This window comes from Larimichthys crocea, chromosome XI (genome assembly GCF_000972845.2).
Source record: "Larimichthys crocea isolate SSNF chromosome XI, L_crocea_2.0, whole genome shotgun sequence".
In the NCBI taxonomy this organism is placed as follows: Eukaryota; Metazoa; Chordata; class Actinopteri; family Sciaenidae; genus Larimichthys; species Larimichthys crocea.
In genome coordinates this window covers 2,942,536-3,068,570 of record NC_040021.1, presented here as the reverse complement: position 1 = coordinate 3,068,570, position 126,035 = coordinate 2,942,536, and the positions used below count along the sequence as shown (strand labels likewise).

The following is a 126,035-nucleotide window of genomic DNA, read 5'->3' as shown; positions in this document are numbered from 1 at the left end:
TCATGTTCTGTGCAAATGATATCTTCACCATATGATCACTTGCTATTTAGGGTGATGGGTAGTTTTTAGAGACCATAGATCAAATCTGAATAATTATATTTGGCTCAAAGCATATGTGACAGCTCATAAAATGAGAGCAGCAGCCTGTTGCAATGATGTTTGACTAAAGATTGTAATTTAACATTGTGGAATTGGCAACCACAAAAAAGATGAGTGGACTCCAGTGTTTATGATTTATCATACAGAAAAAAGAGCTCTTCAATTTCGGTTGACTGAGAGTAGCCTAATATTGTTTATGAATATATCTGAGAAGCTGTTATTATGAATGTTGCTGTTCTTTTCTTTCTTTCTTTCTATTAAACATTTTCCCTCCTCAGCACGACCAAACTGTTTTGTCTGAGTGCTGTGTTGTTTTGTCTGGTGAGCCGGTTGGTTGTCCTCTGTCCAAAAGTGAAGAAAAAATCCCAACAGCCATTCTGTTCAGATTATTGTAGGGTTTCCTGTGGATATTCATGGTCCACTGAGCTGATGTTGGTGATATACTGAGTCAAATAATAACTCAAATGAAATTCATGTGCCAGAGATCAAAAGCTACAGTTCCATGGTAATAAAACACAGTAGAGTATGTAAGGAGTAAATTCTAACAGCAGACCCTATTACATCCATTCCATTAACAATACTTTAAACCTACTTACTCACACTACTTATATAATAACCATTATCATGTATATGTTTTCTATTCTTATTACAATTCCATCTTTGATTTAAAAAAAAAGTAATAAGCAGGTTAGGACCTTCTCACTCTGCTTTGTGTCCTTTTTGTTGCATTTTACAGAGATTCACACTTCTCCATCTTTCATTTTGTACATGAAATAAAAAAATGGGCAGATGGGCAGAACACTTTGAATTTAGTGGTAGACATTCTTATTTCATTCATTCATTTCAGTGTGTATTTTGTTTGTACTCTTCAGTTACAGTGGACACAGCAGACAAAACGTTAGCTTCATTGAAAAACAACCAGTACTTTCATTCTGATGAGTGTCAGTTGATGCTAATTTAATTAAATGCAAGATTATTTAATATGCATCATATTAACTGAAATGATCAAACCAAAACTTGACTTCACAAGACATGGCGTCAAGCTTTTTAAAGCTGCAATAATCAATATTTTCATACGAACAGTTGCTCTAATAACTTAATGTGTGATGATAAGCCTGCTGCTTTACTGTTTTCGTTCTGACAAAAGAAACTGAGCTAAAGGAGAGTGAATACTGGACTCTGTCACCACATTCACCACATCAAGATTTCAAACTCTGTAAGGTTTCACGTCAGTGTTGTGTTTGAAGCTTGTTCTGCTGCCCCCATGTGGCCAAAAAACACTAGAACTGACCAACATCTTGTCATGTTTTTGCAACAAAACAAACAAACAAAACACAACCACAAAACACAGAACGTGATATGCACGTTTCTTTATTTCATAAAGAGAAATGGTGTCTAGACAAAAAAGTAATTTATAGAACACTAGCAATTGAAATGAATGAAAATGGGGTTTGCACAATACCATATTTACAAAGTCATTTTAATTAATTAGGGTCATGTAGCATTTAAAAATTATAAAGGTAAGAACTCTTAGTAGAGAATAAGCAAATAACAGCTATTTCAAATTGACAATATTAACACAAAACAATCATCTAGAAAAAATGAAAGAAAAAAAAACAACAACTTGAACTACAAGCTTAAGAACTATTACATTAAAAAATGATGCACCAAAATCTACTTATACAATAATCCATATAATCTGTGTAAAAAGCATGTAGAAAAAACACCTGATGCAGTTTGCTGATACAGTCATTGACCAGTTATGAGAGGTATGAAGGATTTCACAGGTAGATAAGTGTGAGAAAGTCCGCACTGATGACTCAGGGATGGGGGCCAGGCCCCTGCATACACTCACTTCACTTGAATGTGAACTATGGCCTCTGCAAGTTCTAAGGCAAATATCGGAGGTGCACTTGTATCCATGTAATGCTGACCCATCCCAAAAGTTGGATTAAAGACAAGGTGAGAAAACTCATTCTTTGTCTCTTTACGCAACACCAAGAACCATCCAATTGAACCGAGCATCAATTTTACATGGCAAAAAATCGATCAAACATGACATGACACCTATTTGTAAACATTTTCCATTTGTATATTTTACTCGATGATCTCAGCCTGCGCTCACTTTCGACCAGGATACCAGATTTTTTTTTTTTTTTTTTTCAGTAAAGTTGAGGAATCTGTGAGAAAGGCATGTTTTTGTTCATATTCTTGTATAGAACAACCTTTGGAGTTGAAAAGCCAGTGTTTGTTTCAGAGAAGCAGCAACAAAAAAAAAAAGTTTTAACTAAACAAGACAAATCCACAGCAAAAAGGTACGAGCATTCAATTACAGAGTTACAGCACAAGGCTAAATTGTTCACTTAAATCGATCTGCTGTAATGGCCAGCCAAAAAAGTGTTGACCTGGAGGATTCCTCATATCAAAGTATCAAATTCTTCAGTTCATTTGAGGTGTTTTCTATGCATAGAAGTATTACTGTTACATCATTTTTAAAGCTGCACTAATCAATACTTTTATATGAACAACGTGTCTCTGTCAATGTGTTTGCAGTGATGAACCAGCAGGGAATTATTTGGGTTTTGGGTTCTGCAATCAGTGAAGGAGTTCGCTACTAGTTGGTGAACATGGTGAAGCATTTAGCACCTCGAGACAGATATTTTTCTCTTCAGAAGAGCTGAAAGAAGAGTTGGATTCATCAGGTGGACACAAACTCCACTCCAAAGGAATGCTAATGTTGCCAACTGTTTGCCGTTAAAGAATCTGTAGATGACAAAAGGTCTGTGTTATTCTGCTGCCCCCCAAGTGGCCAGAAAAATCAATTAATGCAGCTTTAAGTAATATTATAATTTTAAGGGATGTTTTTATTCAACTCTCAAACAAGTCAAGTTAAAAAAAAAGAGTGGTGTAGAGAGCAGATTCAAATGTTTGGCACCCTGAGACACAAAAAAAGGGTTCAGTTCACCAAAATGACAAGAACATATTTTCTCACATACCTCGACTGGTATCTAGCCACGCATATAGATTTGGCTTTATTTGGCAAAGTTTTGAGATTGTCTGAGATTTCTGCCACAACCTCAACAGAACAGAGATGAATGGAATTATGATTTCATTTCAGTTTTCATTGGAACTACTCAAAAAATACTGTTCACAGCAATGTGATTATTCAGAGCAACAAGAAGCTACTTCTGCAAAGAGATGTTGAATTCTGTCCTGTTTCACTGACATCAGCACCACAAGTCCAATTCCTCCATTGTATTAGAGTGTAGGCAGAAATTTCAAGCCTGGACAGTTTATAACCAATACAACCCAAACTATCTGCATGACTAGACCCCAAACAGTAAGTTGTTGATTCATTTTTTGTAATCTGAGTGAACTGAGTCCTTAAACAACAGCCGCCTGTTGTAGATGCTGACATGAGTTCATCTCAGCATTGAAGTGGTGGATGCATGTTACTGCACCACAACAGTCAGTGTTGGAACATGCAGCAAGACTCAAAGAGCTTAGAGGTCTGGACAAAAGCTTTTCTGACTGGAGAGAGTGCTTCAGGGGCCTCTGTTTGCTGTATCATCTCTTTATCTTACAGAAATTCAAAGGTTTGTTAAGTTGAATTATGGACATATCATATTATTAGGACATCTGAAGACACCCAGGGGCCTTTTGTTACAATAACTTTTCTGCAACACAAACGTCATGAAATCATTTTCTCCACACAGAAAAACAAAGTCAGAGTCGGTGCTCACCAATGCAACACCAGGCTTCCCCAATTTAACATCAAGCAAATGAAAACGTACATGGATAGAAAATGAGTTGCATAATGTTTGCAGAAAAGAAACTTCTGTAATGAAAATGTTTCCACTTTAGTTTGCTGGCTTAAACCTGCTAGGACGTCCATGTGGGGAAATACTGTTTTGCTTCAGTAAAAATGTGTACAAGTATGAAAAGAGCACAGATAAGAAAAAGGGCTGAACCACCACTGCTCCGCACTCAGGCTGTGCCACAATGTATGCACTGTGTGTGTACTGTATGAATACATGTGCGTGTGTGTGTGTTCATGTGTTTGTGTGTGTATGGGTCTATGTAGTCGACGGAGTAGGGACCAGCCTTTTAACAATTTAAAGACAGGTTCATAAAATACACTTAACTCTGTTCGGCCATGGAACAGAAACAGTCTCACACGTGAGATCATATTTCATAACTACATCTAAAATTTACATCAGACAAAGTCTGGGGGAGAACTTCAAAACATTTTATCCAAACTTTAAAGCCACAATCCAAACTAAATACTCACACTGATCTATAGGAATTATTTTTTTTGCTTCAAGATAATAATAATAATAATAATAATAGTAATGATAATAATAATAATAATAATAATAATAATAATAATAATAATAATAATAGTTTCAACTTGTCCTGCATAATATACACATTTGAAAAATGGTGGTGGTGCAGGTGTGTCTTGAGAGTTTACGCTCTAGTTTATATATAATATAAAATATATATATATATATATATATATATATATATGTATATATATATATATATATTTATATATTATATATATATAGAGAGAGAGAGAGAGAGAGAGAGAGAGGTTTACTATCCATATTCTTAGGTAAATCTGAATTTACTACCACTTTCTATAAAAAGTTGTACCCTCTGTGATTTTAAGTGAGTTAAAATTTTTGTAACATTATGCTGTGATATTACGAATGTCAGTGCGATTTTGATTTTCGTACTTTTTAAAGAGAATCCATGAGTTGAGATTTGACCATGAGAGCAGAACCAGCTTTTAATTGGTTCAGGACACAAACATTTTGTGTTCTCTTATGTCAGACTACCTTGAAATCTCAAGTACAGTGTCACCAAAAAGGGATAGCTCGGATTGTAGCAGTTGTTACATTTACAAAAGAGTGACAAACTCAAGTTGTATTTGAATTGCTGTCTGTATGCTGTAAAAGTATGCCGTGTGGTTCACATAAGTATAGCTAAGGACATGGTACTTTTAAGTGGCCTTTAAGTAGCGAGGAGGTTGCAGATTGCAGCCAACTGAATATCCCTCAGCTCTAAATTAGCAGAAAGTTGAAAAGATGAACAATGTTTTTAGACAGCAGCTTTCTACTAAAAGTTATCAACATTAAAGAAGAGTGTGAGAGGATATCACACTTGTTATTACCAGTTCTGATGACGTATGTTGGTTGGTTAAACTTCACAGAAGCTGTAGGTTTTTTTTGTTGCCTGTTAACAAACTCATGGTTTAGCTTTTTATTAAATGTCAGGGTTTGTATTTAGTAAGTCCTGTATTCTCATTTGTCATAGAGTAGGGATAGTAAACACATTTCTTTTTTTTTTGCTCAATGAGTGATTACACTGAGCCTCGCGCTGACATTAGTTGCAGCTCTGTATTTAGCTTGGATTGGGGCTTTAAAGGCTGTTGAATAAAGCTTGACATTCCAATTGAATTCAACCTTTGCACTAGAGTACAGGGTTGGGATAATTCAGCTTGTTTATACATAGAAATTGCAAAAAGATCATTTTCAAAGCAGACTGCTCCAGAGAGAATTAACAAGGCAAACAGAAGCTAGACAAACTAACTAGGCTTATAGCTATAGGCAGCATGCATGCACATCACAAAGTAGGATGTTCAAACAAATGCACAATTAGGGCAAATGCGTTACTATCTTATATGATTGTTACTTAATCAACACATACACTGTTTTCACGTCAAATGAAATCTGAATTAGCTTATTCAATTCCTAAAGAAATACAAATATAAGGTGTGAACAATCTTATACTAAAACATTAGCTTCCTTTTGTGTTTAGGTTTCTGATACATCTTCTTCATAGAGATATTTTGAATTGTATATTTTATATCATCATATTAAGATGTTTCCTTTTGAAGTGCCAATTTAAGTGCTCCCGTCTCAGACTTTGAAGGCGTCTGAAACAAAGATAGATCCTCATTGAAGTGCTAAATGGCTCTGAGCGCTTGGGGCCGGAAACAAAGTGCCTGATTTAAGTCAATATCTTTTCTTTTTTTTTCTTTTTGTCAAAAGGTGTTTTGTTTCATTCAGGATCAGTTTGAGAAAAAAAAAAAAAAACTGTCACATAGATGTTGGCCACGCTCTTTGTTCTCTCTCTGAACATCAAACGGCAGCACTGAAGAAACCCAAAAGCATGTCTGCAAGAATGTACACAAATAGCATCTTTAAATACTGATAAGAAGTAAAATTTCCTCCAAACAACACAAGGCAGAACTCTTTTTTTTCACATTTAAAGAGGAGTCAAAGGTGGAGAGGAGCTGGCCTGAGCCGCGTCTTGAATGTTTAACTTTTATACATGCACGGGGCTCAAAATTCTGTGTGTGTGTGTGTGTGTGTGTGTTGACGCATTTGTCTGCATGTACTGTATGTGTGTGTCTACATGTGTATCGCTGATTTCCTGAGTATAAGAACACCCGCCGGCGATGGGGAGTATTCGTTAGGCAGGACAGGAAACAGCAAAGCAAAAGATTTTTCCCTTACCAAAAAGGTGCTTGATATAACCCCGGTGAAAAAGAAACATCTAAGCCTCTACCTGTACAAAAATCACTGTTACAGTCATCATGCTCCATACTATATACATGTCTGCCAAACGAGCACTTGAAAGTCACCATTACAACATCCAAATACAATGGTATTGCTGATGAGTGGGAAATAAAAATAGCCATTTAACCGCCTGCAAAGACTTTTTTTCCTTTCAGTTCAGTGCTGAGGAAGGCAAAGGAGGAATGTTTTCGGTTTACAGCCTGTACAAAGTTCTCCTGTACAGAAATACAAATGCAACGCTTGAAGACATTTTTGCATATGAACATTTTACAGTCTAACTGCATCGTAACTTCCTCATGTACAGAAGCCGTATTCTCATTTTTCATGAATTAGGTTGAACATTCAGAGGATTTTTTTTCTTTTTCCTGAGTTTGAATTGCTGTGACGAAAAGGGCCACTGAGATATATAGCGAGAAGAAGAACCACAGACAGAGAGAGACAGAGAGAAAGAAAGAAAGAAAGAAAGAAAGAAAGAAAGAAAGAAAGAGAAAGACAGACGAGAGGTAGAGAAGATTGACAGGGACAGAGTGGGAAAAAGAGAAGAGCAAAATGTGAGAGAGAAAGGCAGGAACAGAGATACTGTTGGTACAAAGAGAGAGAAAGAGAGCTGCTGTTTTAGGTCCGATGAGGTTCAACTTTTTGAGTTGTGATGAGTGACACATGAAGAACAGAGTCTCCACTGAGGAGGTTGCTGCCGGGGCAAGTATAGCACCATTGTAAGGGGTTTGGTGAGAAGTTCCCACTCTGTCATGGTAAGAGGAGAATACCTGGAGAACAGTATTGCTGCTGTTAAGACAACTTTAGTGTCAACCGTTCCAAAACAAGAAAAAAAAAAACAGCACAAAAAGACATAAATACAAACAAAGCTTGTTTTTCAGTGAACACTGGCGGAGGCTGACCATCTCAACAACCCCGAGAGAGGGTTCGTCAGAAGAGTAAAATTAAATAATAAAAAAAAAAAACATCAAAAACAACAACACAGAGAACCACCACTACTTAGTACAGTCCTTCCTTGGCTGCTCGTCGGTTGTACATTTCTCAGTCATTTCCTGGCAAAAATCCACTGTTACCGCCTGGTTGGATTTTTCCACGGACAGCCCTGACTTTGTGTACAAGCTGGCGTCTTGGCCGTCCATATCTCTGTCCGCCCCGTTCCTGGCAGCCGAGTCGGGCTCGCTCTCTGAGGGGCCTGGTGACCCATGGAAGCTGGGCTCCGGCGTGGCCGAGCCCGAGTGGGTGGTGAGGTCGATGCTGGTGGTGTTGGTGGTGGCGGGGCTGGGAGTAGGTTTGGGCTGGTGGGCGGCGTTGTTGCTGGCAGTGGAGTTGGCGGGCCGCAGCACAGGGCAGTAGTGGTGTAAAGACTGGACCTGCTCTGGGCTCAGCTGGACGTCTCTGCACACCTCCTGTGACAGGCAGGAGAAGTTCTCCCACAGCTCACCCATACACGCCTTCAGCTGGTTCCTCTCCGTCAGCAACTTCTCCTTCTCACACACCTGCACACACACACACAGATATAACTTATAAAGTAAGACAGCAGGAAAGACTCCTGTGTTTCCTCAAATCTATCACAATTGTTTCTCTTAGTAGTATGTCAAAAGAAAACGCTTGTATTATATGAATATTAGGAGAATATAAGACGATGCAGCTAAAAGAGCAGCAGGAGAGGCTCAAACAGTGAAAGACAAACAGAACACAAGAAAGAAATCATCATGTGTGTCTGTTTCATGTATTAATGTGAGGAAGGTTACATCCGATCTGTGTGGATCCATCATGGATGGATTATAGAGCCAATGAGGAGGCAGCTGATCAGTCATGTGACTAAAGAGCAAAGCACTTTTCTGTGAAAATCAGCACATGAAAATATATTGATAGCATGTGTCTACTGAACTGTGATATTCAGATTGTTATTCAGTTCATTAACAAAACACTAGTCCTTACATGAAATGAAGTCTTGTTTTGGCACTATGTAAGTGTTGTGATCATCTCCTTACAGCTATGAAGACTTTAGACTTGGTCTGGATGTCATTGTTTGTTAGTGCTTTAGAAATGACTATAGTATTGACAACACTTATTCTCCAATATTTATTCTTATTCTACATACATGCTCTGCTCTCTATTAAAGTAAATCTACCCATCATATCCTCTCCTAATGAACCCACACATGCATGACATCTGCATCATATCAATGCCCATTTTTCATTTAGTTCCTCTCAAAAGAAAAGGGTTTGCTGCCTGTCAGGTGAAGTAAACATATTGAGGAAGTTCCCAGTGTCTAAACAAATGACTAATGTGATTGGTTCACACACAAACACTGTCATTTGTTTCTTTCACTCATTCACTGTATAATAAACATCTCTCATATCTGAGCCAGCTCTGATTCATCGTAACTTCAAACCCTCACAGACAGTCTGTATTTTAATATCTACAGTAGGCATATCATTGCATGCATGTTAATCCATGTTACTAACTAAACTTCTTCCCCCGAGTTTCTGTGCTCTGTCGTCCAGCAGGTTCTCATGGATTGTGGCTGCTGCTGTGGTCCTGCACGACGTCCACTACATGTATTATTACTGTCATTATTGCTACCATATCTGTTACTGTAATCATTTTATCATCCATTGTCATTTTATCATTCATTGTCATTTTATCATTTATTGTAATTCATTGTCATTTTATCATTTATTGTAATTCATTGTCATTTTATCATTCATTGTAATTGTACAATATGTCTCTGTTGATTTGTCCTGTACACGTGACATCCATTGCACGTCTGTCCATCCTGGGAGAGGGATCCCTCCTCTGTGGCTCTTCCTGAGGTTTCTTCCACATTTTTTCCCTGTTAAAAGGGTTTTTGTGGGCAAGTTTTTCCTCACTCGAACCGAGGGTCTAAGGACAGAGGGTGTCACTCCCTGTACAGATTGTAAAGCCCTCTGAGGAAAAATGTGCTTTGTGACTTTGGGCTATACAAATAAAATCTGATTTGATTTGATTTGATTACATTGTGGTGTTTTTCATCCTTTAGTATCAAGCTACAGACACTGAGAATGAATCATACATTTAGTAGTAATTTTCTCATGTATTCATTCTGACATCCAGTGTTTGGATTCTTCAGACACTCTGGGATCTGAATTTAAAGTTTAAAGTTTATTACTTCCTAATTTTGACAGTTCTTCAAGTGTAAATAGAAGCAGAGCTAAAACAGGTTCTGAAATGTTCCACATATGGAAAGTTCATGGTTATATGTTTAGATTCATGGCATGAAAGAGGACAATGCTATCAGTCAGAGCCAAAACAAATCTGATTTGAAACAAAGATGCAAATAAATTCAATATTATGATTGTAGTGTTCACACGATAGAATATTGCTCAGTCAGTGGTTAGATTTGGACTTTTCTGTAATGTAAAAATGTGACTGTGTGATTATTTGTGATTATCAGGCTGCTGTAAGTTAAAACTAAAGGACATAAATGTATGAAATGTATTGCAGTTACTACTAAACGCCAGCAGAGGTAGACAAAGCCCATGTTCTTATATATACATTTATATATCAAAACAACAGTCATGTGCTATGAACAGTTTTCTTGCTGTAAACATGCCTCCAATTCAAACCAGCCATTAAAAGAACACTTCCATTGTTAGTGATCTAAAGTGAATATGAGACTGTAACTTTAGAAGACTTGATTTGATTTCCAGAACAAGGTTTTAGGATTTCGTCCCCCAGCACATCCATTAGAGGTTCACGACTCCACACACCCAAAGGCAGTGCCTTTCTAAACAAGAGTTTCATCATCACCAGCAGCAGCTTTGCTCAGCTGGTCACTGAGCTCACTGTTATCCCTGATCACAAGGTGTCTTGTGAAGACAGGAGAGTCTCATGGACAGCTGGAATCATTTGACTCACCAGTTTTCTGATCTCACACTCCAGGTTCAGGATGCAGTCGAGCTTCCTCTTGCGGCAGCGTTGCGCTGCGATGCGGTTCTTACTCCGCCGCCTCACATCATGGATAAACTCGAGCTGTTCCGAGGTCAGTTTGTGCATTTTCACCAACATTTGGAAGTCGTTCCGTGGAAGATTTGTGATCTGATCTACGGGGAAAGGCAGCTTCACCTGGGAGAGGAAGAAAAAGAGCAGACAGATGTAATTACTGAGCATTAACTGAGATGGGTGGAGGTTGTAGTTCATTTAAAAAAAAAAAATTAAGTCTGCCACTGGAATAATTATAGACTTTTGACAGTGTTTAATCCATGAACACATTTGTCAAGACAAGGCCCTGCACACACACACGCAGCTGAATGATGAAGATGTGAGATGTAACAGGTGCCACAAAGCCAACAGGGAGTGAAGGAGGTGTCAATCAAACTCTGAACACGCCCACACAGACCTGAGAAAAGCTCCAATCAACTGAAAGAAGTGACATCATCTGCGGGTTACGTTATACAAATCCACAGGAGGTTTTTCATGGTGGGTTTTCCAAAAGGGATTCTGACTTAATATCTTTTAACTTTTTTTTGTCTCCAGATGACCTGGCATGGAAAAAATAATTCATCAACCCATGAAGACTGCTGTAACTCCCTTCTCTCCAGTATAAACAAAAGCCACTCTCTTGCCTCTGACTAGTCCAGAATGCAGCAGCTCAAACAAACAAACAAAAAAATCAAAATAACTTTATTAATCCAACCAACAGTAATCATTCCACTGGTTTCCCGTTTGCTTTAGATTTGATTTCAAGATTTTACATATAACCTTTAAAGCATGTCTGGTTCTGGCTCCAGGTTACGTAACAGACACGTTGACCCCTTATGAAACAGTCTACAGCCCGTCTGGCTGTTCCAAAGTCAAGGCTTAAATCTAAAGGTAAGCATGCTTTTGTGTTTAGGACCCCTCGACTTTGGAATGACCTGCCTGAGAAGATCAGGCCTGCAGAATCAGTGACATCACTTAAAACTCATTTTTATGTGATCTTGTCTTCTTTATATTGTCATGTTTCTTCATGGCTACTGCTCTCACAGTCCATATCTTTCATTGTCTTCCCTGACCATATTCATTCATTTATTTTCAATGACCGCTTATCTGAGTCATCCAAGTTGTGGTAGGTTCACTTGCAGTCCGTGGCCCTTTGCTGCATGTAATTTCAAAGACTTCATGCCTCTCTCTCTACTAAACTTCATTAAAAGCATAATAAAGCCCAGGATCACCATATTCTTAAATCTTAAATCTTCTCTTGTCTTTGTTTGGCCTCAGTGTCTGAGTCTTTGTTGTTATTTTATTCTTGTCTGTCAAAGCACTTTGTAAAGACAGTTTTTTAAGGTGCTATATGAATAAAGTTATGATAACATATAATTATCTTAAATTTCTTCTTTGCTTAAAATACACAGGATCTAATTTCTGCAGAATGTGTTGTGTAACTGGCAGTGTGGAGGCGGCTTTGAAGCAGCTCATGAATACATTTTCCTGACTTCTTTTGGGGAGAACCATGACCTCAGTATTTCTACAATCCTTTGTGAGAGCTCTGAATGCATTCAGCGTTCCTCCTCCTCCTCTCTTCTTAGCTTTAATCGATACTGCTGTCTGCACCGACAGCATAACAGCTCAAGTTTCACCCACGAGTATCTCCCAAAGGACGTATGGAGTACCTGGATTTCCACCGTCTGTGGCGATCAGAGAGAAAAGAATAAAGATCTGCTGCTGACAGTTGATTTCCTTTTTTATGTGTCTGGAGGTGGGACGTGACACTGCCTTCAACTTCTCTGTGTTGTGTTTTTCCTTTTGGGTTTAATATTAAGTTGCTCTTTAATCATCTTAGACTTGCTTGTTACAACAGTTACTGTTGATTAAACTAATTGATTAGAATTATTAAACACTTTAGTTTATTTCAGTCCCTTTTGCATGAACAAAAAAACATATTCAGATTGTCTGATCTCTCTGATTCACTGCAGGGATTAATGGCAGACTGAGGCTAAATTCACAAGGTACGCAGAGCACAGTTTACCAGGTCAGTACCTACTTGTTCCTACATTTGACCACAAGATGGCAATAGAGCACTGCTCCACACACCTCTCAGAGTTGATGAGCCTTCAGCTCATATTCAACATGTAGCACGTTCTCAAGCGGAGGGGAAAAGGTGATGCTAGAGAAAGAGTCCTTCTCCATCTGTCCCTTAGCACCTGGAAAGGTGCCAGCATGACAGACTGAGGGGGGCGGGGGGGGGGGGGGGGGGGGGCGGGTAGTGACATGTCAACCTGATCCAAATCAGTGTCAGGTGATTTCTGGGGGCATGAGTCTTCACAGGCTGCAGAACAAAAGAATGAGTGGAATAAATGCAGCAGTGATTTGGCAGTGGAAACCTAAAATGAGAAAGCTGCGTTGTGTCGTTTCCCTGATATGAGAACATATCAAGGTTTTGTGTGTTTATTTTCTCCTTTTTCTCAGTTTGGAGAGCAACAATAAGTCAGCCTTCTCTCCCTCAGGTGATGGCAAACCTTATGATAAGCACATCATAGGCAGATCCACCCCAGCGGAATCTCTGTGCACCAGGGAGCTGTAGCTTTAGGCAGCGGGTGAAGCAGTGCAGGCATAACAAAGAGCCAGAGGAAGACAGCCGGAGAGCTTGGCAGAGATGAGAGGAGCTGCAGCTCTTTCTCCTTTCTCGTTCCCCTTTTCCCTCCCCGTGGCTGCCTCTGCAGAGCGCAGGAAGAACAAAGTCAAACAAAGGAGGAAGAGAGGAGAAAGAGGAGCAAAGGGATGCGACTCCACGCTGCCACTGTACCTGGCTGCTCGAGACGGGGGCCAGATGCTCCCCGGAGACCCTTAACAGCTCAGACGACTGCAGGCACAGGCTGCAGCAGAGGCGGCTCGCCTCTGTTTCTCCACCAGACGGTACACAGCAGTGGCTGAGGCGTCACCTGGTTTAAGCGGCGCACTCGGGGGGATAAAGCAAGGTGCCTACTCATGACAGAATTGAAATTACTCCTCACTGAAGAGCAAATCTAGATGTCAATCTATCCCTGGGAGAGAAAATGGCTTGAGTTTCCTCATTAGAAGTGCAGCCCTTTGAGCCGCCAGGAGCCCTGTTTCTCATCTCAGCTCGACATCTGCATGCAGACACATGAATAAATAATGCCCCGAGCTTTCAAGGCCACACAAGGCTCTCCCTACTTTGCCAGGGCATGACAACTAAAAGCTATAAAACATCAGCAGGAGCTGCCACCTTCATCTAAAGCTTAAATGTTTGTGATTAGATAGCTTGTGGACCATTGTGCGCAGAAGTGTGAGCTTTCGCACCACAGGATCCGATGGGCTCTTTGGCCAAACCAGGTTAGAAAAAGAAGGGGAAGGAGACGGTGCGACCTTGTGATGGTCCCCCCCTCCCCTCCCCCCATCCAGCAGTCACTGGTACGCAGGGGAACGGCTAAATTTAGCGGCTCCACCACAAGAACCAGTTCAGCAGCAAGGCTGGGATGACAGAGTACACTGCAACGGTGTTCATAAATTCACACCCAACTGTTCTGGATTTACATTTCTTTCTCAATTTTCTTCATTCCTCCTGAAAAGTAGGGCTCATCTGTTATCACGACCGGTGCTGTGCTGGGCCTCAGCCCCTGACACTGTGCACTGTTAAAAAATCTAAATCAATTCAGAGTCCCAATCCTATTTATGTGACAAATTCGGACAAAGAGCAGAAATCATCATGCTGGTGTATTACAGCTTGATATTTATTTGCATAAACTGTGTATAAAAATCAGTCAAATCTTCTGACTGCTCATGTTTTTCTTTTTCTTGGTCATGTCATGTAGTCATGTATATGTCAGTATCATAGTCTGATGTGAAGATTCATACTCTAGTAAACCTATCTCTGAGAGTTCTGGGATATGTTGACCCCAGCTTGTTATGCAATGTTGAACTGTTCCTTTAAATCAAAGCTTAAAAATACTGCTCCACCACTATGAGTCAACATTTAGGGAAATCACTTATTAAAGACAGTAAAACAGCTCTGTTTAAAGAGAAGAAAAGCACACCAACATGTCTAAGGCTCACTAACTAACATGCTGAATTACGGCTGACTGTTGAACCCGCAGACAAACCCAAATGTAAAAACAGGTATTTGCAGTTTTAGGAGGCGCTGACATGCTAAAAGTGTTCCTTGCTGAGCAGTGACTGTGACTGCATGCAGCTTCCCGGAGTCTCGCTGTCACCGTGAGGTCACCAGGCTTGGTCTGTATCTGGTAACCCACAATATAGCTGGAGGCACTGCACGAAAAGTACTGAGCACTGTTATTCCTTGAGCCACACCTTTATGCTAAGCTAGGCTAACCACATCCTGCCTCTATCAGACACACAGACATGAGACTGATATCAACCTTTTCATCTCACTCTCAGAGAGAAATCAGATATTGTACTTCCCAGGGGTAGCACTCTGGTAGCTCACCTGGTAGTGCGCACTACCCAACCGAGTCCTTACCGCAGTGGCCCAGGTTTGATTCAAACTTCACTACTGAACAAAGGCCAAACATGCTTTAAAATTCTGGTTCAATTCTTGCTGCGTGATTTATTACAACAGGCGATGTGAGGACTGGTTCAGTAGGATATTTTTGCAGTGCGTGTGAGGCTGGGGCAGCTGGCAGCTTGTAGCAGGTGGAGACCTGAGTTGAGTTGAGTAGTGAGGTGGGACGGCTCGATGGATGACCCTGACTCGGAGGGGTCACTGTGCTCTGCGCTCACCTGCAGTCTCCTGACCCACTCCGAAGCATTAACATTCACCTCGTTCCCACAAAAACACTTTCTCTATTGGCAGCGCTTCCGCACAAAGGCCCGGAGGCCATCAACGGGCTGTTTGTGTTAAAAGCTGAAGCAATTTTCTGAAAAATGATTGCTGCCTGACACCTCTGGTCCAGGTCTGTGTAATGCTTGTCCCTTATCTAATCCAAACTAAAACTGAGATCTTATCTTATAAGGTGAGAGTTAGAATTCTGTATGTTTGTGTTTCTCTGTAATTAACCCCGCTATCTCACATGCTTGAAAATGGGATTATAAAGCAGCGGCACACATGCATGTCCCGAGTCAGATCTTAATGGTGATAATATTGAGAGGTTCAGCAGTAACTGTTCTGTCCCGAGGGTTAAAGTAATAATCTGCAACATTCCCACACAGATAAATTACTGTTTTGTTGCTCTGTTGCTGAATGATGTAGCCTTATCGCGAAAAATATCAATCTGTCTAGAAAAAGCTTTATTTATGTAAGAAGTCATGTAGATATTTCCATGGAAGAATCCTCTGATGCTCCTTGCTTTACTGGAAGCAGCAACTGTAGTTTATTTGTGATAAACAGAAGAAGAAATGGTTAATTAACTAGGAAGAATGTGTCAAACTTCATCAACAGAAAATACCCAAAGAAAACAACACCAACAAACAAAACTTGCAGTAGTGGACACAGTGTTTGATTGCCAAGTTATTTCTGGGAATATGCGCGCAAAAACACCGCAGTGCTGGCCGCCAAGCTGCACCGACGTAGCCAAAATCAACACAACAAGAATCTCACAGATTACCACTGCAAGGTAGCTGGATGCTAAATGTCTCAGTGCTTCCTCAGGACTCAGGACTATACCACAGGATGTAAGGCCCTGCAGAGGAATAGAGTCATTTCTGTGCTCCAGCTGACCCTGAGGAGCCACGTCGTATTGCGCTGTTTGCAGTAGCCCAGCTGTAGCAACATCCTGGGGATCTCCACTCCATCCTGATCACACACAACACAATATCCTCGTCTCTGACAATGAGAGGGCACAAACATATCTCTGCTGTTTGGTCTTTATATTTGTCCCGATCCATTCAGAGCTCCAGAGCGATAAGAGCAGCATATACTAACCATATACTAGAGGCACTGTATCTCATTACCTTGTTACTACATATTTTTGTACATGCATCAAGGTAGGTAAATATGGATTTAAAAGTAAAAGCTTGGGTAAACAGCACTCGTCTTGCTCAATTTGAACACATTTCCCTCTACATACTCTGAAAGCTACGAAATAATACTCCCCGTGTCACTCTAAGTACATATTTTATACATAACACCTTTGTTAAATATAGATTTTTGGCGAGATGGGCAGCAATGGCCCTAATTTGAAACTTGACTAGATCTCCTTCTATGTATCACACAGTGTGCAAACAAGAGCCTTGAGTTCTTTCATTGTTTGTCTTTAACAGCTAAATCTATTCCATTCAGCTATCATCACATTTTTGATGTCGAGCTGTGTTTGGAGTTTTTTATCTGATATCTTATGTATATTACTGTTATCACTTTGGATATGACTAAAACAAGTAAACATCTCCACAGCTAACATTATGAATGACAAATCAAGACTCAGACCACAGCCACATCATATCTAGAGTAGAGCAAAGGTTCTCTGGTATTGTGCAAAGGTAGCAGAACTGATATTAAGGCCTGTGCGCTTCCTGTAACACGTTCATTCTTTTTCATGTTTCGCCCTGATCAAAAAACAAACAAACAATGTGCTGATGTATCAGGACTACTTCCTCATTCCTCCCACTCGCTCTGAGATCAATAATTGCAACGTTTGTGGCCAGACGCTACGCTAGAATGAGCTCAACACCTACACTGCAGCCAGGAGCTGGAGCTCCTCTGAGAGCTGCAGAGAGGAGGCAGCCCAGTGCTGTGCATAGATACATGCACGATACGTACACAAGATGCTGTAGTAAGATTTCAGCACTCAAATTCTCCTTCAGAGCTGCACAGTCCAGCTGGGATTCTGACAGACTACACAATATTAGCTTTGACCTGTGTGATCTCATCTCACTGACTTCAGACCTGTCATGGTTCTGCATGGAAGCCACTGGAAAAGTAACGTTTGCCAAAAAGCAGACACTGAGGAGCTATGTGTCAAGAATGTCAGTTACGCAACACTATTATCTAAAGTTTTTTAAGTTAGGTAACATTAGCCACACAGGTCATGAGGTCACAGTGTACTGAATGTAGAAATGTGTTCTGTCGCTGCTGGAGTCAACTTTAATTTGACAATTAACAAGAAATTATGGTAAATGCTTAAACACAATGTAACAGTACCACAAGTACAGAAATGTCATAAAGTTCTGGATCCCCCACAAATCCTGTCACATCTCATATCCAGACTCAATAACTCCAACTACACCACTTGCACTAAAGCCATCATTTCCAGCTCTTCTTTTTTTATTTTGTAGGAATATTGGCAGTCTAAATTTTTAAATCTTTTCCCTTTCAAACTATTGATTTTCTTGCAAGTGCAATAATTAGAGTTCTTTCCATCATTAATGTTGTCTAGGAGGTAAATCAGACTTCCACTGTGAAGACCAATTTACTCTGAGACAGATCTAAACTGCACTGAAAGAACACATGAAAATCCCCCCAAAGAGCCACACTTGGGTTCATCTGCATGTGAAAAATATATGATTTTTAAGGGTTGTTTAGTCTCTCTCCTAAGGTCTACTGTCTGCTACATGAAGCTGCTGATAGTTCTCTACACAGATGTGGCTCATGTGAACGCAACAAGCCATAACCACAGAGCAGGAGCTGCCCAGAGACCTCAAGTGACTCTGAATACCTTGAATGACTAGGCTTTGGTCAGACTGGGCTGCACTTTAACAACTTCCTTCCTCATCGGGATTCATTGTGTTCAGTCCACAGTTCTGGGCTGCAGCTATTTTTACCAAAGCTGCTTTCCCCCCTCTGCCATTTGCTCTGCAAACACAGTGAGGCCAGCCTCTGTTTGTTAGTACGGCCGAATTATAGAGATGGCTGGTAGGAAAAAAGAGTGGCCCAGGAAGCATGAGGTAACATTTCTTTACCACATAAAGGCCAACAGGGAGTAACCTAACACTGAGCTTCATTTTGCGAGTACCTCTCCGTGACCTCCACTAGTGCAATAAAGTGTAGAGCAGGCATATCTAGGAAACATTCATTCATGAAGAGTCTTATCAACAGCCTGTGATAGTGAGTGGAAAGCTGGCAGATGGCCCTGTGTAAGAGATTTGACAGAGGATATTGTGTGGAGTAATGGAGCGCCTACAATGGCTGACACATACATATATAAACACAGTCATACCCACACAAAGAAATGACAAAGGGAACTGAAATGTCTCCTAGTCATTTTTGGGCTGCTCTCCCAGTTGATAGCTCAGCACTGTAAATCAATCCCACATAATTTACAGCAGCACATTCAGCAGGTCCTTCAAAGGCCCATAAATCTAACGCGATGGGTGTTGTGCGCTACGCTACCAAGGTAATAATTACACATTACTGCTGAGCCTCTTTATCTTGCAGCTCTGTTTGTGCTGCGGAGCTGAATTCTTTTCACACACACACAAAAAAAAGCACAGTCCTGTCATGTAGCTCCAACCCTTTCAACACGCCGACTTGCTCTGTGAATCCCATCACCATGGCAACGCACCACTTTCTCTATCTCTCCTCTTCCCTGCTCCCTCTGTGCACTTAGAGCAGCCCTCTCCACCGAGCTCATCAAAAATAATTCTGCCTACACCTCAAGCAAACATCGCTGAAGCCTCCTGGAGCCAAGAGGTCGTAAGTTCAAGCTCTACAGCAGCCAAAGACATGACAGTGTTAGTGTCATGTGAAAACCTCATAACTGATTTATTTAGTGTAAAAGCATTGCAAACCCCAACCAGGGAGAGCTGCTTTTCCAAGATCCTGACGTTTTTTTGAGGATTTTGAAGATACAAGGTTCTGAGCTGTCAGAACAGCTTGCGTCAGTGAAAGGCCTGAGATGCAGATGGAATTTCTAATCATCAGCATGAGCAAACTGCAGCGCTACAAGGAAGCAAAGCTGTTCTTTGTGAATTGATTTTATTGTCTTTCACTTTCCCTCAGGTGGGGGAATCTGCTCATTGTGATGCTTATCACACCTGCACTGTGCTCCATCTGTGAATTGGAGGGTCCCTCACTGATCTTTACTATAAACAACAACAGTCGTCTAGTCTGCAGCTTGGAGGACGTCTGCCCAGGTGGATTAGGGGAGGATGATTAGAGGATTGGCTATTCATCCTTGTCAGCACTGTCGAGCTGCATTATAGTCCCGCCATGAGACCGAGCTGATCCTCCCGCCCACACGCATTCGCTGGCTCGCTGCAGCCGCCGCTCAATTAAAACTTTATGGCCACAGCGCATTGCTGTTGTAATATATTGGTTGTAATCCCTTTGTGACCCATTGCACACCTTCACCGCGGCTGAGCATCACAGCTAATTGTCGATAGATCAGAAATGTCAGAAGTCGGCTAGGCTACACCGAGTATTAGCATATATGCATATTTACAGGGGGGGCTATGGATGTCGGTGTTTCTGCTGGGATGAAATGGGCTAGTTAGGATAGTTGCCAGGAAGATAGAGCCAGAGGGAATCACTTGAGGGGGCAGTTCTACCTAGAGAGAATCCTGACCCTTCAATCGCCTGCAGTGCTTCTCTCACACACACTACTCTCAGCTATGAGGACTCATCACAGTTAGAACAGCATCGCAACCTCCCACATTTGGACTGTCGTAGTGCATTTGGGCTCACATATTCAGACTCATTACACTGATTTCCAGCAGTGCATAAAGCAGATTAATAATATCAAAGCACATCTGTGCCCCTTGGTGGTGCTGTAAATCTTGTACTGAACACTCCGGCTTCAATTACATGATGATTTAATGACTGCTAATGCAGACCTGGAGAGCAGGCCACTGCGATATAATTAGCCATGGTGGAATTGAGTGTGATGGCTACATTGTGTGTTACATGGGAAGGACAATGTTTTACACTCACCTCTGGCCCTTGCTCCTGTACATGGCAGGACTCGCTGTCTCCCTCTGAGAAGGAGCCCGACTCGTCACTGGAGTTGGTGCCATACGACTGCTCACATTTGATCTTGGGCCGCACCTGGTTAAAAAGGGCATCCCCTCCCACACTTGCATCCTGCTGGTCCACATTGAGGCAGCGTGCCACGTTGGAGCATGGCGAGGAGGAGAACTCAAACTGGGGCAGGCTGCAAGGAGAGCCTCCGCTGCCGTCCTCAGGATAAGAGTATGAGGAGCAGGAGCTGGAAGTTCTGGTACGTGTCTCACAAGGCGGCGAGCGTGGGCACACTTTGATTGGCACTGGGCAGCTGGTGTTAGGTCGTGGGCGGCACAGAATTGGGGGCTCAGAGGAAGTGGTGCTGGGAGAAAAGGTCTGGGAGGTGGGGAGGGACTGGCTGGCTCCAGCCCATACATCCTTTGGCATGTGCTCAGTGAGCTCCACATCCAAAGAGTTCCCACCCGGGTAGGAATGCGCTGGGGTTCCCAGGCGGTTGCAGGCCCCTGAGGAAAATATGACACTACGGCGGTCTAGCTCAAATTCCTGTTTGCAGACCCCATCGCAGGAAGTGGACTTGAGGGACAACCCTGCAGGGAAAACGTCCATGTCCTTTGGGGATGTAACAGACAGACCTAGCTCCCCAGTGAAAGGCCTGAAGTCTTTTTTATGATCTCCCTGAGAGTTTCCTTTGTCCTGGGGGCAGACAAGTCTGTTGGCGTATAGCTGCTGTGATGTGTTGGGCAGACTGGGGTGGTCCACCCCTTTCTTGAAGAAGGCTCGGAGGCAGGAAGGGGACTTGGTTCTCTTGGTTCTTTCCACAGACAAGGGGTTATCCATCTCCATGGCTGTCACACTGTCCTTATCCCTGACGTCCTGCTCGTCCCCTGACAGGCACAATGAGATGGCCTCTTCCTCTGCCTGTGGTTCAACTTTGATCTGGGCCAAAGGCAGCCTGCCCTGACCCGGCACGGCCCCACTAACGCTGCTCTCCCTTAATGTGCTTGGAAAACCTGAGGTACTGGTGTCTGAGGAGGTGTCATTATTGTGCTTGTTGCAAGCCAACTGGTATTTCCTGTACTTGGGGCATCTTGGTAGGTCTGATGCATGCCGATCAAAGTCCAGCCGGCCATCCATGAAGTTACTGGGCACAGCCATTGCTAACCGATCATCGTCAGGGTGGCGAAAGGAGGTGATGGCATCAGCACATCGCCGCGCCCTGGGGGAGGTGGGCCTTTCCACCTCTGACTGCATGCTCTCGTCCTCTGAGTTGTTCACCTCCGCCGCCACCTTGTTGCAGAGCAGCAAGCCGTCCTCCTCGCTGCGCAGCTGAGCTTCCAGGAAGCGAAAACATGAGTCCTCCAGGTTGTGCATGCGCAGGAATTCGGCACAGCGGATGACCTCCTGGATGTTTTCTCTGCTGAGTAACAGCTTAGCAGTGTAGGCAAACTGCAACAATGGGGCAAATCCCCTGGCAGTGACCTGCGAAAAAACAGGGAAATTGCCAGCATTATCATCAGCACAGCCATTGTTCAGAACACTTGGAGTGTGGTGAGACAACCCGACAGCTCCAACGACCATAAACAAACACTGTAAAGTACCAGTTAATCTTTTTTATCGGGTCAGCACTGAACATTCTACACAGTAAATAAGAACTGGTGCTCTGGGGATGTTGGCAGGTTGTGTGTCCAGCCTCATGTTCATAATAACAACCTGTGGGACATTCCAGCAGTCTACCACTGTCTGCTCTGTGGTCATATCGTTGCTTTTCGCCTTCACCCACTGCTGTCACTGTTTTGCATTTGTAAAACCTTATTTACTTGAGGTAAGATGAAGAAGTGCTGCTTCATAGTGATTCAGTTAGACGTATTCATTTTTGGCAGCAGGAATCTATTGAGCAAATGTTGCATCAAGTGCTGTAGGGATATAATGGCGGTCATAGGCCCGGTGTCGAGTATTAGCCTCTCTCTACTGAGATTTGATATCAGTTCCAAGAGCTTTGACACTGATACCAAGCTAACTCTTTAAACAGAAGTCTAAACACAATGATCTGTGATTTAAATCAGGAACTATTTGATCAAGGCATAAGAAAACAAGATCACAAATCTGACCATTTGACGTCAGCTTTTGGCACTTGACAGTAAACTCTGGGTGGTGTGAACAAAATATTTAGATTGATACTCAGCCCCTGTTATACCCAAGACCTTTAGTTAACCATTTGGGGTCCAAGCAATTACCTATGATTCCAAAAGCAATTGATTGAACCCCAGAAGGTTAAAAAACTGCTTTGCTAACCCTTTTTGCCTTTGTAACATTCACAACTTGAGTGTGTCTAGTATCTGTACTGTTAGTTCTCCGATGGGCACAGCCGCACAGCCTCACTTTCTGTGTCAGTGCCCTGCATCCCCAGGTCAAGTGCCTGTAAAGCCTAATGGTTTGTAAGACCACAGCTTATCCCCGTTGTGGCCATGTGGCGCAGGATGATAGAGGGAAGCCTTCCATTTAGACTTAATGCCAGATAATTAGGTAAACTCCTGAGCCTGCAGAAGTCCAGGCCGCCCTCTGCTGTTGTTGTCACTGAGCACACAAACCAGAGAAAGGAGCCAGAGCAGCCGGCTTTAATACGAGCCTTGTCTGCCGTTTGGGGATCAGCGTGAGGTTCACACTAGGTTGCGTTCATCACTTTACTCAGACTCTGGCACCCAATCCCTGTAGCTTTATTGTGGTTCATTCTCTGGTGACAAACAAATTACTTGCTTTGCTTGGGGAATGCAAGCAAACCCCACATGGAGAAAAGGTGTGCTCACAAATGCAATTACAGAGGGTTCACTTTGAATCTTGGATGGTATTGTTTGCTCTACAAAGCACCTTTTCAGAGGCTGAGTGATGTAAAGTCTTTCTTACAAGACTTAACAGAGACTCGCAGATGTAGGGGATGAGCAGCACAATGTGGTTTTAATGAGCCCACTGTTTACTGATTGTTTTGCTGTCTCTGTTGGGAGAAACGAGAAGATGAATTACCCTAGGTGGAACTGTATCCACTGTGTGAGCACTGCGGCAGCTTCCAGAGGTCCAGCGTTCTCTGCCAGACACCCTACTTGTAAAACAGGATTTTCCCTCCTAAGTAATCAAGCTTCCAAAACCACAGAATTTACTCTGTGGATTTTTCCGCCTGGAAAAACAACTAAGCAGTATGCATGAGGAAACATGTAATGCAAATATGTCAGTGAAAAAATTGCTTGAGGTCATCTGAGTCACTCTAAGAATGTCTGGCTTTGTGGATTTTCAGGAAGATAAATACATGTGCATTAAGCTGCTCTTTTTTTTATTTTTTAGAAGTTTAATCCAGTAGGGCCAATACTTTATTGACTTCTTCCTTATTCACTTTAGAAAAATTCTACATGAAATTAGAGATAATACATGCTCAGGGCTCCAAACTCAACAGCACAATGGAGGACATGTCTGTGCCAGTTTGAATGGAACATGACCCCCAAATACAGACAGGGATTATGTGATTAAAGAACAGATATGTGAATTAGAGATTTAAATTGTAAAGCACCCAACTTGACTTTCAGCTAAACTGAATGATCTACAAGATTATGTGTCAGAACAACCATACCAAACGGAATCTGGATTTGAAATGTGCTCTGATGATGCTATCTGCAAGTGCCTGGAGCGCACACTGACGTACTGCGATTGTTTACAGTGATCTTTTTACAGCGTGCATGTTACCGGCGCTTGTGCAGTCTCGCACTGAGCTCTTCTCTGACAATATAAATCGCAACACAAATGGTTTGTTGAATTATTTTAATTTTTCATATGAAGGTAATTCTTTAATTGTGTTATGCTGCAAGGAATAATATTCTGAAGGAGAAATTCAGAATTGTTTTACTTTTATGAGGATGGATATTTTAAACTTTCTGAATCTTTCAACTAAATTCCACATCTTTCTTCACTTCTTTATATATTGATTGGCCTAAAGTATTGAAATTTAAATATACTGAGTCTGGCCATCAGATTCCCTTAAAATATCCAGAGGAAATGAGCCCAGTGTCCTCAGTGGTAGCTGCAGCCCTGTGCTCATGACTTCAGGTCAGCTCAGTCAGAGAAATTGACCTGAAACAGGTTAGTATGGAGCCTTGCTTGGGATTGATATTGCCAATATCCAACCGTGTGTGTATTTTTCTGATCCTTTAAAGCCATTTTCATTTAGTTTGATTTGATTTTTAATGTGGCTGTCAAGATGAGCATTCTTGAACAGTACTCTGTCATTTGGTGTTTTGATGATAGCGGTGAGGAGAGGACGAGCATGAAGGCCACAGCACATAATCATGTTAATGTATCATGTCAGGATAAACCTTGAGATTTATCAGCGTGTTTTCAAGGGGGTCACATATACATGTTACAGCACATGAGTATGTAACTTATCAATTCCCCATCCACTTTTCGTGTTTCTGTTACAATGGTTCACAGGCCACTGCTATCAGTGAGTCTCTCTTAAAAAGCTAAAAATAAATCCTTCCTTTCTGAATCTATATTGTAACCGCAGCACTGTGAAGTGTGGCTGTCAAATCTTTCAATATTTCTTTCAGTGGAGATATTTCCCAGATGGATTCATAAGACAGTATTTGTGCTCATGTTACCTGCACTGCCAGTGCAGCAGTGACTACATTTGATCAACCGTGCTATAAAAAACACAATTAGATGTGTATGTTAATACACATCTGCTGAATTCCTTTGTTGCTGTGAAAGAATACAGACAGCCAAATGTTTATGATGTTTATGACACCCCAGCATCAGTCTTAACAGATGTGTGAAATACACATATGTTTGCATAGTTGTAACGCAATACCATGTGTGATGGAGCGACTACAAGCACTATATTCAAGGTATTTCTGCATGGTGCGCTCCACCTGGTTCTGGATGTTGAAGCTTCATCCTTCCTGTGTTAACCCAGTGCATCCACAGGCTGCAACCTCCCAGCATGCCTCTGGTCTAGAGCTAACAGACAGTGCAACAGCAACGGGCATATCAGTCATTGTTAAGAGGAAGCTGCTGACTCCATATCTGTGAGGGGGGATGGTGTGCGTGTGTGTATGTGTGTGTGTGTGTGTGTGTGTGTGTGTGTGTGTGTGTGTGTGTGTGTATGTGCCTATACCAGAGCCAGTGGGTGGGTGGGAGTGTGTATGAGTCTAAGTGTGACAGATTGGGGGGAGGGTAGAGGCTTTGACTGGACTATCCGCTCTTCTGATGAGCGCAGCACATCCACTACTGCTGCAGCACTGCTCAGAAACACACACACACACACACACACACACACACACACACATTTCTGTAGGCGATAATGAATCCACTGAATCTGAATATCTTCTTCGCTATACATTGTGTGATGACATCAGGGGCTGCTGACGGGTCTTTTATCTTCCAAATCATGCAGCTATTTCAACGATCATGATGACATTTTTATTTCTACATTAAAGGGGAACCCCAGAGATTTACTCTTACACGTCTGTAAAACTGAGACACTTCCGAGACATAGATTAGAAAAAGAATGCTCAAAATCTGTGCAGCACAGGCAGTGACATCCTGACTATTAGTCCTTAAATGAAGGGTCAACGATGGGACATTTCCTATAATGCAACCAATAGAACCTTTTCATTAGATCATTTGCCTCCAGTTTGTTTCAGTGCCTAAGCTGTGTGTAAAAAAAGGCAATTTAAAGTATACAAAGTAATTCATGCCTGAGCTTCACTGTGAACATGTATTTACTGTATGCTGTAAGGCCAAACATGCAGCTGTTTTTAATCCTTTGCCAAGATATAGAAATGATTTTTGTTGATTTTTCTAATTTCTTTTGAGCATTTATTAGAAACCAATAATAAAATAATTAAACAATAAGGTAAGGCGCCTTCACAGTGCATGCAAAGTCAATGAAAAGATGCAAGTGTATGCAAACGCATACAAATTTGCTCTAGGCGGAGGTGCAAACTCAGGTGAAGATGCGTGTGAGTCAAGTGAGAACATTTCAGCCTTCTGAGACTTCAGTTCTCATCATGAGGCTTTATGACATTCATAATATCATATTTTCATAATTTATGTGGAGACATTGATGAAAAGAATAAAGAGTGGTAAAAAGTGAGTCTCCTGGTGAGTCCTCAGATCTGGCAGAGTCAGAGCTGTCACACACACACACACACACACACACACACACACACACACACGCACACACGCAGTCAGTTTATGCAAATAACACAAGATGAAAAAAGCTTCACGGTCCGTCTGAACACACCTGCATCACGCCAAAATGTTTGTTTATTTCCATGCTTCATTACTGCAGGAACATAAAAACCAATAGAGGCATGTTTGTATTATTTAATAATGAGAAGAAGCTCTATATATCCAGTGCAAAATATCTTCGGGACCTGTAATTAACTTGGAATTGATGCTGTTTGCTGCTTGGACAACACTGGAGATTTTGATTCTGTATTTATGAGGTCAAACAGTTTTACTGCTGTGTTGAAATGAAGAACACGGACTGGAAATAATCGAGCCTGCATCTCTGTGAACATTCCTCAGCACTCATTGTCCTTTAATCAATGTGACTTCTGTATTTGAAGTGTGCTGTTGTACATGTACATGTGTAGAGCAAACAAAAAGAACAAAACACAAACCTCCTAGCAACCTGAGCAAGTGAACAGCCAAATAACTGACAAGATAGAGACACACACACACACATCGAGCCATGCCGACTGTAATGGTGAGGCAGTGGTAGCCTAAATGAGGCTGGGCAGCCGGCTGGCTGCATCCAGGGCTGCTGATAAACAGCAAAGCTGCTGGAGGAAAAGTGCTGAGCGTACCAGGGATCTATTTTCAGCTAGTATCAGCAGCTGCTGCCTGCGGGAGCGCATCTTTATGTGTGCCCTGCGCCATATGTGATTACTCCACTGTTACAACCAGCACAGCAGCCTAATGAAGGAAAGCGTTAAGGGAGCAACACAGGATGAAGGGAGGGAGTGCGGGAGGTGGGGGTAAATACTGAGGGAGGATGGACGGAGTGCAGAGGAAAATGAGAGAGGAAGGGAGACGGTCACAATGTAGGAAACAAACTGTTAAAGGAAGGAGAGGAGGCCAGGGAGGATACACAGAGTGTTTCCTGGTCATTAGCCCACTGCCATGATGTCTGAAGCATTTCAGCTGTTAGCAGCTCTAAGTGTGTGAGTTAAGACAAAGAGACAAATTCATCAACGTGACAGATTGGGGCCATTTTAGGCGAACACAGCCCTGCTCTGCGTCTGGACTGGATAGGCGATACCATTACAGGGCAGGAAATCACAGGCAGTGGCAAATCACAATTCGCATGACATTTTTAGGAAGCCTGCCAAATATCCTTTCATAAACAGGCTGGGCAATGCTACACCATCCTCCCCTCTCCTTCCTAAATCACTCTCACTCTTCTCTCTCGCCCAGTACTTCTCCCTTACATCGCCCTTTCGCCTCCGTAGAAGAGAAGGCTAATTCATGCAAATGTTCTCCAGTGGATTCCTGCATGTCATGCATGCTAATGAGGACATGGCATGGTATGACAATGGAGCGCTTCCCCATGCAGAGGAAAACACTCCATCTCCATTGGAGGGAGCAGTGGATGCTTTAACATCAGATCTGCTGAGTAACCTGACATTAACCTCTGCTGCTTGCAGACAAACAATAAGGAGCCTGAGTCACAGCGCTAATGGAAATGAAACAGCCGCTGCTACTGTACGCTGTCATGACGCCATTGTGGGTTAAGCTGTTATGCTGGAGGAGATGGCAGGAAATGTGCAGGGACAAAGGCCTGCTGCAGAGCAGAAAAGCTCTTGGGCCAATGGAAAATCTTCTCTAAAGGCAGCTAGAGCAGACACACAGTGACTTACGAACCAGACAGCTTCTATCGGTCCTACAAGCAGGAATACTGTACATCACACTGAGAAACAGGTGACATGCTGTGTCATTATCTGGATATAAATCTGGTAAAAACACAGTGGAAAAGAGATTCTGCACATTCACTTCATTCACAAACCCAATTTTTGCAACGATTTTCAAAACATACAATGGTATTTAAGATTCTCCGACTGGTTTCCTTGGTTACCTTCCAACCTTTCTTTCTGTCTGTCTGCTATACAAATGAACTGTCAGTGAGTCAAAATTCTAAATCACGGACACTTCTGTTGTTGCTCAAAGTTTTATTACTGACTTGTTTGAAGGGACTGCACTGTGTTACCAAGCAACAACACAACTTTTACAAACATGAAATCAGGCTTGTTGCTCGCTGTGATTACCCATTATTGAGATTTGGTGCCATGAATAAAAATAAATGAAACAGAACAGAACTGAATATATGACAGACATGTTTTCAGTGAAAACTGTGTATTGAGGCAGGAAAAATAACAACTGAACTGTTAACTAAAATGATGGGATATTCTGAGTCAGAGTTTAGTCATTAAAAAGATTCATAGAAAATATATAATAATAAAGTTTAAGAAATATCCCTAACTGCTCAACCTAACATTACAACCATATACATTGAATAAAAAAACGTTCCGAATATAATACAGCCTGTAAAAACTAGCCAATATGGGCTTGCTGCTGTATCAGTGAGGTTCTAGTATCAGGCTTAACAGCTAACAGTGAAAAGATGTACTAAGCACAGTGACTGAATCTTCACATGGATGCTGACAGAACAGGTAATGTAAGGAAAGTGTCGTCCTCACTGACAGCAGAAGCTCAGACCTTTCTGGTGTTGAACTGTGGGTAAGTAAACCTCCCCCTGAACGTGGATTAAATCAGATAGTGTATGTCCTAATCCTCTCCCAGTGCAGCTTACTGTACAAGCCAGACAGTGGGGAGGACATGACCCCACCTAAACAGCGAGCTAAGGATTCAACACTGTGTTTGTTTACTATAAAATCTGAAAACATTGAATTTATCCAAGTATATCAGTCAACATGTGCCAGGGCTGTGTCCAGCATTTCTTTGTTCACTATGCGTACACGACAGATTCTTCAACCCAGACTGATGAAAGTCTGTGTGTTCCTTTCATTAAGGGGGATGTTCACTGCTTAACCGTGCTGGGTTTGGAGGTTAAATACAAAGAGCATAAACACAGGGATCACACGGCAGGCTGCCGCCCGCCAGGCCGGCTGCCACCCGGCAGGCCGGCTGCTCAAGGTGCTCCTCCACCCAGCCTCTTACACTCAGACAAAGAGCCTGTATCTTCTCTGTCAGCTTATGACATGAGCTGCGTCCTTGTGTTGGCAGAGAAAGAGAGACCCCCTGCCGGACCAAGGGGGTTGGGTATTAGTGCCAGTACTCCCACCGTGGTGCATCACTCGTCTCCATACCGCTTACTCTCATCTTCTATCACCCAACCCCCATCTTTAAAGAAGGCAGGGCACTGTCCTGTCTCCTGGCTCCCACCATCTGTCTAATAGGCTGTATTTGTGTGATAGTGTCCTGGCCAGGCACTGATGCCCCCTCAGATTAGCCAGCACTGTGCAGGTTGAGTCCTGATCGGCTGTTTGACCATGAGGCGGTGGATGGATGTCACCATCAACCCTCCTGAACCATCACAAGCATTACTGTCTCTCTGGTCGAACTCAAAGCAGCGGGACCTTTTAGTTCACAAGTTCAAAACAGGTCTTTTGGATTCCAGCTGACCCAAACAGACTTAAGAACTCTTTCTGGACTCTCTGTCACTCTCTGTCAATTCATTCATTCACCTGTTTACAGCATAATTTAATCATACACAGTCCTTTATTCCCATTTGTAGTTCTTGTTCTCATATATATATATATATTTTTTTTTTTTTATTTCTACAGCCACTTTCTATTTTTTTTTATATAGTTTTCTATTTGTATATAACATTTTCTATGGTCACTTTCTATTTTTTTATATAGTTTTCTATTTGTATATAACATTTTCTATGGTCACTTTCTATTTTTTTATATAGTTTTCTATTTGTATATAACATTTTCTACAGTTACTTTCTATTTTTTATATCGTTTTTGTATAGATGTTTAACACGAGTTAACTTAACACTGTTATATATTTAACTTCAATGCAAATGTTTCATTATACGTTTCTTTTCCTCTGCACATTTTTAATGACTCTGTACATATTTAAATCCTGTGCAAAGGTTTACTTTCTCTGTCTGTCTGTCTGTCTGTCTGTCTGTCTGTCTGTCTGTCTGTCTGTCTGTCTGTCTGTCTGTCTGTCTGTCTGTCTATCTATGTGAGTGTTCCCTCATCTGCCACCTCTATGGTCAAACTTAAATGTAGGTCACTTGAAATACTGGGTTAAAGTCTGATTCTATGCTGACTCAACCATCCACCCAAAGGTTTTTGGATGGTGTAACAATGTCCTGCTACTTTCACCTTTGCTTCCATGCGAGTACGGTCATTATTCATGCAGCCACATGAGGTTGATAGTCGGGTAAATGTACACTTCACTCTCTATCTCACTCAGCCACATTTCTCCAAATGTTGATTCTGTTCTCATTTAAATGAATGAGCTTGAATAACACTGGATTTGGTCTGAATACAGTCTAACCTTATATGTTATGAGGACAAACTACGTTTTTGTTACTAATGCTACTTTTATGTCACTACTGATAACAAAGTCTCGAGTCTTTCATCCAACATTTTCAAATTCTGTGTGTGTGGTGTGAATTTTAAGGGCTGAAAGCAGCATTCTAGACTTGTCTTGTTAAATTAAATCACAGCAAATCGTTTACAGCACGGCAGGTGGATACACTTTCCTTTTAAAAAACAGGGTGCACATTTTGTGTGTGTGTGTGTGTGTGTGTTTTCTTTTGGAGATGAAAAATGTGCAGTGTTCCCTGGCTCATGAGCAAGGAAAGAACTGACAAACAGGAGGTGGTTTGAGGTCTGTGAAGCAGCACTCTGCTGAATCACAGCGCTGCCCTCTCAGTTTTTCCAGAATAAAAATCAAGAGAGGGCAAAAAAAACAACAACAAAAAAAAACGGTAAGACTGATGATCCACCGCCATCATTCAGCCTGTCAGAGCATTCCCACACTGGATGGTGGACGATGCAGTAGTCAATCACTGACTCTGTGAATGATTATTTGATTCAGTCAAATCAACGAAATTGAATCTGATCGATCTAATTACTTCAATAAATTACGTTTCTGCTGCAACATTCTAATGTACAGTAGTGACAATCATCTGATTCTACATTTCAGCCTCTTGTACTGAGCACACAGGCAACATGCTGCACTAGTAACTAGCTGTCAGCACTCTGCTGTGATCACGACAGTGAGGACTGAAGCACATCTTTGCACACAGTTCCACAATACGGAGGTCATTCAGTTGGTCACAACGATGACTGCTCCTCTCCAGTGGAGGGCTCTCTTTGAAATTCCTCTGCCTGGCTCGTATTTGTGGCACGCTGATTCTTATAAATCCCCCTTTGTTCTGACGCTCACAAGAAATATGATGTAGAGAAAACACTGTGTGTTTGTATGTGTGAAGCCTCCATCGTCCCAACTTGGACGTGGTGCTCTTCTGTTCCTTCCCCCTGCCGGCTGGCCCGGAGGATAGCATCGCCGAAGATAAAGCGGGATTGTTTTTGTTCCCATGATGTTATGGCCAACAAAGCCCCTTGATGAAACTGGCTGCCCCTCTGCAAGCCCACAATCACATTAGATATAGATGATGTCACTCACCCGCGCCAGCCCCAGCTACTCCAAGGGCAGCGAGGCCATGAGAGAGGAGTGATGAAGGTGGTGGGGGAGGTGGTCTTTTGTTTCACATTTCATCTCCACCAACCTCCCCCTCTTTTCCTCCTCGACTAGCAGCCTAACTTGCCCTTTGTTTCACATAGGTGGCAGTCTTCAGTAACTGCTGAAGGAATACTGTCCACGAGCAGAGGCAGACACAGAGGGTCAGTGAAGTGTTGCTAACCTAGTGCAGCTTAAGGCTGCTACTCCGAGCTGACACATATCAGCGGGGGCTGAGCAGACCCGGAGAGCAGGGATGTGTCAGCATGCTGCAGTCACTGACCGTAAAAGCAAAGGGTGACAGGGGACCTTAAAAAACTGGCCACATCAGTGATCTGACATTCCTCCATGATGCGGCTGTGACTTGTCTAGACAGTCACAGAGAGAGATGTACTACCTGGAAAATTCCACCTTAAATAGAAAAACATGGTAACAAAAAAAGAGCCATTAGCTCAGTAACTTATGTTTCTATGTTGTTACCTTTGAACCTGAGTATTTCCTTTTTATGCCACTGTAAACCTCTACTCCACTATACACCACATTTATATCACAGCTGTATTTACTATTTACGAAGGGGAAGGAATAAATAATTGTGTTTGAGCTTGAACTTGTATGTAGGTTTAGAATTCATTTCATTTTTATTATTCTCTTTTCTTTTTTTTGCATAATCTTTTTCTTTGACATGTTCAAGATAAAATATGAGATTTTAAATCCATAATATATACATTGGAGGTGGTACAGGGGTGCAGTGGTTCGCCCTGATGCCTCACAGCAAGAAGGTTCCTGCTTCAAACTGTGTTGAGTTTGCATGTTCTTGCTGTGTCCGCTTGCACCGGCCTAGGTTCACTGGTGACTCTAAATTGTCCGTAGGTGTAAGTGTGAGTGTGAATGGTGGTTTGTCTCTATGTGTATGTATCCTGTGATAAACTGGTGACTTGTCCAGGGTGTACCCCGCCTCTCACCCTAAGTCAGCTGGGATATTCTCCAGCCCCACCATGACCCTGATAAGGATGAGCGGTTACAGGTAATGGATGGAATATATAGATATATGAAATAGTAAACACAAGTTAAATTGATCTCATCTTCACTGGCTACAACATTTAAATTCCTTTTACATGTGAATGAATCCGTAATAATAATCCAAAGTATATATACACTGTATAACTCTCTCTATATGACACATTCTGCATAATACTTTTAGTTAAAGCACATTCTTCTGATAACACTAACAGTACTTTTGTGTACTTTTAATATTTTGAATAAGTATTTTTACATTGTGGTACATGAGTACAGCTTCTCCCACTGAAAACAGCTGGTCTGATCATATATTAATCATCTAAGTCACTTTGGATCTTGTCAAAGTGCATTATTCACTATTTCCTGGCTATGACACTGACATCGATTAGATTATATTAGAATGAAAATAACTATTTTGAAATGCAAGAATCTGAATTTTTGCATTTCTCCCCAGCACATCACATTAGCGTGTACTGTAGCTCATCTCATGTGTCCATGTGACAGAATAAAGCCAAAATATTGATGTTGTTTTGCCATTTAGATAAAAAGATGAATGTAGATGGACAAAGGGAGGAAGGCTCGGTGAAAACCTCATTGGGAGTAACTCTCTCTCTCTGGCGCATTAAAGAGACAGTCAGCGAAAGATGTTGCCTTCCACACTCCATCTCACACCTGAAACACACAGCAGCTCATCCATTATTCATGTGTGCAGTGAGTGAATGAAAGGGATGCTGCTTTGAGCATCCAGGCAGCCGTTCCCTGCAGTCATCCTTTGAGTTAAGGAGGAAAAAAAAGCATGATGCTCATTTTACATTAGACGACAGTCTGACTCTCACTTCTTTTTCAATGAGTACTACGACAAAGTCATTTGACAGCCGTTACTTTATTAATGCGTGCTGGCCCCAGTGAGGGGCTGCAACTGCACAGCACATGTGAGATATGCCCCAGTTTTCACAGCAGCACATGTATGTGTATGTAGGCATTATGTGTGAGTGTGGGTGTGTAACATCAATACGTCAGAGGGTTACTTTCATCATGTGTTCAGTGGAGACGCTCTGACGGGGATCAGTCGAAAGTGACAGTGTGAGAGCTGAGGTGAGTAATTGAGCAGAGTGTTGCTAAACCTGATGAGCGCTACAAGCCCAAGGTGGCGTTAATCTCGCCACGAAATGCTACGGCGACATCTGACAGGTGCTAATTGGCAATCACAGCCCTATAGGCTCAATAATGCACTTTCTCACACCTTTCACTGAGACTTTATCCTCCGGCGAACAACAGATCAAATTAAAACACTGTTTTGCTACCACCCACTCTCATGGCGGAGGGAAAAAAAGCCACTGCGTGGAGAAAAGAAAAGAAAAATCAAAAAGACAGCTGTGAACTTAAAGCTGAGAGGTGATAATATATTGAAAAGGGAGCAGATGGAGTTATGGTGAGAGTTTTAGGAATGATGTGGTGCCAGTGGGAAACCTACAGGGTCCTCTAGGCCCCCAGAGCGGGCCTAAATGAAATTATATATATCTATTACTTCAATATTCTTCAAACATAATATGTATATATGTGAACATTATGCACATTCCTGCACAAACTGTACAGCTCTTTATATAATTAATGTCATACACAGCCTATTTTTTCATGTGTTTCATGTGTTATTGGTAATTTATGCTTCTTGCAGGACTTGCTTTCATCTTTATTGATATTTTTTATTTTCGTGTTAAGCACCAATATAATACAGCAAAATCCTTGCATTTGAAACAATGACTACAGAATTAGCAACAAACTCAATTCTGATTGAGTCGCAAAAAATATCTATAAAAATAAATGCTTGTAAATCAGTAGAAATCTTCCCAACACCCCTGAAATTCTCTCAAACACAAAATGCCCCGATGAGCTCACCATTTCAAGTTATTATTGGCTCTAATACAACAAATCCACACTGCACTCTATAGAGACATTCAACTAAACGGTCATGTTTGACTGCTGTGTGTGTTCAGGCAGCACATGAAGCTCATTTTCACACTAATCTGACTCTTCAAGTGTATTAAAGTGTTTTTCTAGTAAAGCATGAGTGCATGGGTTTTCCCTGGGCAACCACAGTGTAATATCACAGCACAACATGCAGCTTTGTTGTCTGTATTAATGATATAAGCGGTCCATCACAGTCACCCAACTAATAACAAATGCTCATGATGCCTCACTTTTTGTGACACCAGGGTAGATCAATATTCTCATGAGGTGCAGCATGTGCTGTCAGTCACTAGGATTTGATTTGGCCTGTGGGTCCATGTAATGCTGATGATGCAAGATGACAGTCACCAAAAACCGTCTGGTGGATGAGTTTCCTGTCAGTCCACATAACTTCATGTTTATCCTTCTTGAACACAAACCAGACCAGAACTAAAAGTGATTTGGTCCGGACCAAATAATCTGAACCACAGCTGAGACAGAGCCCTTAGAGATTTGAAAGATTCTTCCATGAAAATAAATATGACAATCATCGGTGGTTACTGAAACACTGCTCTGACGACGCAGCTTCATTAGAATTCATCTCGCCTCCTGTAAACTGCAGCTGCTGGGGACACCAGGTATCATCAGACTGAGGGTGTGATGATTCATGTGATCGCACTTCGTCTGACAGATGTTAATGTTACTTTGCAAGTTGGACCTGGATTATGCAACCAGAACCACTGGTCAGTCCTGCTACAGTAGATATCAGATAATGCTTTACTGCTGGACAAAGGTTGCATTCTAAGCTTTTTGCTTTAGGTGGAGGGTGAAGGTCAGTGTGTGTGTGTGTGTGTGTGTGTGTGTGTGTGTGTGTGGTTATGAATGCTAGGGGAAGGTGCAAAGAGCCTGGTTACTCTTGCTTTTGTACTAGTGTCAGTGGGGAGTTTCAGTGTTGCATTGTCTGAAAGTCTATAGCACTTCCACCCCTGCAAGAGAAAATTGTCATGGAAACAGTGTGTTTGATGGACGTACCTCTTCCGGAAGGCTAACGACCAAGCCATTCTCCGCCTGGCCCACCAGTGCCTGGAGGAAATACTCGCTACAGGCGGCCAGCACGGCCCGGTGCCCACGGAACTCCTTGCCCTCCACCAGGACAGTCACATCGCACAGGATATCCTGCTTCCGCTGGTCGTTGAGGCAGAGGAGGATATTGGTACAATGAACCGTCGACTCATACACATACATGGGGGCTTCAGGCTTCTCATCCACGGACATTCCGCTCACGCCCTGGAAATAGAAGCAACAACAGAGGGGGGTCAACTTACAGCCGAACCCAGCGGGCGCATACCGCAGGGCTGACATCAGCCCCTGGCGGTCTGCTGCAGCCAGCCTCATGATTCAACACATACTGACTGACTGCTGCTCCCTTCACATGATCACCACCACTTTAACATTTAAAAGCCACCAAAATGTTGTTGTGCATGGCCCTGTTAAGTGTGGAGCCACACAAAAACATCCATACACAAATCACAAAAGAGAGCAGTGCACACATTTCCACGTACACACTGCACATTCACATCACATGCACAAAAAAACCTCCAGGTAATTACATGAACAAAACATGTAGAGCAGCCTTTATTCAAAAGCTGATTACATTTAAATTAACGGTAGACATGAGAGTCCAGAGTAGAGCGTGCTGCACTTTTCTGCTTTAGAGGTCCACATGTGTTTGTAATCTAAGAAGGACTCACTGTAAAGGTATGCCGAGCTGCTTGGACGCACTCCGCAAGAGAACATCAGCTGCAGACGGCTGAGAATATAAGTGCAGCAGCAGCTTCACAGGAAAACAACTTAAAGGACAGCGGAGAGGGCGAATGAGCCACGACAATGGAAACACTTAAAGATGATTAATACAGGTGTGTGTCTGCAGCTTCGAGAGTGACTTTGCATATAGCTCAAAATTTCAAACTATTCCTTTAAAGGTATTAAATAGATGAGACGGGACTACAAGATAGGTGAGGATGCAGGAGCTAGCTGAAGATTCAAGCTTTTATTGTGTTTTCATTTTGCATGTAATCAAATGACCACACAGACGACCTGGAGGCAGAGTGGGCATCTGTCCCTATAACCCCAGACCATCAGGTTGCATCAGGACAGCCGACTGCTGAGCCCAGTTCATGATCCAATCCACAGACTTGCAGGAATACTGGTGTCTGAGCATCTACCCCACTGCTTTTGCATTATGTGGTGTATCACAATAAATAATTTTCAAAAAGGTGTCCTGACCTACTCTGGTTTGTTTTTATTGCCTAGCTGGAGTCACGGTAAGTCAGCGTAACTCCACACTTCCATCAAAACACAAACCCCACGGAGGGAACATTAACAGCACGGGCTCCTGATTTTCCTGCCAAACGTTCCGTCCTGCTCACCCTGTGATGACAGACGCACAGCTATCTTCCCTCAGAGAAGCCACCAGACACATACACACACGCACTTTTACTTTTACATAACTTAACATAACTTTCCATAACATAACTGACTGAAATTAAATCTGCTATTCTCTGTCATCTGCTGACACAACAACACAATCATTTATGCAATCTGGCAGATGTTTGTTACGTGTGCCGCCCTCGGTGTCTGGTGGAGGTCTTGGCTGAATATGAGTTAAAGGACCCTCAATAAGAGTAGTGAATAGTAATTGTGAACTTGAGTTAATGTGTTCTATTTCATTGAAGAGAATTACAATTTCTGTCAGAATCAGTGCTTTGACATGAGGTGACTTTGTCCTTTTGCCCTAGTTTTACACACTGCTACAAATTAGATTTCATCAGACAAGTTCCCTTCAGTTTTTTTTAGTTGGCAAGCAAGCTATGAGACAAAAGTTGACGTCTAGTAAATATGATTACATTCAGCAAAGCCCTCATTCTGAATGGTTCTAATAAATGCTTCTTGTGAATAGGAGAGAAAATAAAATAGTGGGTGCTGAACTTGACATTGGACTGACAGCCCACGGGTCATAGGGGCTTCTCGGGACACACACATACAAAAGCAGGCGTGCATCTCAGACCCTCTTCTTGCCGTCACGTCGGCGCCCATGTTAACAGGTTAGAGGAGACACGCAGCGAGCGAGTGTGAGCAAGCGTGGCTCAGGGGCGGCTGCAGTGGCACATCATCAGCAGATTGGATACCACCTAGTTTTCATGAGTGACACGTGCGGTTCTCGCCAAAGATATACGGTGAAAATGATCTGTTACATCCACATTATAACAGCAACATTACACTTTCACCATGGTTTCAGTGTCTGTATTTGTAGAATACGTGACAGACATGAACAAAATACAATTCATTTTAATTAGGCACACCTCTCAAACACTTTTCTGTCTAAATATAAATGTAACTCAAATACAAACTCAGTGTAAGGCTGGCAGCATTTCAGCGAGGTATACATGATATCTGGATATATGGAACCTGATGTCTTTTTTAATCCATGTTTGAATAAAGAGAAAACACATTTTGCACTTGGTGAAATCTTTGCACTGACTGGATGGCACTTTTAATTTCGTTGTACAGGTGACAATGACAATAAAGATATTCTTCTTCTTCTATTTCACCATAACTTCCTGGTGTTAGCATATATAACCAGGTTAAGCAAAGGAAGCTCTCACTGACTCATGATCTTGTGTCTGAAAAACGCTTAGCAAGAGGAGAAGTGCCACTGAAAATGAGGAAGCACAGCTAACATCCTTCAAGTACATTGCATAAATACAGTTCTACGCAGTGGTGAGTGCCATCACTTGTATAACACAATAATTCCCCCCATCATCCAGGATTCTCAGAGCCAGCGGATCTGCTACCCCCCTCACACACACACACACTCCAGGAAAGTGTGTTTGTGTGGAATGGTATGAGTGTCGCTACTACTCCAAGTGTGAAAATGGAGACTGAGACGCGTCTTCACCTTGCAAATAGAACCAGCTCTCATCTTGTGAAAACAGGAGCCCTCACCGTGTAAATGGAAAGAGATGGCGTGGAAACGCAGTGAAGGAGAGCTCTCAACACTGCACACTGAGACTCTGATCTCTGACTGTGTTTACATGGGCAAATGCTTTTCCCCTCTGAAGGCAATCGATCCATTTGACAGTTCCCACAAAAACATATCGGAGTGCTGAATAAAATCATTGGATGAGGCGAGCAGCCGGACAGCATTGCAGCTTTCATCGCATTGCTGTTCTTTTGTCCTGAAGCAACAATTTCAAGAGTTACTGTACAGAATGGGAGTCTGAGATATAGAATATGAACTAGCTGGTAGAAGCATTTACATAAAAGCTTTTTTTAATCCATAAACCCCAATCCCAAATAGCAACTCGATATGTGCGAATGACGAGAAAGATACATTTCTGCTCACCTCTATCAGCAGATCCCTGCATATGAATGCAGATAACAATAAAAGGTGGTCCTTTCCCTGTCAAATTATGCATTCATGTCCAGAGACCAGTTTCTAAAGGTTGTGGCATCTCTTAATTGGTGAATTCATTCTACCTGAGACGTGCAGGAATCCTAGCCTCACATAACTGGTTTAAAGTTTGCAGTGAGAGTCTGGAAAACATCTGGACAACACCCACTGACAATCAACTAAGCACACTGTAGTAGTACAGTGTTCTGAACTGTCAACACTGTCTATATGGGCCAGGTAATGCAGATGAAATATGCAAATGACTCAGCGAATTCACTGACCCATTTTTGACCTCAAGTTTATGAAGAAACTGATTCAGGCAGTTGACAGCGGTTCGCACAATCAGCATCTTTGAAAAAAGAAGAAGCAAAGACTTATCACAGCCCAGTGAGTGGAGCTTTTTGCTCAGTCAGGTGCAAGAAGAGGTCGTGTTGATGTCTCGCCCTGTCAATCATTTACTATCAGCCCACTAGAAATGACGTCTCGCACCAGCAAATGCGTCCTGAGGCCAGAGCCCAGTGGGGGGAGTGAAAAATGTGGGCTGGCTTTGTGAGGCCTTCACTGAGCCATGAATCTATCTATGACTAGGACCCTGTCACAGGTAAACAACTGAACCTAGTGGCCTCATATTTAAAGAGTCAAATGGAGTCTTTAAATATCAGGCCACTCGTAGGTTCAGTTGTTTACCTGCGACAGAGTCCTCGACATAGATCGGACTGGAACAATCTACTGCTACAACAAATAGTCCAGTGTGGGTGCTGTTGTGGAACAACTCTGTCAGTCCAGACTCTCCTGTGGTTCTGGCTGGTCCAACTGTTGTATAGTTTGCTTATTTCCACCAAAACATTTCTCAGTTGGCTTCCTCTGGTCTTCCAAGAATAATGTTTCCAGATGCGGTTGCGAGGTTCACAACAATCCAAACATTTTATTTCTACCCTGGAATGCACATTTGCTTCACTTGGACTTCAGATGGTTTGTTGCAGTGGGAGGAAAATGCAAGGATGACACAAACACAAGGCACACACACATAAAAATACAGTGCAAGCATATTCACAAACGCACATACTCGTACAGACAGACACATACCCAGACACACACACACACCACAAAATAGCAGGTTGTGGCAGAATTCTGATTGGGAGTGCTGATGGATGCAAAAGATTTCCTTTTCATTTCTTTTCTTTTTTTTTTTTTTTTTTTTTTTTTTTTTTTTTTGGAGTTCCAGGGTCAGCTGTTGACGGCAGCTCTTTCTGCCACACTAATACAGATGCTGCCACCATTCTCCTGTGAGTTGCTAACATTACCCTGTAGATTAAAAGCACAGCGGGACGGTGATGAGTAGGCTCCAGCAGCGGTCAGAGCTGACTTCAGGGCATACCGCTGGCTGCTCTTGGAGCGAGCCTGCACATCTGAGGGGAGGCTGATGAAGACTAATGTGGCTAGAGACCCGTTAGCTCTGCACTACACATTACAGCAATTATGCTCCTGGAGCCACGGTGTGCTGCTTAAAGCGTACGTGCAGAGCAGCCCACACACTGCCACACTGCACTGAAGGTGAATAAGAAAGGAGCTGCAGGTAACATTCTGTACTGTACTAAACAATGCTTTCATTATGTTCACCTGCCTTCAGACCTGCTTGACCATTGTTCTTGGTCAGACTGATTGCTTACTAACACGAGGTTTCATCACTATACAGCCACACGGCTGATGTACTCAGTCACACTACAGAAAAGTTCTCTCTCTCTGGAGTCAGACAGACACGCTCAGATCTATTCCATCTATTCAATCTACTGCTGACACAAAACTGTCACAAATCTTACTCTCTCTGTGAGAGATGAGACGATCAATACCAGTCTCACGTCTCCGTGTTAGGACGTGGTGAGCCTGGCTTAGTATAAAGATGGGAAGCAGGTAGAAACAGCTCGTCTGGCTCTGTCTAAAGTAAAAAAAAAGAAAAGAAAATGCACCTGCTAACACCTCTGAAGCTCACCGATGAACATGTCATGTCATTTGTTTTCATCTCTACACAAACAGTATAGCAACAATTTGTGGGGTTTTTTATGCTAAGCTAAGCTAACCACATCCTGACTCCAGCTCCCTATTAAACACACACACACACTTGAGAATGATATCAGTCTTCTCACCTCACTCTGACGAACAAGCACATAAACACATTTGCATTCTTGGTAAATGAAAGATGTAATCCTAAAAAAAAAAAAAACATGTGAAAAATGCCCAGCACAACTCCCCACAGCACAAACTGCTCTGCTTCTCCATAACTGTAATTCTAATGATATTAATCATGAATATAATTTTGTAAAATCTCAAACAGAAAATCCTAATCACATTAGAGAAGCCGGAACAAGCTAATTTGGCTCTTTTGCTTGATAAATGACTTTCATTATCTGGATTGTTGTTAATTAATTAATGTCACGTCAAGCTATGACGAGAACTTCTCCCTGCTGGAAGAGTTTAACAGGCTCAAGGAGACGGTTCAGTGTAACAGAAGCATACATGAAACAATTTCTCCTTTTCTTTGTCGATTATCAGCGGGTCACAGGTGGCTCTGATTATCACCATGGAAACACAGCTGTGATACTATTTTTATGCATCACTTCATAAGAAGAGAAAAGCTAAGGCTGGACTACCTCAAACGAAGAAAACACTAGTATTTGGGGGTGGGGAGGGGTCGGGGGGGATTTACGTATTAATCAGTGATCTGATGTTTGAGTCAGCTTTGGCTGACTGTACCAGTATGACGTTGTTTTAGGTTGTGGACTTTTAAGTGGGAGGGGTGGGAGGGTGGGGTGATAAAGTGTGACAGTGTGTCATAATGTGCTCTGTGATGTGTGTCCTCGCTGCAGAATGATGTGCAGGGCGTGTAGAAAAAAGAGGCGGTCTGGATCATGAAGGAATGACATACATGAAGGAGGGCGGACATTCAAATGCTTCTTGGATGCTCTTCAGCGCTTATCCAATGTACATCTACAGCACAGTGACAGGCCCAAAAAAAAAAAAAAAAGCAATGCACTAAAGGATGATGACAGTTTATTACAGCTTGAGCTTGACTGTTCATTCTTGACCTTGGGAGCAGCAGATGACAATCTTCACTCAAGGTTCACTTACTGACTTGTCAAAGGGCTTTCGACTTAAGTGTAAAGTCTTGTTCAGTTTTCATGGTTCAAATCTCACTTATCATCATCTACAGTTTCATCTTCATCTGCTGAAACGCTCCAGAGCAAGTGAATCAGTGGACCATGAGTGGAGAATGACTTGGGTTTTAGTTTCATAATTTGTAGCATCATTTCCATTAGCCACGATAACACTCAGTACTCCCCCCTGTCAATGCAGAGATCTTGGAATGCAGAGACATTTAAAAGAAGCCTGACGGGACAACAATCATATCATTGTTAAACATAATCTCTTAATATGCAGGAAAACTCAAACACACGACTGTGATGGATTATTACAACACTTCACTGTTCAGCTTTGGTTTAGTTGAACTCCTTTGGACTTAGCAGCAATAGCAATAGTAGCAATATCGCCATATTCTCGGATCTCAGGGATTAACCTGGCGTGCACATTAGTACCAACTGACACATAAATAGCAAAAATAACAACCGAGTTGTATAATACTATACTTTAACAGAAGGTAGAAACAGCTACATTCTCACATTTGAGTCAAAGACATTTCTATGTAAATGAACAGATTTCATTTTCATTAGATTTGTTCTCAATATATTACAAGGAACTTTAGCTTTTTGGTGATTCTGGTGGTCCCTGTGGACAAATGTACGGCAGTCTTCTCGCTGATGGTCTTGTTTGTTTATGTAGGGCACACAGAGGCATCAGTATTAAACTGAGGCTCTCCTTGTAGTACATTTAACATATCTGATCATGTTTTCCATCATTTCCTGACAGATTAGTGCCTGGAACAATGAATTAGCATAGCAGAATGAGGCCCACGGGCATATATATGAACACCTGCTGCAAGTGATGAGTTATTACAAATAACAAAGTTACACACAGGAGGTCTAAAGCGAGACCTACTTTGTAATTTAAAAATCTCATGAGTTATTGGGATGATTTTATCCAGTGGAAAATATACATGGCATGATTGGGACAAAATACAAATGCACCCTGTGGCTCCTTGTAATAAAACAAGGTTAGTCTCAACTGCTGCTGCCACAGTCTAATAACATTATCCACTGAGCCGGTACAGTTAGAGTGAGACTACCATGAACAGTGTGTCACTGTGCACAATTAGGGGGCAGGACTCCTGCCAGATGACTGTAATTACACTGAGGATGAACATGGTTTTAATTGGAATTATCAAATTAGTCCACGACAACAAATGCCCTTGGAGCTGTACAAGGCGGCAAATATCAACATGGAAGGTGATGATGATGATGGGTAGGTAAATGAAAGCCCTAATCTCGCCTACGTGAAGTTCAAATGAGAATTGCATAAAGGGAAGCTTCATGAAAGTGTCCGCACGCCACATAAATGCCACAAAATAATGTATGAATACACTTTGAATGTAACGTGCAGATTGTATTTTTGGAGAGGTTTCATTTCCTCAATTGAAACTATCTGCTTCCTCATACCTTCAGATTATTTTTTGTGGCAGTTTTGGTCAGTGTTGTAGTATATCTATCCATCAGTCTGCCTGACAGCTTGTACTGCCTTTGGTTAGGAAGAGCAAGACGTGTTCCCCAGAAGATGATTCTTAATAACTTTGGTGATTGCATTCTCTCTTTATCTTTTTATCTAAACAGAACTTCTCCTTTTACATCAGTGACAAGAACATCGTCATCTACTGACTTTTAGTAGAGATCTTCTACCCGATAGCTCAGGTATTAGAATAAAACTTAGATTGGGTTTGGTCATTTCAAAATGTTGATGGTGGTAAAATGTTAGGAAATGCCTTTCTTTTTCTTTCAGATAATTCCAGTCATCAGCACCTGTCAGTGTTGTGTGTTGCAAGTACAGCAGATAGGCAAGAGCAAAAGATTGCATCAAATAAACAGAGTCTTGCACTAGCTTATTAAGCTAATGATCAGCAATGATGAAATAAAGCAAATATATACCGTGGGTTTTGGGTCAGGCTTACGTCTCAAACTTGGCAGTACAGAATTGGGGTTGATTGGGTTGCAGTCTACAGGTCAAGCTCTAGAAACATGAGATCCTGCATTTCCCATAGTGCAACTAGCAGCATATTTTCTTGAAAGCTTCACTGCCTATCCGTTCTGTGTAGTCTCCAGGCTGAGGGAACCCTCTGACCTGCTGCAAAATGGATGAACTCCATTTAAATTCATGAGATTTCCAGTTTACAAGGTTGAAACAACATTTCAGTTCATACTTAAGCTGATACCAGAATCTTGAAACATGTGCATATCTAGACATATGGTACATCATACATTTAATGCACCGCATGCAGCCTCCTTTAATATTTATATAAAGGTGGTGCTAATCATACCCAGGATGGTGCTTCTCTACAGGACAAACTGCAGAGCTCATCAGAAATGTGTTGATTGTTCATTAGGAGCATCAGAATTGGACGTCAGGCACAGGGATTGATTAAACAGGGATTGCTCTATCTGGGCTATAATAGAAAATGTTAATGAGGATGGACTTTTCAAATGGCTCCTCTCCCCCATACCCTCTGTTTCCTTACTTCACTCTCATTGCTGAAGACTCTGCTCTAAATGTCAGTAGGTTAATTTACTTAAATCCATGACCGTGTTATCGATATCTGCTGACTTTTAGACCCAGACCCATCGGCTAGCAGGTCAGTTATTGTCCAGAATTGGTCACGCAAAAACTTGCTGCAACGTTTCCCTTTACCAGTGATGTCTCTCATATCTGTGTTGCATCTTCAGCGGGATTACACTGTAGTCTGTGTGTCGAAACAACTCTCCGACCTCTGTGGCTTATGACACCATTGCAAAACCCATTGAATACCATTAAATGTGCACTGTCATCAAGGCTGAGTTTGTTAGTTCCCGAAAAGACATTTTATTATTACTCAATGTGTTTTTCATCTGCAACAGACGGTGTTGCACACAGAAAGCATGCTCAATTCAGCAGAAATGCTTCCATCTTGCTGCCAGTATTCAGCCAAATAAATCACTTCTAAAGGCAAGGCCATTCTTAGTAAGTGGAAGGAAGGCTGACTCATCTCTGAACAGCAACAAGCAAATGGTAACTTAGGAAGTAACCGAGTAATGAATTCAAAATCTGAAGTGGCTTGAAACAGAAAAACTAAACCTGTGAATTTTCTTAAATCACACCTTGAAGAAGAGAGTGGTGAGTGTACATTGAAATACAGAATGTCTGTGGTATGTTGCATCAAAACAAACAACATAACACCATCTCTGAAGTAAATTCTTCTGCTTAAGATTGCAAGACAAGATTGAAGGCGAGCAGTTTTTTTTGGGGCTTTCCAGTCCAACCACACAGAAAGTTCACCAACATCCATGGCTAAAGCTCCTTATTCTCCACACTGCTGATAAGGTAAACAGCCTTTCAGAAGGTCACCGGGTTGCTGATATTGATCCTGAGATAATATATGCAAGACAACCACGTCTGACACAGACTGCTGATGCTAGCCAGGCTGCTGCTGATTACATACTGAGGAATGTGGAAGCATAATGAGAGTGTTTCTTTGCCATGTTTGATCACACTGACGTACATGTGTGTCATTTCTCATAGCTGTTCTCATGAAACACATGTGAAATCTATTAAATAAAAGAATAAGACAAGGTAACTTACAATCTGTGTATGCAAGATGTGACAGTTAAGGTTTTTACAATAGACGTTCAAGCAAGTTCAAGGTAAACCTACCGTGGAGGACACAGAGTCATCTCAGGCTACAGGCCATCTAGAAATGAATCAAGTGCTTTTCACTCCAGATTGAAATCAATACTGTCTCCCTGCACTTCGATCGGAGGGACTGAGCAATGACAGCACAACATCAATTCCTGAGCAAGAAAGCTTGATACCATATTCATGCACAAGGTTGAACTAGTCTCTACAAATGTTGTCCTTGATCTAATTTTAATGTCCGGCCTGTGGAAGGACCTTCTCTGGGGTCCTGTCATGTTGCACCACCATGTATAATGTGGTCAGGTGACTAGGGGTACCTCAGGTTAGGGTTGAGGCAGCCCCAGGGTGTCGCTGAGCTGCTGACCGTCCTGCAGTGCTCCTGCTGCTGACACTGATAAATGTGACTGGCTGTGAGAGAGAGAGAGAGCGTGCATCTGGCTGCGCGGCCCCCAGAATGCATTTGGAGTGCTGCGCAAACCCGCATCTATCTGCAATCGGCCTAATTAACACCAGACCTACTTCATCTCCCTGCGATGGGAAGGTCCAGGCAGTGACCTCAACCATGTGAATCAATACTCCAACCACTGCAGAGGTTTACCTTTTAAAAGAAACAATTAGCTGCATGGAAAGCATCAAAGACGGATTAAACACAAAGAACGTCATTATTATCTGTATTAAAATGCTTTGAGGCTTATGTCTTCAGGAGACATTAGACATCAGGAGAACAACTAAATTTAGCAGAATGTCTAAACAGATAGACAGGCAGGTTTCTAAGAATCAGTGTCACTCTGTTGTGTATGCTATCTATCACAACAACAACACTCAAGAAGATATTAATAGCTAGTGTCTTGCTGACTAATCGCTCTTGAAATACCTGTGCACATCGTAGAACAATGTCAGTTCACCCAGCTTTACTTAAACAAAGACACGCATGCTATCGAGCAATTTCTCTGCACCACCGAAATTCAATGAAATCAGTGTCACTCAAGCCACCTGTTGCATAGGATGAATTTTATACCTCAAGAATAATCTTTTCCATCTATTCAAAGTCACAGATATCTAAAAAAAACAAAAACAGAGCAGCCTTGAAAGCGTGAGCTGCTAGTGGACGTTGGCATTACCTCAAAAAGGCATCAACAGCGCAGATCCAGTCATCTTGTTATTCCAGTCTTTGCTCTGTCAACTTTCTAATGTCTCTCACTGTATGTTACCGACAGCATCTGAGCCTATCAGTGTCAGTGGGTGGTGAGTATGACTGAGCAAGTGAGGTATGTGTGTGTGTGAGTGAGTGAGTGAGTGAGTGTGTGTGTGTGTGTGTGTGTGTGTGTGTGTGTGTGTGTGTATGTGTTTGTGTGATGGCATGCCAGAGTATTTTTGGGCCCTGCCTGCTTAAATGCAGCTTGCATGAATCATGACTTCCCACATAGTAGGTCAGTGAGCAGGGTGAGTCATATTGCTGTCTTATATGGTAACACAGTGCACATGTGATAGAAACACTGGGGTTATCTATAGACTGGTCTCGCTGCTGCTGTGTCTCAGCTCTGTCTTGGTCTTTAGACGATGTTAGATCTCATTTGTCTTTTGTTTAATTTCATCTCTGATACGTCTGACAACAAATACTGTTTGTGAATTTGATTCAACTGACTCAACACGACTCAACCCCATTTTGGTTTACATTTGACAGCTTCAGACTCAGGTGTGAATTTCACAGCAGCCATACATTACTGTACACAACACACAAGAGAACAAACACAGTCTTTGAGAATCTGGAGAGAGACAAGTGACAAGGTACACCTGCACACACAATAATCTGTTTGTCTGAACCTCTTCCTGTGCAATTGGCTGAATCAACAAGGAAACAAGCTTGGTGTTCGCAGAAAACCTCCATCTGCAAGTACAGAAAGCCACCTCACGACGGAAGTGAAAGCACCCCAAAACCATCAGCACCCAGAGGGAGAGCGGCCTTTGAGGGATTAGATTAGGATACATGGAGTGTTTTCCTGCAGCAGCCAGAGAAGGAGCTAATTAAGGCTGGTGATTGGCAGGCTGAGGGGCTTCTAGCATGAGTGTGCCCAAGACTGGATTATGTGCTGCATTATTAATGGGGGCCCTGTGGAAGCGGATGGAGTAAGGGGGGGCCTTTATTTGAAACAATAAATTCATCGCTTGCATGAAGTGGAGAAGAATTCAACCGTCAATTTTGACAAAAAAAAAAAAAAAAAAAACTCAGAGCACTCATGGAAAAAAGGCAAGTGGAAAGTCTCCCCACAGGAAAGAATTGACACAGAGGCATCGCCCACGTCAAAACCTTCAAAAGCCACGTCTGTACGCGTGTAAGTGTGTGTGTGGGTGTGTGTGTGTGTGTGTGTGTGCAAAGCCAAAAGTGTGCGCGCACGTGTGATGATGTGTGAGTGGGCTGGGAGGTACAAGTCTGTTGACGAGGCAAAGAAAAGCACTTTTTCACACATCGCTCTCTCATGTGCGACATCTCAGGTTTTAAGAATACATACAAATGCTGCCCGTTGTTGTAGTAACATGCATAAATGTGCAAAACTGGAGCAATGGTGTACGTATCCAGCTGAGATCAAAGGGCCACGGAGCCGGGCTACGAGGGAGATGAAAGACAACATCTACTGGTGTGACTTATTGTAATATACCCTTAACGAGCACAATGGGACGTCCAGCATGGACACCAGGCCGCTGCTTTTTTCACATCCAGTTCTTCCCTGTTTATTTTCTGTTTGTCACGACTCGGCATGGAGCTCTAGCTGCCGTGAGACACCACACATGTGAGACCGGCGGGCCGCGTTCGTGGTTCTCTTCCAAACCATTCACAAACACGATTGTTTAATAGTGTGCTATGCAGTTCTTGAAAAAAAAAAAAAGGTGCTATCATACTGGATGCTTGACAATGACACCAGCAATTCCTCAAAATCTAACATGTGGGACATGTGGCACTCAGTGAATGAGGCTCTTGGAAGAGAAGCACCTTAGTTGCAACAACAGATATAATGCAGATATAACACACTGCACAAAAGCTACAGTCTCCAGTTAAGATATACATACACACATTAGAATTTAAATACATGACCAGTGACTAAAAGGGCTGAGCCAACTTCTTAGGCTTGAATTCATCAGTGTTGTTCAGCTGTTGTTCTAAATGGAAAGGCCATGCACAGTGTCTGCATGATGAAGCACAGAGCTATTTTTCCACTGTTCAGTCATTTTATTCATGTTAATCATGTAATCTCTTTAAAAATGTCATTTTTTTTGTTCTTGAGTTCTGGTTGTGCTCTGAGCTGACAAAACTTTGCACTCGATCTGAAATGGACCTGTGGAAAAAGTCACCCGAGACACAATCTTCCAAAGTGTGCTCCACCTGAAGACAACATGTGGCTGCAGCGTGATGCGGCAAAACTGAAAAAGCAGCTGTGGTAAAAAAAAAAAAAAAGACTGAAAGCGACTGAATGTGCTTGGATCCATTCAGGTACTGACACACAGACCAGAGACCTGAGGCTGACGGTACATATTACAGTGTTTTATGATTGCCAAAATTTCAGGCAAACTGGAGGCTGTTGTTTCATGGAAACATCTAATCATGAATAAAGTTAATTTGTCATCTCATGCATGAAACCTCCAAATGAATCTGTGCTTATGATCTCCACCTCGTGCCTCTGAGTGTTAACAGAGTGATCCATCACAGTCTAAAGAGGGTCTAACTACCTTGCTGACTCTCACCTCGTTGGCTTGCCTGCTCTAGGTAATCAGACAGGTCACATAAAAACCTCCGGCAGTGCACGGTCAGGTATCTGCTGAACAGGCGTCGCTGTCAGTTTACCCTATGCCAGGGTGAGAGGGGCATGAGGGAGGAGGAGAACACATTTACATGTTCCAACACTTGTAGCTGAGCTAGAAGCTCACTCACATTACCCAGCCAGAGAATGGCCATACCGGGTTAGATGACCCACTGGCAGCAGCAGCCACTCAGTGTGAGGGAGCTAATTTGGGAAGTGATGTGAGGGTGAAAATATAAATATACACACAAGCACAACACACACACGGGAACTCTGGCTTTGAGAAACTTGAACCATGCACCCCTCTCCTACAATTCATAGAAAAGAGCAGCTGAAGCATGATTCATGTGTGCAGGATCATCTTTTGTCAACTACAACAATATTGAAAAAGACCTCACTCATCTAGACCAAGTGTAGCCTAAACCTAATGACGTATGCGATGAAGCACAGGAAGCTCGGTCTCTGGCGTGTTTTTGTACACACACCACCAGCACCATCCACTCCATCCTCCTTCTCTACAGCCGAGGAATGTCACACATTTTGGACTGCAAATGAATGGAATACAGGTTTCACCCAACGACCCCTTCAGGAAAGAAATTAAGTACAAGATGAATGTATTTACAAGCATAGAGGGCTGACGCGTGATATGTTACACTTCAATTATTGAAATATGTCTGCAGAATTGAGTATTGATTGTATTACTGTTCAAAACTCTTGATTCTTTAATCTTTGATCAAATGTTTCCTCGTCTTTAGACAAAGTCTAAACATGTGCTGTGAGCTTGGAAGTTATGGAAGTTATAAAACACGTTTACAATCTTTATCATAAGATTATGAATCACATTAAAACTCTGTAACTCTGTACCTGTATCAGAAAAATGAAAGAATATGCAGCTCTAATAATGATGGAAACACAATATTGGTGAAAATATGCAATACTTTGCAGACTGAGCTCAAAAATTCACACTTGACCTTGATTTTTATTTCATCCCTCATCATATTTGTGCAACACAGCCTCAAAATTGCCAAAAGCTGGCAGCAGACTCATCTGCCGGAGTCCAGGCACTGACCGGTAATGTACTGAGATATATTGCAGTATCAGTGACCCTAGTGCATGCAACCGCTGTAGCTGCTTCTACATGTCTCTCTGTAATCTCTCTAATCTCAGTGGTTTCTGTAACCACTGTGCTCATTTTACAGCACAGACGTCTGAATCATGTGCAAGAGTTTGCAGGTTTCATACGGAGCATTCATTAGTCAGCTGATTTCAGGTGATTTGAATGCAGGTACATCTTGGCCTGACATGACTGAGAAGCACAAAGCAACATGACAAAAGGAGACCAGCATTGTGTCATACATGTCATGTAAACTGTAAGAATTGAATAGGTAATATAGATATATATCACATTATGCACTGTAAAGCATCAGCGTCACGTATCATAGGTCAGTCAGAGCTGTCAAAAGTACGTCAGCACAAACTCTGACTGCCTCAAATCAAGTGTGAGGGCACAGAATGAAAGGTTATGGTTTCAAGTGTGCGCAGAAGTGACACAGTGCGGTTAGTGGCTTTTGGGCAAAAGTCTTGATGACTCAACCTGAGAAGAGAAAGCTGTGCTTATTGATTGGACCTCTCTGCACGCCCAAGCATTGCACTCACAGTGGAAATATTCACAGTGAGTGAGGAGGAACTGTATCACCCGTCAACAGTGAGTCAAATGTTTGAGGCGTTTGGTTTTGATCACTTGGTTCCGACTGTGAATAAAACACGCCATAAACTGGGTCAATGCATTTCTAAATGTATTCAAGGTGTGTCAATCTGCAGTGATGCTGTCTGGCAAAATCAACATTTTCAGTCAGAGGCTGATGGAGAAAACAAAGCAGTCATAAAGAGTAATTATTGTGTTTGAATCTAACCGATGATTTATTACACATGGGTGGGCCAGCTGTGTCATGCAGCCATTAGAGCAATCTGTGAAACGCAGTGTCGCAATCTAATTATTAATGTCTGCTGTGCACTTTCACACGATGACAGCACACAGTCTGCATCGTGACATGTGCAAACACATATAGATCTGTACATCTGGTGCATAATATTTTAAGTATTTATTCATGTGTAAAAAAAAAACAGATCTAAATGAAACATCATGTGATGCTTGGTACTTGTTGGTATTTCAAAGAAATGGTTGAGGTTGAGGCTTTTTGAGAGTAAGGAAGAAAGATATGACATGTCACATGTTTGTGTAATAAATACATTGCTGGAGTGGCAGGATGTGGTTAGCCTAGCTTAGCATAAAGACTGGAAGCAGGGGGAAACAGCTAGCTTGGCTTTATCCAAAGTTCAAAATACCTGCTATCACCTCTAACATGCACTACTCAAACAACGCGTCTCATCTTCGACAAAATGTTTGTTAGATGGAGATACTCATGCGTTGCCTCTCTTTCAATCTTGTAATTAAACATTTCAAACTGATGTAATTTCAGAAGAACCATGTCCCCAGACAAAATTACATTTTTGGCGCGCAAGTAACAAGGATTGAACTCCCTACTTGGCTTGGTGCGACTCGGTTTGGAAATACCTTTAAGGATTTATTAAGAAAGTGCGTCATTAATAATTAGTTGGTTTGGGATGTTCTTTCTTACTGGATCCTAAATAAATACTCAAAATTGTGTGGACCCTGCTGTAAATTGTTGCCAGAAAAACTAAATTCAACAAAGTGCTTTACGCCATATCCATTTACACCCTGACAGCACGAACACCTTACACAAAGCCATTGTGTGCAGCTCCAAAGGTGCCACCACCGTTCAAATAACTCGGTTACAGTCTTGGCTCTTGAGAGATCAATATTTATCTCTGGGGGTATTGATTTCTTCTTGATTAAAACACTGAATTGTAACAAGTTCAAGGAGAAACAGAGCTGAGTGCAAAAGCAGACGGGTGTTTTTTTTGGATAAGTCACTCCACGCAGAAACCTGAGCTCACACCAACACTGACCTCAGTCCAGCACAGTACAGACACTGATGGTATATACTGTGGTGTGGATGACATTTTTCTGAGCGATGCATGATTGATTTTTCCATCACGGCTGGAAATGACTAATCCAATAATCAGTTGAAAGCACCGTATCTATAGGCGACACACTGTAAGTCAGAGCTGGACTATTTGTTTTCATGTATCGATCCTCTTCTGATTTATTTTTTCCCTCATTTAAAAAAAAAGCCTCAAATCAAGAGATCATTCAGAGCGATGACTTCAACGGAAACGCTCAATGCTGTCTCAAATATCTGATTTGAGATAAAAATAGTCATTCATCCACTGCAGTCTGACCTTTTCAATGACTATAGCTTGTGAATGCAGAGAAGCCTGTTCTGCCATTTGTTAGTGTCATTATGGCTGAGAGAGAGCAGCAAGGCTGACTGATGAATATCAGTGCTTCTAAAGATGAATACACAAATCCATATCAAAACAGGAGTATCTCCATATGACAGAGGCTGTTTAGTATTCACCTGCTAAAAGTCCTTTTCTCGTGGTAAATTTCCCTTTCAGGGCAAACATGAAAAGACTGAGGGAATTTTTTGAGGTCTGTTTTATTCACCAGTCAATCAAAGGGGAATTAATCTTACTCATATGCAAATGATTTATTTTAAGTGCAAGTGGTTCAGATTTGGAACATGGTTTCCCACCAGTCACTGTTGAAGCCAGGGTCAGAGGGTTGTTCTGTTTTTCCTTTAAAGCTGTGCTTATAAATATGTTTTCATTGTATCACTGGATCAAATGTCTCTGTGTAATGTAAAAAGACTTACCCTCAGAGATGAACCTACACATAATTGCACCTCCGCATGTCATATCGTTCAGACTGTAATTATGAGCAGTCGAGTGGGAAAAACCAGTCAGAGATTTCTAGAATATCCGAGAGTCTCCCAAATGACAACATGGCAAAATGACTGGCAGTCAGAGCCAAACAGCATTCAAACTTAACACCCAAGCGATCAATTTGGCTCATTTAAGGGGAGTAATGTGGCATGTCTGTTTTAGTTTTCAAATGAAATCATGTAAATCATGTATTTTAAACAATACATGAACACAAAACGGAATGATAGGGGCTTTACTGGTCTTTATCACCAAAGGCGTAGAATAGAAAATATACATTAATGAGGGGAAATTCTTTTTTTCAAGTTTTTTTTGCATTTTTCCCCGAAATACAACCACACACACACACACACATACACACACACACATACATAGGGCTCACAGACATGCAAATGTGGAGAGAGATGGTGGAGTGATGGGCAGCCACACAGAGCGGCTCCCTGAGAGCAGTTGGGGAGGGTTCGGTGACTTGCTCAAGGGCACCTTGGCAGGGCCCAGGAGGTGAAGTGGCACCTCTCCAGCTACCAGTCCACCTGGAGAGACTGAGTTGCCCACTGCTGTAATCATATACAGATGTGGGTAAACTAGTTTTTCCCTCGTGGATTGATACACGAGGTGAGTAAGCTCTCAGCCTCATTTCAAAGAGGTGGATGAAGTGAGTTTACTTGGGTTTACCCCCACCACACCCCTGATATATTTACATTTTCTGCACTTCACAGATCATTTACCTTGAATTTCTGGTTGATAAAATCAGGTTTCTGTTTGTTAATATTATTCAGTGTTTAGTACTTTAGATGCTAATGCAAGTTATTCTTTCTTAAATCTGGAGTTGGATTGATGCGATGCAATGAAGTAGTTACAGACGTACAAAATATTTTTATTTTTTATATATTTTGGTGTTTTTTTTAGCTGTTAGCTAGAAGTCATTTTATGTTACCTGACTTCATAGTCTTGTTTGTAGCTTCTTCTGACAAGGAACTATTTCAGTCAGACATAAAACTGACTCCAGCCCAACAGTTTTGATGATATTTGATTATTTGAATGATTTCATTTGTTTTATTATATGTCTATATTGTTGATTTTATTGGTTGTCTGTGCTGCTGTTGGCCTTTGGTTAACTCAATTACTAAAAAGAATCAGATTAATTGATAATAAAAATAATCATCTGCCAACAATTTAATACTGCTTCACACTTTTCAGTTGAACAGGTAGCAGATAGATCCAGAGTTCTGCTGCCCTGCACAGTGTCTCAAAGGTCATCCTCCACTGCTGCTCACTCAACCTAAAGTCAAGTGCAGAGCAAACATTACACTGACTGACGGAGGAGGCCAGCCATCCTCTCAGATCAGCCCTGTGGAGACCTCTGGGGAAAAAGAGAGAAAAAAAAAACGCAGACGCAAGCTGCAGCTATTTGCAGATGAGACACGGCGTTGGCTGAAATGACACGTTGGATGACGGTCTGCGGGAGGACTTTGGCTTTTCTAGTGGCACACAGTTCTTGGAAGTCATGATTGATGCACATCTCCGCTTGAGTGTCCGAAAGCATTTTAGCTCGTCTGTGGCCGTGCAGCTGCCACACAGTGGACGCGGCCTGCAAGAAGGCCACTCTTAAGCTCCAAACAGGGCTAAATGGCCTTTCTTTATCCTGCCGCTGTTTCCTGACTGAGGTCAACCATTCTGCACACCACAAATTACTCCCTGAAACGCTGGCAGACAGGGCCGCAGAGAAATTGCCATTTGTTTGTTTATGGTTCAGACTGCACCAAGTCCCCTGTCGTAAGAGGCTATTTTTAGCTGCCTAATCCTTCAATGGATTCATAATGGCCCAGACTGGCCAGATGACAAAAATAAGCATCATGTTATAGAGTATACTGGGTTTATGTCTGATCTGTTATTAGTTTTGCCCTTTAAATTTCCATTATGAAATCGTGCATCATGCAGTCATGGTTATGAAAAGTGATATATATGTATACTATATGATTCACATACTGTATATGTTAGCCTTATTATGGAACATGAGAGCATTTCTGGGACAGTTACCATGATGATTATGTATGATGAATCACAGCCTGCAGAGGTTCAGCAGGTTCTTCATGGTGACCATCTGATTCATTTCTTTCACAACTGCTGGACATGTCTCACACAGAGCCGGGACATTCTGCTCGGCTAAGCATTAACCATGCAGCTAATCTCTGAGGTGAGTGGGGACAGACATGACCACACACAGGCTGCATGAACTCCCCTCTCAGGCTTTTTTTTTAAAGTCAGGAACAAACTCTTCTAACTAGGATCCTGCAGATATTTACATAAAGAGGCTTGGCTGGGCCTCGACCTCTCGCCCTGTAATAGCTTTAAAGCATCACACTGGGACCTGGGCCCCGTTTCCCATCATTATCCATCATTCCATCTTGCTTGGCTGGCTGCACCGATGCACCGTGGGCCAAATGGGAACTCTAAAAAATCCACAACAAAAACACATGATGCACGTTGTTGTTTTGAACATTTACACACAGTGGATGACGAGTTTTCTCAGTGTATAAGTTCATCTGTACGACCACCACAGCCCCACAGCTAAATTATGCAGGCATTAATGCTATAGAAGAAAGCAGGACTTTAGATAATATAGTGATTTTTTGAGACGGCAACATTGTTGGATTGTAAACAAGCCAACAGTCAAAGTTTTTCTGCTTCTTTTCTACCATAAAATAACAGATTTAAAAACTTTTTCATGCTACACTGACTTCTACTGGCAAGAGGAGGTTTCAGGAGAAGGTTTCAGGCCATGTAGGGATGCAGACAGGGAGCAGAGCCAGGTGTCATGCCAGAACAGGAGCTTTAAATCTGGAATTGACTTTTAGTCTTGTGTTGGTGACCTTGCTTCTTGTTTGGTGGATAGGAAAAGGGCAACTTGCTATTTTTTGATCATGAGAAATATATATACACAGCTACAGCTATATACAGTGTATACAGCTGTCCATGTTACCTCAGTGGGGTTACATTCAGAAACTCGGGGGGCTAAATCACAGATATACTCATTTCTACACAACGTTCAGATGGTCTAAACCACTTTATTTGGAACACAAACTAAAAGTGAGTCACCTGTAATGCAGTAATGGGCACAAGAAAACTGTGTTCACACAAATACAGTGAGTCAAAGCTGAGGCAGAAATTCTGTTTTTAATGTTGATCTCAGCGGTTAACGTGCTGAGTCATAATGATTTGACATTTCTGAGTCTGTTTAATGTAACAGAAGAAGCAAAAAAGCTTCACACAAGCACCGTCACCTAAAGGGAAAACCAGGGGGTGTACGACTCTGACAATAACGGCTAAGTCTCTGCAGATGAACGGGCAGACCTGTGTACAGCACAGGAGGAGGCAAACAGAGGAAATAGAATGTTTGTGTGATGCAGAGCTGAACTCTCCACACTACGCTGAGATAAGAGCATGCACTCTGGGATGATGTGATAGCAGGTGATTTATTTTCCACCCGTTGATGAATGGGTGCTGTTCCGCATGTCAGAGGTAGGCATTCAACCCTAAGCAGCTGTTCTCTCTGTCCTCTGTCCACAGCGAAGTCCAAACTCATGTCCCACTTTCCATGTGCAGAGCCCAGCTCTGCTGCTCGATATGTTCTAATGTAAAGCCGGCCATCGACTCGGAGCATACGTGAGCTCAATAACTGTGTGGACACACACGGCTGCATAGACTGTGGACGTGATCTAGTTTACTTCTCATCCTAGCCGAGGCATTGATCAGGATCATCCATCAGGATCTGGTCTGAAATTCTAGGATCCAAGTCTCACCTCACTTCTTCTGACTTTGAAACATTTTATATGTTTAACACCTTAAATGAGGATAGTTCTGGTTACTAAAGCAAACGGGAAAATTCATCAATCATGCAATTATGTGTGACCACAGCTGACTTGGAACATCTTGTATTGGTTTTGGGGGTTTTGGTTTGTCTGTTTTCCTCAGCGCGGTGAGCAAAACATTTCCACATCTGGCTCCTGGCAGCAAACTGGCAAACTAGTCTGGAACTGTATCCAACTTAAGGAAAGGTGGACTAATTTACACATGGATGCTGCCATATTCTCTGCTGTTGAGTAGTGTTTAAGTCAAACAATTCACTGCCCCCTCACACATGAAATGTGTTGTTTTAAAAAACTGTATCCTGAATTTGGGTGTGACATAAGCTTTGGAGTAAAAAATGATTTAATGCAGAGGAGGACTTTAGACGTGAGAATTGGACTTGAGTTGTGAGACTTTGAGACTTAACTCAAGACTAAGATTTGTTTGGACTTGCCCTCAGAGACGACATACTTCACTTGGACTCAGTCCAGAAGTCTTAAAAACATTCTCTGCCAGATGGGTGTTGAAATCGTTGGTAATTATGTAACTACTTTTGAAAAAAATGATTGTAAATTGAAAAAAAAACCTTCACTTTTTATTGCATTATAACCGGATAACATCATTTAGTAAGAACAGGAAATTGTAAAAGTGGAGTTTTGTTCTTTGCTGCTTGGAAACACAAACAAGTTATAGATGAAGAAGTCTTGTAGATCTTCCCATTTCTCGTTTTTAGTTAGAGTAGTTAAAACAGGAGAGATTTGTGTTGAAAAAAAGATTCCACTGTACATCTAGATATCCTAGACATAGCTCTTTTTAAAAACTGTAAAAGTCTATATACTGAATGTTATCTTATTGCAATAATACCACAAAAGTTCCACAGCTATCCTGTAACTGTAACCATCACGCAGATGTCTTTAAACTGCACTCCATCAGTACTTGTTCTGACTTATAATGCATCGGTCATGGAGTCGAAGTGAAAGTGTGACACCTCTGCATTTTGTTTTGAGGCAGTATCTCAGGTGTCTCACTCCTTGCACACAAGCTTCAGCATGAGCAGTTTACTAGCGTGGCTCAGCAGCGCCTCTGGTCCTGGAACTTTTTTCAGCTTGCAAAAAAGTCCCAGTCCAGACTTCACCTGTCAGGGCAACAGCTCACAGTGAGTAATGGTCCATTCATCAAGCCCTCCTCCTGCTGACTGAAGGTTACTTGACGGAATAGCTGACGTCATCTGAGCTGAGTGCTGACTTGTGTTGAGCCTCCCTGACAGTTGTGTGGCCTCTTTGCTTGTGTTCTAGGAATTGACAATCACAGTCAAGCTGGGTAATGTAAACATGGCCCGACAAGATATTATTTGGTGGTATGTGCAACAAGCTGACTTATTCTGAACTCTTTCACATCCTGTGTGACTGTCCTAATGTTGCTTCTGACAGTAGCTCTGGCTCATCACAACAAACCCTGTTATGGCGGGGGGTGGGGGGGGGGGGGGGGGGGGGGGGGGGAGGAGCTGAGGCAGTGGAAAGGGCTTGTAAACAGCTCACAAAGCACCGGGGTTGCCGCAGGACATGCATCCCCTCCCATTCTTCACAGACATACACACACACACACACACACACACACACACAAATTGCACTGATGGAAGTGGAGGTGGTGGGGGCATTTGGACTCTGTTTCACTTCCCCATTCCCACAGATATAGAGCAGTGCAGGGCCACACACGTTTATGCAGCCGTGTGAAATGTCCATACTGTGTTGGGAGGATTGCTCAGTGTGAGTGAACTGGTCTGTTTGGCACTGAGGAGGCCTGTCAGACGTGTTTGAGTTTCACTTCCTCAACATTTCAAATCAATAACTGCATAAATCTCAAACTTATCAGGTAGTTTTTGTCTTACTGAGTCCAACACTGAGCTTAATTCTATAAATGATGTTTACTAATGTATTTAAGACTGGTAGGTATACTGCACTTTGTGAAGGTGCCCATTCATTACGTCTGCTATCTCCTTCCAGTGTTTTGACTTCCTGCTTCAGTGTTGATGTATCAGTTTGTGTGATATGTCATATCAGTAGAGCTTGGAGCTGTCCGTATTGGAATGCAGCGTGAGGAGGACAGTAAGGGTGTGGAGGTCAGGGTGGTGTAACTCTGTCTGCAGTCATTTTGAAGGAGACAGACGCAGATTTCCTCATCCTCTAAATACTGCTCCTCTGATGTAAGATCACGTTCAAGGTCAGAAATGAAACACCCCAACTCATAATAAAATGTTTCATCACATCAGATGTTTATGTTGCATTCAGTTTGCTTTGTTTTGTTTTCTCAGATGACGTTAAAGGTGTAACTAATGATGTCTGGAGAGAAAAAAGCCTCCAGGCAGCAGCAGTGTGCTGAACATGTTGGTAAGATGAGGGTTAACTCTAACCACACTCTTCCCCTAATTTTAACCAAGTGTTTTAGCTGCTTAACCCGAAACACCAGAGTTTATATTTCACAACCACAATTTAGTTGCCAGGCACACGCATCATAAAAAAACAGTCACATTTGAACAGAATCTCCAAAATACTTCAAATCTTGACAAGCATTATGTTATGGATGCACTTCACTTTATGATGGCAATATTTCCTTCAATATTATCACCTCTGCTGTATATTTGTAATATTCTGAGTCTGCCTTCCTACCTGATTTGATATGTTGATTTACATGAATTATGACCTAGTAACTGTAATCTTGCCTTATGACTTATCTCATTATAAACATGTTGGCTTATCATGGTTAATAACAATAACGTTGGACGCTCTCTGCTCTCGTGCAGGTTTGCTCAGTGGCATGACGTACTGGAATGGAGTCTATCATTAATGTTAGGAGTGCACCTGTGTTTCTCCTGCTATGACAAGTCAGAATGTCTGCCGTGAAAAAGGTCTGTTAAATAACAGGAGCGCCTTCATCTCTTCATCCCACCATTCTAACAGATTCTTTTCGTCCAACACGTTCAGGACTCACAAACTGTAGGTAGAAGCACACAGCTGAAATAAGATCAGTCAGACTAAAGGAGATAAGACGGAACCGAAGATTTACATTTTAAAGTTTCTCAGCCTCCTTTAAAGCTTTGAGTGGTGGTGATAGGGTTAATACTTTTTATAAATGCATGGCTTGTCATAAATCTACAAACAGGTGGGTGCTACACATTAGAGGTGAGTTTCCACCTTCACTGTAAGCACTTTGAGTATCTAAGATAAAAAGTACTATATGAATTGAAGTCATCATTGTTAGTATTAATAAATACAAATCTGTATTTCATGAATTTAATCTCCAAACGTTCAAATTAATAAGTCACATGATCCACATGTACAGTGATTTCTTGGAAAAGCCACAAAAAACTACTTTTACATTTGTAATCCGATTACATGATTTTATAAATACAAGCACTGACGGCTTGCATTAGCTCTATGTCTCTCACTCCTGCACACACACACACACACGCAGAAGAATGCTCTGAAGTCTGAAACTTTTTTTCACCCTGTGTCTCTGAGTCATAATATGAAGGAGGAAGCCAGGAATGAGTCAGAAAATGTTCCACAAGGCTAATAGTACATCTCAGTGCTGCATGAATTACTCTGAGGGGCTGTTTGTCTCTTGACACAATAAATAACTTCAGTGACTGAACTCGCTGTCTGGTGACACGTCTTCGTCCAATAAAAACTACTACGGATAAACACTGACCTCGCAATATACTGCAGTGAGAAAACGTCACCTGCTTTTCTCTGCCTGTGTCACCGCCTCTGACAGTGGAACTCATTTGTGCACAGACTTGAAATGCAAAGCTCATGCATTGTCTGTGGTAACGCAACACTGAAAAATCTGTAGAATATATATACGGCCCCTCTCTGCGGCTGCTCTTTGAAATTCTACTCCACGCCACAAATTAATTGGCTTTGCAGATGAAGGAGACGTGCATTGTTAAGTGCTAAGTGCGGAATTGAGAGGCTTAGCGGAGCAGCGTCACATCAAAGCTCCACCAATTACTGGTCGGGTATCCCCGCTCCATTGAAAAGGAGTGAGGTTCGCTGTGGGGTAGGGGGATGGAAGGTGAAGAGGAGGATCCTGGGTAGTTATCAATTCAAGCTCAGCCCGCCCCACTTGCACTCCACCTTACACATGAGAAAACATGACTCATTTACACCGTCACTAAGATTTTCAACTGCACTGCAGTGTAGAAGCTTCTTTTTGGACACAATATATGTGCGTCTAACTAAAGCACTTCATAAATATTGTGGTTACAGTTTCAAAGAGGTAAATATTAACTGCTGGATTGTGACAGAACACGGAAAGTGAAAAGTGAAAGTCAGATTTGGACCACACGACCGTCCTACGCATTTTCCCCTTTGCTACACCTGCACAGAACATGAGAGCTGGATGTAAATTGTTACGTTGGTTTATCCATAATCCTGGACGCCTAATTCAAAGTGACAGTTTACTGTCAAAACACCGGCTCGCCAGCAGATGACACATAATGAATTACCACATCACAGCTATCAAAACAAAACAGGGCTCAAGAGAATGTCCTCGAACTCTGTGCAATTCAGAAAAATGTGCTCATCAGTGCAAAACTGAAGTTCTTCAGAGACATAAGAGGCTTCGTCAGCAGATCACTCACTAAGTATTTTAATTGCAGTGGCGAGATTAAAACTGCCACTTCTCTTTCTCCTGAGATGAAAGAGTTTGAAGCATTGCCCAGAGGGCGTCAGCTCACACGTTCATCTACTGTATAGAGATGACTGGCAACTATATGATGGCAGTGGCCTTGCTCACACATGCCTCCCGTTTCGTTTCCTTACAGCGAGAAGGAGGATGATTCCTAACATTTCTAAGAATTGTGCTGCTGTGTAAACCACAAAGGAATTGTAGCTATTCATCAACTTTCTGGGCAGCTCCTGGAAGAGCCCCACCGTTTGAAGCAGAGCCAACTTGGTCAGGCTATTTACCCGTCAATGAGTGTGCAGTGAGCGCGGGGAGAAAAAAACTCCCCCCAAAAAACATGGAAAAGTAAAAGAGATGCATTACATCTGCCTCATATGGAATCAGGAATTTTATGGCAGCTATTTGAAAAGACAGATCTCTATATTCTTTAAATAATCCAAAGTAAAAACAGCAAATGCATGGCTCAAATGCTTTTAACACCAGATGTTTGAGTCTGCTGAGGTTTCCCTGTTCAGTATTTCCACAGACTCTTCATTAAGTTCATATTAAAAATGATCTTGATATAAAAGAGCATCTATTTGTTTTTCTACTCTTACATAAGGCTTTTTATCATTACAGATCAGCAGTATAAAGAATATTTCCATCAAGACTAAGCGTCTATAGACATGCTCTGTGCGGCTATACTGTGGCATAGCAGTGGTCTGAGCTATCAGATTGCTCTTGTGCCTAAAATGGAAATGTTGATATTCTAGTCGACAGATGTCTACATATGAATGCAGATATAAGCTTGTCAGACGTAAGCAATTGGTTCTCAGATGTCTCTTTTGCTCGCATAGACTGTTTACCTGCAATGCTACCAAAGCATGCTGAACCATGATTGTTCAATACTACTCTGACTAAAAATGGGAAAAACTTCTGTGCATACATGAACACCACACAGCACACAGTTTATGGAATCCATGACATGTGCAATACATTTGTGATGTGTTTCTAAGAACGGTGTCACTTTTTTCCTTCATGCTTTTTTCCTGTGCATATTTCATCTTGTAACCAAACTCTTTGCACACTTCCTGAAATGAATGAAATGAAAGCTCTTGTAAAATCATCAGGCCTCAATGAAACCCTAACTGTACACAAGGAAGACCACTCAATCACCCACATGAATCGAACTGAACCTCAGTGATTTATTTCACAATCCAATAAAAATGCTGGCCGCAAGAGCAGAGGAGTTGGGGAGGATGTCCATCAATGTCGCAAACCACTAAGGCATCGTCATATTTAACCGCTGATCGACCAGGTCTCCTTGTCCTCTGTAGGCCAGCAGGTAGAGTCACCCCCCCCCCCCCCCCCCCCCCCCCCCCCCGTCTGTGTGGGAGGCCCAACAATGCACAGAGGCGACCCATCAATGAGTTCCTTTCTCCCTGGGGAGCCACTGTTTACTCAGCACAGGGCACGCTGGAGAGCAGCACAATGGTGTTGCTGGGCCTCTGTGCCTAATATTGATGTCATACTACTCATCTCCACATTATCCCTGCTATTGATTAGTCTGATCTCAGCCTGGAGTGCTGGGGAGCAACAACAAACAGAGCTCTTTTTTCTCCTCTCTCTTTTCCACATCTCAGTCCACTGACTCCCACATACTCTGACCGATTCTCCACCCCGGGTCTCCTGCACCCTCCATTCATGGTTTATCGATCAGCACTGCATCGATGCGATACTGAAATCCCGAAGTGTGCAATCACACAGGATGAGTAGAACCTTTTCATCCCTTGTGGCTAAATTGGGTTTGCAGCAAAGCGATCATTAAGAAGACATGGTGTGGTGCTCATAAAGCAGCTGCTGTCACCACGCACTGAGATCTGTGAAAGCAGAATAAACCTCGATGAGAACACAGTGTTTATCTGTTTCTATATGACAGCATCTAAACTGACTCAACTGACGTCACTTATTACAGAGATGTTACTCCGTGCAGAAAGCTGGCGCATCATGCTAACAGCTAACAAGTTACTCACAGTGAACCCTCAGCTGCCAGGAGCTTTACAGTAAGTGGAAAAAGTGAATCACCCACTGTAACGCTTTCAAAAAAAAAAAGTGGAAATGTAGGTTGCACCCACTACCCTCATTGTTTCCACACAGGAAAATATACAGAGGTTTTAACATATTCATACAATCAGGCTATCACATCCCTGACTGCAGAAATCAACCTCCACTGAGGAGGGAAGTGGGCTGATGAGTAACTGAGTGAATGCATCTTTTGATACATTATGAGACTCTGAGGCAACACTAATTAATGTTAATGCTCCGGGTAACGCTGAAACCACCAGAGTCATTGATCAGATTGGTGCATGTGCCGCTTCACATGTGCATATTGAGTTTTGCTTAATGTAAAAAGGGTTCTGCAGGGTTAAGTACAGGCTACATCAACTGTAACTACCAGAGGATGAATACACATTGATTCATTTTAATGTGAAAAACAAACACATGCCAAATGAACTGTACTGTGCAACATGCTTGTGTACATGCAAGGTGCCAACTGCTCATCAGTTTGAGGATCTAACCATTTACACACATTCACACACTGATGGAGCAGCCTTCAGGAGCAGTTTGGGGTTCAGTATCTTGCCCAAGGACACTTCAAGATGCAGACTGGAGGAGCCGGGGATCAAACCTATGGTCACTCTTGAGCCACAGCCGCCCCATTTTAAGAGCTGCATGATGTCTAATGGTCTAAGGACAGAGGGTGTCACTCCCTGTACAGATTGTAAAGCCCTCTGAGGCAAATGTACTTTGTGACTTTGGGCTATACAAATAAGATTGATTTGATTTGATTTGATGTCCACACAGATGCACAAAGGTTCCGTGGTCCATGTAGCAGCTGCAGATGAGCTCTGCTGTTTTCTCCAGTTTGATTCGATGATGACAGTACTAGTGTAGTAATACATTAATAAACATTCAAATGCAGGATTTTTACATCTAAAGGAGCATTTTCACATTGCTTCATTGCTATTTCTACTCAAAGTCAGATACTAAATTCTCCTACCAACTGCTTGATTCTTTGAAGTTCCTGAAACACTGAGTTTTTGCTAAGCTTCTTTTAATAAAAAGTCATTTTTGGATTGAATAGTAGCCTCAGTGACTTGTTAGGAAAGTGATTTCTTGGCAGCCGTCGAGGACAACGGGAGCTCAGAGGAGAACAGAGTCCAGGTGGGAGCAGCAGTGACACCTTTCACTGTGTGACACTGGAACCTGTGCCCTGGCTCTTCCTGTCCTCTACTGGCCCTCTGCCTGCACTCTGTCACTTACTCGTGTTGCCTTTCAGCCTCTCCTTTGACATCAGCGCTGCTCACCGAGGCCGGGTCGCTGTCTAACTCCGGTTCAGCCTATCTTGGGTTTCACATGAAGCAAGGTGTAGTAGAAGGATAATTTGTCCTGTGATGTCTGATGGGTCACAGTATCTCCCGGAGCTATAAATACACCCCTCGTGTGTCCGCCTTCATACGTTGCGGAGGGAAGCCCGCGGAGGGCCGGCGGAGGATTACAACCGGTTTATTGATGACGGAAAAACAAATTAGAGCCACCTCGGAGCAGCCCGGGGAAACAACAAACCCCAAAGTGTGCCAATGGAGCTGTCACTTTGACGGCTCACTTGGAGAATTCCTTGAGTGGTTTTCTCTTTCAGAGCACGGCTTGGTTTAAGCTGCAATTGGAAGATTTCTGAGTGTAAAATGGCAGGATGTGATCACTGACATCAAGCAAATGTACTCCACACACACACAAGCACCTACACACACAGCGTTGCCAAATATACACCTGGTTAATTATTCACAGCCCTGAGGGTCTGCAGTCTAGCAGAGTAGCTGCCTGTGTAAGGACCTGTCTTTCCTGATTTTATCTCTCAAGATTTCGTTATTCTGGGCACAGAATCAATGTTAGGCGCGTCATCGTACATTTTTTTGGTTACTAGGAAGGGAGGGGAGGAAGGGGTCACAGAGCAGTTAAACCGACAAACCTGGCTGATGGAGCGGCTAGGTGAACGAGGCCTCTGAGCGCGAGGGAGAGGCCAGTCTGCAAGGCTCGCTGGAAACAGATGTCAAACAGGAACTTGTGTGTTTAACGTCTCTCTCCGCAACAAGCTTCCTGAAGACACGATCAGCCTCATCGGGGGCCGGGGCCAGCAAACTGCTGCCTCATACTTTACCTCGGTCAGCCTGTGACCTACTTTCTGCTGGGATGTGGAGAGTCAAAACAAAAAGTGCAAAAACAAAAGGCGCACTCAGTCGCTGGTGGATTTGGAAAGAAGGCTTTGTCGAATGTCTTGGGGGAGCGCTCCTCAAAAGTTCAAATGTCATGTGGTGCTCTCAAGCTAATAAAAACAGGAAGAAGCAGGAAAAAAGTTTGAGTTTGACATTAGCTTAGGATATCTGGGAACAGAAACCAGATCCAGAATGAAAGTGACTAGTGGAACAGCACACAAAATGATCTTTTTTAAGCAAACAGTTTGATTTGAACCAAGATCTCAGTCACTATTTCAAAGACTAGTATCTGTCTGTTTCATGTGTACCCACACCTTTCCCATCAACCCCTGGAACTGAGGCCCAACTCTGTCATCTTGTTCTGACTGATACCTTGCCTGTGCCTGACACGGGACCGAACGCCGAACGGAAGCGGAACGGAAGCGGAACGGTACTTTGCCCGGCGTCAACTCACACCGGACGCGGATCAGCCGCGGATCGGCAGCGGAGCGAGCCGGCCGTATTCACGCGAGATCACGAGATCACGCGAGAATCCTGGACATACCCGAGACCCCGCGATAAACAGTGTATAAAGAAAACAACAACAACAAACAGCTGACTTTGCTTCTCCGACGTGGAGGAGATTATAAAAAGCATCTGTTGTGTCATAAATGATTGTGTGTTGTTCCACTTCAACAATTAGTCTGTCGTTGAGACCCTTTGATCGATCTTTGATCACCTGGTGCCACCGGTCATGACGTAACGTTGATGTGAAGTTGTAAAAAGCTACATGAACTGAGTATTGTGTTTTATTTTGAAAGGGGGCGGAAGTTTATTACGTTGATTCAAGGCCCGGTTTCCTGTCTGGTGCGCAGTGCTCTGTTGAAATTTACGAGGTTCAGCCGCGGCTCGCGGAAGAAATAGAAATCCTGCGGAAAGCTCGCGCCGTGGCGCGGAGAGCCGCTTCTGGGACGCTGCTGATCCGCGTCTGATCCGCGCCCGGTGTGAGTGCTCTCATTGACTAGACTGGATTCTATTTGCTACGGTGACCGCGGCGGTGCCGTTCCGCTTCCGTTCCGCTTCCGTTCCGCGTCCGGTGTGAGTTAGCCTTGAGGCAGGTTCAGTTTCACAGCCAGCCTTAAAGCCACTTTCTCCGGGTCATGAAACATCTGGCTGAGAGACACACAACCTGGACACACCTGCTCACAACTTTACCAGCCATTTACTACCAAACTATTTTCACATTTTACTACACACCACAGGACGTGGTGCTGCTAACCCTAACCCTAACCCACGAGGGCTAGCAACACAAATAACTTTTCACTTTAACAGTGAATGAACCACCATGAATGAACAGAAAGAGAAAAGCGTTCCACCTGCACAAACAGAAAGTGCAAGGGGAAAGGCATACTGTTTGGCTGACAGGTGCAAAAAACACTATGATGATAAACCAAAACCAAACTCAAATATTACTGTACACTGTGCAGACGAGCTGCGATTCCTTGGGCTCAAAGCGAGATTTATTTCAGTGAAAATTAATGATCCCAAACCTGTTTGTTGTTGGTTCCCCCGTGTCATCATTTGTCTCAAACATTTTCCACCTCAGAAAATATTAATCTCTCCAAATATCACCATTATGACAGATGTTAGACAGCACTATAGTCCAACTACAGACAGTTCACACAGCAGTCACATTTACTCCTAATAAGAAAATTACTCGTTATCAGTATTGCTGAACAGAGCCGGGTCTGGAAGCAGAGGTCATTTATTCCATTTTTTGCTCATTTGGTGAAAAGGCATACTAATATTTTCTGCTTGGAGCTGAAATTGTCGTGTTTTTGAACTATTCATTTGACCTCCACTTATTATCTTCTACTATCTCTATTATCTGTCACGTTTTAGCTTGTAACTACCGGGTAATCATGGATGTATGTTTATTACATGCTACATGCTACCTGCTACCTGCCTGAATGTGACTACATGTCAGGCTGATAATGACTGAATGAATATTACAGGAAATAAAAACTCTTCTTAAATTTCATTCCAGCACAGTATTTTGATAGTATTGTATTCTTAAATGAATAATTAAGTTAATGTCATTTTCACAAATGATTTCATAGGTTCCTCTAAGTACCACTACAGTTTGAGAACCAGTGATCTACAAAAGACCAGAACAAATCATTTTAACTCAATTGGGTCGTAACTGCACGTTACCAAGGCACGATCAGTTTCTGGATTTGGGTCAAAAAAGTGATACATAGGCAATCATGGGATACATACTGTATATTAAATTAATGAGAAATTGGGCTGTTAATTATTATTTTAAATCCCACAGGTGCACTTGGATCCAGTTTTACCCCCAAATACCAATCCTATTTCTCTGAAAACGTTTGACATGTCCTGCTAATGAACGTACAAACAAATGTGTTGTCCTATCTGGAGGCAGACGAATACAGACGAGGCTCATGTAAGCGTACAGAGGCTGCCGCTATAATGTGTCAGCCGGTGACACGGATCAGTCCAGCAGCAAGATGAAGGTGATAAAGTGAGCAGGGACCCCACTGAACACATCCGTGCTGGCTGCTGCTGACGTGAGAACAGCTTGTTCATTGCTGTCTTCTGACTGAATCATTCAATATCCACAGTCAGGTGATCCTCCCGTAGACCACACACACACAAACCAACAGAGCACAAAAGCAGACAAAGGCCAGAACACACAGCCATTCATTTCTCTGCCTTCATTAAATATTACTTTTGCACTTTTTTTTATCTCTTAATGAGAATAAATGAGTCATTTAGCTGTCAAAGTTCCAGCATCTGCAGCGCTGCATTCAGATGAAGTCCGTTGACATTTCCCAGCAGTAGTAATTGACATGCAGAGAGTATCACTGACAAGACAGTGCTGGATTCCCACAGAGTCATGGATTATTGTTCTCTCATCAGATCAGTGGTCAGAGAGAAAGACTGAGACAGCTATTCATCATTACACCTTGTCTCGTGGTGCTTCCCTTTCACATGTCCACACAAGGAACACGCGTGCTGCTGCTTTCTGTGATGATGCACACTTCTCACTAGTTACCACAAATCAACTCTGCTAGAATAAATTGTATTCAGTGTGATAGTTAAAAATAAGACATCAGGCTGCTACACTCGTGTGTTGGATGTAAATCATGTCACTGCATATTCACACTGCAAGCATGAATGTAAATTTAAGATGTATTTATCTTTCAGTTAATGTGGTTTTCTTGGCTGTTTTTTTAATGTTCTATTTGCACGCCTGCTAGGGGCATGACACATGACATGCCAATAAGAATGAAAGAACTCCTTAACAACTGTGTGCTCTGTTCTTTTTGCTAAAAATATCTCATTCAATTCAGAACACTGGATATGTTATGGAAAAGAGTCTATGACCTAAAGTCCTGAATTCACACCTGAGTTACCTGCTGCTCCACCAGCTTCTAAATTCTGTGCCTTGAAATCTCAATGGAATTTAAATGTACTACAAGGATTTTGGATAACAGGTAAAAACAAACAAGACCATCAGAGAGAAGACTGGCTATTTCCATGACGTTATGTGGGTCAGATTTGGTCAGATTCCCCTTGAAACACACAAAACAAGGTGCTGGAAACACTACCACTTTTGTCCACAGGGGCCGCTAGAATCAACACAGAAGGAAGATGTTTTAAAAAATGTTTAAGTAACAAATAGAAAACAGCCTGCGTGGCATTTTATAAACACGGAAGATTGTGGGAAATGATGTTTGTTAAACGTTGCTAAAAATAGAAATATTGAAGAAAAATATGTATACTTTAAAATGTATTTATAACCCTTGTGTAGATAAATGCAATGAACTATACCGCATACTGTTGAGATAAGGTTATGTGAACATTAAATGTTAAATTGTTAAACACTCATAAATAACATAATTACTGTAAAACTCTAGATTCACTTCATCTCTGTCTCCAATAAAATATGACTTAATCATAAAATGACATAATAAGGCTCATGGCACATTCACACACGCAGGAAAATGCTGTATGATGAAGACGTTTTCATCATCATTATTATAGTATGTCTGTGTTCACAATAGCCATTCATCTTAAAACTCCTGCTTAGAATAGATATGTACTGTTGAAAAGGTCAACCAGCAGATTAACCTGTTTGAAGTGGGCCTGCAGGAAGGGTCAGGTCAGATTCACTCCACAGACTAATGAGTATTTATCACAGGAGCCAAAATGTGTGTGGTGCTTCCTGTACCCTGGCTGCACTCCACACACTGCCCAGCTTGACTCACATTCCCACTGACATTTGTTTTGCTCTCATCATGAGCTTATGACCTCAACATTTGCAGCTCCAGGGTGAGCAACAGGGTGACAGGGGTCAGGAGGGGGTTGGATTAGGTCGCTTTGGTGCATGAGTGAAGACGCCGGGGCCAATAAGAAGGCAAGAAGCTGAGTGTCTGTAAGTAAGGAGATGAGGGGAGGGGCGAGCAAACGAGCAGCATTAGGGTAGGTTAAAGAACAAAAACAGAGAGGAAAGTGGGAGGGAGAGGTGGGACAGACTGGCCGCGGTGGAAGTGGCTGACTCAGGCAGGGTTCACCGAGTTCAGCTAGTAAATAAGTGACTGACTCCACTGAGTGCATTCCAAGGCTCCACCTCACCCTCCCGCCCATCGTCTTCTCGGGGGGATTCCTGGGGTTTCTGGGGCTGCTCTCCGCTCCGTGTGTCAACATTTCCAGACCACGATGCCAGCACTGAAAGGAAAAGGGGGGGCTGCTGCGTGGCTCATTCGCTTTTAACGTGTTTGCTACAGATGAAGAGAGGAAGGTCCGCATACCGCCCGTCCCCACCCCCCATTCCCCCAACAAAAACATCCCGAGGGTCCCAGTCAATCGGCTCGTCGTGGTAAATGAGCCAGTTCCGCCATAAACCCCACACGCTGCTGGAAAAGACTGACTTTCACACTCACCATTCAGTCATGTAAAAACACAAAAAATTTTCTCACAGCCAAACATGGCTGTCACTTGTATATGCAGATTAATACACCCCTGAAGCAGTGCAGAATCTGGCCATGGCGCCATCTGCCTCGGCTTTTGCTAATCACCTCAGCCAGATGGGTTAGCAGATCTTTTAGGAAGCTTGTTTTCCTGCTCAATAAAAATGTTCCACATCGGGCTGGAAACAAAAATCACCACTGTGTTGTTTTTGAAAAGGAAAAGTGGTCACTCTAATTTTTGCCTTTGAGCAGTCCCAGGCGACAGGCTACGAGAATGCTGAGCGTTACAGGTTTAAGAACATATACCTGCCGACAAAATACCACAGGGAAATGTCTGTGAAGGGCAAAAAGGTAATATCGCTGTGAAAGGGTGAAAAAAAAATTCATATTCAGAGCGGTACATAGTCTGTTCAGTAGGTAGGGCTGAGTTAATGACCACATATGCACACAGCTTGACAATTCAATGAGCATTCTGAATCAGCGGCACTTTCTCAGTGAAATTTGAGTCTCAGCACATCTGCTCCATATGAAGTCTTTGGGTTTTTGCCACATCAGGAAAAAACAGCATGTGGATATTTAGCTCTGCGCTGCAAATCGTTTCATTACTCTGATTAAAGTCGAAATTGACGTTCTGCATTGCTACGGCCGGGATGAGCCAGTGAAGTGAATCTTTTTCATTGGATTCCTCCTCCATTAAAGCAGATGATGTGAGAGTCGGGATCTTCACTGTTGGCAGGTTTGCGGGTTTCAGCCTGTTTATATGAGATTTCAAACCTCGGCCGACAGCAGCTGGGTTGTTTTTACGTCTCTGTGCGGAGACGGGCTATAGGTCGAACATTCCTGAGCCAAGGCCTGAAATCCTGAGAACAGCGCCTGAAGTAAACTAGCTCCGAGACAATGGCAAGAGGTTGAAGGTGAGGAGAGTGGGGCCTTTGCAGCTACTAATATATTCCTGGGAGATTTCTAAAGTGCTCCGACGCCAATTGCCCCACATAATGGTTTCCATGGTGATGGGTCCTCGGATCCAGGGCTGCAGTACAGAAATGAACCGGCAGAACAATGACCCCAACTTCCACCACGTTACGGAACATTTTTCAGCGGGCTCCTTTTTCCGCTCTGTGTCAGAAGGTAAATAAACTACGATTTACAGAAAAGAAAATCCGCTTTTGTCCATGTTCCGTTTCCATCTCTGCTGTTCCCATGATCCATGACTACAGCCCCAAACTTCCTAAAGCTTGTTTTTTTCCAGGGGCATCCTTTCAGCCTATGCTCTTGACAACACAGTAGGAATTTACATGCATCAATAGCTTGGAAGAAAACAGCATCCTTAACAGAATACAGAACCACAAGCCTTTAGAAGGGTCATTTAGATTTCAGCAGGAGTAAAATAACTGAGGATTTACTGATTTGAAGCAGCACTCTACCGACTCTACAACCTATTTATGAAGCCTTTTCATTAACCTGCAATTTTAAATTAATTGAATGTAATTAATATGAAACTCAACGACCCACAGCGTAGTATAACAGAAAGAGAACAGAGGAAAGCATTCTTTGGAGAAAAGCTGGAGGTTGGTGGATGCCTAGCAAGTGTGTGATGTCATACTGAAGGAGGGAAACATGGGTAAGTTCTGAGCACCATACTGACATGTGCCATACAAAGGCATAGCTTTGGCACCCACATTTCATTCCTTCCTTGGTTGAAGGCTCTATATAGTGCTGACAGCTGGGGGTGGTATCTTACAGACCCCCCCCGGTCATGGGCGACAAAGGCGAGATGACACACAACATCACATACTGAGAGGACAATAAACTGAGTCAAGGCTCAAGAGTTTGGTTAAAATGACACATCAGTCAGGAGGAAAAGATGACACTGACACTAAGTGAGTAGGTCTGAAACCAATTTTACACATGAGGATTATTCATCGAAGTTAGTACGACTCAGCTTGTGGAAACGGTGACCACTGATGAATGGATAGCATCAGGGTTGGGCTGATGTAAACATTTTGTTCAATATTAGGCCAAAGACCAGACCAGTATGCAGGTTTTTCACAGTATCTAAATGTAAATGTTTTACAATAACAGCCACTGACCACTGGCTTTTAATTTGAAACTACTTGCAAGGTTACTTGGGAAACTACTGTAGCTGAAGAGCTAACCACTCCAGCACACACACACACACATAGAAAATAGTTGGCAGTCTCTGGCCTCTCGGAGAGCTGTAGTTGTGTGGGTGTGCTGAGTTGGGCAGGTAATTTACATACTCTGACTCTTCTGATGAAGCCGCCATACTAAACAACAAGGAAGCTGTTCACTTCCTGTTGCACAGTTCCAGAGTACAGAATAACTTTGTTTGCTATCAATGGCCCTATCAATTGCTTTTGCAACCGTGGGCAATGTTGTTGAAGCAGTTTTGATGCAGTTTAAACAGCCAAATGGTCTTAGTCAAGATTGGAATTGCGGTCCTTGGCACCTTTGGAATCTCTGTAGTTTACAGGTTTCTAAAGAGCCATTTTGAAACTGAAAGTTTGTTGGCTCTGGTGCTGCCTTCACCCCATTAATCTAAAAAATGGGCAAAGAGGTGGTGCGTGGGTGGAGCTAAAGCCTGGTTGCTGAAACAAGCCATCTGTGAAAGGATCAACCTGTCAATCAAAGCGGCCATGCTCTTGATTATGCATAACTTTAAGTCTTAATATAATTTGAACAGGTGATTTCTATAAAAATTCAGCCTTAACATGGGGTCTTATGGAGACTAATTTGTTCTAGAGCCAGCCTCAAGTGGCCGTTCAAGGACCTGCAGTTTTTGGCTTCACTTCACAGACATGGGGGGTTTCTGCTTGGTCTAAATGCGTGAATGGCTCATAACACACTAGCCAGCTGGTAGCATGCTAGCACTTGTCCCCTAACTGTTCGCTTGTTGGCTGATTAAATCTTGAACTCTGCTGACGACTGCCCCTAACTGTGATCATATTCGTTTTTTTGGACTCAGCTGACACAATGAACACTTTCACATTACGCACAAGTGCTACTGTACAGTACAAGATATGAATAATAACATAACTGTTCTGGTTTTGATGGGTTTTTTTTTTTTAATACATACATATTATCTTTGTATACATTGTCACATGTATGTCCCATCCCCCCATGTACATACATGTCAGCATAGAAGCGCAGAAACAAAAGTCTCACATGCACAGACGGAGGATATACAACCTCTGACAGCTCTAACTAGAGTGCGAAGACAAGCTATAATGGAATCTAAATAACACTTGTGCTGGCTCATTAAAGTTGCCCTGTGTGCTTGGTCATTAACTCTCCTCTTGTGTGACCTTCATCACTCAAGGTGGTGTTGAAGGGGTTGCCACTGCAGTGTACAGCCTTGTTTCCAACACGCTTAAGAACACCGTGCAAAGACAGACTGTGCTGATTTATGTCCAGTGAGAGTGTCAGTGCTTTTTATAGGCTATAAACACTATTAACCCGCTGAATGTCCTCTAAACACTTTAATTCCTCAACGGAAACCATCTGCCACGTAAAGCAGAATATCCTGCAAAATATTGCTAAAGGAAGTTCAGGAAATGAAAAGAATAAATAAGCAGCACTCATTAGGCATCACTACCACTGGTTTCCACCCATCAAGTCAACACTGAACCTGATAGTAGCATCCCATGTCTGTCCAACTCCAAAATTAGCTCAGATTCAATTATTGATGGCAGATAGACATGCTTTCTCTCTCTGTCTTTAGTTGCGCAACAAGGCTGAGAGTCTACATCCACACAAACACCTCTGTGGGACTGTAACATACATACTGTACATATCTGTATGCTAACATCACAATGCTAACGCAGTGATGTTTAGTTGATAATGTTTATCATCTTAGTTTGCATGTTAGCATGCTAACATTTATTAATTAGCAGTAAATAAAGCGCAGCTGAGGCTGACTGGATTGTTGAGTCATAAATCAAAAATTTGACCCGATCATGGTGCACAATAAAAAGTCAGTGGTTTACCGAAATGATTACAATTCATCCTGTGGGCACCATGAATGTCTTCACCATTCATGTCAATTCTTTCCAATAGTTGCTGAGATATTTCAGTCAGAAGCTGTGGACGGACCGACCGACACTGCTATGACTCGAGCCACGCGCTGCCAGCATGGCTAAACCAAAAGGGGGGAAAAAAAGTCAAAAGTAAATCGACACTGGCACCACAAAACCATCCTCAACCATCCATCAAATCCTTCTCTGTGCTGATGCTCAACCCTTTATGCTCACAGCTTTTTATTGGTTTTGTAGGTAAAGCAGCTGTCTAATTACAGTATGGTGCCGCAACAACAGTCATAGACAGAAAAACAATCAAAACCTATTTTTGTTTGACAAAAACTGGACTTTCAACTGCAAGAATGTGTTTTCACATTCTCTTCAGGCAAACAAGCAAAATATTTGCAAGATTTGTTGCATTTCTATTTTCCATGATTGTGATTTTTCCACTATTTTCCAACATTTTGTAAACTGAATTGTTAAGTTTATTTGAAAAATGATTAATAGTTCGATTAAAATAAATCATTAGTTGCAGCGATCGTTAGAAATCTTTCATTCTCTGAGATGAGACGTGATGCATTGATGTATTCTTGCAGGTATGAAGCTACAGCAGACCCCCCACCTCTGTGTAACATAATTACCTTTAGGCAACTACTCATACTTTATCACTGCAATGCTAAATACAAGACTGACATGCCAAATCCAGACCTCCCTGCAGGGCAATTAACTGGAAACATGCATCTGTGAGAGGAGCTCGTCCAGCCGTGTGAATACAGCATGAGGAAAACAACCAGTTCAAACAGCATTCAGGGGATGGAAAAACAATCCAGTCCGATCATGCATGTTAAAAGGTCAAATGTGGACTGAAACTTGCCTCTTTTCAGTGTTTTTTTATTCGCCTGTAGAGGGTTTGTCTACTAAAAAGTCCTGTCCTGTCCGAAGTGTGACAGTGGTCCTGGGACGAGCTGGCAGGCTCGACATCCCTCCCCCCACTGGCAAGACCTGCAGTGTATTAAAATAAATCTGTGCACACGTCCCACCCCGACATGCTCACTAGACATTACCTTATACAAGGCTAGCACCAGCACGCTTCTGCTGTCTGCTGGCCTGTGAGCAGATTTTAGCTGACCCGCTGCCCCTGGCCTTAACCCCACCCGCCTCATTTACCCCACAGCCCACGCCACCTTCAGCCCCCCACCTCTCCTGTGTTTCTGTGTACATGATCTCACATGACTCAACAAAACCCCAGGCCTGGAGTAGGGCTGTGCGGAGCTTTTTCCCAAGAGGGGAGGAGAAGATTGACTTTGTGGAAGGGACCTGGAGCGTTGCCCTCGACTTGGCTCAAATTGCCCCACTTGTCAGACCTGATGGATTTTGGCTAAAAATAAAAGCAAAAAGGGGCCCTTGACAGGCCAATGAATGAACTCAGTGGTGCTCCTCCTGCTAACCGAGCCGCCACATCGTGCAGCCGTCTCTGGGTCCCTGATGCCTGAAAGACAAGGATGGCGTGCACGGCCCTGAGAGCACTGTGTTTCACAAACAAAACATCCCTTTTTCCATGTGTGGCGGGGGAGATTCGGCAAAGGGGTAGAGCAAATGCAAGATGAGCCAAGTGAGTGGGAATTCCTGCACTGCACCCCCCTTCTCTCTCTCTGCAACCCCACCCCACACACATTCCCCCGCCACATTCATAGCAGCAAAAAATCAGAGCAAAACAGAGCAGCAGCAGCAGCCGACTGGAAAGGAGGATCATAACCCAACCCAAACAAATACAGCAACAGACGAGCCTTCTCTCAAGGAGATTAAGTCCTGTCTTGATCACTCACTAAACCTCTGAACTCAATAACATTGGCACTTTCCAAATGTCTGCTTTACTGCTGCATCATTTGGCAGCTTTTTATCTATCTTTCACCCTTTAACCCTTTGAACACAGTTTTTACTTTATATTTTTTGGCTCACAGTACAGCCAGCTAGACATGTCATATATTATTATTTAAAGAATTAGTTAAGCCACCTAAAATAGTAGAACTTACTTAAACAATTTGTTGGGATTTTCTGCTAGTACAGTATGTCCACAGCTTCTTTTTCTGGGATGGAATCTGCCCCATGAAAAGTAATAGTAGTAGCTACTGTTTGCTCTGCAACCTTGATGTACAGACCTGGTTTACTTCACTATGAAAAGTCTGAATTTGATGATGAGGTCTGGTGTATTTTTATAGAATCTGAAGTGGATTTAAGGAGGTTAATCACCAATTGACATCTAGATATTGTCATCACTACAAAGACCTTTTGACTGATTCCAGCAGCATGTGCATGATGTCTTTCTGTTGCGATTTAACTGAGCTATGACTCCAAGAAGAATGAGTTTTTTGAAACAGATTACAATGATGAGTTCTGACTATGCTTTCAAATAAATGCTGGTCAGATTGTCAAACAGCAATTGAAACCTGTTCTGTCACATCTTACAACCCAACAATGGATGGTAATTTGCAAAGTGTGAACAGATAAGTTTTTCTGGGTGTACAACCCAGCACTCCATGAATGAGACTGTGTTCACCGTCCAGCTGTCTATGATGGCTGGATTTTCACTTCACTTTCATTTTGCAGCCGTTCAGATCAAGTCACTTTAGCCTGAGAAGTGTCCTGATGACACTTTGTATGAACTAGTAATCCTATCCAGAATCTAAATCCCGCTCATGGGATGCTGTAGATTTGAAATGAACTGCTAATGCACGGACCAGAGTCCTTGGGTGCAGGGCTCCTTTAAATATTCCTTTACTGTTCGCCATATGTGAAGCTCGTACGAGGTCTGCACGGGTGTTCCAGACTGCCATCTGGATCCTATCAGAGACCACATACAGATGTAGTGAAAGCGCTTGGTAGCAGTGCGGGCCGCCCAGTCTAATGAATGGGAAGAGCACATTTTCAACCCCCTTTGCAACAGGTCAGTGGCAGGAATGGGCTTCACCTCACCTCACACACGCACGAAGCAGAAGGGAAGATCAATTGTCAGGGAGGTTCCGCCTCGCCCCGCCTCTCACGCTACCCGAGAGTGTCCCGAAATATCCCTCCACGGCGAAACAAAAGAACAACAATATGGCAAGAGGTGATACATGATACAGCAGGGTTAAAAATAGACCCAGTGCTGACGGATAGGGCAGTGTTTCATGACCTCTGCATAGTGCTCTTGGTTTACACCCTGACTAGCTGTGGCTGAGACTCAGCTCAGGATTTAAAAACAAACAACAAGGATAGGCTTCTTTTTTTTTTTTTTTGCACCACTTATAGATGCAGAAATAGGATTGTGCTCGCTTCTATTAGGATTTTATGCGGCCTGGAACTTGAGAACAGAGAGAATCAAACGTTCTCACGCATGTCAAAGCAAAGAACGTCCTGTTTAGGGGGATTCAAAGGGTCTCATGGTATGTGAAGCATAAATGATCTGCCTGAGAAGACAGAGAAGTCCACCTTTTCAGGGGGAGGATATTTCTTTTGTTTTGATGTCACTGCACATGGCATACTACATAGAGGATCATCAAAACATTACATCATGCAGGAAAAATCCATGAGAGGAGCTGTGAGCTTTTCCAACTGTGGTTTGCTGCACATCAATCAAAGCTCAGTGAGAAAAGAAAGGAATTAGGGGGAGAGAGGTCCTGAAAGCCACTTGTTTTCCTGAAAAGTGTTAACAGAGCGCTTGTTTCAGAGGATCAGACATCTGAATCAGGCTCTGGAGGTGGTCTTTACTCCAGGTCAGGCTAAAAAATGAAAAATGCCTCAATGAGGAAGGAAATTAGCATAAAGCAAGGTGTTGCCTTTGATTTGAAAATGTATTTTCTTGTATTTAACCTTTATTAAATGTTTTGTACTGTACACTTTGTTTCGCTCTCTTCCTAAACGTGTAAACAAGCACATTTGTGACTAAAAGACAGCATTTATTCACATAGAACTGATTGATTCAAAGACATTCCAGAGGTATAATGGGAATCATTTCTCCCACTCTTTGTCATAAGTGCATGCAACATGCCTCAGAGTGACAGGAACAATGGCTTCTTTCACTGCCTTCGCCAGGCTGGAGATGGGGAGGTGCATCATGGGAAGCAGACAGGCGGACAGTCTCGTACAGTTGAGCACGGATACTTCAGGGAGGCCTCCCACAACCCAGGCAACAAGCAGTGGCACTTAAACATCCAGATATGGGCCATGTGTGAATTATGTGCTCGGATTACTCATGCTTTGTAAAAACGCTCTCGGCGCCGAGACGCCCGGCGTGCAATCGAGGGCACGCTGATCACACGCCTCGTACAGCTCCTGATTTTATGTGTCTGTTTCTGACGTTTGAAGGATGGACATCTAGATACTGCCAAATGTTTCACAACAAGTTTAATAACCTCATAGTTTTCATGTATGTCATAACCAAACATTGCTCAGGCACATGAAGCATTTTAAATCATCTGAAGAATGCCTTCCTACTTCTCCTAAAATGTCTAACTGAAGTCAGTGCCTTCACAAATATTCTCAAAAAAATAAGGATTTATTTTGAAACATTTATATCGTGCAACATCCTCAACAACAAAATAAAGAAAAAGTGACCACTTTCCTGAAAAACAAAATAAAAGCATGTTGAGGATGCTGTTCATATCCTGATATTCTTAATTGCTTTGACTGGAAATGTATTTTTTTTTTATTCCCCCTCCTCTTTACAGCTTTCTTTCATTTTTTTTTTTATTTTTTTTTTGCCAGACATTGTTTTAGTAACCACGCGATTCAATTGACCTGAGCAGGAACAGGAAACAGGAAGTCATTCAGGATTTGGAGCTTCCTGTTTGAGATATATATTTTTTGATACCTCTGGGCAGCATAATTAAAAAATATTAAACAACTAAAATATTCAAAATGTTTATGTAATTCCTCAAAGATGTTCCAGTTAGTCTCACTGATAAAAGAAAAGACTTATTTCAGTTGATTTGATTGATTTGAAATATTTGAAACTATGCTGATACAACAACTATTATTGGACATATTTGGACAAATACTGTACATATGTGTGGAAACATCAGCTGTCAGCATCATACTGGATGTGACGCAAGGAGCTTTTCCCTCTTTTCTACATACCATCATTGAAATCTGTCCATTTACAAGCCTCAACTTTTGGAAAGAGCTATTGTGCTGTTCTGTTTGCATTCCACTCAGAGTGGGAACTGATTCCCAGTAAATGGAACTTAGATTCAGACACCTGCTGGGTAAGAGCTGTGTTTTCCGGCATTGTAGACAGGAGGGGGGGTAGCTAGTGTTAGCTGTCTCTCTTTCATGGATCCAGATGTTGCTCACATCAAAAAGTAGTCCTCTGACCTCAGCACTCAGTATGTTATGGAGTAAGGAGTCTGACTGGACTATTAAGCTGTTGAGATTCAACTAATGTTTATTTTTAGTGCCCATCCAGACAGATTCTACAATCAGATTACAGTACCGACATCACCAGCCGGGGCCAAACTTCATGCCAGCTGCAGAACAGTAAGAGGGTGGTGTCCCTGAGAAATAAATGATAATTAAATGTCTTCTTTTTGGTAATTACAATGTTAACCAAAGGAGTTCACAAGTAAAAAACAAACATATAGTATATAAATGTATTGATCTCTCAGCAAAAGAGAATTTCAGCTGTAAGCTTTAAGATTTATAACTAGTATATATTTTAGAGTGGGAGGTCCAGGACTCGCACAAGGCCAGAGCAGCACGCCACATCCACCAGAAGTAAAAGTATCCACGCTGAGCTGGTCTCAGGGCGCGACACACAGATGCCAGCACTCCACGTGGTCTGGAGCTAAGTAGTCTGACATCTTGTACTCCTACTACAGCGGCTTTAACTCCACTACATACACTACACCACAAACTCTGGCTATGAGACTAACAGCTCTAGGACAAAGAACGCCTTGTGTTTGCTCGTAGATTACGGAGAAAAGCAGGGATAAGAATTGACTGACTTTATACACGTGAGAGCTGGCAAGAGATTTGTGGGCAGCCTGTCACTTTTTGAGCTACAGTTTCCCCTTTTTAAAGCACATATTGAATAGGAAAAAGTCTATTATTAGAGGTGAAGGGGTTAAAAATGTCAGTTTCCTTTATTTATTTTGTGAGTCAATCACTGGGGTTGTTAATAGTTAAGAGGCTTGTTAAAAGACTTACACTAGCATAGGAAAGAACCGTCGCTGCTGGATTAATTATCACTGAATATTAAGTCTACTACTGCCCCTATTCTAGCACCTGCAAAGGAAGTCAGAGAAGGAAGCTTTATTTCCTTTGCAACACTTAGTTATAAATGGAAATGCGCACTTTGTCAAGAATTTATTAGTTTCGAAGCGTGTGGTTTTTCTCTTGTTTGAGAACACAGCAATATTTTCACTCTCCAAGAGTCTTCCAATGATCGTTTTCATGGAGAAATGTCACTTTTACGTTTTTTAAGTTCAAAACAGAAAAAAAAAGAATCCATGAATTATTTTACAGTAAAGTAAATAAACAAGTCTGCGTACTGCTGGGATTATAAATCATATATCAAATCTAGATAAACATAGATTATAAATGAAAAGAATCAGACTACAGCAGCATCTGAATTTTTGTTTGTGTGTCACTGTGATAAATGTTTGCCTCGGCTTCACGCAGTCTAACCACAACAGGAAAAAATACAAACAGAAACAGCCTTCCTGCCAACAGAAAATAACGATTTGACACATAAAAACAAGTATGAAGAGGATTAGTGCTACTTACAGACTTGTCCTTCATCTTCTGGTGGTGATTAGTGATCATTTATCCACGAGCAGCGCACGGTCACACATCTACATCACTATCAGTCAGAAAGAGGTCATGATTGGCAGGTCGGTGCTGAGCGGGGAGGGCGTCCCTGTAGCGTGAAGACAAACCCTCCTATCATCCACAATTACTCATCCAATCGCAAACACAAACACATGCTGTGCACATACTGTAGCAGTGGATTCATGTACCTTTACATGGAAAGACTCACAAGACTGTGACTAGAACTCAAGACGAGTCCGAGATGATTAGGATGGAATCTGTGAGATGATCTGTTCTTTTCAAGAAAATGTCTTAAGGTGTCAGATAGAACACATGCAGGAAATACACAAGAACGTTTTAAGAACATACTCAAAATGTTTGTTTGAATTCAGGTTTAGAAGAACCAATAAAAAATGAATGTACTTCAATGACAATATGCTCCTTTTGTTTACTTGTCTCAGTATTAGCAGCAGTTAAATAATCAAGAAACAGAAAAATGGAAACAAGAAATCAGAAAAATGGAAAAAGAAAGATGAATCCACTTATAGAGAGGAAACAGTATTTCGATTTTACCGAGACTTTAAAGTTATGATATAACAGAAGATATGAAGCTTTTATTCTAAATAGAAAAAAAAAACAATTCAAGATCTACTCAGTAGTTCCTCACGTAACTGCTAGCTGTATCTCACAGGCTTACCTGAAGACTAAACACATGATAAATCCATCAATTGATCAAATGACAAATTCTTTTTTTGGTATTTTAGTCAAATTACATTTTTATTTCCTAGTTTTTCATATTTTACATATATAATTTGTGATTCAGTCCAAAAACATACTATTTTCCCCCCCCTTGGTTTTCAAATCTCCATGGTAACCAAACTCTACCCACTTTATTTCCTGCTGCTTTACCTAAACCCTTCACAACACTGCTGTTAAAGGCTGTGTTTGCTCTTCAATACATTCAAAAAGCGGGTGCTGAGAACATCACAGTAACTTGATAATGAATTATTCACATTTAAGTTCTGAAAAATTAGGATTTGCTGCTTAGTTTCAGTCACACATCAGAACCTATGTATGTATTATGACCATTTTTCAAAAAGCTAAATGAGAGGCAAAAAGAGGTTTTAATTGCATCTCATAGTCAGTTTTATCTTGACAGTGAAAATAGTTTGCTTTGTTGTCATGACAACTTTATACACTGATGAAGATGAGATGAGCTTGCAGATGGACCTTGAGTTGAGATTGAAACAGCTGTTTCTAAGGCCAACTAATGTAGTCATTCAAAAAAGATGAATCAATAATTAAAAGAATATTATGAACTGCAGCCACAGATATGAGGTCACATTGTGTTGTTTTTTTATTTCTAAAATGGTATTTTCTCACAATGTAAAATGATCTCAGTTTCCCATAAAAAATCAGTCAGATATTAATGTGGTAATCTGTCTCGTCCATTCATTCAACAGTTACTGCTGAAAAAAGCTAACTCTGCTTGATATGTCTTTACTACATGTACAGTACAGACTAACCAGAGTCACCTCACAGCTCTCATGGAGCAGTTCAGGCTGTTTCAGAACACAGTGTCTCTGTCTGTGCTGCTGGTTAAAGAAATCTTTCACATTCATATTCAAATCAGCTGTGACATCTCCTTCTCTTTCCCTCTTCATCTCACTCTGCCACCGGCGTCAACCGATAACAATCAAACAGCTCGACCTGAACGCACGCTCACGGCTGCGTGTTTGTGACAGAGGCATCGTGATGGTTGGAGCGTTGTTGATGAGCAGAGGATGATAGATTAGCCTGTTTGTGGTTTGTCACTGTGCTCTTGGAGGAGAAGATGGCAGTGATAGTTGGCGTGAAGAGCAGCATAAATGTTCATCTTCCTGAAGGATTATACATTGCGGCGTTCAAAGGGTCTGGCCTATCAGAATGAGACTGAGCAGCACTTGTTAACCATGATGAGAAGCAGTTTGCTTCCCCCCCTCCAGACACACTCATTGAGTGAGATGAAAGGGACTGCTACTGTAATTCATCTAAATAGCCTTCAATGCATCCACCACTATTGATCCTCACTCTCACTAACTCTGTCCGCCTGTGTCTGCCTTTGTCTTTTAGCCTTTCTTCTTCTCTGCCTTCTGTAGAAAAGTCTTAAAGGTCCATATATATATATATATTATATATATATATAATATTCTATCTATATATATATTATATATATAATATATAATTCATAACTGTGTTTTTATTTGTGTTTTTGTCTTCATATCTAGAGATGTAGCACTTCCTCTTCTATGGTGTCCACCATTTTGAGCAGCCATGTTTCTACAGTAGCCCAGAAGAGACCAACTGAACTCTGGCTCTAGATTTTTCACATTTTTAGTTTCTACTTCACAAACCATGACAGAATGTGCAACTACACCGCGAGATGTCACTGAACCCTACACACTGCACGTTTAAAAGCTAACACTAGATCTAAATCGTGCTGACTTCTTTCATCAGATGTTTCCTGCTCTGACTGTGTCAGCCTTCGTGCATTGCTGTTTTTATTTAGGCAACATGTTACGTTTGTTAATTGAAAAGATTTTGTAGAATTTAGACTCAAAAGCCAAAAAAGTAGAATAATAATAATAACATATTAATATTAAAAATAAAAAAAGGAAATAGTTTTAAAAAAGTCTTGGTTTTGTTCTATAAAAGTGGTGTCGCAATATATCGATATTGAGGACGACCGTGGTATTTATAAAAAGAAATATTAATTTCATGTTAATCAACATGATAATATTGTTTACATAATCTAGCTGCTCCTAAATCATTTCTGTCTCTTTGTGGCTTACACTTACTAATTGTAACTGCACTCGAAAAAAAAAGAAAAAAAAGTTAAAGATGAATTTTACTGATGGCATTTTTTTTCCATATTTGATAGATATGATGATAATACCATTATGAATTGTTTTGGCCATGATAGCCATGTAGTGAAACAAAAAACAATATTGTGACATCCCTATTTCGTGATTAAAGAAAAAAAATTGAAGTTAATCTAAAAAACAGTATTTTACAGTAAATTGAAGTTGGCTGAAAATACCATCTTTCTCTGATATATTAAAAATATGAATTTATTCAAAACCTTTACAAAGCAGACACAAAATGCTTCACAGAACAGAACTACAACCATCGATTACATCCATTATCTATTCAGAGATATCCATAGAACCTAACCTGAACAATAGTAACTGATAAATAACAAATATGTAATAAAAGCTCTCAATGAAACAATGTACAAAATGCTTCATGTGCTGAAGTGACAAAGTAGAAGGCGAATGAACTAACAGAGCAAAGAAAAAGAGACACACACATACTGTACACCCACACACACACACACACACACACACACACACACACACACACACACACACACACACACACAGAGCAGCATGTCCACATAGAAAAGAAAATAAAGTCAAAAATGAGTGAGTGGTTGACAGGTCAGAGGTAGGTAGCAGGTTCACTGCGTTGTTTTACCATGCTTTACTAACGCAGGTCTTTTGACTCAGTATGGACAGTGGATCATACACAACCTCTCACCATCTGTCCTTAATGACGCGGCGTGGCCGTTGGACTGCACATGTGCGGCATGTGACCGCTGCAGGTATGCAAACTGAGCCTGCTTACTCACTGCAGGGCAGAGAGACACAGGTGGACACCAACTGAACTGACCATGAACCCACATCACACGACTCTTTCTTTCCTGTGCTGCTTTACACTTTATTTGGGTCTTTTAGGTTCACACTTCCTGACTACAAAATCACCAGGGCTCTGTGTGTGTTTTTTTTGTTTTTCTTTTGCCATAATTGACTTTTTCTGGATGTCACACCATTAAAAACACCTTTTATTACTTGAGGTTTTGCAAGAATGAGTAACTGCCGGCTATCAGATGTCAACATCCGTCTTCTTACGCCCATAAAACTCTGTGCTCCCGGGTCATTTCCTCGAGTTACATTCTCTGCCCTAACTAGGGCTAAAATGATGGGATCTGGAAGTTCATATTTCTGATATGTATCGCTTTAATAAAAACGAACAAGTGATGAAGAAAGAAAGAGAGCCGAACTGAAAAATATACTGCATTAAAACCTTTTTTTGTTCTTTGTGTTTGACAGGTTGTCTTCTTTTAATGTCTGTTAATGTTTTTTGTTGTTGTTTTTTCTTGTCATCTTTGTGAAGGGCTACTCATTTATTATAAAACCACTACTCATACATTATACTATAAACTATATATAGTATAATGTATGTAGTATAGTATATAGTAGAGTGCTGTCTCTGTCAGATTTTCAGTCTCTTGTAGCTTGTTATCAGCTTGTAGCCGTCCAACACAAACTGATGTAAACTTAACTCAGTCTGAAATGAGTTCCACACTAAAGGGTGGAGTGTGCTTCTAGAACAAAACACGCAGTTTCTTTTATACTTCCATGATTTGAACTTGCTTCCCAGATGGACTTGGATAAACCAGGCAGCTTGCTCAAGGCTGAGGAGCACGTGATGCATTGTCGTATTTGTCTCTGGTGAACCATAATTCCAGCCTAAAATCCAAATGGTACTTTCCACGTCCACGTATCCGCATAGCATGAATGGCGTCATCTGCCTATTTTCACGAGGGCGACGGTAGGCACAGATGGTATGTGCTGACAAACGTGTGAAAACATTGATGCATGCGGGCACCAAATGTTATAAACAGAAGCAGGTGTGAGTCCATTTCAGATTATACCCACATTCAAGCATTCCACACTACTTAATATAGTATAATTTCATCTCAAATGTCACATTATCAAAGATATGAAATATTTCAGCTTGAGTTGGTCTGGTGTCTTTAAGCAGAAAAGTAAGATTATTACTGAAGCAATCATCACTGACAGAATCTGCACAACTTTTTGACAATTCAAACATCAGTAAAACAATAACTGGTCTATTGACGCGTGTAACAACACAAAATAAGGCTGACATGGAGGATGACAGGGTTTCTTTGGTGCCGCAGGTTCAAACGTCATCGTTCTCATCTCACCAGTGGAGCCAAACCAAAGTATGATGTGAACATGCCCTGAGAGGACTTGTGAGCATTATGTTTTTATAGGTTCATTCACATGAAATCAACTTGGCTGAGAAGTATCCACGTACAGATTACTCCCCCACAGGAAGGCCTGTATACATGGATTCAACCCAACACACTGACTTTCATGTTTTCCATTCCACATCTGCGTGCAACAAATGGAAAAGCGATCGGGGCAAACGTCATACTCTCACTTTTTATGCTTTCAAGCCACAGCTTTTACTTTCTGTAGAATTAATGATCCTTCACTTGCTGCCTTTTTTTCTGTGCCATGACCACGAGGAAAAGAACGAGGCACTGTGGGCCACTAGGGCGCACAGACAGGATCTTCACCTATGGCTGCCTGCTGTGAAATGGCAGGAAGCCACCGCCAGCAAATCCTGCTGATCTCGTTGTAGGCTTACTGGTTTACAGTACAGCACGGGGGCTCGGTGCAGGAAGTGGGCACATTACTTGCACTTCCACGCCCACAACCTCCCCTCCCACCAGTACACCAACCTCCTCCCAACCACCTGTGCTGGTCTCACAGGATGCCCCCCCCCCTCCACCACCTCCACAACACTTCTTCTCCTCCTTCACACAAACTCCTTTACAGCTGTGCCTCTTCACCAAACCGCACACTGAGCACACTTTGTTGTTTTACACTCCACTGCTTCAACAACGTCAATGAAGATATGATTCGGTTTACTGTAAACTGCCTCACAACGCACGCAGACATTAAGAGGTCGGGGCACCAGGAAGAGAAAAAAAAGTCTCTGCTGGTATCAAGTCATGTAGATAGTTTTGGTTTTATTTAACCACGAGCAGTCAACTTTTTCATCGGAATGACTCCGTGCAGAGGTTTACGGTCTGTTGATTATTCATAATAATAACAACACTGTTTCTGGAAAGGTGCTGCCGTTGATAGTTATTGTTCACTTCTGTGACAAAAACAAAATTCCACTTGTGCCTTCAACAATTTAAGTAAAAAGTTAAAATGTGTGTACATATATATATATATATATATATATATATATATTTATATATATATATATATATACACAGTATATAAGTAAGTGTAAATGACCTTACAGGAAAATTTGCTCACATTTTACATTAGTGGCCTATTCATAACAGCTTCACTGTCCTCTTAAAAATATTATCTATAATAATGACAAACTGCAGTTAATAACATCTGTTTAAAGTTTCAGTCTTATCTTCTTTTAGCTTCGCTAGAGAAATGCATCACCACCCCAAATACTGAAATACTGCAGGTCTTAATTCAAAGCAATTGAAGTGTCATGCGGTTAATAACATGATGTGCTCAGGTTTAACTGTCCAGTCAGACGACTTGGTCTAAACTAACTGTTGTATAATCAGTGACCACAACTGGCAACAGTTATTACTTCATTCAGTCTGTGTCCCATGTGATTTGAATTGTGATTTCAATATAAAAACAATGAATCGATCCACTATACTTTATTGTATTGAGGTTTAAGCAGAAAACTTTAGAGACTACACTATCTGCATGGCTAGATAGCACGAGGGTGAAGTGGAGAAACTGTCACTTTAAAAATGCAGTTTAACTTCATGATCTTGTGTTATTGTCACGTTTATGATCATCAGCTATGATGATACATGAAATGAAAGCATTTCTCATCATCGTCATCTCTGATACGTGAGCTCACAAAACAAGCAGGAGATCAAATTGTTGTGTGTATAGAATGATCAATACTTCTTCCCTGACACTTTATTTACTCTAAACGTAAGCTTTAATTATTTTCTCTTAACGCTGTGTTCATCAGCCACAGATGTCTGAGCTCCATGTGAACATGCGTCACACACACACACATACACAATGGGATGTTTAGTGTTTTTGCAGGTTGTCTCACGAGTTCTGACCTCTGCCACGGCCGCTTTCACCTCCAAGTTCACAGTGATCACTGAGCGGCTCTGGTGGACGGACAAAAACGTCCTGCCACAGGGGTCATCCCAGCCGGCCCGGCCCGCCCTCCTTCAGCAAAACGATGATCTCATTCCCTGTACCAGGAATCCGCTGATTGTTTGAAATACCTTCCACTATGCTTGACTGAGCGCCGCTTCTTTTTCCCATCGACCCGGAGGACAGAGAGAGAGAGAGAGAGAGAGAGAGAGAGAGAGAGAGAGAGAGAGAGAGAGCAAAATTACCTTGGCAGGAAATGTCAAGCCCTCTAGCAAGATGGGAACTGCCTTCACCTGGACCCTTACAACAAATGCTTTCAGTTACAGTGAGGGACAAAACCAATTTAACTCAGTAACACTGAGAAAACACCGAGGGTGATATTTGGCAGTGAAGTCAGCATTAATACTTGTGAAGACTAAAAAAATTCCCAAACAATATATTGCATAATATTCTTGTTTTTCATAAGGTCATCCTGTAAACATTTTGTAATAAAGATAATATCAAAGATGGCAGTAACAGCGGGTATAAGATGACATCATCTTACATCCTGAGTAATAAAAACCACTGGAATCAAATCTTTTTGACTTGCCTATATATAAGGAAGACGAATTTGTCATTTGTGATTATCAATATTAGTCAAACTTCTGCTCAGACTCATGATAACTCCTTATTATGTGTTTTTCTTGTTTGTTTTTTGACATATCTTATATCTTCCTAGATAAGAAAAACATACATATTTCTCCAAGAAAGAATTGCCAGCTGCGATAAATTAACAAAAAAAAATTCTAAAAATGTCAAATAAATCCCAACTGTAATAAACACAAGTTAACAAACTTGAGGACCGTTCATCCAAAACAGCAGTTTGACGCAACAATCTCCACTAAAGCTCTGCTTTCTCTCTTTTTCAGGACAGTTTACCGCCTTGCAAAATCTGTTGAGTATCCGCCAACATAGATACCATCACTGATATATCTGATATAATCCATTATCAGTAAAAACTCTGAGCTTATCGCTGTGCTGTTATTGAACTCTCCAGAAAAATACCTGGACTGGATCTGTATCTGTTTTTTGAGGAAAAGAGAGATGAGACGATGGGATATCACTCCAGCATGTATTTAGATGACAGAATTCCATTGAGCCGAGCTCACAAATGGCCTTAAATGTACTTTGATATCTCATTTATCAGAGTGACTATGACACCCAACCCTTCCTGCTGCATACAGGAGTCTGCCGGGGTTATGGCTACAAACAGAAACCATAAATAATCACTTGTTTCACAGACAAGAATCCTTTTCCTCAGCCACACAGTATTAACTGTTTAACTGTAATAACTCAGAGGGCGGTGATGGCAGCAGCCACACTGAGCTTCTCACTGTTGCAGTGTGCGCTTCAGTGTCACAGAACAAGAACAAAAGGGTGTCACATATAAGGATATGACCTCAAACTTCAGAGGAAGAAGCACATTGTCTGCTTGTGCACGAGGGGGAGATCCGTGTCGAAACGAACACTTTTTAATGAACGTCATTTACACACACGTCTTTATATTAAGAAACCAAAAGAGGCTGTGACCAACAACCAAAACCCTGCAGCACGTGTTTTTTTGTCAAAAGCAGATGAAGTAAAGTTAGTATGTTATCTGATTGAAACACGTTGCTGTTTTCAGTCCATGTAAAAAGATGAAATCTGTCAGTTGACTTGTAGCTGCCTGTTGAAGCTTCACAATTTTTCTGGTTGAGAAAAACTGGTTGAGATTATTTAAATGTTCAGGTTTGTATAATTTAATTTTAATTTAATATTTTATTTTGTCTGCTGTAACCTGAATTTCCCATCTGGAAATGAATAAATCATCAAACTTGTATATTTACAGCTCATTCATATTTACTTTTACTCTAATACATTCTTACTATGTGTGCAAATTAATTCATTTTGAAGCAAAAAGTTGATATTTGTTATTGATGCTACTTGTTTGGCAAATTAATTTAAATTTAATACTTCCTCCAATAATTTCTTTTTGGCATTTTTGGCCGTTTGTTTTTTATTATCAGCAGAACAGATCAAAGATAGATGGTGGATAAAGTATATTTTCTCAAAACTTTATTGATCAATCAAACATATCACAGTAACAATTAGACCACAATTAACCTGAAAAAAGGAATAAAAAGAGAAAAGAGAACGTGTCTAAAGACAATATTATTCCAACCTCATGAGCAGCTTTCTTTTAGGGCTTTCTAATTTATATTTATTGTAACATTTACTATTCATATTTTTATGGTGACCAAACTGCCACTTATTTCTGTTTTGTATTATCATAAAAAAAATTCATACCTTCATACATCTGTCTCTGTGTGATGCTAATATTGAAAAAATGTTTCAAAGTTCATTCAGTTCTGGAGCTCTCAGTCATATCACATAATGGTCATCATGCAGATGAAGCATAACTATATCATAAATACATAAATATATTTGATATAAACTACTCTAATGGGAGAATTCTCATAAACAGAAAGGTAAAAAAAAGGACTTTGTGTATTTGTGCAGCAGTGGCTGTTCTCTGGTCAGCGGGAGCTCCAACTTTATGTGACTCAGCAGCTGCAGAGAGAAAACTGCTGACAAAGAAGAGGAGGACTCTAAATTGGATCTAGGACTACTATACGCTTCAGTGTTCCCCAGGAGGACACAGAGAGGAGAGGAGCTGCAAACACCAGAGGAGGCCAAACCCTGGAGACACACTCTGTTTACACCACCTCGTTTTCACAGCAAACTGCTCTAATTTGATATGGTATGCATATCATTTCTATGGTGGCAGCAGGGGGGTGGGCTCAGGGGAGCACACAGACAACAGTGTTTACTATGAATAACCTCAGCAACCCTTAGAAAATCCAACATGAATATATGGAGAAGCTGGCCTAGCTTGATGCTCTGATAATTGCTCTGTTACTGTTACCAGGGTGAGTATCTAGACACAGTGAAAACACTTGATAAGGCTCTTTGGCTGCCATTTTCCCAGTGGGCTCTGTGGGAGAAACACACATTATCATTTACTGTGATGCTGGTATTAATAAAAGAAAAGACCACACACACAAGTCAGTGGAATTTAGAACAGGATGCAAATGCTTCATGAAAGCACTTGCTTAAATATGGAGGAGGTGTGTGTTTCACACAGCGCTGGCTGCTCAGGAGCGCGCTCGGAAACAAGCGTAACACATGCTAAAGTTTCAGAGCTATTTTTATCCAGGTAAGTGTCCCAGTGACAACTCAACTGTACAATTGTCAGCAGAAAAAAAGACAACAAGAGCCACATGAATAAAAAGATACAATGTGAGTCCTAAAATGGATTCTGAAAACAAAATGAGAATTCCAAAATCAATATCTGCATTCAAAATGAGAAATATGACAAAGTCGAAAAAGTAGTGCTCGTGCCATGTACACTACTTTCAACTCACTATCCCACAATGCAATGCTCCACATTTTACAGATGCCAAACTCCTCATTGAGCAGCTTTATCTGTCAGTGATGACACAAAATGATGATGATTAGTAATTTACTAAGTATGGATTATATAAAGGGCAGTGAGTGACTCATTCAGACATTCAGCTATGATCATTTTTTCTTTTTCTCAGAGTTCTAAATGTATCTTAGTGGAATTCTGAAGTTATGACTATATTTGATCAATTGAATTTTGTAATAATGAGAAATGTATATTAAAGATTTGAATGTCAGATTTCTCTGAATAATCTCATAAAAAATCATGGTGAGAACAAAGACATTACAGATTTAAGTAAAATCGACAAAACGTCTTAATAATTTTGCCAATCAATCAAATTTGTTTGTCTTTTATTCTCAATTTATCTTAGAAATGTAGGCGTAATTGAAATTAGAGAACGAGAATACAATAAGACTTCTCAATTGAAGAATTAAAAAAAGAAGAATTTAATCAATTAAAAGATTAATTAATAATTAATTAATTCAGAACCAAAAATAAGTGAAAATTTTAACAACAAATGAAATCTGAATGACTAATGTGGAATATTAGATCTATGTACATGAATGAAACAGTTTATGAAATTAATACATTTTAAAAAAGGTTTAAAAAAAAAACTTTTATTCAATTATGAATTTCACTAAATTCCAAGAATAAAGTTAGTATAAGTCTTAGTTTAGGTCAGTTCTCATCATTCAAATTCTGAGGTCACATTTTTTCCAATTCTGAATTTATTGTCTGATTTTACTGGAGGAAGAAGGACATCTGATGAACACTAAAAATGAATTTTAAAAGTAATTGCTCTGAAGACAATAGTGACAATTTAAAATTTAATTTCAGAATTCTCACATTTAAGATTATAAATGCCAAAATTATCAGAATCGTATAAGAAATCTAAAAAAGATAGATTTTTAATAAGGACAAATTTAAAGATATTTAAACATTTCTTTTTTTTATGGCAAGAATAAACTGAAAACTTTGCTGAAATTGAGAAAAAAACTTGACACTTGACACTGACTTTATTGACAGAATCCAAATTTTGTCAATAACTAACCATACTTATTTGATTCCTCTAATCATGACTCAATTAATCTAATCTTTTTTTTTTTCATGAATTGGCTCTAACTGTCTTCCATAGAATTGTTTCAGCCTGGTTCCTTTTGACTGAGGAGTTAACTTTGCCAAAAACAGCAGCGGTGCCAGGTTTAGCTCACTGAATGTAAGGAGGCCAGATGTTACAGCAGCATCTGCACTGAGTTCTCTCCAGCTCAGTGAGTCCAAGTTCAAACCAACACGTTCTCATACCTTCACGACTGAATAACATGTTTGCAGAGCCTATCACAGATAAATGGGTATCAGCGTAGGAGTTGTCCAATAGAAAAAAAATTCTATGGGTAACGTAGATCTGTTAAGTATAATACATTTCTATTGTCATATGTTTTTCATAACCATGTTTGAGGGATCATTGCAATCGATGCATTGCATCAATATCAGGATTTTAGACTGTATAAAACACGGAAGCAGTCTTCGTGACTTGGAGGTGCAGCATGGGTGGACCTGAGGCGGGCTGAATGAAGCCTGGTTGCTCAAACTAGCCACCCTAGATGGCACCCACCTGTGAATCTAAGCAACCACGCTCCTAATTCTGCATAAACCTTAAAATAATCTGAACAGGTGAGTTGTATATAAATTTACTCTCAGTACAGTTGTCATGAACGGGGAAATTAGCTACAGAGACCAAAACAGTTTTTTGTACCAGGCTGTAAACATGTTTATTTCTGCTGTGAAGTTGGACATTTGAACATGGGGACTTATGGAGACTGACTCACTTCTGGAGCCAGCCTCAAGTGGACGACAAGAGGAACTGCAGTTTTTGGCACTGCTGTGTCGGCTTCACTTCACAGCAATGGAGGGTGCAGGTTGGTTGTAATAAGCCGCTTGCACAAACAACTTGTACAGCCGTGTTTCAGGGAGGACGTCTTGTTCAAACAGAACTGTGCAATCCTCCTCAGTCCATTGCCAGTAGTAGTAGTAATAGTAGTAGTAGTAGTAGTAGTAGTAATAGTAGTAGTAGTAGTAGTAGTAGCAGTAGTAGTAGTAGTAGTAGTAGTAGTAGTAGCAGCAGTAGTAGTAGTAGTAGTAGTAGTAGTAGAACCTCGTGCCCCCCTCTTCCACTCTTCCACTGTTTTAATTCCAAAGCTATTAGGACCAGATGTGCATCATTTCATTAACTTAATATGCTGTTCACTGTCGTACCCTTACGGATGACCACAGGAGGAAAAAGAGCAGCATTAACTCAGAGTTCAGACGGTGAAGCTCTCCGCTCGAGGCGGTGTGACAAAGTCTGTGAGATCATCAAATAGGTTTGACGCAACTATCAGGATGATTTACGCGTCTCGATAATATCTTACAGGCAACATCAGAAAAAAAAAAAACCTTAGCAAAACAGAACAATCAGAAATCTGCCTGTGGTGTTTTTAGATTTGATAGCTTCTTGGCAAGTGTCGCACAGACAGGCACTGACTCTGCAGCCGCAGACTGATGGGAGCTGGGTCTGCTGGGATAATGCAATCTGATTTCACTTGGTGAGAGATAAAGCTGGTGCACATCACTGCCGTGAACGGCGGGAGAAGGAGAGGAAGAAGAAGAAAAAGAAGAAGAACGAGCAGCCATAATATGACAGAGGGAAAGAGGGAAGGGATCACAACAGAGAGAGAGAGAGAGAGAGAGAGAGAGAGAGGGAGGAAACAATAGCCCTTGGTGTAAAGTGCAGGATCTTAGATTTCTCCCAGCAGTGCTGTTCCATCTACGCCTCACACTGGCAGCAGCCCAGTCAAACATGCCTTTGTGCTGACGTGGGAGAGCTATGGGAACATGTTTTCTTCTTTTTTTCCTGGCCAAGACACTAGCTTTGGATGTTGAGCTGAGCTGGTGGGGGTTACTCAAATATCCTCAGTGATGCAAACGATCCTTTAATGATGCAGAGAGAGAGGGTAGAAAAAAAGTGGTGGTGGTGTTGTTGGTGGGGGTGATTTGCAGCTTTTTGTTAATTTCTTTATGGATGATCCGCTTTTCCTGTAAGCCAACCTCCTGCATTGTTTCATAAGAATCAGAAACGATGCAGCTTTAGCACCTTAAGGGTGCTGCTGCTGCTGCTGCTGCTGCTGGGATCCATCTACAGTCACACAAAGAGATCACTCCATCATATCCTACTCCAACTGCAATTTCATGAATCGTTAACCCATAAAGTGCTTGGTTACTTTTGAGCATGAGCAGCTTCTTCTGTCACCGGGATCTGAATTAGCTTTAATTTTCAGCAGCACAAAAACATGATTAGTATACAGGCTGAGAGGAAACCTGCAAAGAGCTCACCCTGCACGGTACAGTTCAGAATGGAAAGCACGAAGGAGGGAGGGGGGGACCAGTAGGGTCACATGAAGGGATCCTGTTGCCGTGTGGGATTTCAGCTGTGGCTGGGAACCCTGAGGGACTCATTATGTCGAGATCCCCAAAACAGGCTCGCACAGACTGAGAGACGTTTCCAAGCCCAACTCACAGTGTTATATAATAACAGTCAATTTGTCCTTATCCTTTTTAAAGGACTTCAGCCGAGTCATTTAGATGCACCTGTTTGACAGACTGTCCACGCTTAGGAATGTTCCAAATGTTCTATATTTTGGATGCTTTGACCAAAATGACTTTTGTTAGAGAGGTGTAGTAGTAAGTACTACTACAGCTAGTTTGCAGGGAATATGGGAATATTAGCAGCAACACCAATCATGTTAAGTGTTTATATGACTGCTTGCATTATTTTTTTTAGACTTATTATAGTCTATAGGGCTACTTTTAAGCAAATAAAAAAAAAGGTAGTTGTTGGTCATTCCATCATATGATACAGTTATGTATATTTCTGGTTTATTAAATCTGTTTCTGTCCTGATGATGGACAAACTGCCTTGTGTTTGAACCAATAATTAATAATGTTTTTTTTAAATATGACATGTTGTTTTTGTCATAAATGTGTGTCTGTCAAGTTGTAGCTTTTACAATAATGGAAGGGGCAGATGAGAGAGAGGGGGCGTTCAAAACGTGTGATGCAATAACTTAGCAATAATTCAACATAGCTGTTTATTGACATTCAGAGGAATCATACTGTGATAATATAAAGACACTGAAGATATAAACACATTTTCATAATATTAATAATGACTGGTGTTAACATTAAATAATCTGACTATAGTTTGATGTTAAAACGGGTCACTGACTGTTTGTCTCTTTGCTCTGGACAAAGAAAAGAAGGACAGTGGAATTCCGTCTGCGCTGACAGTGTGATATCAGACAGGATGAAGTGGCATTTAAGCCTGACTGAGTCACTGTGGGCTTTACAGTTTTGGACCCCCTCCCTTCCTCTAACACAATAAGCAGTGGATTGGCATGCATGGGCAGCGCGGCTACTGTACAGAACAAAAGGCTCCGTGCGTAAAACTGCGCATGAGTGCTGCCGCCATGCACGTGTTGTGAAAGCAGAGCGATGTCAGTGAACGTGTGTGTGTTTGTGTGTGTGTGTGTTTGTGTCAGCCCCCCTTTAACATGACAATGACGATGTCACCCTGTGTTGTCAGTCAAAATCATCCGCAGCTCGGATCTAAGAACATCGCATCATTGGACTGGTATAAAATGAAAAAGTGCGACCCGTCACGTGAGGAATGGTTGAGGGTGGAGGGTGATGCTACGACCCCCCTCCTCAGTGCCATCATCGCGTTGCATCAGCACAAACAGACAAAGAGGCTGTGATGCCGCGGATGTCACTGTTCCTCAAAATGCTGTATCACCGCATTAACGGCAGCATCACTGCACTCCCTTATGATCCCAAACCAAACACGTGCTCATCAGTACAATAATGTCCACAAATAAAACATGTATTAGATCTGCTTTTAGACGCAACAACACACACAGAGAGAGAGAGAGAGAGAGAGAGAGCTGGCTGCGTGCAAAACTGTACACACATGCTTCTGTTTGACTCCAGTGAAGCCAGTGAACGGCTTCAATCTCACTGTCAACTCCAAAAACACACGAGGCACATTTAATATCTAATATGTGTCTTTAAGACGTCAGTGCGTCGCGTGCACGACAGCATGTGGCATCAAACTGCTCTGCTGAATTATTTCTAACGATCAAAAAAAAAAAACATGAATAAAACGTCTTTTTATTCATGTGCCACATGCACTCTCCGCCTCACTTGCATCACAGCACAATTCAGCACTGACTCCTGCAGAATAAGACTGACAGGGACTGACTAAGCCACCGCTGCAGCGCTTCCCGATTCACATGACAATGCAAAGACCGCGCGTAAAGACGCAGCAGCTGTTTCCAAACACTCACAGCTCCAGATAATAAATAAATGCATAAATAAATAAAAAATATGTTCTTTTGTTGTCCTGAAAATTAAAAAAAAAGTGATGGAATCAGACATACTCCCGATGTCTATCACACAAAGGGTTAATGATGATGATAAATATGGGTTCTGTAAACGGCACCGTCGAGCGCTTTGAGATGATTCCATTGGCTGCCGGAGCGAATAAGGCTCGTCCTTACACAGCAAATATTGTGATGATTTTTTAATAACGAGGAGATGTAATAAACTGTTATTTCAGATCGGGGAAAAAACGCTGCAGCACACTGCAGAATAATAATAATGATGAGAAGTATTGTAATATTACTGATAGGGACTGTGTGGCGGCTGTACATGCAGTGAGTGTTTAATGACGCTGCATGTCACAGCTTCTTGTTTTATGGAGCTTCTTTTTTTTTTCTCCCCCCTCGCAGAAGCAGCAGCGGCATGCCTGACCCTCCTCTGGGATCACCAACACGCATCTACTTTAAAAACACACACACACACACACACAAACAAACACACACACACACACACACAGAGAGAGAAAAGGGGGAGCGCACACGGCGTATTTGACTCAAAGCATAACAGGATGTGGTACAGAGTTGAGTTTCACTCCAGAAACCCGCGTTCACACCCCAACACATTACACCCTTTTTCAATATTCACACCACCGCCAAGCTTTCAAGATTCGTGCGTGCGGTTTCTGTTTTCTCTGAGTGACTTTTCCATATATCACGGGGAGGACTGACTTCTCCAAGTTTACAACTCGGCTCCGAGAGCATCAACAATAGGCTGAGATTGACAAACGCTGGTGGAGGAGGTGGTGGTGTTCAGAGATGTTGGACAGAGAGACAGAGAGAGAGAAAAGAGAGGAGGAGAAGAAGGAGCGTGCATGCCTGCTCACCTTTTACTTTCTATTCCGCTCGTATCCCAGCGCTTTGTCCGTCTCCCTCATAAGTTCTCTCACATGATGACTCGCTTTGTCGTTTCCTCAAAGCCTCCCGGCAGCAGCGCCGTCACTTCTCCTTCTCCTTCTCCCGGAGCTGCAGCTCGGTTCTTTTTTCACTTGCAGAGAAGAAAAAAAAAACAACGCAAACACACCGCGTCTGTGATTCTACTGTCTGTTGTTGCCGCTGTGCATACGACAGCGCGCACGCGTGTGTGTGTGTGTGTGTGTGTGTGTGTGTGGTGATCCAGCGCGCGGCGTGCCGCTCCGTCTCCGCTGTTTGTTACACTCGACTGGAACGCCTACTCTCAGTCGCTACATTGTTGACATTCGGCCGCTGACGTCACTCTATCCCCTCATTCACAACATCGTCAGCGCGAGGCGGCTTTTTGCGTTGGGGATGGCGGGAAGCGCGCGCGTACTCTCTCGATTGTGCGCAGCGGAGTTTGGAGAATCGCACGAGAACTGGCCGCGAGCTTAAAAGCCCTCCCCTCGCGCTCGCTGGTTCGGCGGCCTAGTCCCCCTCACGAGCTGCACACAGAAACATATTCAGTAATTTAGTCCAACTTAATTTTTTTTTTATTAAACCAAATTAAATCTCTACAGTGTACCAAAGCAGTGTTGACGTTTTTTTTGTCGTTGTTTGTTTTAAATATTTTATTAAAGATAACTGGCATCACATACAGACATAAGAAATACGTCTCAGTATCCCGGTGTGGGACAATATACACATTAAGAGAAAATAAGAAAATAAAAAGAAAGTTTTGTTACTCAGGAAATACATAGAAAAATATACATTTAGAAATATAAAAGATATATGCAGTTTGTGCATGAATGTTCAAAATATTGAAATAAATAATATATGCAATTTACAGATATTATTATTATTATTATTATTATTATTATTATTATTATTATTATTATTATTATTATTATTATAACATGCTGTTTTTATCTTTTGTTGCAGTTTTTATGACAATTCCTTTTTGCATAATTCATGGCTTATAAATGTACTGTATATATGTTTTTTTGTGTTTTCATAAAGGAAGAGTGCGTGAATGTGGGAAGTATCAATGTAATCCAGTGCTGCTGTGATTGGTCCATGTCCCGATAATTCATTTATCATGCAGATTACTGTGTGATGAGTTTGTTTCTGTCTACATATTTTGATTGATTTGTTGTACGGTGAAGATATCTGCGTTTGCTCACATAACATTTTTGGATTTTTATCCACTGACAGAAAACAGAGGTACTTCCAAGCTGGTTTCCTGGCAACAGAATAAAATTAAAGAGATGATTCCAAACCTCGGAGCTGCAAAACAAATCAGAGGGGCGCCGATGATGAAGAAAAGAAAACATTTGATATGAGATACCGACCTGTCTTACTTCATCATCACATGCTGGGTGACCTGCTGACAGTTTATAGACATAGTAACGTGTGATGGGTGTGGGTCAAAAATTCCATTAACTCTCCATGTACATTGTGCATACTGTATCCTGTTGCCTCCGGGATTTGCTTGTGTACAGTGTAAACATCAAACTGTATAATACATGACAACTTCATTATTTGCCCAGAGATGAGTTGCCTTCTATATTATGCAGGAATAACACCACCTGGCTGCAGCTTTTCTGATTAATCTGATTAAACTCAATTAAACTTTGTTCAGGAATAAGCACCATGTGAGTACCACATACACCAACATAAACAAGGTTTTGACTGAAGTTGATGTTACATTTTAGTTGTACCAGTTTCTTAACACATTTGCAGTAATTCAGCTGAACAAACCCAGTCATGCATTTTGGCCGGTTGATAATCTCTATGAATAGATGTCTACAGGCAAAGGGCCCAGCATTTTGGCACTTGAAGTGTTCTGTTTTCTGTTGCTCAAACATGACCCATGTCTATTCATTTGGTTTTGTTTGCAACAGTCTGTATGGGCCGAAATGCAATCTGGCAACCAATCAGCTATGATCTGACGGTGATTCTAAAATGTGTCTTTCTCATCATTCTCACATACCAAGATGATAATCGACTGCAGAGGAAGTCTTAGCCTAGATATCCGTTATCTGTTTTCCAAATATCAAAAGCTAAATTCTCATCTGCTGATAGCCAATGAGTTTTGAGATTGCTCAGTAGGTAATTCAGACTTGGTGACAAGTAGACACATTTCTTCATGTGAAAAAGATGTGATACCAATGGGGAACTGTATGGTACAGTACATTTCGGAAGGACACTGTGCATACAATCCAGGGTTTATATATAGAAACGTCATATAATGGTATAATATTGTAAGATGGAGGGCCAGACTAAGAAAAGCAGTTTTAAGGGGGCTCATGTCTAAGTTTTCAGACCAAACAAACAAATGCAAATGCATGACGCTTGCCAAATGAGCGGAGCGAGGTGGTAGGAGGGAGGTAAGCTGAAGAACGTTGTTCAGCTTAAACATCAGCCACGTGAGGGAGGGAGGCAGGGTTTTTGTTCTGGAAGGAGCTCACATCCTATTTGGACAACCGAAACACTCACAGGAGATGTTTTAATTCCAAATGTAAAAACTACCCCCGGGGAGTTTGCATGTAATTATGAATTATCACAGTACAGCAGACAGCCCCTTCTTCACAGCAGCCGTCACTTTTCACTGGATATTCCATGAGTGGCATTCAAAGAGCAGATCCCAGTTCTGCTGCACGCATTAAAGTGCTGATTTGAGATGGTGCTGCTGCTGACATCAAAACAACACCACCAACAGGCGTTTGTTATCGGCGTGGAGAAAGCATCAAAGTGAGTGAGATTCAGAATATTCAGAGGATTGTGCATGCAAGGGGGAGGTGATGATGCCATTTTATGAGGATGAGTGGGGCAACTTATGAAATACAATGAAAAAAAAACTAATTTCATGTCATTATAATTGAATTCCTATCTATAATCACCAATGAACACGTATCATTCTCCTGTAATCCTCAAACGTGTGAGAATGAAGAAATCAGTATAGTTATTTCACTGAGAGGTTGTTTTGATATCAAATTTAACTGAGATTCAGATATCAGTATTTGTTTTGACTGCTTATTTACTAAAAATATAAGAAAAATATAAGAAAATTGAATTTTATTTAGTTTCTGCAGTAATGCTGTTGGCATCCTCCAGTGAATTCCTGTCCTGACATTTACGTCAGTCATGTCTGTGAATGGCCTAACAACACAATACGGCTTAACTTAAGTGTCTGTATTGTTACTCCAGATAGCTTTGAATTTTTACAGACAGCTGACACCATGTGGGTGCCCTGCCTCCTTTGGATAATGCAGGATGATCACAACATTAAGTGTGCATGAGCCAGTGGTGTGACAGCGTTGAACTAACATCAACACAAAGTGACATCTGCTGGAAATCAGTGCTGATGTCATGGTAAGCTAGGCTAACTAGCTTCTACTTCCATCTATAGACTACAAATGTAAGAGCACAGTGGCTCCATGTTATATAGGCTTTATATATTGCCTACCTACAAGCCACCTGTTAAAACACACCTGATGTCTGAAATGTGTTTCCAAGTCAGGACTTTTCTCTGGAGGTCACCATACAAACACAAACTTGTATTTTATACTTTAAATCACATCATATCAGTTTTCCTTCCATTTTGCCGTCTGTACTTGGCTTGCTGCCTTGTTTATGTTCGACATCACCCAAAGTTCAGTCTGGTTGAACTGGTTCGCTGGTGGAGTGCAGTGCAAGTCGAGGTAACCAAAAACTGTAAGAGCACATATCTGCCGCCGCTGTGTTGTCTGAAAGAGCCATAACCCTAAAGATGATTGACTAGCTGTCATAAAGTCATAATGCAATAATAGCCATACATACGTTTGCACAATGCCTATTGTCTTGTCACTGTACCTACTATACTATACTGTAATCAATATTTTACAGTATGAATCTGAGGGTGAAACAAATATGTACTGAAAATGTTTCATCCTCTTCTGAAAATCCTAAAAATCTGTATTATGGTTACAGTTACCATGCGAGGACAGTTTGACTTTAAACGTGCCACTTTTAGAACAGACAGTGGAGCCATTTGCTTAATTCAAAGAGTACTTTCTTACGTTTGCTTCTAAGAACGCAGATGACAGGCACAGATTTGCTTGCACATACTGTAACTTGAAATTAATATGCATGACTCATAATTTAAAAGTCAAATGTGACAGAGGGAAATCAGAGGTGCCTAGAAATAAGGAGCTAAATGCCAAATAAGAAGTAGAGAGAATTGCAATCCGTCGGGGGGGGGGGGGGGGGGGGGGGTGTTGGGGGTCCATAGACACAGTTTGACAATCCAGCAGCTAATCCTCCAGATTAGTGAAGGTATCCATATTCATATTCATCCGCTCAGAAACCTTGGGACATGTGAGGGCTTTTTAATTCAGAAACCCGAAGTCGTGGATCTTCAAATCTGGGCTGGGGGGCCTTCAGCAGGCAGGAGCGCTCCCCGTGTCTGAAGGGGGCTGTGAGATGAGCCTCAGCCCCCTTTGTCTCCATGCGGAACATTCACAGTCAACATGTCGCTCATGCTCCCAATGCACTAAATGCACAAGGAGAATTTAATTCAGAGTATAGAACCCCCCCCCCCCCCCCCCCCCCCCCCACACACACACACACACAGTGAACAGTGGCATTCCTGCACTCAATGACCTCTCCTCGAGGCCTTTTCAAGAAAAAGGCGGCTGACTGAAGTTAAGTTGGGTGGCGGAAAGAGGGGGAAGGCATGAAGGGATGAATGGGGTGGTGGTGGGAGGTGAAAGAGTCTACAGAGCAATGGAATTGGCCCAGACTTCCCGCCCAGCGCTCACACTGTGGACAAACACTGTGTTCTTATGTCAGGAAGTCTAATTAGACTTAATAAAAGCAGCATGTGAAACGTCTGCCATTCCGCCATGACAGAGAGAGGAAGCTCCGTGCAGAGGGGGGTGGAGGGACGGGTGGAGGGGTTCGCTCCATGTGGAATTTCTAAAACTCTCAGCGTTACGGACGAGGCAGTGCTGGTGATTGTGCAACACGTGTGGAATGTTATTGTTTGGTTGAGATGTGTCAGAAGAAAATGCATCCTGTCATGTATGCATTTCTGAGAAGCAAACAATACATGTGGCATGTCTCTGCTTTTTAACCAACGCCGTGCCGAGTCCAGCATGGACAGATGCAGGTTGCTGGTCTCTCTGGTTTCTAATCTTTAATACACTTCATACAGTGTTTTTGTATTTAAACTCAATATTTCTCTGCATGTAACTCTTTCAGTGTCATATTGTAAGATAACTGCGTTTCTTTCATTGCTTGTCATTTCTGTCATTAGAACTGTCCTGCACTTTTATTCATGTGTACTTCTACATGATTTCTGTTCAGCTTTTGCTGTTCTGCCGATTTCTCCAAACTGTGGGGAAATAAGTCATGTTATTCTCTATGTGTTTATCTTTATATTATCTGTTTTCTTCATGTACATCATTTCTGCCGCTCGGGAAGTGAAGTAGTGGTGGATGATAGGAGTCTTCACTGTTAAATAATCACTACAGCTGAAAATCTATCTGACTAACTCAAGCAGAAATGTAAGTTTTATTCACGTTAGTTACGTTCACCCACATTTTGACGTACACAGAGTTTATCTGGAGGTTAGAACAGTCAGAGGCCAAGCAAGGAAACAAAACGTTACCTGAACAAAATGACAGATTTCTGAACATTAAGGATGATATAACAAAAGTACACAACCCAACAAACTACATAACAGATGTAGATGTTGTGTTATTTTTCTGTACAAATGTGTGTCTGAATGCTAAAAACAATCACATATGAGTCATTTGTGCTCGATCATTACACAATCAGACTGTCAGGACTCAAAAACATGCAGATTTACTTTCCCACAGACTTTCCCATGCAGACAGACAGCTCTGGGAAGCAGTGATGTGGGACGCACAAAGTGACAAAGTCAGATTAGTAAACACACACTGCTCTTTAGAAGGGATTAGATGAAACGTGATATCTACAACATCAGTTTTTTGGTTCATTTGCACCCAAACACACACACACATAAAACAGCGTATGTATCCAGCTTCTCCAGGAGTCTGTCTGCACACAGGAAGCTGCATGATTAAAGTACCCATGAGAGCTATTTGCATATTGTGGAACTACAGTGTATGAAAAATTTAAATAACTCTGTCTTTCTTTATTCGACAGTTTGAAGATTTAATGAGACTTTTCATTCAATAACAGCAGCTCAGTCTGTATCCAGAGCAGCTCAGTAAATTTGCACTGTGAGCAAAACAGGCACATGTATAATCCTGCATATGCTCAAAGCAGTGACTCATAGGAAAAGTGTTCAAAGCAAATCCAAAAGCATGATAAAAAAAAAAAAGCCCTGCTCAGAAGAGAGACACGTTGGTCAAAGAGTCATCGCTTCGAGAGCGAGGATGACTCATTTCCAAGCGATTCATCTGGGTTTGCGGTCACCCAGATAGGATCAGCAGCCAAAAACGAATTTCCATGAATTTTCTGGCTAAGGAGAGCGACAAGTCCAGGCAGAGGCACAAAGACGTAAATGCAGCGCTGTTGTGAGGCGGCATGTGACCCAAAGCCAAATGCCTTTGATTACATCAATTACTGTGAGTCTGACGGTGCCTCAGGGAACGATCTAACCGCCATTCATAACAGCGACTGCCACAGACCGACCTATCAGGCTCAGGTTACCTTCAGGACAACTCGTCGAAAACACACACACACACACACACACACACACACACACACACACAAGAAAGCACATAAGAAACGCACCTTTTAAACCCACACGTGTATTAGTGTGTCAACAGATTCACACATGTATGAACACACACACACACACACACACACACACACACACACACACACAAATTCAGGTATTTAACCCTGTGAACCCTGATTAACCTTTTCATTGTCTCTGCAGCAGCTTAAATGTTATAACATACAATTTATAGTGTTAAAGACATTTCTGGGCCTGTTCCAACACATCTCTAAAATGATACGATGCTCATACTGAAGGCTAATGCTAACCAACGTCACAATACATCTCTGTTGTTTCCTGTCAAAACGTTAGAACTGGGGGTGTCAATTAGCTCAGTTGATAGAGCATCGGCCCCATGTTCCAATCCGACCTGCAGCCATTTGCTGCATGTCATTCCCCATCTCTCTCTCCCCACAGTCCTGTAACTCTTCAGCTGTTTCTATAAAAAAAAGATAAACCTTGAAAAAAAGTCTTTAAAAAAATGTTAGAAGTGTGTTTGTTTAGTTTCTGTCACAGAGTATATTCGACGACTCCATAAATGTGCAAGGAAATATCTAGGAGCAACCTCCATGGCTGTGAAGTGAAGCCAACACAGAAGTGCCAAAAACTGCAGTTCCTCTTGTCGTCCACTTGAGGCTGGCTCCAGAAGTGAGTCAGTCTCCATAAGTCCCCATGTTCAAATGTCCAACTTCACAGCAGAAATAAACATGTTTACAGCCTGGTACAAAAACAGTTTTGGTCTCTGTAGCTAATTTCCCCGTTCATGACAACTGTACTGAGGGTGAATTTATATACAACTCATCTGTTCAAATGATATTAAGGCTTAAAGTTATACAGAATTAAGAGTGTGGATGCTGTCTTCATAAAGCAATGTTTTTGATATTTTTGATTAGATTTTAATGCGAAACAATAGGCTAATTAATCATCCATTTAATGTTATTTACATCTCATTATGAATTTGGTTTGTTTTTATTAAAACATTTTCTATCTTTCGTACTCTTCTTCTTCTTTGGCCGTGGCTCAGTGGTAGAGTGGGTCGTCCAATAACCCGAAAAATAGAAAGGTGAACTGACAGCTGGTGGGGTGTCAGTCCACCTCCTTGCCACAGCGTACCCCCCTCTCGTGTGAAACACTGTCCCACGGCTCCAGTCTGTGTGTATTAGGCATCTGCCACTATGTGTGATCCTGTGCATGTGTGTTCCAACAGGTGCCAACTGGATGGGTTTCACGTGTAAAAATATGATTAATAAGTTTATAAAATAAAAACAAAACAAAAAAAAAGTTACATGTATTCAAAAGCAGGTGCTTTTTTGGCTGCATCACTCCATTAAATGGAAATATTTAGTATGTTTGGAAACTTTTGGATCGTCACAAGAATTTTCAAACTTACTGTGATGACTCATCACACAGTGAGGGTTGGTGAGGCTGAAGAGGTTAACCCTTTCATGTGATTTTTGCCAAAAAACATTAAAATCTTGGATGTTTTTGGCTGCATCAGTCACCACAGTGGAATTATTCTGTGTTTTATGCATTGTTCAGTACATATTTGGTATCTTTTGGAAACTTGAGCTCTGAGTGTACAACATAATGAACCCACTGCTGAGTTTGTCTGGGTCAGAGAGGGTAACAGACAAAAAATATTGGAATGTTGCAGATGAACCCAGGTGCAGGAACCCATCTCCTGGTGTGTGTTCTCTGAGGAACTTCTGTTTGGCTGGCTGAGTGGAAGGAACTGCAGGGTCAATCTCCGCCTCCGGCTCATCCATCTGACGGATGGAGCTAGTTTGCAGCTCGCTCTTCATACCTCAGAGATTAAAAGGTAAAAGCCCAAACCCTCCACAGATGACAGGTTGTCACTGTGCGAGTTTGTGCATGGCATGCATGTATGTGGGCGGTTTGTTGGAGAGTTGCAGATTGGCGGAAAGCCAGTTTGTTGGCACATAAACACAACCATCTTCTTTTTTTCTTCTCCCCCCACAAGCAAATTGGGCTTACAAACCAGAAATACAACGTTCCAGAGAGGAGGACTTTCTGTGCTGGCTACTGTTCTGGTGGTTTGGGAAACGCTCTGTAAATCTTAGGTTGCAATTTGAACCTCTGGAGAGAATCTGAACAAACAAATATATCCTCTAAAAGTGAAGATTCTGTCATGAAATTCAAGGCGTTTTCAAGTCAGATGCTGATGTGATGTTTTTCAGCCTGGAGCTCGTCGACAGGCAGCATGTGTGTTCTCACCACGCCCGTTAAATCCGGCTCTCACATATCCTGCAAATACCACAAAGTTTTTGTGTCATAACCGACAAAAAAGTGACAGCACGTTTTTCATAGAACACGTCGTGAATTCTTCTTCTCCACCTTTTTGAAGCTGCTCTCATCAATATTTTTGCATGAATTTAATGATCAAACGACGATGTACAGAGGGAAAAGAATCAGTGGCGGTGACAAACCTACAGACAATTATCACCACGCTCTGCTTTCTCTCAGCTCTGCAGGGTGTTTAGCTGCACACAGCATGTTCCAGCTCTTGAGTGAAGCTACATGTTTGTTCCATTCCATCAAACAATGGAAATATTTAAAATACATCATTTTACACACACCTCCCCAAACTCTAACTCAACTAAAAACATTTAAAGGAACACACGTAGTAAATATAGTCTACAGTCACGGTCTAATCCCAATCAGTGCAGCGCCTGCATTGCTCAGAGTGCACATAGTAAATTTAGACATCTGTCTGACTCTCCTCAGCCCAGTAAACACAAGATTACAGTCTGCCAGCTCTAGAAGCTGTTTACACGGGAAGTGGAACCTGGATCTAACTAAGCTGCTTGTGTTGAAGTCTAAACAGGTGAAATCCTTTAAGACGTGCCGATCATTGGGTGACAGTTCTCTGTCTGTCACCCAGCTCAGGCTAGAGATGATGAGCGGAGTAAACAAACAGGAGTGAATGGGGTGTGAGAGATGAGTCATCAGTTCTGGGCTTGCTGTGCCTGTGTGTGTGTGTGTGTGTGTGTGTGTGTGTGTGTGTGTGTTACTCTGCGTGCCCCAGTCTGCTGAACATCCGCTCCCCTGAAGGCCCTCGTCACCGCAGGCATACTTCAGCAATTACCTTCTCGCCCACACGCTGTCAGTCACATGGGCCGTAATAACAGGCTGTCGCACTGTCCCACTCCAAACCCACTCGCCAGCACTCTGCAGCTCTTTTCCACACACACACACACACACACACACACACACACACACACATCTAATCTGCGCATCCTGAATCTGATTACAGAGGCTACACATGGTGATGTTTTTATTGCTGATTATTCAACAGATTTTCAGACTCTGTCTTCCACTACTGACAATACAGAGTAACATTTTCCCCCAATAAATACATCAACGATGATTCATCATTCATTCATTTTCCATAGCTGCCTATCAGGGTCAGGCAGGGTACAGCCTGGACAGGTCACCAGTTCTTCACAGAGCTATCGACAATGATTCAAATGTTTGTACGTGAATGATTTAAAGCTGCAATAATGACTTTAAAGCTGTAATGTGTCCCTTGTGTCCCAAGATGTTTAACCCCCCCCCCCCTTACTATAGCACCTGTCATTTTAAAATCCTTCCCAGTGAATCAAAAGCAGAAAACAGTCCTGATCTTTGTATTATAGATAGTTTAAGTCGTCACCAATAACTGGAACCAGAAATATGAATCATTACATTACAATTGATACCTCATTGATTTGGTTTTAGCAGGTTTCCATCCACCAACAAAGCTGTCAGACTGTGTTCTGAGGCAGATCCTGACCCGGTAACAGTGACTTTTCCACAAATGAAGTGGATGATTTCTTTTCTCTTGTAGCTGTGCTGTTGTTTAGTCTTGGTGTAAGCATTAAATGTTGTCTAAGTGTTGAAACAGCTACAAATGCCACACATTTGGTATGAAATTAAAGAGGAAGAGGCGTGGAAGGGGTTTCTTTCTGTTTGGACAGAGAGCTGCTCATCAGCGTTCTCAGTGAACTGCAGCAACATTGTCTTTTAGGTCACAGTTTTCCAGGTTAGCAAACTCTGCTCTCACCAACCTGGTTTCCAGCAGCAGCAGCAGCAGCAGCCGGCGGCTGTTTTCAGTGAAAAAGCTCTAAGAACTGTGAAACGAGCCGCTCTGCAGCAGACCGCAGACAGACACAGTAAAAGACTAGCCGCTGAACACAGTGGAGCCTTCAGCAGCTAAACGGCGAGTAAATATTGGACTAATGTTTGTGGACACCAACATGAGTCCAAATGAAAGTCGCTCTGTGTCTGCTGGATGTGTAAATAAGCGGCTGTTTGCTAACACATCTGTAAGGTGGTAATATGTCAAGTGTTGCGTTCACGGCGCGCTGCACCGCCCTCAAGTGGCCAAAAAAAACGTGAATGAGTGAATAAATGCAGTAGATTTGAAAAGAGAAGTGTCAAGATGCTGATTTTTCTGGAAAAGAAATGCTCTTGGAACGACACTAGCTGCAGTTTGAAAAATATTCCATCCATCTGGATCAAAACATAATCAGTCCACTGACACTGAAAAAGATATTCAACCTGCTTCCCAAGCTGCAAATCATATTTTCCCAATTCAAGTCCTTGTTTCTTTGTCAAACATGAACCACAATTAAAAAGTTACTTTAAGTGATATTCATCTATATTAATGTTACTTCCATCCATTTATCCATTTTCTGTAATTGTCTGTCCTTAGCAGGGTCGGGGGGGCCGGAGCCCATCCCAGCTGACTTGGGACGAGATGCTTAACGTTACTTTCAGTGCTTTACTGTTTTCATACAAAATATGATTATATTATTATATTTTATGTAATGATGCGCAGACATTTTAAAACTCTGATTCTGGGCCTCCTTCATATGTGCTGTTAAATCTGATGTCCGGGTGTGATCTGTTCCAGATATTGAGTATATATAATCATATATATGATATTGATTTGTGGGAGTGTGACAGTCATATCAGAATTCACACTTAACTTCAACTTAATATTTCAATGAAACTCATCTCTGTCTGTGTATATAGGCATCCTGTGTGCACCATGTGCTGTGTTGAATTGCCAGCTCACGAAAACAAAACAAACAAAAAACAGTCCGTGCTGCTTGATAAGAATCGCTGTGCAGTGTGAACGGAGCCTGTTATCATCAGCTTCCACTCTGAGTTGCACAAATGACACCTCCAGACTTTGCAAACCTCTGAGCCAAACCAGCAAGTAAATAAAGCCCTGGTGACATTTGACTGTTTGTTTGTGCTTCTCCTCCCAGGACCTTTACTTGTGGAAAACTGTGCGGGTTGATGCAGGCTTCTCGTTTGCGCGGCAAGAAACTGGCTTGTTGTCGGTTTGAACTCCACACGGCCTGCCTCCCACAGTCAGTTCCACCTGCTGCTGAAGAGATGCTGTGGTTTAAACTGCACAGCAATGTCACTGAGCTAAGGCCTCAGTGGAGAATGATAGTAATGTCACAGCATCCAACAGCTTCAGAAGGGACACACACTCATTGCATGCATCGCTTATTAAGTGTCAGATTTGGTGGAGTGAGTGAGTCTAACAGAGAAAGAAAGAGGTGTGTGAGGTGTGAGTGACTGCTGCTGCTGTGTGCAATGGGCATTTCATTTTCCTTTATAGTGCTGCTCTCATCACTTACTCACTCATTCTATCCTGAACCTCAGGGCATCTGGGGAGATGCTCCTCTTACCTTAACACACAGATGTCTCACCTCTTACTCATGCAGTGTTTTCCAGCATGAGACAGCAGCAGGCTGTCTGTCTGTCCGTCTGTCTGTCTGGCTGTCTGTCTGTCTGTCTGCTGTGGTCAGCTGTTCAACACTCGACACATTAACTGACCGTAACTGTAATACAACTGCAGGTAATTAGTGAGCTCATTTTAGCTGTGCACTCATTTACTTGGTATTCTCAGTATTTGTTTTTACTTTCACATACAGCAACGTCAAAAACATCCAAATTCAGCTTCCACAGGATTTCCTTGTGTGTGCTTCCTCTGTTCAAACAAAGTGTCAAACCTGTTCAAATGTGCATACTTTAAAGGTCCAGTGTGTAAGAAGAAATTGAATGTAATATTCATGAATGTGTTTCTATTAGTGTATAATCACCTGATAATAATCATCTTTATGTTTTCGTTACCTCAGAATGAGACTTTTATATCTACAGATTCACTTCCATGACGGGGTTCGCCATGTTCTACGGACAGACTAAACTCTAGGCTAGGAGGGTTGCAATCAGCAACTGCACGGCTACATGCCACTAAATCCTACACACTGCTCCTTTAAGCCACAGACTTCATTCATTCACTAACACAAAGCAGCACTCTGTGACCTAACAGAGTTCCAGTGAGATGTGTTCTTGTAACCTGGTACTGCAGCTCCTCATTCATCTCATTCATTTACCTGTTGTATGTTTTCCTGTGTAGTTAGTTATTATCCTGTTGAAGAATGGTTATCATGTGACAGCAAATAACAAAGAAATAACATCAATAAAGTGACGCTTCAACTCCTTTCAGCACTTTCTCTTCAATATCTGTCAAAGAGCAACTTAACACATGCTAATAATCTTGTTTTTTATGACCTCACCCGCCTCGCTGCAGTGATGTAGTCATGGACTCCAGGGCGTGTCAGTACACCATGACATCACTGTGTTAAAATGTCCACTAAGAAACGGGGAAAAGGCAGTGCTCACTTTTTTTTTGGCACCACTGGGCACAATAACATGGTAACCTTTCAGCTGTATTGTACTTCTGCACCTCCTATTGGCTCTGTTTCCAGCCTTTAGAAAATCCTTCTCCAGAATCACGCACTGCACCTTTAAGTGGAACAGCCATTTCAAGTTCTGTCACACACTTACAGTACGGGGGGCTGGTTCTGACTGTGTCTCTGTGAGTGGGTGACCCTCTGCCCTCCACAGTGTGTGTGAATGTTACCTGCTGCTCTGACCTTTCTCACCTCGTGTTATCAGGTCACAGAAGGGTTAACTCAGCCTCTCATCCATGACTTGTAAAATCCACCAAACAGAAGCAGGCTACTGATAAAAAAAAATAAAAAAGAAATCATAGAAAAATACATTTGTCAAACGTTTGCTCCCAATTTTGCATCAGAAAAGCAGCAGCTGCTCACACTCTCCCTCCCCTCACCCTCATTAGTGCCCCTCTAAATAGACCCGCAGTGAAATTATGAATGGAGGATGATGGAGTTGAGTGCTGTTCCAAATAACAAATTAATTCATGATCCCAATTAGCATACTTATGCTGTTACTGTAGCTAAATGCGGTGTGTAATTACATAATGTATGAAGTAGAGTAAACAAAGAATTTGGTGCGAGAACGCACGGCTCTTTGACGCTGCAGAGGAGACCTCGTCGAGCTCTCAAACAATCGCCCCGCAGTCACTTTGAGGACCGACCAGGGATTCATGCAGATTAATGGAATCCTAACTGGCACACGGTGCAATTTATAGACCAACATGCAAGATATTATGACCCAAATTCTGTCCATTATTAAAAACTGCAACATCTCTCTCTGCCACTGCTAGCCTATTTATGTCACCCAGTTTCCATGGCTACCATGCCATAGATAAAATCTAAAGCACACACGGGTTTTTCAAGTGTAACATCAACTTCCCCTTGCAAGGAGGGAAGAGGGATGGCATTTCAGAGCCACATTCATTGGTGCACTGGAACAAAGGAAGACGGAGACGTTATCATGCAACATCTAATCATTGGAGTATTAAAACAGGAAGACACTTTTAAAGGTTTAAAGGGGGAGTCAGACATGAGTTTATCAGTGCTGCTGATGTGCCTTTGAGGAAAGCAGCTTTTAGGAACCTCAGTGCTGTTTCCGTATCAAAGTCTGACCTGGAATTCTTCGTCAGATCTTGTTTACTCATTCGTTGGTCACACAGTTCCAGATTTCATTGAACATTTTGATCACTTTATTGGTAGGATTATCCAGTTATCCAGATTACTTTACACACTGACCTTTGGGAAGAAAGTCCCATAAGTCGTAGCAAACACTCTTACTAGGTTTTGGTGCTGCTGAACTATCAAAAAGTGTCACAAAACATCCTCATGTATGTTTATTCTTTGATCAGACATTTCCACATTTCAGACTATATTCTATTCAGACGCCGATCACGTGGTCAGTGTTGTCTTTGGCTCAGGTAGTGTTTGGACAGATGCACAGACTCATTCGAAGAATTACCTGACTCTGCTCAACACTCATTTAAAGAAACAAGAACCTCAGCAGTCACCGGGCTGTCGTGTGAAAATAAAAGTTCTCTCTCTCTCTCTCACACACACACACGATCAAACCAGCACAAATGGACAGTAGCCTTCCTTCCTCACTCACACACACAAACAGAACATCGCCCTTAATTTCCTATCTGACCACAGCGGGCCAAACACTACATGTCCTTCTGAGAACAAAAGAACACAGGACAAAGCTGGCAACGATACGCTGTCTTCCTTATTTCCACCAGTTCATTGAGGGCAAGCAGGAGCACATAACACAATACCTGGCTTGAGAAGGAAGGTGACATCATTTCTCCACACTCAAATGACTCATTGTTCCCCATTTAGATGTCAACTTCAAACACAAGACAGTCACAAAACAGAAGCCTTTGTCAGCAGAATGCTAAGACAATTTGGAGCTGAAATGTAAACCAGGAGCTTCTTTTACTGCCAACAGACAAACGGGTCATATTCGAGGGTCCTCACTATCAAAGGCAAGACACAGCTTATGTAACCGAATCTGTTTCTATATTAGACAAATCAGCTCAATTCAAAAGAGAGTCTGTTCACACAATCAATAAAGTAGGTCGGGCCGGGCCTTGGAGCGTGACATAATCAGGATTCACTTTGATCCCGGCCATTGATACACTGAGGATGTATGGTTCTTTGTCTGTGAAAAACAGCCTCCATGGCTCCACGTTAACCACCAAGACTGGATGTTTAGCGCCACCCGCCGACTGAGCGGAGACACTGCAGGTGGGGCACTGTGTCCTGCACATGAAGGTTCACTGTGTTTTCTGAGAGCACAGAGCGTACATCACGATGATGACATAAGCCTGTGTGGATTGAAAACAACTCAGTCTTTAACCTTGAAGGCATGAAACAACATGGAAATCAACGGAGCACATGAACTGTTTAGTTCATGCAAAATGATGGTTTGTCTTAAATTAATTAAGGGAAATATGCTAAGCAGTCAAAAGTATGTGGACACCAGAACAGTTACAAACAGTCCATAAGTGTCCCACATATTTGCAGTGATCAAACAGCAGATCCTGACGTGAGAGGCTTCATGCAGTGAACGGCAGTAAATCTCTACATGACTGATGGCTCAGTTTGAAGGTCACCTCTATGTGTTTGGTCGTCTAAATTCAGTGCACTGCTGAGTGTGGTTTGGTTATATATTAACTGATCGATTGTATAACTTTTTTTTTATATATATCAGAGCCACAAAACAAAACAGATAAAAAAAACTTTAAATGTTAAATAAAATACAAATCGCCAAATAAGAGATAAAAAGAGAACAAAACTGAGACCAGACCATCAAGACCAAGACAAGTCTTTGAGGGGTTGAGACCAAGTCAAGAGCAAGACTAAGGCAGAGATAGGCTGAGCAGGGACCAGGACCCGGCAGTTTACACATAGGTAGCTTATATGTTTTGCAGATCAACTCTTTGTGGTTTAGAAAGTAGAACATTTTATTACAGAAAGTTTTTCTGACATCTGACAGCCACAGCGTCCTCTCCTGTATCCATCATTCACATGTTTGGAGTGCAGATGACAGCCATAAACAGCGACATACATTTGTAATTAGAAATTAGTTTTTCTTAAAAGTTATTGGTTGCATTTGAAACTTTACAACTTATCAAAGGTATGATTAGTGATATGTCTGTAGTCGTGGTCCTGACCGGACAGAATCCAGAATCCTCTTTGTCTGCGACCAAGACAAGGCTGAGTAAAAATACAGTTGCTTGTGAGACCTGGTCAAGTGGTCTTAAGAAAGTCTCGAGAAGAGAACGGTATGACTATTTCCAGATAATATAGACACTGCTTCTTTTATATGTTGATGTTAAATTCTATAAAGTGAATTTGGTATTAATCATGTTCTTTATGTTTCCAGAGAGATGATGAAACAGCGTTGGTTCTCTGTAGGAACACAGGCAGAAGATCCCCAAGGAAAACATAAACCAGTGTTCCACTTCTCTTTACTTTCATCTCCAAACTATATTTATTGTTCCTGAGCTGACATGTCGCCATGACAACTGAGTAACCTCCACCCACGGCAGAAAACTGTAAGAGATGCAGCTGAAAGCTCCAAAAAAAGGAGAGGAAGGGGACCTGGTGGTAATGTGGTTTTAGTTCAACTACAAAACACTCCACAAAATTCTGCAATGTTCATACAACCGGTCGTGGCTGATGTCTGTCCACCACGAGCTTGGTTCTGCTAACGTTCTTCCCACTGTCACCAAGTGCTGGCTCATAGTGGTCATTATTGGGTCTGTAAATAATATTAGAAAGAATACGGATTAGACCTGCTCTATATTAAAAATGTCATGCGATATCATATAAAATGAAACTGAACTGAATCCCACTGATAATGAAGACCATCAGATGCAGTTGAAATCTAGAACAAAGTGGACCTTTAGTTAATATATTTTAAAGCTACCTTCCACTTTAGCCCCACCCACACTGTACACAGCCAATGAAAGCCATGGTTTCACATGTGCCTGGCCTTGGTGCTCTGCTGCAGGTCTACTGGACTCGTGTGAAAATCAACCACAGGATGAATTCTAATGACCTTGGACATCCGCTGATTAATTTCCCACTAGCGCCATCATGAGGTGACATTTATGATTTTGAGCAGAAGGTCTCATCAAAGATTTGATTGGTTGTCATGACATTCAATAATGACATTTATGCTGCCCTCAGGATGGATTGTGAGAACTCTTTTCATTCAGCTCCATCAGGTCAACATTTCACTGTCCAATAATTGATTTCATGCCGAAACCTGCAAAACTAAAGACATTTGTTGAGTGGAGCTGGTGTGGCTCAGGTCCCAGTTGATGTGGGGTTGTCTCTCATGGATCCTGGAATTAACCTGCATGTCTTTGGACTGTGGGACAAAGACGGAGTACCCAGAGAACCCACACAGACACGGGGAGAACATGTAAACTCCACACAGAAAGACCCCAGCTGAGGTTCAAACCTGAGACGACAGTGCTAACCACTGCACCACCGTGCCATCCATCCCTGTACCAATGAACATTAAACTTGATGACAGTCAACATATTACACTCTGTGGCATCATCTCATCACAAGTAGGTCTTATAGTCTATCACAGAATTTTACAGAAAATGGAAAATCTAGGTAAATAAAAACAGACACGGGGATTGTGGTAACACATTCGACACACACACATGAAAGCATCTTTTCACCATTCAGTTTATTTCATAATGCCTTGCTCACTGTCGTATACTGTACCTTACTTCCTATTTACTGACTAGGAAACACTTAATAAACAGCGTGATGTGTGTTTGCTCAATGAATTCTTAGTGAACAGAAAACTCAGTGGAGCTTCAGTCCTGTACAGTAACACATTTTAAAAGGAAGACTCGTCAAGTCTTTCACTTTTAAAAACAGAATTGCTTAAAAGAAAATTTGTACGTGGACGAAAAAAACAAAAGTGATTGTGCAAAATTACTCAAGGGATATGAGACCAAAAAAAAAAAAAAAAAAAAAAAAAAAAAAAAAAAAAAAAAAAAAAAACAGAAATCACATCCATTCCTTCTTTTAGAGTACACGTCATCAGTCTTGGATTGAAGCTGGTGGGCGAGATGTACATTACAGCTTACTGACACATCCTTCTCACTCCCCTTCATTCAATGTCCATTACATTAAAAATATCTTTTTTTTTCTTTTTATACTTTTATCCCCACTAAATTTCACATAAAACAAGCACTTAAAATGCAGGCAACTTCTAAGGCAACATGTGAACTAAAAACAAACTAGATACTGTTTAGGGAGCTACATGCTCCGCTATTTTGTCCGTAAGGGCAAGACCAGATAACATATGTCCTAATGCGAAAATGACCAAAGAACTATCATACAAAGTAAACTACTGAATAGAAAAGACAGAAACATCTACACACAAAAAACAAAAAAAAACAATACTGAAGTCAAAATGAAAAGGGAATCCACAGCTCCTGGATCTGCTCTGCACGGAGGACGACCAGGGCCAAGTGTGCAAAATGTGTCCAAGATCTGAGTTTTAAGTACAAAGAATTCTGACTTATAACAAAAAATAAACTTGAAATAAATCCTCAGCTTAATTTTTCACACTTGGCCTTAATGGTCCTCCGTAGCTCTGCAAGCTCACCGTGCTTGCATGAGGAGCAGATCAGGTTCACACAGTCCCGAGCTCTTCCTTTCACTGTGATTCTCATATGCAGTCCATCCCTCTGTGAACTGAATACATCGAACACCTTGAAGAAGTAAACAGGTACAGTGGTCTGTAGAGGGGCTCATGCTCTTGGTGAGAGGAGGGACGGGTTAGAGATAAATGCGTTTGATTTAAGGGGTGTGTGTTTTGCATAACAGGGATTCCACGCGCACCCTTGTAAAGAACAGCTTTTAAAAACATCCTCACTGCTCTCAAAAATTCTGCATATAATTCACACGTTTCCGCTGAAAAAAGCCTTTTGTGTTATGTTTTTCACATTCTGGAGGACGGCGTGGCTGTCGGCCGCTGAGGGGGTGGACACACACTGACCAGGCATCCCAGAGGCCCTGAGAGTGAACATGGAGGAACACACGACCCAAGAGGATGCGCCGCCGCCACCGAAGAAGACGTCCATCCCGGAGTGCCGCGGCCGGGACAGGGGCGATGGGGGTGGGGGTGCAGTGATTGTTTGGTCTGCGGTCACAGAATACACTGTGAGGATGTGCAAAGGTATGTACAGAGGACGTCGTGTTCCTGCTGGACAAGTCAGGGTCTACAATGCGACATGCAGGACACAGTAGAATGCAGGTCTCTTTACAAAGCTGACTGGGAACTGTGTGTGTGTGTGTGTGTGTGTGCAGAGCATGAGAGTGGGTAGTGTTATAGTGCTGGAAGGGTGCTGAGGACAGGATGGGCAGGGCAGGGGATGGTAGCAGTTCATGTGTCTCTGTCTCATCACGATGTGCCCTGTCTCTTCTGTTGCTGGACCCGGATCAGCTCCAGCTGTTTTTTGCACTTCTGGTAGTACGTGGACAGACTCTTGTTCTCCTCCAGCAGCTTTTTGTGCTCCTGCACCAGACGGGACGTGTTCTGCTGGTCCTTCTCATCTTGGTCCAGTTCAGCGATGAGCTCCTTTCTGCACACAGAGGACATGAAGCAGAATCAGTGAATGACTGAAAACATGAAGCTCATTTTAATTCAAAGACAATGCTGCATGTTGTTGGAAAGAAAGCTTGCAATCGTATTGGTCAGGGCCTTTTGAGGAGCTTGTGGCGAGGCTCCTGAGTGTGAGCGTGTTGTAAAGTAAGCAGTCAGATGAGGATGTACAGTTGACACCTGTAACTGATCAATTTAGTTCCAGAACACTTCCACACACCTCTTCAGTGTCCTGATGATTCGCTCAACACGGCTTTGCTCACTGGTGTCCTGCATTTTTATTTCTTAGCTCAGTTTACTGACGGGTCAGCGCAGCGTGTAATGAGGACCACCAACAGCTCTGTTCATAATTAAATGAGTTTCATTCTAACATGATTTCATCTTGTCAAGTTGTGGCTTGTGTGCCTCATCAAACAATCACAAACATAAGCAGCTGTAGTGAGCATATTTTCGGTGCTTTACCGCGCTGTCTGACCTGTGGCGTGATGCACAGTGCACAGCACAGTTGGGCTTGTTGGAATATGTAAGTTCTACAGTTGAAGAAAAGGCTGTCTGACAGCGAGGTAACAATCTGCTCACTATAGCGTACACTCCAACAGATAGAGTTATTTTTACATTTTCCTGCTGACCCTGAACACAGCAGTGGACTTCTGTCTGTCTGCTTCAAACTGGAAGCTCACTCACTGCGGTCTACTGTCAGTGACTGTGGCTCATACTTCATACAGCCAAAACTATCCATTGACCTTTCAGCTAAATATCATGATCATCATCCATCACGAACACCGTTGTGCAGTGCAGTGCCATGCTGAATCCTCCACGTTCTATAAATACGAGATGAGCACTTTGCTCGTCTTGTGCAGATCACACTGGCTGACACCAAAACAAACTATTTGTAAGCAGCAGATGAAAAGCAGCAGCTGGGTGCAGCTCCACTTACTTTCTCTGGATCAGCAGGGCGATCTCCGTTTGCACTTTCAGGTATTCCTGGGCCATCTTGCAGTGCTGCTCAAACACAGCCATGGACTCTTTGGAGTTGGGACAGGGAGCGAGAGGCTGGAAATAAACAGCGCATGTTATCCGTCTTCAAAACCATGTGCTCGTGCATCTCTGCAGAATGTATTCATATCAGCTGGGAGTATAGTCTGACCAGATAATAATACACCAAATACCTCAGTGGTGCTGCCAATGTGTATTTATAAGCACGTTCCAGTCTTTAGATAGCATCATGTTGTCAGGGATAATCCCTTCATAATGAGGTTGGTAGTAGCAATTTACAACATCCTTCAATTCATCTTTGAGAGGAAGGAGTTTCAGTGAGACATCACCTGACTCAATGAAACAAACAGTGTTGTTGGTGGATGGTGTACCTGCAGCTGGTGATCCAGGGTCAGATAGGCCATGGGAATGGAGTTGTCTGAGCCGTTGGTGTCTAAAAAAAGAGAAGAAAATGTTTGTTTTTTTGCTATGACAGCATGGGAAGAGCATGAACTGCCCCAAGCTCAGAGCTGACCACAGACGAGCGCTGGAAATCACTCATTAACTCCACACTTAATGTCTCCAGGGCAGCCTGACAGATTTACATGTGACGTCTGTGCACAGCAAGCCTGATGCTGTTACAGGCAGCGTGTTTAAAGGGTGACTAACAGGAAAATTCAACCTTCACATATTTCTCTTGAGCATGACATCTACCTTTCATTCATCACCTGATCTGTTTGGCACAGTTTAAAACTCTGATGCACATGGACTATTACAGACAGGATTTTTCGTTGTCTCTCACACAATGCTTGTATTCTTATAGCTTCTGGAAATGTGGGCTGAAATAGTAAAAATGCAGATATATCGACGTTGAGTGCCTCAAAGCCACCAGAAACAGGAATTTTACCTGAATATTTCCACATGTCGCTCAGTGAACTGATTATTTCTATTGATAAAAAACAGATTTAATGATTGTTGAACAGACTAACTAAGAGCTTTATTGTGTTTCTGTTGTGTTTGAATTAAGTGTTTTTCACGTTGGGTTATCAGGACAGTTAAGCTGATCTCAGTTCAGTAAAATAGACAAAGTTGTATTCAGAAGATGTAGTTGAGTTTTTCTGTTTACTAAGGAAAAAAGTGTCAGAATATTTCCTCTCTTCACAGTTTGAGTTTATTTATCACACTAAATGTAGTAAAGTCAGTTTCTATTGGCTTCAGCTGGCTCTGAGGCAGACCTGATGATTTTTCATGATTGGTTCATAGAATTTATTAAATGTCAGGCTCAGCAAAACGACATGTAATCCACTCACAGACAAACAATGATCAGGTGATTTTATACATATGTAATGATAAATCAATAATCTATAATCAGTGCATCCCCGGTCATGCTGTAGAATTTCCCAATGAAGTCACTAGAATGTTAGAACTCATAGAACTACCCATGTTACTGAAGACCACTCCACATAATAGTAATGTTAGTTTGTTATAGTGATTGTTTAATGCTGCACTCAACATAGAGTTTAGTTTGAGAAACCTTTTGAACATGCATGACGTGGTTCACTGTCTGTTTACGGATCTCATGTAGAAAATTTACTGTAGACACATCAAAGTGTGTCATATGGTCTTATCAGGTTGTGGTTGCTGAAACGTTGTCATGAGTACCTGTGGGGTCATCAGGTGAGAAGTAACCTCTGCTGCTCGTCTTATCTGGTGGCATCATCCTCACACTGGGACTGGAGGAGCGGCTGCTGTTCCTGCTCCCCTGTAAGAAGCCAGACACAGCTGAGGAGGAGGCAACAACATGAAAAGCAGTGAAAGTGATCTGCTGGTTGGGCACATGTGGAGGCGGATCCACATGAAGCTCACTGAACCAAGTTTGACTGGTGTGATTTCTGCTTTTGTCAGGTTCAAGAGGGCAAAATGTTTTCATGGCAGCCGACAGCTAACAGTGTCTCATCAGCACAGCGCTGAAAACTGGACTCCACTTTTAAACAGCTCTCTGGCAGACCACACGTTTACATTTCCTGTTCTGTTGGCTTCAGGATGCTATTCATTGGATAAATGATATGTGCGTTATTTGTGAATTTGTGTAGGAGCAGAAATGAGAGGAAATAACTTTACTAAGGTTTGCCTACAAAGTAGACTCTAGTTCTTTGTATGTATTACAATGACTGAACACAGAACATTTCACATTGTCTCGCATGCTTTACTTCGAATTATATTGAGCCAGATTTAACAGCAAGCAAGCTAAAAATACAGTTAAAACAACAAGAACGCAAAATACAAATATCAGTCTGAAATGCAGCTGATTATTCTGTAAGAATCAAATGTGAGGTTAATCCAATGTTACCAGCACACAGTGTTTCAGAGTCTCTAGATCCCAGTCTGGGAATCAGAGTGGTAACAAAGCAAACTCACGCAAACACAACTCCATGATCAATAGTACTGTCACATCAGTGCGACTCTGGAGGGCGGCTTCATCCCACAGGCAGCGCATGACCATTCATCTTCTTTAGCAACAGTATTATTTGTGCCAAGTCTTTATGGCGAACTCCAAATGAACTTGTGACTGCACAGAGCTGTGAGTTTACTGCTAAACAAACGGAGACAAATGTTTGGGAGAACAGGGGAGACTCTGAGCCAAGGAGCTTATTTTAAAGCAGTGTGTGTTTGAGGAGGGAGCACCGGGCTCTTCCTACACTACACACACACGTCATGTTCTGTCACTTTCTCCCCGGGGACTGACAAAGAAGACATGCAATGCTTTTGAAAGGTAGCAGCAGTCAAACATCTACAAGGCTTCAGAGCAAAAGAATGATGAGAGCAGCACACACGAATATAAAGTACATTAGGAGAGCAGAAATAAACGCCTCTGGGGAGTTCTGTCTGATTGTTTGATTAATCACTCCCATTAAAACAGAAAACATTAGCCAGCTTTGAATCATGGATGTAAACCATATTCATCCACTTTTACTGTCAGATTGATTCTTTATCAGAGAAAATAAGGTCTGTGCAGCAGGGGGACCCCCTACATGTTTGATTGACAGCTGTAGATCCCTGTGTAGGTTTGGAGTTTTACACAGAGATAGATCTACCACAACAAAATATGTATCATATATGATCAGGCCATATTAGAGCTAAACTACATTTCCCACACTGACTAGAGTTACTCACAGAACTGGAGTTACATCCTATGTTCTATTTCATCTTCTGTCAGTATTGAATATGACACTACTGTCATGTAATGACCATGTTTATTGCAGTGAGCACAAAGTTTGCTGGGAGGTTTTTTTGTCCGTGTGGTTTTCGAAGCTTGTCACAAGGTTTGTTTCTCATTGTTCTTTGTACTTCTCTAATGCAGCGTGAGACTGTTCACCAGATTGCAGGCTCTGTGCAGCTTGTGTTCAGGTCTTCACTGTGTCCTTATCCTGTCACTTTTTTTTTTTACCATTACAGCCAGCTGTTTGTGTTCATGTTTCTGTTCCTGTTTTTCTGCCAGAGTATGACCACCTGTCTGTGTTGTGAGGATCTTTGTATAGGCGCAGAGCTCTAGCTGATCATGGTACTGTATGCCTATTGAACATCCGGTTTCTGCCATAGACAGCAGGGCTGATTTCCCTGTGCTTGGTTTGTGATCTGGTTCGTTCTGCTGATTGAGAACCTTTGTGTACAGTATATAGTCCTCTTTAGCCACACTTGTAAATAGTCACTGTTAGTACTGAAGCAATGGGAGTGAACAACCTTTTCTTTTGACTTGTTTTCTCCTGTTTGGTTAGTTTAGCAAGTGACTGTCTTGTTCTTTATTTTGAAACAGGGTTCAGGTTTTGGTTTTGTTTATTGTGTTGGCCTGCGTTCACTCTGAAGAGAAGCTTCCTTTTTCATGTGTGTGTATTGTTTGTATGTTCATAGCAGCAACAGACTGCTTACTTTTTGACTGTGTGGACTATTTATGTTCACAGAACACTAGACTGGGATGTATTTACTTTATGTCTTATATAATATGATTAAGAATTTAATCTAGTATATGTGTCGCCATTGAAAGTTTTCTTCCACCTTTAAAATGGAGAAGGCTCGATGTCCCCTGTGAAGCTTTGGCGACACCTAGTGGGGTCAGAGCCCCCAGGCTGGGAACCTGTGAGCTACACTGTAGCTACAGCAGTCATGTACAAAGCTTTGCTGTAACCTCTTACTGATAACTAAAAATACTTTGGTCTGTGTCAGTCAACGACCATCTCCACAGACCCTCTGCCTCTCATGTCTGGTGTGTGTGTGTCTTACCTGGCTGGACTCTGTGCCGATGCCTGGCAGATCCTGCACAGACCGACGTCTCTGTGGCTCACATGTGGCTGTGGACAGGATGGACAGAGAGGGGAAAGAATGAGACCCAGAAGAGTTTGTGGATACTGAATGGGTGGAACATTGGTGCCCATGTTTACATGAGGGATATCCAGAGCCACAGAGCCACATGGGGACAGCTGCACTGGTTTAACCCTTTATGCCCTGGCCTGTCAACGTGTGCAGGAACGTGACTGACCCACTGACAGTGCCCAACACACATACACAGACACACATGACTGTAGACCAACGCTATCCACAAGAACAGCTGAGCCTACTTCTGTGACTGACTGGCTGGTTTGGGTTAGGGGCAGACAGGCAGGTATTACACTTCCTAGTCATCACTGGTTCATCTGTTGCTCACATTAACACCAGCATGCCTGAGGTCTCACCTGTAGAGTCAATGCAATCCAAAAACATGACCTGCTCTAAAAACCGTGAACAGAACTTTACTGTCACATCTTTACAGAGTTTGACAAATTTTTAGTATCTAGCTCACTAAACCAAGTGTGACTTCAGGGATTGATCACAACAATATGTAGCTTTTTTCTGAGCATGCTCATGGTAAATGAATTTTCCAAAAGTATGATTTATTTTTTGTGCACACATTATTTGAATATGCTAATTTGTTCTATATGAAGCACACTGACTGACTGCTGTCTATACAGCATGCAGGAGATTTTGCTTTGTTTGCACATGCTTCCATATGTTCCATCAAATTCCTTGTGTGTGCTCACGTATCTGGCCAATCAAGGCGATTCTGATTGAAGTGTGTGTGTGTGTGTGTTTGTGTACTTCCCAAACTTTACATCACCTTTAACTGATCAAGTTGATTGTTTCACAGTTCAGAACGAACACAACAAACATCAGGATTGATCTGGTCTGACTACAAGCTTTGTTTGTGGCACAAGGAAGACACAGCA

General features: G+C 41.9%; 3 protein-coding genes across 8 annotated transcripts in view; 1 reads left to right on the top strand and 2 right to left on the bottom strand.

The window, feature by feature from the left end:
• gja10b (gap junction protein alpha 10 b) overlaps positions 1-267 on the top strand; it is a 3,349-nt gene extending 3,082 nt beyond the window's left edge. The window contains exon 2 of the mRNA XM_010737312.3: positions 1-267. This exon is cut by the window's left edge and continues 253 nt beyond it. The gene's annotated coding sequence lies outside the window, so the exon portion shown is untranslated.
• Positions 268-6,294: 6,027 nt separating this feature from the next.
• On the bottom strand, positions 6,295-100,032 carry bach2b (BTB and CNC homology 1, basic leucine zipper transcription factor 2b). 5 transcript variants are annotated; one of them, XM_019265855.2, is made up of 7 exons: positions 99,581-100,032; positions 89,762-89,961; positions 82,762-82,894; positions 36,289-36,543; positions 20,491-21,999; positions 10,590-10,796; positions 6,295-8,182 (listed from the first exon to the last, which is right to left on the bottom strand). In XM_019265855.2, the coding sequence occupies exons 3-7, from the start codon at positions 82,798-82,800 to the stop codon at positions 7,682-7,684; spliced, it is 2,511 nt and encodes an 836-aa protein (XP_019121400.1). In that variant the 5' UTR covers positions 82,801-82,894; positions 89,762-89,961; positions 99,581-100,032; the 3' UTR covers positions 6,295-7,681. The 5 variants fall into 5 exon arrangements, with proteins under 5 accessions (XP_019121400.1, XP_027139996.1, XP_010735615.1 ...); XM_027284195.1 differs by lacking the exon at positions 82,762-82,894; XM_010737313.3 differs by lacking the exon at positions 89,762-89,961.
• A 17,819-nt stretch (positions 100,033-117,851) lies between these two features.
• Positions 117,852-126,035, bottom strand: part of map3k7 (mitogen-activated protein kinase kinase kinase 7) — a 21,590-nt gene continuing 13,406 nt past the window's right edge. For both annotated transcript variants that reach the window (XM_010737315.3, XM_010737317.3), the window contains 5 exons: positions 125,056-125,123; positions 122,440-122,539; positions 121,170-121,231; positions 120,740-120,855; positions 117,852-119,782 (listed from right to left, as the gene is read on the bottom strand). In XM_010737315.3, the coding sequence (XP_010735617.1) occupies positions 119,602-119,782; positions 120,740-120,855; positions 121,170-121,231; positions 122,440-122,539; positions 125,056-125,123 (527 nt within the window). In that variant the 3' untranslated portion in view covers positions 117,852-119,601. The remainder of the gene's footprint in view (positions 119,783-120,739; positions 120,856-121,169; positions 121,232-122,439; positions 122,540-125,055; positions 125,124-126,035) is intronic.

Bases quoted from the DNA above. Each gene is read 5' to 3' on its own strand.
- bach2b (XM_019265855.2), bottom strand. From the start codon at position 82,800: ATGATCACTAATCACCACCAGAAGATGAAGGACAAGTCT. The intron at 22,000-36,288 runs GTACGTCCATCA...GTTTTTTCGCAG, and splicing joins TCGTTAGCCTTCCGGAAGAG to GTCACTGCCAGGGGATTTGC. The intron at 8,183-10,589 runs GTGAGTCAAATG...GTGTGTGTGCAG, and splicing joins AGTGTGAGATCAGAAAACTG to GTGTGTGAGAAGGAGAAGTT.